General features: G+C 44.1%; 12 protein-coding genes and 2 non-coding genes across 15 annotated transcripts; 8 read left to right on the top strand and 6 right to left on the bottom strand.

Moving 5' to 3' along the window:
* The first annotated feature begins 10,615 nt into the window (after positions 1 to 10,615).
* Positions 10,616 to 12,892, top strand: LOC127763698 (GATA transcription factor 12-like). Its single transcript, XM_052288482.1, has 2 exons — positions 10,616 to 11,193; positions 11,704 to 12,892. Exons 1-2 carry the CDS (start codon positions 10,903 to 10,905, stop codon positions 12,574 to 12,576), a joined length of 1,164 nt encoding a protein of 387 aa, XP_052144442.1. The 5' UTR covers positions 10,616 to 10,902; the 3' UTR covers positions 12,577 to 12,892.
* Positions 12,893 to 31,992: 19,100 nt separating this feature from the next.
* Positions 31,993 to 33,176, top strand: LOC127760493 (uncharacterized). Its single transcript, XM_052284760.1, has 2 exons — positions 31,993 to 32,087; positions 32,404 to 33,176. The coding sequence occupies exons 1-2, from the start codon at positions 32,031 to 32,033 to the stop codon at positions 32,899 to 32,901; spliced, it is 555 nt and encodes a 184-aa protein (XP_052140720.1). The 5' UTR covers positions 31,993 to 32,030; the 3' UTR covers positions 32,902 to 33,176.
* Positions 33,177 to 39,505: 6,329 nt separating this feature from the next.
* On the top strand, positions 39,506 to 40,276 carry LOC127760489 (uncharacterized). Its single transcript, XM_052284757.1, has 2 exons — positions 39,506 to 39,631; positions 39,741 to 40,276. The coding sequence occupies exons 1-2, from the start codon at positions 39,575 to 39,577 to the stop codon at positions 40,122 to 40,124; spliced, it is 441 nt and encodes a 146-aa protein (XP_052140717.1). The 5' UTR covers positions 39,506 to 39,574; the 3' UTR covers positions 40,125 to 40,276.
* Positions 40,277 to 44,193: 3,917 nt separating this feature from the next.
* Positions 44,194 to 44,266, bottom strand: TRNAK-CUU (transfer RNA lysine (anticodon CUU)). The gene has a single exon. It is a non-coding gene; the product is annotated as a tRNA-Lys (tRNA).
* Positions 44,267 to 44,345: 79 nt separating this feature from the next.
* On the top strand, positions 44,346 to 56,927 carry LOC127770809 (golgin-84). Its single transcript, XM_052296604.1, has 21 exons — positions 44,346 to 44,522; positions 44,841 to 44,921; positions 45,001 to 45,050; positions 45,133 to 45,771; positions 45,870 to 45,932; positions 46,023 to 46,100; positions 46,231 to 46,434; positions 47,398 to 47,454; positions 47,545 to 47,619; positions 47,706 to 47,777; positions 48,925 to 48,987; positions 49,070 to 49,168; positions 49,382 to 49,459; positions 49,706 to 49,774; positions 54,997 to 55,044; positions 55,137 to 55,232; positions 55,327 to 55,403; positions 55,557 to 55,602; positions 55,687 to 55,785; positions 55,877 to 55,921; positions 56,112 to 56,927. Exons 1-21 carry the CDS (start codon positions 44,495 to 44,497, stop codon positions 56,172 to 56,174), a joined length of 2,130 nt encoding a protein of 709 aa, XP_052152564.1. The 5' UTR covers positions 44,346 to 44,494; the 3' UTR covers positions 56,175 to 56,927.
* A 3,968-nt stretch (positions 56,928 to 60,895) lies between these two features.
* Positions 60,896 to 65,622, top strand: LOC127780131 (casein kinase 1-like protein HD16). Its single transcript, XM_052307095.1, has 16 exons — positions 60,896 to 61,421; positions 61,944 to 62,057; positions 62,148 to 62,221; positions 62,310 to 62,379; positions 62,472 to 62,527; positions 62,602 to 62,673; positions 62,767 to 62,861; positions 62,979 to 63,045; positions 63,489 to 63,618; positions 63,696 to 63,914; positions 64,003 to 64,142; positions 64,246 to 64,420; positions 64,559 to 64,649; positions 64,726 to 64,883; positions 64,962 to 65,150; positions 65,239 to 65,622. Exons 1-16 carry the CDS (start codon positions 61,128 to 61,130, stop codon positions 65,296 to 65,298), a joined length of 2,004 nt encoding a protein of 667 aa, XP_052163055.1. The 5' UTR covers positions 60,896 to 61,127; the 3' UTR covers positions 65,299 to 65,622.
* Positions 65,623 to 66,761: 1,139 nt separating this feature from the next.
* LOC127780142 (uncharacterized) lies at positions 66,762 to 68,714 on the bottom strand. Its single transcript, XM_052307104.1, has 3 exons — positions 68,021 to 68,714; positions 67,406 to 67,763; positions 66,762 to 67,177 (listed from the first exon to the last, which is right to left on the bottom strand). Exons 1-3 carry the CDS (start codon positions 68,590 to 68,592, stop codon positions 66,905 to 66,907), a joined length of 1,203 nt encoding a protein of 400 aa, XP_052163064.1. The 5' UTR covers positions 68,593 to 68,714; the 3' UTR covers positions 66,762 to 66,904.
* A 448-nt stretch (positions 68,715 to 69,162) lies between these two features.
* TRNAF-GAA (transfer RNA phenylalanine (anticodon GAA)) lies at positions 69,163 to 69,235 on the top strand. Its single transcript has one exon. It is a non-coding gene; the product is annotated as a tRNA-Phe (tRNA).
* Positions 69,236 to 70,058: 823 nt separating this feature from the next.
* On the bottom strand, positions 70,059 to 77,572 carry LOC127779629 (kinesin-like protein KIN-14C). The gene is made up of 22 exons (XM_052306459.1): positions 77,283 to 77,572; positions 76,696 to 76,850; positions 76,522 to 76,629; positions 75,712 to 75,916; positions 75,244 to 75,341; positions 75,064 to 75,147; positions 74,895 to 74,972; positions 74,645 to 74,737; positions 74,524 to 74,553; positions 73,925 to 74,266; positions 73,764 to 73,845; positions 73,576 to 73,671; positions 73,291 to 73,470; positions 73,091 to 73,197; positions 72,817 to 72,992; positions 72,533 to 72,697; positions 72,197 to 72,450; positions 71,959 to 72,122; positions 71,452 to 71,635; positions 71,230 to 71,335; positions 70,458 to 70,558; positions 70,059 to 70,316 (listed from the first exon to the last, which is right to left on the bottom strand). The coding sequence occupies exons 1-22, from the start codon at positions 77,320 to 77,322 to the stop codon at positions 70,249 to 70,251; spliced, it is 2,916 nt and encodes a 971-aa protein (XP_052162419.1). The 5' UTR covers positions 77,323 to 77,572; the 3' UTR covers positions 70,059 to 70,248.
* A 4,700-nt stretch (positions 77,573 to 82,272) lies between these two features.
* On the bottom strand, positions 82,273 to 87,644 carry LOC127754541 (pseudo histidine-containing phosphotransfer protein 1). 2 transcript variants are annotated; one of them, XM_052280113.1, is made up of 6 exons: positions 87,455 to 87,644; positions 83,715 to 83,845; positions 83,511 to 83,579; positions 82,887 to 82,958; positions 82,691 to 82,763; positions 82,273 to 82,589 (listed from the first exon to the last, which is right to left on the bottom strand). In XM_052280113.1, exons 2-6 carry the CDS (start codon positions 83,735 to 83,737, stop codon positions 82,539 to 82,541), a joined length of 288 nt encoding a protein of 95 aa, XP_052136073.1. In that variant the 5' UTR covers positions 83,738 to 83,845; positions 87,455 to 87,644; the 3' UTR covers positions 82,273 to 82,538. The 2 variants fall into 2 exon arrangements, with proteins under 2 accessions (XP_052136073.1, XP_052136066.1); XM_052280106.1 differs by lacking the exon at positions 87,455 to 87,644 and adding an exon at positions 84,038 to 87,316.
* A 1,564-nt stretch (positions 87,645 to 89,208) lies between these two features.
* Positions 89,209 to 98,246, top strand: LOC127776927 (uncharacterized). Its single transcript, XM_052303486.1, has 11 exons — positions 89,209 to 89,489; positions 90,151 to 90,236; positions 90,310 to 90,387; positions 90,674 to 90,786; positions 90,859 to 90,924; positions 91,641 to 91,742; positions 91,851 to 92,376; positions 92,532 to 92,737; positions 93,293 to 93,435; positions 93,885 to 94,041; positions 98,073 to 98,246. Exons 1-10 carry the CDS (start codon positions 89,350 to 89,352, stop codon positions 94,030 to 94,032), a joined length of 1,608 nt encoding a protein of 535 aa, XP_052159446.1. The 5' UTR covers positions 89,209 to 89,349; the 3' UTR covers positions 94,033 to 94,041; positions 98,073 to 98,246.
* On the bottom strand, positions 95,366 to 100,665 carry LOC127776919 (NADP-dependent malic enzyme-like). The gene is made up of 19 exons (XM_052303481.1): positions 100,407 to 100,665; positions 99,899 to 100,019; positions 99,737 to 99,811; positions 99,466 to 99,617; positions 99,204 to 99,309; positions 99,006 to 99,071; positions 98,823 to 98,918; positions 98,645 to 98,716; positions 98,472 to 98,555; positions 98,235 to 98,333; positions 97,711 to 97,758; positions 97,569 to 97,622; positions 97,390 to 97,488; positions 97,208 to 97,297; positions 97,031 to 97,108; positions 96,821 to 96,895; positions 96,583 to 96,673; positions 96,338 to 96,466; positions 95,366 to 96,245 (listed from the first exon to the last, which is right to left on the bottom strand). The coding sequence occupies exons 1-19, from the start codon at positions 100,538 to 100,540 to the stop codon at positions 96,157 to 96,159; spliced, it is 1,758 nt and encodes a 585-aa protein (XP_052159441.1). The 5' UTR covers positions 100,541 to 100,665; the 3' UTR covers positions 95,366 to 96,156.
* A 268-nt stretch (positions 100,666 to 100,933) lies between these two features.
* On the top strand, positions 100,934 to 107,047 carry LOC127775759 (tryptophan--tRNA ligase, chloroplastic/mitochondrial). The gene is made up of 15 exons (XM_052302052.1): positions 100,934 to 101,099; positions 101,195 to 101,314; positions 102,599 to 102,686; positions 102,933 to 102,974; positions 103,336 to 103,425; positions 103,516 to 103,638; positions 104,502 to 104,573; positions 104,723 to 104,835; positions 104,918 to 104,939; positions 105,043 to 105,108; positions 105,346 to 105,402; positions 105,983 to 106,029; positions 106,125 to 106,206; positions 106,391 to 106,480; positions 106,625 to 107,047. The coding sequence occupies exons 1-15, from the start codon at positions 101,047 to 101,049 to the stop codon at positions 106,757 to 106,759; spliced, it is 1,200 nt and encodes a 399-aa protein (XP_052158012.1). The 5' UTR covers positions 100,934 to 101,046; the 3' UTR covers positions 106,760 to 107,047.
* Positions 107,048 to 107,172: 125 nt separating this feature from the next.
* Positions 107,173 to 112,121, bottom strand: LOC127775748 (probable glutamate carboxypeptidase LAMP1). Its single transcript, XM_052302042.1, has 12 exons — positions 110,974 to 112,121; positions 110,808 to 110,875; positions 110,212 to 110,293; positions 110,051 to 110,143; positions 109,814 to 109,966; positions 109,514 to 109,582; positions 109,298 to 109,391; positions 108,805 to 108,888; positions 108,261 to 108,349; positions 108,026 to 108,142; positions 107,775 to 107,915; positions 107,173 to 107,658 (listed from the first exon to the last, which is right to left on the bottom strand). Exons 1-12 carry the CDS (start codon positions 111,985 to 111,987, stop codon positions 107,476 to 107,478), a joined length of 2,187 nt encoding a protein of 728 aa, XP_052158002.1. The 5' UTR covers positions 111,988 to 112,121; the 3' UTR covers positions 107,173 to 107,475.
* Positions 112,122 to 118,112: the final 5,991 nt, after the last annotated feature.

Here is a 118,112-nt window from a genome sequence, read left to right as displayed (position 1 = left end):
ATTGAAATTACGATACAAGTGTCTAATATGTGGTGAATTTGGAGAAAAATCCAGTATGAGCTCTAGGTTTCTTGCCCCTAAAATTGTGAATTTTCTACCAGTAATGCGTGCTTCAAAAATCCAGCTTACCCAATTATCTCTGCATTATATATCTATTGAAATCGTGAAACTTATAGTTATAGAATCTTGAATTCAACTAGTATATGACCAACACAACGTATGTGTGGATAGAAATCAATCCATTTTAATTCAACTAAATTTCAGTCCGTAGTGTTAAAAATAAAATGTAGTCCATTTTATTTAACTAAAAATTGGTCAGTTATTACCCACGTGTCGCTCCGTACTTATTCTTAGTTAAAGTTTTAGCTAGAAGCCGAGTTATCATATTCTTGTTTTGTTTCTTAGAATATTCCAATTCCTAACCATGTACATTACCTTTTTGGGAAAATCAATTTTGTTGTTCTCTCCAAATCCAAACGACTCAATCGAGCCAAAGGTGACGGTGGTGGTCGGTATGATGGACGAGCAAGTCCTCTCTCACCACCTCCCTCTACAATCCAAAGCCATGATGTTAGCTAGGAACCGTTAACGTCAAAATTTGGTAAAATTCTTTAGTGGATTCGGTTAAAAAAATAGTACAATCATCCGATATAAACTTATCCAGAAGAGACCGAGTTCAAGAAAAAATCGTGAATACTATGGCATGGTGGCATAATTATATCTATTAATTAGGCAGGATTTAGTAGTTTGCTTTAATCTTTAGGATAGTATGTTTAGTGTCTATAAGGACTTTATGTTTTCCTTTTATCTTCAGGAAAGTTTCTTTCTTATTCAACAAGGACTGATATCTAACCATGGGTACAAATATGTTCTGACAAGAGGTATGACTTGATCTCAGCGGTTTGCGTTGGCGGATTAGGGCGTCGCTTTAGATGTTCTAATCTATCTTCTACACCGATCGATGGTTATCATATATCTTAATTAATCTAGCTTAGCATCTTAATTTGATCATATCGACCGAGATTTGTTTTAGGGTTTATGCAAGTATCGACTAAATTATCTTGCTAGATTAGATTAACTAAGGTATACACCACCCTTAAAATCAATCATCAAAGGCTTGATTGTCTAGACACCATGTTTCCTTTTATACTTTCTGCTGCATTAGCCCTAGTCGTGTTTAGAACCATAATCTCTGCCCTACTATTTGATTTTCAATAAAGGTTTCATCGGGGTATCAGCCGATGAGTTATCTGATGTTGCATCGGTTTATAAGGATTGCATGCATGTTGGTTTTAGCCGATTGCAACAAAGATTTTACTGTTTATCTAATCATTTGGATTTAATGATATCGGACCTCTAGTCGATCTATGCTTTAACCATCGGATCACTTATTCTATCATGACATTGTTAGCAGATTGGTTTCTCTTAGATTATATTATTGTTTTATTATCATCAGCCGATTGTCCTTATATCACTATCTGCATTGGATATATAGTTGATTGCTCAAAACCTATCGACATCGGCTGGAATCGCTCTATCGGCTTGTTAGCCGATCGACTCTTTGGTGATCAACATATTTGTCTATCTTGTCAGTTGCAGGATCAAACTGACTGGCGCACCGGCACCTTATCAATATTCTGGACTTGCATTGGAGTTAAGCAGATCTCCCATGCCGTTGTGTTCGTCGACTTAGTTCGCGCCAACACAGTTCCAGCACCATCGGCCGAGCGCGATTTTTTCGTTAACAGGAGCCTATGTGTTCTTGTGGTGGTTGGCTTTGTCAGCGCGGGCGATGTGGCTCTATTGTAGACCTAAAGGCAATCAGTATCGCATGTGGTGGCCAACTCGGCGCTAGGTTCCTTTCTCGGGCTGAGTTTAGGAGGTGGAGTTCCTAACTTTACCTCCCCGCATAGAAAACGGTATTGCCCATAAACGCGTGATTATTTATGTATATTAGCCTTAAAAAACTTGAAAGATTGATTAATATGATTTTTTAAAGCAACTCTCCTATATAAAATTTTTGCATAAAACAACATTTAGCAGTTTGAAATACGTGTGCGCGGAAAAAGAGGGAGGTGAGTTATTAGGAAAGAAGGGAGGAGAACACAACCTCAGTGATGTGTTGTGGTGTTGTCAGGGCACGGTCGCCTCGTGGTTGAGCTGGCACATGGTGGAGTTATTTTAATGTTTTTTCTTGATTATAGTTCTCAGGGCTTTAGTCTTTTGCATTTTTTTTTCTATTATGCTGATAAAAACTTTGCACTGTCTAGCAATGTTTGGGAAAAAAATCGAACATTAAAATCAGGTCACTGGACACACAGAAATTCACATTTTTACAGGAACAATATAAATTATATTACTAGAAAGTAAAACATTCTAAAGGACTAGCAGCCCACATATATTCTGGAGGCCATTCAATTTGGAAATAAGTCCATTTTACCTCCCTCATCTCTTGTGCTTGTGTGAATAACATCCCCAACTGGAAAACCGGGTATAACGCCTCCTTCATCTCTGAAAACCAGAGCAAATCACCTCCTTCGGTGGTTTTGCTGGCGGTTTCATCCGACGTGGCATCGTTGACCAGGTTGACAGATGACTCAGCGTGGTGGGACCCACATGTCAGTGTGTAGGCATTACAAACTCACCGGCGCTGAGTCAGCGTGGAAATGGGGATAGAGAAAGAGAGGTGCTTGGCGATGGCGACGAGGAGAAGGGCCGGCGACGAGCGACGGGGGAGGGGCACGGCCGGCGACGGGCGGGGAGAACCAGAGGCGTGCGGCGGCTAGCGGTGGCCCTCGTTGGCGGCAGCGGCGCTCGCTTGCGATGGACGGGAAGGGGGTGGCGGCTGGCGGGGAGAGGCGCGCGGTGGCAGGGTCCCCACGGTGAAGACGGCGGCCGGTCGTCGGGGCGGAGAAGGACGCGGATACGAGAAGGAGACGCTGCAGCGGCACATTCCGCCGCTATTCGATGGGGCGCTCATCGGCGTCGACGCCGACAACGGTAGCAAGGCGCATGGCTTTCCCGCGGTGGAGGAGGCACAAGTGTCGGCCTCCCTTGGAACCCCTTTCGCTGGTTCTCGCTGCTCAACCCCTCGGTGTCTCGGAGCCTGCCGCTGCAATGTACATCCAATGTGAAATAATGCTACATGCAAGGTTTCTTTTTTATTTTGAGGGAAAATTGAACAAGAAAAAACTCCGGTGATTAGTTCAGACGGAAATATAGTTGCAAGAAATATTAGTTTGCAGAGGAGAGGAGGGAAGAGGAGTCAGCCGGTGTTGCGTATGCCGGCGGCGATGCCGTTGATGGTGATGAGCAGCGCGTCGCGGAGCTTGCGGTTGTCGTGGTGGCGCAGGACCTCGACCTGCAGCATGTTCATGGGGTTGAGGTACGTCAGCCTGCTCTCGATCAGCTTCCGCAGGCTGTGGTGTTGGCGGACAGCTTCTTGTGGCCGCTCACCGCCAGCACGCAGTTCTCCGTTCGCGCCAGCTCCTGCCGGAGCTCCGCCCCCAGCGCCCGCCGCCCGGCGTCGTGCACCAGCACGTCGTCGTAGTGCTTCGCCATGGGCGCGTCCGCCTTGGCCACACCATCTCGATCAGGTCCACCGTGGACTGGAAGAAGGGCCACTCCTTGTACATGGCGCGGAGCTCGTCGGTGTGCCCCTTGTCGCAGGCGTCCTGCAGGCCGCGCCCGACGCCGAGCCACGCCGGGAGCACCAGTCGCGTCTGCGTCCACGCGAACACCCACGAGATGGCGGCGGCCGGCGGTGGCCCTTGTTGGCGGCAGCGGCTGTCGCCCCTCACCTCCTCCGCCGTCGCCGCCATCATCATTGCCGTAATGGCTGCCGCCGTCGTCCTGGCTTCGCTCTCCATCGGCAGGTGGTCAACAAGGCCAGCTACTGCACCATCTACAAGGCCAAGCTGGCGGAGGGCCGCGGCAGCATCGAGCTGCGCCTCCTCCTTGAGGGCTGCTGCAAGGACGCCGAGTCGTGCGCGCCGGCGGTGCGCTGCATCGGCCGTGCGCGCCACGAGAACCTGGTTCCGCTGCGCGCCTTATACCATGGTACCAGAACAGTAGCCGACCGCCGCGATCTACAGCCCCGCCGAGCCTAGGAACGACGCCGGCACGCCCACCGCCGCCGTCGTCTAATTCCATTCTCACAATCTCATTACTCTGTTCGTCCGATTCTGACCTGGGGAGAGAGAGAGCTACACACTGACATGTGAGTCCCACTACGCTGAGTCAGCTTATTACCGGGCCAACAACGCCACGTCGGACGAAATTGCCAGCAAAACCACCGAGGGAGGTGATTTGCTTTGGTTTTCAGAGATGAAAGAGGCGTTATACCCGGTTTTCCGGTTGGGGATGTTATTCACAGAAACGTAAGAGATGAGGGAGGCAAAATAGACTTATTCCTTCAATTTGCACCCACATCTTTTGGGCCGCTCTGGTCGCTGCACGCTGGTTTTGTGCAAACCTGGATAGGCGGGTAACGGGAAAACCATGTCCGGGGGTAGCGGTCTAGCAAACCTGTTTGAGAAACCAACACAAAGCCCGGCCATCCGCAAGCGCAGACCGCGACATGACATGCCTTACATGAATCAGCAACAACGACTCTCCCAGGAGAAAAACAGGACTGCAAGACTGCAAGGCTCAACAGATCAACAAACCGAGATCAGCTCTGACCAAACAAATTTACTTGAAGGGGAAATACGTAGCTCTGATCAACTGATGCCCAGATACATTTCGATCGATATCTACAGACAGCACAACCGCGAGACATAAGGTCGGCGTTCATAAAGAAGAAAATGTAAAGGTCGAAATGTAACGTCGATCACTTCGCAAGTTGCTGGTGTGTTGTTCTAATTTTGGTCAGTGTGTGTAGCATGTGGATCTCTTGTCCTACGAAATAGTAGTATCTAATTTACTTTCAACTTGGATTAGGGTGGCGAGAAGATGACCTCGTGCGCCTTTTATCATCCAAACCACAACCGTGCGTCGCCTGCGACACCACAGGCAAGCGACCACGACCACCCGTGCATTGATTTTGACCACGAAACAAGTAACTTAGCCTCTATTATTGCACGCTTATGCGGATGTGCGTGTGTGCGCTTAAGCAATTAATTGCTAATTAGACATGATGCATGTAGCATTATAATTCTTCTAAACAAATACATGTGGCATTAGAAAAAACGAGAAGAATTGCTACTGTGTATCCAACGGTCCACACATACGGTTTCAACAAAAAAAAAAAAACGGCCCACACACATATGTGAGCAGCGAGAGCACATATCGCTTTGCCCGTCAAACGACGACGGCCGCGCGCCATGTGCACTCGTGCATGCAGCACTAACACATACGTGGCCTGGTGGCATTTTAATTCTCAACACGTACTCCCTCTATTTCAAAATGTTTAACACCGTTGACTTTTTAAGTATATGTTTGATCATTTGTCTTATTCAAAAAATTTAAGTAATTATTTATTTTTTTATATCATTTGATTCGTTGTTAAATATATTTTTATATACACATATAGTTTTACTTATTTAAAAAAAATTTAAAGACGAATGGTCAAATATATACTTAAAAAATCAACGGTGTCAAACATTTTAAAACGGAGGAGTACTACGTACGCTTGCCTGCCGCGATTTTATCGACAACACATGCAATTATTCTAGCTAGCTCTCGTAGGGTCTTCCTCTTCCACGTCTAGGGGCAGGTATTCTAGCTTGACGATGACGACAAAGTGTGTCGTAGTCCGGTGTGATAAACATGAACATGACGACGCACCGCACCTTGCTTTTCAGTCATCTCAACCGTACGAGCTAGCTGGCCGGTTACAGTGCAAGGTCGCATGCACACGAGATCAACCATGCATATAAACCATATCGATCTCCACTAGTACTGCTCTAATGCAATATTGTTTACTGCTGTTTGAAAAGGGGTACTCCTATATCGGTTAGTTTCCGACACTGCACCATACCTCTTCCCTCCCTTAACGATGCACGAACATCACTTTCAAGCTAATCACAGTTAAACCTTCTGCATTGGCACGTAGCTCTAACTCGCTATTCTTTTCCTCTGGTATATTTATATACCACTCGTATCTGTGTTAGTTCTCAAGCCAAAGCTCTGAAGTCTAAACTAAGATTAAGATCAAGTGTATCAGTCCCGCACGGCTACAGCTACACTACACGCACGCAAAGCGTACGTTAGCACGATCGTTTCACTTCACGTGACCCGCGCGACTACCATGCACACGTTAGCTCGCTCCCTTCCGACCCGCACCCATCGGCACATGCGGCGCGCGAAGGCGAAGCAACCCGGAACGGAAAGCTAGCCTAGCCCAGCGAGGCTCGCCGAGGAGCGAGGGGTCAAAAGACGGGGGGAGGAATCTCGCCACGTGGCGTTGACCACCGCTCCCCCGCCCGTGCGGCCCCACCTCACATGACGTTCCTGGCGCGACCACGACGGTCCTACTCCTACGCCTTCGCCGTCACGTGCCTTGTGGGCCCCACGCCGCTTCGTATTAAACTGGGCCGAGGGCTCGGGGGCGTGGATCGCACATAAAATATTTTGGCCCATCCTGGCACTATCCAACCGGAATAATACTAACCAGGGGCAAAAGAATAAAAAAAAAGCTAAAGAGAGAAAAAATATCATAGGCAAAAGGGAAGAAGATTGGTACAGACTCAGAGATAAAAATACGTGACGTAAACCTCCTATCCAAGCAATCAATGGTCTCCCCGGCCTTGGGCGCCCTGGCTCAGTGGCTCCTGCTCTGTTCCCCACAGCACAGGCCTTTCCTTTGAATCCAAGCAAAATTTGACAGAAGTTGCAAAGTTGAGCCGCCGCCATAATTTTTTTGGGAAGGCAAATGTGGTGCCTTGATGTTCGTGTCTAGATATATATCGCGGCTGTTCCTTTTTTCGAAAGGTGTGGTGCGGCCACCGTGCAAGCCGTTGCAGCTTGACTGAGTTTTATTGATGCGAATGCCACCTTTTCTGATGACATGGGAACGACTTGCTCATTTCGAAGAATTTCTGAGCTAGACCTAGGCATATATACTGCACTTCCAGTTGATCCATCCAGAAGAAACACCTAAAAAATTATACTCTTGCGAAAATATGAGTATTCTCTCCGTTTCACAATATAAGTCATTTTAGCATTTTTCACATTCATTATAATGTTAATGAATCTAACATATATATCTATCTAAATTCATTAACATCAATATGAATATGAAAATGCTAAAATGACTTACACTATGAAACTAAGGAAGTAATTCAGATTGCCTGGGTAAAGTACAGTATCACCAACTTGAGCTCGAGAACAAATTACGGTAGAAGTGCTCACTCCGTGCCCTTCTGCGAGAGCAATGTACCGGAACAAAAGCGTTGCGATTTATTTACAGAAAGAAAAGAAAGCTGCAGAAGAAGAATCCCATTCCCCGAGGCCAATCTACATCGGGATCGTAGTACATCGTAGAGCTCGCGACGTCCTCCCGGCCGGCGGCCGGGGCCACCCTCTGACGCACGCAGTCACCCCTGCCGCTCTGATGCCAAGGTGCCGGTCGACGAGTCCACGTCCGAACGATCGGGATCCGACGGCGCAGGATGCCCTCGCGTCGGTGCCCCCCACGTGGTACGTACGTGGACGCGCGGCAGGGTGCCCGTGACGTGGGCGCCCTCCTCCGCGAAGGCTACTCACCGTGTGACCGGGCTACGTGTCGAGATCGCATACGTCACTGCTGTCCCCGTCGAGCCGTGACGACGGCACGACGCGCCGGATCGATGGCCGGCCCGGCCGGACAGGCCGGAGGCGTGACATGAACACCCTTCAGTTGCGTGGACCAAGCCTGTACCGAGAGAACGACAAATCTATAGTATAGGAGTACAAACTAAACCGAGATTTTCGTTATGTAGCTAGTGACCTATGGTTTTAGATCAGATAGCTAGGCCGGTTTAAGTCACCGGAATGTTTTTTACATGGACGAAACAAAATTCACTGTGAGCATAGGAAATGATGGCGAAAACGACTTGCATGTTGCTAGTCTCGTGGTAGAAAGTGATTTTGCCACCAAGAGTAATTGCACCGAATGATGAACAACATATAGCAATGCAAACATAACGTCGTCATCGGGCTCAACATGGTATGTCTAGCTGCTTGTCATGCGATATCATCCCAGATCTCTACAGCAATAGACCGGCTCGTGCGAGTGACCGTGACACCCGATCATCTCGCGACGATTATCATACCGTACGTCGTCCGTTCACATGTTAATCGTAATTAAACTAGCGCCTGTCCATGCCTCCTATATACTTGTAAAGACATGGCAAGACACTTCGTAGAATGGACTGCACTTTCTCTCCGTCCGTGTTTACATGTATGTTCTTTGAGGTGGATTTGCTTCAATGCATTTACCTGAAAATCTGTAATTTATTTATCTTTAAAGGAATATCGTAAAAGCTTTGTCATGTATATATTAATAGAGATGAAAACATTATAAAAAAAATATTTACAAGACAACTTTAAAATAAACATGTCCGCAAAAGGTTTTAAAAAAATCTGCTACAAGACGACCGCCAAACTAACGAATTCCTGGAGCCTTACAGCTCCCGTTTTTTGTAGCCGGGGTTACGGCGACATGGTATAGAATATTTGCATTGCGTTCGTGAAAATAAAATATTTGCATTGCGCTCCAACTAGAGTGCACACAAGAAGACGATGATAATCAACCTAAGCGGTTTTTTAGGCCATATAGAATCAATAGCATCTGTTGCCCACCAGTCTAGCTTCTTAAGCGGTTTTTTCAGGCCATGTAGAATCGATAGCATCTACTGCGAATAGCCTTCCAGTGAGTCAGAGTCTTTCCACCTCTTGTATGTGGAGGTCTAGGCCTACCCACTTCTAGATTGAGTGTCCAGATTCTCTGTCAGCATACGCTTGACCAGAAGGTGGAGTGTTTTTTTCCACGCTACGCAATACAACAGACATATCTGTTGGTTTGATCAGCCTATTCTCTTAAGTATGTCTACTAACCAGACTGTTTTGTTTGATGGGACATGAAGATTTATATTTCAGTGGCGCCCGAAGCTTCTAGGTTGTTTGTTTGCTAGTTGAGCTGATTATACCCGCAAAGTACGGTCTATATGTCAACTTCACCATATACTCCCTGTTGGCCGTGAGCTTCCAGGTCATGATGTCATAAACTATGAACCTAGTGGCGCCTATAGCTGTTTTAACCACATTCAAATATCAACGAAATGCCATATATGATTAGCTTTTGTGATTTGACGAATATTTGAATCCAGGTGTCTTCCTCTAGGCTGTCCCACACTAAACATTCTTTCGTTTTGAGGCCATAAAGATTGCAGAGGCCAAGAGCCTCGGTGTTTTGTTGTCTAGGCAATGTGAGTCCTAGAACCTCACCGTGTTTCCGTCCTCAAGAGTGATGATGGTCGCAAATGCAAAATGATCTGTGTATCCAGCTAGTCACCAGATCCGGCATGCCTACCCAAGGTATCTCCAATGCCTTCCAATATTCAAACCAAAGCCATCGCAAACTTAAAAAACACTCTTGTGAAGCGACGCGACGCATATTTAGGACTCATCAACCACAAAGTTCTTTCGGTTTGCACACTTTTTTTTCCAATTCAACTGCAAGTTTTATTCTCGCATATTTTTAAACTTAGTTATAAAAAGACATGGTACGAAATATAGGTCAAGATTCATTGGCATACAGTCACTAGCAAGAATTTTAGTTCTCTCTCTAGTCTCTACTGGTAAAAATAAGTATATAGCTCGCTGGCCGCTGCTTGAGCTAAAAAAGAATAGTTGGCAACTGCTGCTAATGTTCACCATTTCTGAAATCTTTTGACCTCCAACATTTGAGATGCCACCTGTAAAAATGCGAGTTAAATTTTGATCTTCGGAACATGCAGTGGACTATCCCAATTAAGGACCCAGCAAGTGTTATCCTCTCCGTTTGAATAATCGGCGGTGAAAAAAAAAATTGAAGCTTCGTGGCAGCCTCGACTCTGAACAGAAACGGCCAACATGGACAACGTGCGGTGCCACTGCGATCCCTCGTGCAGGCGTGCACGGTGCAGCAAGCTAGCTAGCGATCCCGTGGGTCTCGTACTTACCTCTTCACGACGAACGGTAATCCAGAACAACCGCGGCCCGGGATAGCATTCGAGACTTGCGCCTCGCGGAATTTACCAGCTGCTTCCACGTGACAGAGCCTCACAAAATCCACCTGCCTCGTCAGACTGGTTTGTTGTCACGCGTACGTACGTAAATTTGTTCTCACGCGCACGTAAAAGACAACAGGAATCCACCGTGACTTGCTTCACCACCACCCTGCATGCATATTCCATTTTCCAGAGGGAAAAAAGGTGTTCACTGATCTCCAGCTGTTCGCATGGTTGGTGCCCCTCTCCTTCCCGGGTAGTTGGGGAATGAAATGACGCTGGGATTGCACGGTTAGTAAAGTGTTTAAACTGGAGTTCTTACTGCTTGCTTGGTTTAACCACAACCCGGTCCCTCTGGTGTGCGGGCTGGGCTAGCTGGTGGCCGGCTCAGTGGCCCTCGCTTTATTTACTCCTTAAGAATCGTTCGCTTCAGCTGACCTCTCTCCGCCCCGCCTCCCCTTCCGTCTCTCCGCGCTCCAGCTCCACGCCAATTAAACCCTACTCCTCTTGCGTTGCGTTATCTGCGGTTCCGTCTCCCACTACTCGCGCACACGTAGAAACGGAAGGAGAAACAAACAAAAGGCGCCGAGTAACGCAGATAGAGAGTTGTTTCCGCACCGAGCGCGTCCGCGGCAGTGTGTGTGTGTATCGGTAGCGCACGCGCGGCTCGCGGGCGCGCCGGTTGCACCAGCTGTGCGTTGCGGCGACGATGGAGGTGACGGCCGAGTTCGGCGGCGCCTACTACGGCGGCGCGGCGGGCCGCGAGAAGAAGGCGCTGCAGCAGGGGTGCGGGGACCACTTCGCCGTGGACGACCTCCTCGTGTTGCCCTACGACGAGGAGGATGAAACAACAAGGGAGGGTGAGGCCACCGGCGGTAAGGAGGAGGCTGCCGGCTTTGGGAACGCGTCGGCGGACTCGTCGACCATAACGGCCCTGGATAGCTGCAGCAATTCCTTCGGCCTAGCCGACGGCGACTTCCCCGGCGAGCTGTGCGAGCCGGTAAATTCTTTGGCCACCTTTTGTCTTGTTAATTACCTTGGATTTTGCAGTAGAGGTGCCAATCATTTCTGGCAGCTCCTGCATATCACTTCTTCTGAAATTGTCGTCCCTTTCATTTGCTGAACTGATCTAAACTAGAGCTATGTATTTTATCATCTTGTTTTACGCCTCGAGAGAATTTGAATGCATTATTAGAAAAAGAAAAATTCGCAGCTGTTTGTTGGCTCGGCTGTTACGCTGTCCCATAATAACTCCCGTTAAACCACACAAAATTTGTCGCCTAGAATTATGCAGCTCCAATTCGAACTTTTCTCCCAGATAACAAAAATGGAAGAAAAAACCCGTTAATGTACTTGAACTAACGATACCAAAACGGTAGCCTTTTAAACTGAAGCAGTTGACTGCCATGTACTCTGGAACAAACGAGAATTCCATTATCAAAATTGTTTAGCTCACGAAAGCATATAGCACAATAATAGGACGCTGAATTTACTGTCGGATTTTCTGCAGTACGATCAACTCGCGGAGCTGGAATGGCTATCCAACTATATGAACGAGGGAGACGACGCATTCGCCACCGAGGACCTCCAGAAGCTGCAGCTCATCTCCGGCATCCCCTCCGGTGGGTTCTCGACGGCGAGCATCCCGTCGGCTCAAGCTCAAGCTGCGTCGGCGGCTGCCTCCATGGCAGTGCAGCCCGGCGGCTTCCTGCCGGAGGCCCCTGTCCCCGCCAAGGCACGAAGCAAGCGCTCCCGCGCTGCGCCTGGCAACTGGTCGTCCCGCCTGCTCGTGCTGCCGCCGCCTCCGGCCTCCCCGCCGTCCCCGGCATCCATGGCCATCTCGCCGGCGGAGTCTGGCGTGTCGGCGCATGCGTTCCCTATTAAGAAGCCGTCGAAGCCGGCTAAGAAAAAGGACGCGCCGGCGCCACCGGCGCAGGCGCAGCTCTCGAGCGTGCCGGTGAACTCGGGCGGCTCGGCGCCAGCGGCCGCGGCCGGGGAAGGGAGGCGGTGCCTGCATTGCGAGACTGACAAGACGCCACAGTGGAGGACGGGGCCGATGGGGCCCAAGACACTGTGCAACGCGTGCGGGGTGCGGTACAAGTCCGGGCGACTGGTGCCGGAGTACCGGCCGGCGGCGAGCCCCACCTTCATGGTATCGAAGCACTCCAACTCCCACCGCAAGGTGCTGGAGCTGCGCCGGCAGAAGGAGATGCACCAGCAGACGCCGCATCATCACCAGCCGCAGGTGGCCGCCGCCGGTGGAGTGGGGAGCCTAATGCACATGCAGAGCTCCATGCTGTTCGACGGAGTGTCGCCCGTCGTGAGCGGCGACGACTTCTTGATCCACCACCACCTAAGGACAGACTTCCGGCCGCCCATCTAGAGATGAGTCGTGTGCTAGAATTGATCAATTAGCCCATGAATAATCTAAAAGAAACCCTTGAACCAAAAAAAAAAAACAGAAGAACTGATATTTTCTTAGGAGTTTCCCCAGTTTTTGTCTCTTTTCCCTTCGTTTAGTTTGTGCGCTTTTGCTCAGCTCGTCGAATTTTTCGTGTCAATTTTGTTTATGATGCTCTTTAAGTTTACCACCTTTTCTAGCCGGGAGTTGATTTCTCTAGCTTCTACTTATCTTCCTCTCTATCTTGCCATTTAATTTGTAACGCATTTCAAGGTACTTAAATCTCTTCTTCCATTTCTTCCTCCCTTCTACCAGAAGATGAAAAGAAACCTGTTTTTCTTTTTCTTTTTTTTTTGGCTCATTGCTTTGGCCTAAAACTAATCATCATGCCATGCCGTTGCAAGACCACTTCACGATGGTTGTGTGGGCAACCGAACATACAATACAAGCAGGCATGCAGGATGCAAAGGCCAAAGGAGGCGAGGGCGCCATTGCCCACCTGTCGTGCGTCGCAGCTCTAGCACGTGACCATTTGCACACCTCGCGTGAGAAAGATGCCCTCCTTATGGCAGCACAGAATAAATGGTGGCTGGGGCTGGGCGGGCGGGCGGATGGGCGGAGGCATGGAGCCCCTCTCCTCGCTGTAAAACTTTTGGCCCCGCCCTGCTGCTGCCGGCCGGCAAGCCTTTTGCTGCTGCTGTGTTAGTGTGGTTGCGTTTCATCATTGCTGTACCTCGCGCCGGTACCACCTGGGGCTTGGCTTGGCCGCAATTCCGGATAAGCAATCAGTGACATGCCCTGCCCGGCTGGCTGCTGGCGAAGTGAAAGCTCCGTTTTACTCCTACCTTTGGCGTACGTACGTACTCCTCGAACTGGCTGTCAGAAAGTCAGCAGCTCAGAACAATATAAATGGCAGGCAGGCAGCCTACCGTACGATAGGCCACTTAACCTGCCGGCCGCATCTGACATACCTGCCAGCACCCGCTAAAAATATGTACAGTACTCCTAACTGTGGACCTTGGGTGGTTATTGGTTACTCCGATCCTACCCAGCTGTGAAGCTAGTCCTGTTAAACTTGATCATTTGGTTGCAGGTCAGTCATTTGGTAACAGTAGTAGCCAGCAAGTAGAAAATTAACCATGAGCTACGTAGTAGCTTGTGGGGGGCACTGTGAACTGAGCGCATGTGGGCTCTCACTACCCCGGGGGGGGGGGGGGGGGGGGGGGGACAAATGGAGGAGTATAAAAACCGGCGTCGTGCTCGGTCAGGGCGGCAGCTACCCCCGGCCGGTGACGGGCGGAGGCGCGCGCCCGAGCCGCATGCTCACATGGGAGGTGGCAATAGATAAACCCGAGATAGAGCAGAGAGAGGGAGGATACTAGTAGTACTACGATTACAGTACTAGAGGCCGGACGGAGCTCTGGATTCTGACGACGGACTACGTGCTGGGTCGGGATAGAATAGTATTCCTACCAGCATATTGCGAGCGGTAAGTCGCCTTGGCCCCTGCGCCCCCTCGTGATCCCAGACACGCAGGGTCGCAGGCGTTGGTGATCCAGATGGAACGATGAATTAACGGCCAATATACTAGTACCCCCTCCGGGTACGGTGCTTACGTTACTGCATGCGTTTAATTATGCTCGATGTGATAGCAGGAGTGTAAAAACAATTTTTGGCACCGAATATGCTCCTGGTCATGGTGGCATTTCTCGCTGGTTCTACGTGCTCCGGCCTCGGTAGCACAAACTTGTGCGCCTTGACCACCGGCAGGAGGTGCACGGGCGCGGCCTGGGAACCGTCGCTTGCTGCTGCGAGCACGTACACACCCGTGTACATGCCAGCATCTGCGTGGTAAATTTGCCACCGTAGTACCAGCATTGCAGCGCGTACACCATGTTTAATAATTTCAGCGTGGCTCGATCGCTGTTAATTGTATATATAGTATCTGCTAGCTGCACGTACTGGTTGTTAGTCCTTCCTGGGTACATGATCATATCACATAGTCAAAGCCACGGGCTCTCTGATAACTAATCAAACAGAGGTACTGCTGATTAGTTAGCTGTACTCTGGAAAAGGGAGATCGGTTGATCAGGGATCACATCGGCTTACTAGATTTGTTACGGGTTAAGTAAAGTGGGGGCGGGCATGCGAGCCGGGAAAGGCCTAGTGGGCTGTGGGCGGTGTCACATGCATGAATCCTGATGCGTCGTAGCCGAGCGAGCGCGCGGTGCTGGGAGGTAACATGATGGAGTACGTAGCTAGGGAGGCCGGTCGATCGGCGCACTCACCGTTTGCGGTTAGCTCGAGTGCTCGATGGGTCGGGACGGTGGCTGTGGGCGAACCCGAATCGGGGTGGTGATGAACAGTGTGGCTCACGTCTCCGGGCACGTGAAAGCACGTGCGCGTGTGTGCGTGAGAGAGCACCCGCGCCACCGCCGGGTCCGGCTTTTGGTGGACATGGAGGGTGACGAGACGGCGATGCGCGGCCTTGCCCCGCCCGGCAGGCAAGAACCCCGGCCGCGCGCGGCCATCTGCGCTAGGCACGCATGCATGCATCACCACCTGCCGCTTCTTGATTTACTCGCGTCGGTCGATCTGCTTCGAGGCGCTGCTGCCTAACCTGCCGCAGCAATATATTGCAATGCATGCATGCATGCCTGCCCTGCCTGATCGATCGGAGATATTTTCTTCAGCGCTTTCGTGCCATCAAGGCCATGCATGATTGCATGTTGTGCTGTTAGGTTAGGTACCGGTACTGATGTGTAGTAGTAGGGCACTTTTCATTCGTCCGTTTAGTTTCAGGACCCGTGTCGTGAAACATATAGCCCGTGTGGTTTCTGAATTCAATTCTGACGCTGACTGTGTGTGGGACATGTCATTTGTGTGCAAGTCCTTCAGTTTGTACTTTGTACGTGGTAGTCTCTAAAAGAATGAGTTGGTCTTCATCAGGTGCTGCGCCCGAGTGTAGAGGAAAAAAAAAAAGGTCGTCTCTCTTCTCCCTTTTCTGGGACTTACTATGCAACACGTACGTACGCTTATCAGTCCACATGCTTCATTTTTATCATGACCACTGGCCAGTGGCTTGCTTGTGTCCTTTCGTTCCGACTTCAGATTCGTCAGGACGTATAAATGAAAGGAAACTAATTCATGTCATTCAGACTTACGAATATTTTCGTCAGACTTAAGATCTAGTATCCGGCCGGGGTCCTTCAACATGAAGAAAATGAGTTTTTGTGTTCGCAATATCAGACCGCAAGGGGACAAACTAAAGGAAGGTGATCCTAATTAATCTTGCAAAGCGAAAGGGCCTGTAGCCTAATGATTACAAGAATCTTAATAGCACCTTAGGTCCGGGGTTCGACTACTCGTGAGAGCGAATTTTCCAGGATTTAACGGTATTATATATAGATTAATAACTTTAGGGTTCAACTCTTCATGGGAGCGAATTTTCTACCCATGGGATGTTTTTCGCCCCTGACGGAAAGGGGCCGGGGAAAATGCGGAAAATGCGTTCGCCCCTGACGGAAAGAGGCCGGGGAAATGCAGAGCAATTTTTCCAGGATTTAACTGTATTATATATAGATTAATAACTTTAGGGTTCGACTGGGCCGGGGAAAATGCGGAGCGAATTTTCCAGGATTTAACGGTATTATATATAGATTAATAACTTTAGGGTTCGATTCTTCATGGGAGCGAATTTTCTACCATGGGATATGGAAAATGCGGAGCGAATTTTCCAGGATTTAACGGTATTATATATAGATTAATAACTTTAGGGTTCGACTCTTCATGGGAGCGAATTTTCTACCCATGGGATGTTTTTCGCCCCTGACGGAAAGGGGCCGGGGAAAATGCGTTGTTGGTTGGCATTATATATAGATTGATAACTTTTCGACTCCTTATGGGAGCGAATTTTCTAGGATTTTAACGGCATTATATATAGATTGATAACTTCTAATGATGATATGTGTAACATACCAGACCCATGGGATGTTTTTCGCCCCTAACGGAAAGGGGTCTGGGGTCGGGGGATGAAAATGCCGAGGGAAAATGTGTTGTTGGTTGGCATTATATATAGATTGATAACTTCTGATGATATGTATAACATACCAGACCCATGGGACGTTTTTCGCCCCTGACGGCGTTATATATAGATTGATAACTTCTGATGATATGTATAGCATACCAGACCCATGGGACGTTTTTCGCCCCTGACGGAAAGGGGCGGCGCAAAATGTGTTGTTGGTTTCACTGTGAGTTAGTTAATCTTCTTAAATTAAAACTGTTACTCCCTCCGTTTCATAATATATATCTACATTCATAACGTCTTGTTAACGACCAAATTTGGTAATCTAAGTATCGGAGATGAAGAAGGAATCGAAGCGAAGTTCGAGAGGGAGATCGCTTCGGAAACAGAGTAAGAATCGGCTGGGGTCTGAGTCGGCTGCGATCAGGATCGACAGAGTCCGAGTTGGATAGGGTTAGCCGATTGAGCCGAATCCGACAATGTGTCACGGCGTACGTTGTCGGGTTGGGTTGATGTGCTTCATGAGGATTGCCGCGTATGGATAGAGTCCTGAGAAGGCAATTGTATCTATTACTTAGGATATTTTATGTAATTTTCTTAGAGATATGTTCGGGCAAAAGTTTGCCGTAAAGACTTGTGGTATTTTAGAGTTTGTTAGAGATAAGAGTCGTGTCCGAAATTGACATATTTTGTAATCTCAGGTATAAAATAGACCCCGAGCCCCATGTAATAAAACTAACACACGCTCAATACAATCTCGGCGCATCGCCACCCTTTTACTTTCGTTTTGTTTTCGACGAATTCTTGCTTTCGGGTTGAGTTGCATCGGTTTCTATCTTCAACAAGAGGTAAAACTTATTATGGCGGCTTGCGTTCTCAGGATTAGTGCTTACATCTTTATGATACTCTAATCCTATTTATGTAATTCGTCGAGTTATCATATATCTTACATAATCTCCGGCAATATCGCTATCTATTCATCAATCGGCTAACGTCTGCCACTAGAGGGCAGCCGATTAGGTTAAATGCCGACATTGACTTAGATTATATAAGATATCTACCACCCTATGAAACATCCAGCGACTTGATTGTCTAGATATTGTCATTCTTTTCATACTTATAGCTGCATCAGTTGAGTTTGATCTTATGAGTCGTGATTAGAATCTCAATCTCTAGCCTGCCTTTGGTTGGCGATTAGAGTAGCATCGGGGTTTCAGCCGATCTTACCTGATTTAACTATATTTATCTTATATGCTTGATTGACATGTTAAATCTGCCCTTTATGCTAAGATCTTGTCGCATTTAAGTTATTAGGATTTTGTTTGGTATATTTTACTTGCTTTGATATCTTAATATAGAGTGGTATCGGAGTATTAGCCGATACATGCTAGATTTATCTGATCGGCTATGCTATGAACATATATAATCTCATTGTTAGTATATATTTCGATCTAAGTGATTTATACTGTCTCGGCATGGCGACCGATCTATCTCAATCACTTGATTTAAGCATATATCAACATAAGGATTATATATTGTTAATATCTACAGCCGATCGAGTAGATTTAGTCCTTTCTTACTTATTCATGATTGCCGATTGATTCACATATGATATCGGCTTGAAGATAAATGATATGTCATCGGCAACTAGCCGATCGGCTATCGTTTATGGATTTAACCGCGGTTTCTTCGTCTTTGTTTCTTATTGATTGCAGGATCAAATCAACTGACACGCTCATACATCTAAAGGCAAGATTTTGGACCTGCACTGGAGTTAAGCAGATCTCCCAGGCCTCGTGTTTTCACGTCAACACATCTATACGAATATGGATAATACTAAAAAGTCGGACGTTTTTCGCCTCTGACGGAAAGGGGCCGGGGGATAATGCGTTGTTGTTGTTGGTTTCACTGTGCGTTAGTTAATCTTCTTGAATTAAAACTGTTACTCCCTCCGTTTCATAATATATGTCTAGGTTCATTAACATCTATATAGATGTGGATAATTAAAAAAAGTCTTACATAATGAAATGGAGGAAGTATTATTGCGGTTATCAGATTATGAGATATCCCATTAGCCTATAGTCTTCGGTGTCTAAACGCCTATCATGAAGACATGAAGCCCACTCAAACTGCCCCAAGTATCGGGCCTCTTTTTGGGGCTACAGGTGATGTGTGGATACTCTCATGGAATAAGTTCATCTAAGGTCCCTAAATTTACACCGAATCTGATTTTCGTCCTTAAACCCCAAAACCAGATACAACCAGTCCCCGAATTGTCAAAACCGGTGCAAATGAGGTCCTTTGGGGGTTTGGAAGGCGGTTTTGGCTGACGTGGCATCTACGTGGCTGGTTTGACTAGGTCTCCATCCCACGTGGCATTGACGTGGCGCTTACGTGGCAATAATAGCTCAGAAAAATAATAAAAAACTGTGGGCCCACATGTCAGCTACACATAAAAAATAATTTAAAAATGGTAGGACCCATGTGGCCCCACATGTTAGCCACACAAAGCCCATATAGGACCCACATGTCATTCCCTCTCCCCTTCTCGGCTCTTATTCTTCCTCATCCCGTCGCGGCGCCACCCCACAGCCTTAAAGCCGCGGCCGGAGCGGCGGGGCCCGCCGCGCCAATCAACCGCCGTTGGCCACCGGAAAGCCGGCCGCCACCGCCGCCGCTCTTCCCACTTAGCCCGCATCGCAACGCCACAAGGGGACGCGACCGCCGCCTCCCCACACCTCCGGCAACGCCGCCCGGAGTCGCGGCTGCATCAGCCGCTCGCTGCCGGGGGAGCCCATGGCGACGATTTCGGAGACACTGCCCAACTCGGAGGCCGTCTCCCACGCCTACAAGTTCGCCTCCACCTGGGAGAAGGTCGGTTTCCTCGCTTCGCTGCGCGTCGGGTGGGTGTGTGGTCCAGTGGTAGCACTGGTGGATCTGGTGGATCTGATCTGATCTGATGGTGATCCAGTGTGTTTGATCCATAGTCCCTGTTGCTTGCGATGACTAAATGTTGTGAACTGATGCTACCATGGTTTGGTTTAGTTTAGTTTGTCGTGCTATGCTCGGGATAGACTAACCCGTCAATCGTATTTGAAGGATTTGAGATATTTCATTAGTTGCAACACAGCATACATACTCCATTTGGTAGTTCCTTATTCCTCCTCTTGTTTCTTCCTGTGCTCTGCTTCCTCTGCCTGCGCCATGGCCGCACCAGGAAGTAGCCTCGCGCCGACTACCTAATCGTCGGCACGCTGCCACACTTGGTCAAGAATCAACACCATCTCGTCGAGTGGTCGGCCGGCATTGTATGTTCTCGACACCGGATTTGGCACAACCCCCGCTGCTCGAAGCGCAGGGGACCTGGAGCTCGGGGAGCTGAGGGCTGAGGCACCTCTCCGTGATTTCAACAGCGCAGCTCACCGGGAGAGGGAATGACATGTGGGGCCATGTGGGTTCCACAATTTTTCTTTAACTGACATGTGGGCTCATGGTTTTTATTATTTTTTTGAAATATGATTGCCACGTAAGCGTCACGTCAATGCCACGTGGGACGAATAACTAGTCAAACCAGCCACGTAGGTGCCACGTCAATCAAAACCGCCTTCCAAACCGCCGAGAGAGCTTGTTTGGACTGGTTTTGACAATAGTTGAACTAGCCAACTAGGCCTTTATGCGCAAGCATTTACAGTATATGCCTATGGGCTTTCAGTTTCAGCGAAGAGTAAGCATTAACGGGGTTCGGTTGGTGGGCATATATCAGGACTGCATGTCTGTATATACAGCCATACATGTCAATTGAATACCTGGATTCCTATCTCTCCCAAAAAAAATTGTATTGGTTAAAATTTTGGTACGCCAACCGTGTTTGAATTGGTTATAAGTTGTTCGTATCTAATTCGACGTGAATGTAAAACAACAATTATACACCCCTCCCAACCTAACCCAATCGACCCACGCCATCCCGATGCCCCGTCTCGCACACCCCTCCCTCGACCGGCGTATTTTTTCTTTCCCTTTTTTTCATTTTCTTTTTCCCCTAATCATCCTTATCTTCTCCCGATCCTTCCAATCTCCTCTCTTCTCTCTTTTTTTTCTTCCAAATTTCTTTCCGCAAATTATAATTATTTAATGTGTGTATGCGATATGTTTGCTACTTTCCAAATGCTTTCCATCTATAGTAAAAGAAAATTTCACTAATTGACAAAATTTCAATCTTTGATCGATGAGGTGTAGCTAAATACACATGCATCAACTTATGGAATAGCCACCTATCACTACTGGAGAGGGAGAGACTCTCAAGTGTCAAAAACACTCGGCAATGCATGAAAAACACTCTGTAACAGTGTTACCTAGCGCAACACTCCGTAATCTTCGCCTGGGAGTGATTTCTCCTTCCCGTGCATAGTTGGCGTGTGTCCTAGGTGGATACACCCCGTAACAGTGTGATAATTGCCGTGTGCTCTAAGCACTCGGTAACATTTTCACCCCACCGTCCAACAGAATTCCACGTGCAACGCTGACAGAGACGGAACGGTCACGGCACAGTTGCGTAGTGGAGAGAAAGTTACCGTGTGTTTTTCAATCGGACACACCCGGTAAACCTTCTCTTGTTACCGGGTGTTGACATAGCATGACACACGTTAACTTTCCAAGAAACACACACCAACAATGCCCTCGTTACCGTGTGTTCAGTTTAGGACACTGTAATGTGACACACAGGAACTCTACTTGAGGGCAAACTAAAATGGGTTTGCTGATTCATTTATATTATTTGCTTCCATCAGAATAGTAGGATCCTAATAACACATCACAGATGATCACAAATACAATGGTAGAATGGATTTCAATGCATTGACATCCACGTACAATTAATCAGTTTGGCAACAATCTAATATGAAACAATAGCAATGCCAATCTCATCAGCTACATCTGAGATGTAATTTGAATATTAATTCTTAAGCTTAGATAACCAAAGAGGTAGTGCAACTAGAAAAGAGTTGACGAATGGCATCACAGGCAGTCCGACAACACCTCAAATAATATGCAGATGAGCCAGTTGACTTGCAGATCCTGAGATTTCAAAAAAAGAGGTAAGATTAATTAGGTAGGTCAGCTTTACTTCAAAACAACATTTTATGTACATGTATCTAAAACAGTGATAGCACATTTATATGAAATAGCATTAGCAGAAAGTTTATATAAATGATCTATGCAAATAAAAAAACTACCTGAACTTATTCATGCTTTCTTCAAGAATTGTTTAGGTTTATTACAAAATTCAGGTATAGCAAAAGTAATTGATATTGGAAACTTTTATTGATATGGCACATGCCAAGAAGCGCTATGCACCCAAGTGACTGGTCAAGTGCTCATAGAAGTTCTTTCTTTATACTAGCCAAGTGCCCATGTATTGCACTGAAATCCAAATAAATGATTGCACATGTTCAAAATAGGGGGAAATGCAACATTGAAATCAAACCTCTCTTATAGAACTTCATGATTCCTGGTATATAATGTTATTTAGGATAAAAATGATTATGATCCTAACTCAAACAATTCTGGCTCATCTATCAAAAAGTTTATCTTACTATCAACAATTTATGGGATTTGTACAAACAAACTCATCAATTTGCTAGCACCAAAATTGTAAATCATGTAATCAGATGACATGAGTTAATTAGGGTTACCCCTACTAATTTTTCTGTGTTATTTTCTCATATTCAGAAATCCAATGGTATGAGAAGAATCAATTAAGAGAATATACAATAGTAAATTCAATATTCAGACATTGTAGTACACGGAACTTTGCTTGTAGTACCTGCTTTGGTGTTGGTCATTTACATTCTTTATTTGTCACTCTTCACCTAGTAGACAGAGCACCAATTGATTGAGAATCTACTGCCTTGGCTATCCCAATGCTTGTCATTGTCCTGAAATGAATACACAGAGTGACCTTAGGTGGGTAAAATTGTTGTGGCTTATGTCAGCAAATCCCCTGTTTTACTCACGCGAGACTGTGGCTATCCTATAACTCTGACCTTTTCAGACGAGAAACAGTTTACTGAAAAACAGAGCAAAACGAGAGAACAGAGTTTTTGTGCTGCGCAATACTTGCAGTTTTTTCGTCACTCCTCTTTATCTATTTATTATCCTCCTTATAAACTGGAGTATGTTACATGCATATGACCACGTAAACACTCGATCCATACATTGCGCCATCCCACAACAGAATCAAGATAGGTCACCGATCTGAAAATGCAGCTAACTGAAAAAAAAAACTAACTGAAAACTAACTATGCAGGAACTAGTCTAAGCAACAACTTAAAATACGAAGCACAAGATTACAAATTTAGTCAACAGCTTATTCCATGATAATTAAGTTGGGCCTGTTAATTTATGATTTAACTAAGAAAAAGGAAACATGCCAACCTGAGAGAGAGAGAGAAATGGCTCCCTGGCTTTGCAGCGAGTAGAATGTCTGAGGTGGTGCCTATGATGGCTTGAAATGGAGCCGAGCTAGATTGGTTCAGTACTGGAACAAACATTGCAATGACTTCTTGGAACATGCCTCCAATCTTCTGAAAAAAGGGAATAATAATTTCACACAAGTAAATTTTAGGCATCTCTAAATCAAACTACAGATATATGTACAGTTGGTTCATACCCCATATGATTTTAGTTGTGTTGTACTGGCTGGCTCATGGAAGCAATCCTCAAGAAAAGGAATTGCATCATATAGATAAAACAAGAATTTTATCTCCACTTAATTCCAGTAACTTGCACAAAAGCACAATTGTTTCTTCTCACTAACACTAATAAAATGAAAAAAATTGATAATTGTAAATAGCTACACTTTATCATTATGAAAGATGAAAAAAATAGTTTCATTATCAGAAATATGTTTAAACCCTGAAAACAAATGAGCACTGAAGAAAGGTGCTATAAAAAAGTACTACACGACAAATTGAATATAAGTATATCTTACGAGTAGTTACTAGCTACACGAGAAATCAAATCTGAGCTCCAAGTTCTCCACCAGAAACCAAAATGCGTAGTTCTATATTTAGAGGGAAAAAATAATATTCTAGAAAAAAGCCCTTTGCAGCTGTCCAGGTGAAAAGTAAAATGCTTCTATTCACAAATCAAATCCACAAGGGCCCTTCTCCATGCGTGCAGGAGGGAAGAAAGAGACATGGGGTGGGAAGAGAGAGATCATACCATGGAGAGGTAGCTTGCCCGTAAGTCTTGCCCGGGTCCTTCTTCACCTAACTTCTGTATTAACCTATAAAAAAATCCCCAATTAGAAAAATCTTGAATGAACCAGATAACTTAGGGAATAGCCCAGATATTATAGATCTGGGACAAAGGAGCTTGTGGGAAGGAATTGACCTGAGGAGGGCAGCGCGGCCCCTGGCCATCGTCGCGCCGGAGCAACTGCCATGGGTGAGGTGGCGTTGGATCTGGCTGCCCCGGACTCATCGCCGGCAGTCTGGTATCCCCATTGCTCCGGCGAGTAGGGCAAAGGAGAGGATGTTGCACAGGGAGGGCTAGAGCTGGAGCAGCAGGAAGAGGGGGAGAGCCGCAAGTACGGCGGCAGCACCGAAGTGGGGAACATGACCTCCAGACGTGGCGGCAGGGCTCGTAAGTGGAATATTCGGGGGAGTATGGAGCAGGTGGCGCTGGATCTAGCTGACCCGTGTTTGTCGGCGTTAGAGCCGGTGGATCCGTTGCTCCGGCGAGGAGTGCAAGGGGAGGAGGAGCGGGAGGATTTGGACGCGCCGACGCGGAGAAAGGGAAAAGGGATGCGTGAAAGGTGTTACTCTGGGAGGAAGATAAGATTGGAGAGGCGCCCTAGTAAGATAAAGATGGGGAAATTGCATTCCCACGCGCGCCACTAGAAATTGTAAATTTTGGGAGAGATTTTCTTTTCGTTTGTACATTAAGCAAATAATTTTCTATTTGTTATAACTGGTTTCTTTCTACATCAAAAATATTCATTGATAACCATCAAATTGAAGAAACATCTCCGTTTTTTAATTGAAACTACCATGATTTTTCTGAAAAATTGAAATTTGAATGCTACCTAGTTTTTTAAGCTAACTGAACACGAATTTGGACCGGTTTATGTCAAACTCTGATGGAGTTTCATTAAAAGCACCGAGACAAGCATCCCCCATGAGTTTTGAGAAAATAAAATAGTTTTACGAAAAAATAAATTTCAGTTTAAATGTGATGAAATTTGAAAATAAATAAAGGAAAATTGTAGGAATGTGTGGAAATGTTGGGGGAAATGGTGGGCTGGCGGAGTGGAGCGGGGTGGCAGCGGCGGTGGACGAGCGCACGGCAGGCGGCAGCTAGCGGCGGCGAGCGAGCGCGCAATAGGAGCAGCCGCGACGGGCGGCTAGCGAGAGTGGCGCGCACCCCATGGCGACGGCGATGGCGACGCAAGCTCCCATGTTAGCTGATCTCTCCGGTGGCGGCGGTAGCGGCATCGGGCTAGCGGCTGGGCTCGCCGGGCAAGTGGCAGCGGCGGCGTCCTGAGAGTGAGAAGACGAGGTGGGCTGGCGCTTCCGACGCTTCTTCTCGTAGGCGATGCCGCGCACCTTGGCCTGGCTATCACAGACCTCGCGGAGGTAGAGGCGGACAACGTGGGCGCCAAACGGGTTGGCCTTGGGGTGGCCTCCGTGCTCGTCGAAGGCGGTGCGGAGGCGGCCAACGAGCGCGTCGAGGTTGCCCCATGCCTGGCGGAGCGGGCACGGCCACGGCGCCGGCGGCGAGGGCACGGGCACGGCGCCGGCGGTGAGGGGTGGCTCCGGCGGCCACACGCTCGTCCACCGCGGCCACCGCCCCACTCAACTCTGCCGGCCGCCGTCCTCGCCATCTAAGAGAGAAAAGAGAGAGAGAAAAGAGAGAGATGAGGAGAGAGACAGGAGATAGAGCTGACATGTGGGCCCAAGGGCATTTTTGACATTTCACGCGATTTCTCTCTCCTCCCTAACCGGAAAGTATTATTTTAATTGGCGCAGTGTCCACTGGCAAATTATCACGTTTATGGAGTGTTTTCCCCTCAAAGTGAGTTTGGCCAATGTCCTAGGGCTAAAACCACACATAAGAAGTGTCCTGTAGCAAAATTTGCCATTAATATAATGTATAAAATATATTTAATATAGGATTTAATAAAATTAATTTGGTAGATGTTATTTTTTTATAAACTTGATCAAACTTTAAAAAAATGAGTTCAAAAAATCAAAACAACTTATGTTCTACTCCCTCTGTCCCAAATAAGTGCAGCCACGAGTTTCTGTGTCCAATTTTAATCGTCCATGTTATTTAAATTTTTTAAAAAAAAACTAAAAAAACATAAGTCACGCATAATGTACTAGTAATGTTTTATAATCTAATAACAATAAAAATATTAATCATAAAAAATTCAAATAAGACGGAAGATAAAAGTTAAACATGAAAACTCATGGCTACACTTATTTGGGACGAAGGGAGTAGAATGTAAGTTGTTTTGATTTTTTGAACTCATTTTTTTAAGTTTGATCAAGCTTATAAAAAATTAACATATACCAAATTAATTTTATTAAATCCTATATTAAATATATGTTATATATTATATTAATTTATTTGGTGTTGAAAATATTACCATGCTTTTCGATATTTTTTTTACTTGCAGAACTGCCAGGGTAATAGAGGGAGTAGTCACCAAAATATAAATGCTTATTTTAAGAATGACGACTATTTTATTTAGCAAAAAAACCCCCAAGAGAAACGGGATGTTCAGATTTAAAAAGTCACGTAGCAAATTAAACAAATCAATTTTTTTATAACTCTCCAACTAACGGAAATATTTCTTAATGTTCATTGACATGTGGCCCCCACCAGGCCACCACCATCTCCTCCGTTACATTTGTTATGGTTGCCGAGTGATATACAATAGCTCTTTGTAAATATCAGACGCCGTCACGTTTTCCGCTACTTTTCTGTTTCCGCCGCATGGGATTCGCTCCTGCGCCGTCCCCTCCACAGCAAATGCACGGACGCCAAAAGAAACAGCCGTTCCCCACCAATGAAACGTGCTGTACTGAGGGATGCGGGACCCACATTCGCTAGTGTAATACTCCAATATCCTGGTGTTCCCCACTGTTCTGAATGAACACTCCGTAACAGAAGTTGTTGTTCCCCTGAAACACCCGGTAATTTACGGAGTGATAGAAGCACACTACGTAAACTTTCTGCTCATACCCGGGAGTGTCTCCCATCCTGGTAGTGTATGTAAGGCTATGAAAAGATGTACATGAAGCATTCTTCATGTGATGATGCATGAAGCGAGCGTAATCGGGCTCAAATGATATAAATGATTTCCGAGTTTGTTTTGCCATTGTTTTATTTGTCTTATTTCAGTTTGTCGTTTAAATTGGCAGGGTTTTTTTTATCAATCGTAAAAATTGTCTTCACCTGTTGCAATCACTAAATAGAAGCAGGGTGACAAAGGAGTAAGGGGTAGCGACTGACGTGACTTTTGAAAAACACAGGGATGATAAGGTTAAGTCCTTCAAAGTCCTAAGACATGCAATGAAATAACTATTTAACAAATTTTAATCAAAAGTATATGTAAAAAAAAGGTACATGCCTTACATCATGGGACGAAGGGAGTATAGTTTTGTATGGGTGCTTGCCTCGCAGTTGCGGGAGCCACCAGCTAGTTTAATGAATATATTAAAACGAATAAAACAGCCTGTTATAATGGCTTCTCTAAGTTCATGTCTTTAAACCAACAGTTGAGCATAAATAATTACTGTATGGCCTACATTAGATTGTGAGCAGAATAAAATGAAAAAGGGTATTAACTGCTTTTTTTTAGACATATAACATCGTTTACTCTCCGATACAAAGATTACCACTTGACTTATCAGAAAAGACTTTCCAAGTGTTATTTGTTTAATTTACTTGTTTTATTATTAACGTTATTTTAATATAGCCTTTTCATTTACACTATATTTTAATACACATGAAACATTATGTACCACGAAGAAAGTATAAGTGCTACTCCCTCCGAGCTGATAATACTTGTCGTTTTAGATAAAAATGAGGTCAAACTTTAGAATCTTTGATTATAAATTATTTTTAAAATATTTATCTTTCAAATATGGTGATTACGTGCATAGATTAGTCTTAAAAAGTATTTTAATAAAATCATATATTTGTTAACATTTTTATACATATTTATAATAGAAAATAACGGTCAAAGTTGTTTTTGGAGACCGTGCTCTTGTCCAAACGACAAGTGTTATCAACCTCAGGGAGAACATTTGGATTAAAAGTCACGGAATATTCAGTTTGAAAAAGGTTGGTCAGCAAAAGTACGGCACGGCTACACCAAAATTTTTTGTGATCAACCCCGGAAACATCGATTGTGGCTATCATTGCGTAATCACGGCCGCAATAGCGGAATAACCCCGGAGTACAGACGTGTCAGGCCTTGAATGCTGTCATGTGTGATCGAAAAGTTTTTTTTGTCGCCATGCATAAAGAGATACAGGTGGTGAGGCAACATCCGTCTACAATGCAACGATAAACACCCAAAGGCTCAAAACTTATTATAAACCATAACGGTTAATAGCTATAAAAAGTTCTGTATATAGAATTTATATATTTTTCTTAGGAACTTAAAATGTAAGGCTGAAAAAAGCAACGTTAAAAATATATTAAAATTAAAAATTAAATTTTATAATATAAGGTTAGACTTTGGCTTATTCCTTTGAGAACAAAGGATGAGGCTCCCATCTGCCATCTGCCATTTAGCCAAAGTATTTTTTTTTCACTCGAGTGTATATCCACATGTTCTATACATGCCACTTAAAGTTATCAAAAAATTTAAAACAAATTAATATAATAGGTCAATATATGATATATTATTCCACAAACATATAAATTTATTAAGTTCGATTTAAATAATTAAAAAAACTGGCTATAAAATGTTAAATTTGAACTTACATGCATGTGGAATGATATATTCATATATACATGTTAATCTATCGTACACTACTACAAACTCGATTTTTCATAGCATCACCCTATTTTTTCTCTATTTTTTCTCTAGTGGTTATACGTGGAAACCACCAGCGAAAATGAATCTTCGCTGGCGGCCAGGTTAAGAGAGCCGCTAGCAAAAATTATAGATATTTTCACTAGCGGATCACTTAAATAACCGCCAGCAATTTTCGCTAGCGGATGCTTAGGAGCACCGCCTAAGAATTTATTTTCGAGATATAAATCCTACCCACCTCTCTTCGCCTCTCCCACCCAACCAACTTTCTCTGCCTCTCCCACCTCCAGCCTCCCTCCTCTCTCTCCGTCTTTCTCGATATTCCTCCGGCTCTCTCCTCTGGCCTCCCTCCTCTCTCCACCGCTGTCGGCTACTGTCGCTTTCGTCGTCACTGCCGCATATGTCCTCGGGAAGGCGAGAGCGAGGAGGACGGATCCGCAGCCGTCGGAGGGCGGGGAGCGCGGATCAGCTGCCGTCGGGCCGCGGGGCCTCGTCATCGGTAGCGTCGCAGATCTCGTCGTCACAACCGTCATCGCCGGGCCACGGGGAGCGCAGAGCCGCCGCCGCCGGGCCGCGGGGAGCGCAGAGCTGATGCAGCCAGGCCGCGGACAGTGGTGCTCGGCTGGTGGTCGGTCGACGACGGCGACAATGGGCGATAGCGGCTTAAAATTTCTATGGATTTGTGTTTGGATTTTCTGTCGATTTGTGCAACTATCCGATCCGGTTAATGTGTTTAGAGATGGGAATGGAAATTGTTGTGATTTTGAATGGAAAGTTTTTACTGTAAATTGTTGATGTAAATTTCTGTGGATCTGTGGATTAAGGAGTGGATTTGGGAATAATTTGAACTGGCGTTGATGGAGCAGTGTCGCTCCGTCATTTTTTTTTAGCCTTGTCCAGTATTAAGACTGGCGGCTGATATAGTGTACCGCCCGTGAAAATTCAGCTACCGCCAATCACTGGCCTTTAGTCGCTGGCGGCGCTGTTGGACGCCAGCAAAAATTCATTTTGGCCGCCAGCAAAAAAATGATTTTTCTAGTAGCGCTACCAAATCTTTCTACAAAATTGATGAATTTTTAGAACTAGCTGGGTAGCCCGCGCAATTGCACGGCTAGCACCCAAACAAAATCATTTTTTTATGATTTTACTTCAAATTTATTAAATAGTTATCTAGTTGTCTTTAAGACTTTGAAAGATTAAACATTTTCATCCCCGTGTTTCTAATTATATAGTTTTTAAAAGTCACACCAGTTGCTACCCCTTACTTCTGTCATCTCCTTCTTTATTTGCTTGCTCGATCTACCATTATTTCTATTCATTCTCCTTGGAACCTTTAAAAATTGGAGCTTATAGTTTTTATAGTTTATTGTCAAAGATGCTACTATGCTCCTCTACGGCTCGTCCGCCGCCTACTCTTCATTATCATTGGGATTCTAAAAATCAAACATAACTATCATTGGAATTCATTTTTTATTTTCTAGAAGTCTCGCCAACCGTCGGCGGCTCTGCAACTTTACACCTATAAACCCCGCCCGTTGCTTCTCCTTTTTATTATCATTGAGATTTTAAAAAACGAATATATCAATGGGGTTTATTTCTTTACTTTCTAGAAGTCCCGATAACCGTATTACCCGTTTGCTTCACGGCCTGTCTGTCGTCCCCTCTTTTAATTGTTATTAGGATTATATTTGGTGTTTTATTAACAGTTTTTATATGTTGTATCAACCGCCACCTTTCTACTCCTTTCTATGCCTGTTACATAATTTATCTCGTCATGTGTTTTAGATGATCTTTTCTTCCAATATTCTTTATTTTTTATCACCAATTTAAGCTATTTATAAATTGTATTCCTAATTAAAAACTTTTTTATTTTTCTAATTTCAGAATTTATTTTATTTTTTCAAATTTTAATTAATATCGTATTGTTTTCTTTAAATATTTTTATTTTTATTTTCAATTTTATTTGTTTCAAAATTGTATTCCTACTTAAACTCTCTTTTACTTTTTCTAATTTTTAATATTATTTTATTTTTTTATTCTAAATTTTAATTAATCTCGTATTGGGTTCTTAAATGTATTTTTCTTTCAATATTACTTATTTTTAATTTTGAATTTCGGTTACTTTTAAATTGTATTCTACTTGAACTCTTCTTTTGTTTTATTTTTTGCTAATTTTGGATTTTATTTTTATTTTTATTCCGGATATTAATTAATCTTGTATTGGGCTCTTATATGGACTTTTCTTTCATTATTCCTTATTTTTGATTCCTAATTTCAGTTATTTTTAAATTGTATGCTTACTTGGACTCTCCTTTTATTTTATAATGTCATATTTTATTTTATTTTTAATTCTAAATTTTGATTAATCTCGTATTGAGTTCTTATATGGACTCTTCTTTCAATATAGCTTATTTTTAATTCCGAATTTCAGCTATTCTTAAATTGTATTTCTACTTGGACTCTTCTTTTCTTTTTCTCCGATTAATGTGGGAATTTCTAGCCCCACAGCGAACGTGGTGCTTTCTTTCAAGGCTGTTTTAATAGATAATAGATAGATAGATAGATAGATAGATAGATATGCATGGAACAAGTATATACCCACGCGAGTGAAAAAAAAACCCTTCCAACTCTTTATTTCTGTTCTTGCTCACAGTTTTCATGCTCTCACTGTCATAGTGTCATGATTCCCTCAAGATAATAATACACTTAAGAAAATGATATCAGTGCCAATATTAATTTGAACTAGTTAGCAATATATTTATTTTTTCTGCACCACTCGAGAGCAATATGCTGCAGACGTGACCTGCCAAGTAGGCATCCTCAACCACGAACACTGTAATGATGATAAGACCATGCAATCTGCCGATACGCATCCCGTGAGTCCGCTCGCAACTGGCGACCGAGCGGAGGGATGTATCACGACGCTGGTCGGATGTGCCTGTGCGCGCAACTGACAACGCAAATGGACCGCGGTGAAAACCTCGGACTACTGATCGGTGCATTGCATCTCGTTCGACGTTTTATTAATAACCTCAGTCAACAGTGCGCACTCTGCAGTCTCAGAAACTGAGGAGATGCTTTGTAGTCTGTAGTCTGTACACTTGGCCGCCTTTTGTCTCGGGCAGGGGCGTGATCCGAACACAAGTTGCATTGCACCTGTGTGCATCATTACATCGGTTCATCCCCCTTGCAGCAACCCAGCCCTGCCGGCCGGTTCTAGGGACGGTATCTGGTAGGCTTGCCCGCTTCCTCATTCTGCCTATATATACGCGTCCGCCCGCGCCGGATAAGCAACAAAAACTTCATTTTAGTTCAGGGTATCACGGTATCATTACCTAAACTTCATTTTAGTCCATGGCGTTCATGAGTTCAGCTAGCGAAGAGGAATCCGCTGGTCTCAAGGCCCCCACGGTAATCTCCCCTCCTGAGTCCTCCAATATACACGCTACGTGCAATCGTGCACAGCACAGTGCAGACCACACACGTACGCCTGAAATGGAATTAACTGTTTAATTATCGACTAATCTTTGAAACTCACGCACGCCTGAAATGGCATGTACTAACGAATGGGCCAACAATCTACTAGTCTTGCAACTCATTCTTTGAAACTCACTCACGTACGTCGTCATTTCTTCGTCTAATCTTTGAAACTCACTCACGTCGTCATTTCTTCGTCTAATCTTTGAAACTCACTCACGTCGTCATTTCTTCGTCTATGGATTGTCAGGATGCGCGCGTGATTCGTCAGCGCTATGAAGGCGACGGGCCGATACTCTCGGACGACGCGCTACTGCCAGCTGATCCAGGCGCGGCCGCCGGCGCAGCGGCGGAACAACAGCAGCAGCAGGATGAGGCACGGAGCGTGCGGTGCGAGTGCTGCGGGGTGGCGGAGGACTGCACCCCGACGTACATCGGCCGCGTGCGGGAGCGGTTCGACGGCAGGTGGGTGTGCGGCATATGCGCGGAGGCGGTGAGCGAGCTGCGGAGGCGCGACCCGGCGCTGGCGGTGCGCGAGGCCGTGGCGTCCCACGCGGCGCTGTGCGCCGAGTTCAACGCCACCGTGCGCGTCAACCCGGCGCTCTGCCTCGTGCGCGGCATGCGCGACATCGTCAGGATCAGCTGCCGCGGCCGGAGCGGTGACTCCGCCTCGCCGTCTGCAGCTCCCGGCGGCGGCGCCGGCGCCAGGATCGGCAGGACACGAAGTTGCGCGCTGCCGTACGTTTGATCGCGTCGCAGGTTGCCACGTAAGCGATACGTGCGTGACAGACCGACGACAGCCAGTATCGCGCCAGATGTTCTCTGATGAATGATGCTACTAACAGTCTAATTAACACGAAGTACAGTCTACTGATCGACGTGAACTTAAGTTGTGAATTGTGATAGCCTATATATATATCGGGATTAGACCATTGAACCGCTTTCAGGTTAACTCAAAAGTATCTCTAATTAATATTGTAAGGTTACTGGCGGTCTGGCGGATCGTGAAATCGTGATATATATCGACAAAAGACATCTTGATAGCTCAAGTGCGTGTCACCAATGTAATAATTAGTTTGTCAACATCTCGATCGATCGGTATGTCAGATAACAATAATTTTGTAGATTCTCGTTAACCATAGAATGATGTTTAGTCTTTGAGGACGTACTAGGTATTAAAAGATACCAAACATGATCCATTAATCTCTGAAAATCGGATGAGCTAAGGAAAGTCGGTACCAGTAAGCATCCCTTCCCACCTGTACCACTCTCTTTTTTTGTTCAAGGGGGAAAAGACTACTTTCTTCTTTAGTCTCTTGACCGATCGATAGCAGCTCCGGTTGCGTGCAACAACCACCCCACAATGAGATCTGACAGCCGGCTAGCTGTCGCCGTCGGGGCAATAGATTCGGGCGAGGGCAGCGGTGGAAGGCCTCCTCGAGCCTGTAGACGAATTGGAAACAAGCACGACGAGGAGGAGGCCACGATGATAAGCTCAACGCGTCGGATGCCACGGCCTTATGGACGGCGGCGAACTCGGAGGAGGTGGGCTGATGGGTGCCGGAATCCATTCCTAATACTTCCCGACCTCCTCGAAGACTGTGGGAACAGGCGGCGACTGCGTTCGGGTCATGATGGCGCCCTTCCTAGTTCCCTTCTGATGGCGCCCTTCCTAGTTCCCTCCTGATGGCGCCATTGCTTCCTCCCTCTTTTCCAGTCTATTCTTGGCAATGTCGCTCCTCGTTCATCCTCTTCGATCCGCTCTCGCTGCCACCGCCTCCTCCCTACTCCCAACGACGTTGTCTCCCCTTTGCTCTCTCACTCGGGCGCGCTGCCTCCCCTTCACCCCCACCACCAAGGCCATCATGCAGTAGCAACCGCGGATTCAGGACCTACCTAGACACTTCCAATGGCGGCCGGGGTTGTGGCAGCTGTCGAAGAGGAGAAAGGGATGCATCCTGGCATCCATTAGATATTTTTTGCAGCTGTCTATGACAGACAGGTCTACTTTTTGTTTACTTCCCATGACAGACAGGGCCCACTTGTCGGATCCATCTTCCTCGTTTCCTCTTCTTCGTCAGCTGATCTACCAAGCTACCCAGGGCCAGGCCTAGGCCAATGCCATAGGTGGGAAATCCTTTCATCTCTTGCACCACGCACATCCTTATCCAACTATTTTTTATTCTCTTTCCACTCTTCCTAATCTCATCATCTATCAATCCCAAAGCCATAATCTCGAGCGTTAGGCGAGTTCCATAGTGCCACTGTCTGTGTCTCTTCTCTAACCCTATAACCCACCTGCACAGGATAGCACTCTAGTGCACCGCCTCACCCTACATATATCCATGCATGATTGGAAGTAGAGTATGCAAAAAAGTATAAAAGCATGGCAACTTCGCTTGGTTGAGCAATTGGACTACAGGCCGGAGAAACGAACCGAACTGCAAGGAAGAGCGGCGGCATGGTGACCTCATATCTGTCTCCACCACAATGAGAGGAGGGAGGAGACAAGACAACAAATGGTGACGCCTACGACGAATGGAATCAACCGAGAAAGGAGCGTTGTGACCTCGATGCAACGGACGAATGGATGATACTTCGATTTCCAATCACACTCCTAACAGATTGACGGCCATATGTGAATGGTATTTGGTAGTACCTCCTCAAGAATGATAAAAATGTTCTTATTAATACATGCTATATCTATAATAGTATTCTAGGTAGTTTTTTTTCCCTAATCAAACTAGTATGATTTTGTAAGAAGATCTATAATAGTATTCTAGGTAGTTTTTTTCCTAATCAAACTAGTATGATTTTGTAAGAAGATACTACCTAGCTGTTTATTAAGATTTTGGAGTCTATATATATCACACAGCTTTTTTAAGTTTCAACCTTTGAACAAGGATCCAATGTATATGAGCAACTACTACTACTTTTGGGCCTCAATTTGACCGGACCAACCCAATAGTGCTCACATGGGCTGCAAAAAAAAAAATCATAACGGACCATATTTAGTTTTTTTATTATTATCTTGTAGTTACGACCATAACTATAGCGTAAATTGCACTAAGGTTACAACCGTAACTAGTAACTAGAATGCAGTATTTTGGCTATGTAAGCCTGTAACCAACGTTGTTGGCTTGCTCAGTTGGTGAAGTAATATGTACAGTATTATTGTAGCTCGATCTCAATGCAATCCTACAATCAAGAAATCGAAAATTTCGTAGCACGAATCTCAACACAATCCTATGATAAGAAATCGATATGTTTCTAATAAATAATCTTGCGGCAGGTTTATAGCGAAACCGTTTGGAGAAAGTTGTAGCATGAACTCAACACAATCCTACAATAAGGAGATCTACAAATTTCTAACAAAAAGAAATTTGCAATAGATTTATAGCAAAACTGTTTTGTAATTGGCAGTCATTTGACATGCAACCTCTAAAATATTTGCCTATAACATTTTTTTAAGGAAAGGTCATCGAAATAAATTTCATTATCTATTATATACTAAAAGTCCATTAAACTTCCTACAAACACTCTTAAGCTGCCATGTGGCATCCTATAATCGCTCTCCAGCCGCCACATGCCACTCTAATAAAATAGAAAAAAAATCTGACCATCAATTTTCATTTAAATTGGTGGACCCACTAATTTTGATCGGTAGATTTATCTTTGCATGAAAACATAATCTCCGTATGTCCAACGTACCAATGTACGTATGATCCCTCCGCGGCTTACGTACTGACCCCCGTTTCCTTTTTTTTTCTTTTTTTTCATCCCCATAAAAATTGAAATAAAAAAAATTATGGGCCTAAAAAGCCCATCAATCTACTAGATATAGCTAGCTCTTCCTCTATCCTCTCCTAATAAATAGTCCATTAAACATCATATATAAATTTCTAACCATCCATATAGCACTCTTAAATTAGAGAAAATCTAAAAAGAAATAAAACATTCGACCATCGATTTACTTTATTTTAGGTTATTAGATATATCTTTTTCTTAAGAAAAGCATCCCAAACCTCCCTCCGTGCTCATAAATGTTTCTAAACCACTCCGTGACACTTCTAAATTAGAAAAAACCATAAAAGTTTAAGAACAAACCATCTAATCATTGATTTCACCTTAAATCGACGAACATATCATATAGGTTGTTATTAGACTTATATTTTAAGAAAAACTACCAAACCTCCTTTCCTCCCTCCACGCCCCTACAATGTTAAAGACTTAAAGTATATTAAACATCCTATAAATATTTCTAAGCCACTACGGGTCTTTCTTAAGTTAAAAAAATCATACAAAATTATAAGAAAAAACAAAACATCCGATTGTTGGTTTCGACTTAAACATCCAACACATTATTTTAGATCATTAAATAAAATAATTTTTTAAAAGAAAAAAGCATTCCACCCTCCCTGTCCCCATGCGGTGTGCGTCATTCGATTTCTCTTATTTTTCTATTTATGACAAGAGAAAAGATAATTGAAATTAAAATTATCTTTATGGGAAAAACCACAAATGGACCTCCACATATCAGGTCTAGCCAGCTGTCCCACTGCCCCTTTTCTTCTCTTTCTCCTCTTGCTAGCACTTATAGGAACAATATAAATAAAATAATAATAACATTTTAAGTCATACAACTTATGATATGTTTAAACTATTATATTTTTTTAGTGAAATCAATACTTCAATATCTATATTGACTATATTTAAATGCTAACAAAAAAATATATATTCCGGACCCACATCCATTCTGAGGCCTCCACTAAATAAAAAAAATATTAAAATTCATTACTAAAAATCAAAATATCCCATCTTAATTTTTAATAAAGCCGGTAGACCCATTACTTATATCCCATTAGACAACTAACAACTTTCTATCAATTTAATTAATTTCTCTCAACATGTATATGGGACTATTTACCAATACAATTTCATTTGGATGCTTTTATCAATAAATGATCATTTTAGGAGACCACATTATATATATGATTTATGAAGTCACTAATAAATTAGAGAAAAATCTTTGAATGATATCAATTTTTATGTCATAATGCGTACCCCATCTAGCGTTAATTTGTTATAGACAACATTTTAAAAATAAAAATGTGCTTAGTTGAACATCATAATATTCGTACCAAGCATGTGGGTTGCACCAAGGAATCTTAGCAGTGAAACAACCATAATGTGTCCTTACCAATAGAGTGAGTCAATTCCAAATGGAAATTAAAGACCATGTTCATTTATTTCTTTTTGGTAAAACTTGCTATGCTACATCGTAAATTCTTAACTTTTAGCGTAGAATAGTCTAGCAATGTGTATTTATTATTGTTAACAGCGGAATTTGAATTATATGACCTCTATTTTAATATTTCTTACTCATTTGAAGAGAGATAATTTAGAACATATGACTTTTACCCATGTTAGGTTGTAGGCTCAACCCACATATATTTTTAACCCAAATTGAAGAGATCAAATCATTTCAAAGATGCTTCATAGAGTGGAATTCTCCAAAATTTTTAAAAATGGCTAGAAAAAAGAATTCAGAATTTATGTAGTTTTTTAAAAATAATCGTTGGGTTTAAAACCCATTCTAAATATAAATATTCAAATATTTTATTAAGACTAATAGAATGACCATATCTAAAATTTCAAATAGAATCTAACAGAAAAATTGGACTTTTTGGCAGGGATAAGATATCCCCGTGGGGAGTCGAAATACTCAAAATTTTCTCATAGAAACTACATCTATTGTTTCGACATAATATTTTCTTATAAATTGAAAACTATACAGTTTCAAGTAATTTTACTTTAGAATTTATATGCTGCAAGGGTAATTAGAAGAAAACCATAACCAATGTTTCTAGCACATTAAATAAGTTCAATTATAATTTGGATATGGTAAAAGAATATTTTAATATAAAGTCACCCATACATGAACATTCGTAATTATATTAAAGAAGGTGCACGCGCATGTGCGCGGGCTACCTTTCTAGTTAAGAAGAAAATCTCAAAGATAGTTCCTGACTTTGTTTTGTCTTAATGCTACTACATTCAAGCCCCACGAGCTGTGCGAATGCAAGGCTGCGAACGGCTCTGGGCCGGGAACAGCCAGATCACGGCAAGGAAGCGTGACCCGCGCTGGTCGCGATTCGCGGACGTATGCACGCAGCCGCAGCAGCATCGGTGAGGCGGTGATCCACGCTCCACTATATGATCTGCACAGAAAGTCCGCACGCCGCACGCATCAGGTGCACTTGCGCGACCGGCCTTGACGGGAACAGCCAACGAGTGCACTGTGCAGCGTAGTCATGTCTACTGAAACCGAGGTCACGTGTAAAGCAGCAAGCTGCGACGGCGACCGATCGATGCCGCAGCCTCAATAGTGGCATATAATCCTGCTCGTTACGTTTGATGGCCCTCTACAGTGGCGCAGTAGTTTCGCCACTGAAATCAGGAGAAACCCAGGTATTTGCTTCGCTATCATGGCACGGAACTTTTACTGTTGTGGCCTGGTTCAAGTTAATCTCGTGATTTTGTCAAGTTGTTTCTATGTGTGACGGTGCTTTTTCTTATGTGGGTCATGCAAATGATAAGGCTTTCTTGACATAGATTTTTTCTCTTTTAAGAACATGATGAAGCACTTGATCATCTGCACTCGCGATAGTTCGTTATGAATCTTACTCTGCTTTACTACTAGTACTACTTCAGCAAGAGAGTGCTCACTCAGAAATTTGGCGCACGGTAACCATGAAAGATCCATCGATCTGTTTCTTTCAGACTTTCAGTGCAAATTTTGCATCTATTCAAGTGATGCCACTTCACCCGCCCAGTCATCAGGTGCCTCTGTCCGAGTCATCTCACTCTCATCGTTCCCTACAGCGCCATGCAGGTCCTAGCTGTAGCTGTCCTATTTTAGCCTTTGCTCCGGAACAAGTGAAACGTGAAGTGAGTTAAGTGACATGACCGATGATTAAGCTGGCTGGATTATACGATGGATTGCATCCACGCGGTGCGCCCGCAGAATTAATCTACGGCAGATAAAACTGCCGGCCGGTCGTCCCCTGTTTCTGTTTCCGGCAGCATGCTGTCACGGGCTGCACGATCTTCACATGTAACACGTACCGGGTGGCTGATAGAATAGCAGAACCAAGAGGCTCTCTGCCGCAACAAAACTGAATTCACCTGCCAATCACGGGGCGCGATCTCGACGTCCTAGGATGGGCATCGGCCAGGGGCTCCTGCACTCGACACGCAAGGCCCTGACGGTAACACCTGAAAACCGGGTCTATAAATAGCCGAGGCGCGCACACATGTTCCTGGCAACACAGGCAAAGCCGTAAAGTGCATCAGACTCATAGTGGAACGGACTAGTGATTAGTTGGCAGAGCCCGGAAGATTCGACGACCGATCAGACGATGATGGGGTATACGGCGCGTTTAGTTGACGAGGAAGTCGAACTCGAGGCCCATACGGTAAGTGGTAACCATGCCATTCTAATTATCCCACTGCTTTTCCGATCCATTGGCATGGATACCGATCGTGCCGTGCATCGTTTGTGATCTACGGGAGGTGGATGAGCAGCAGCAGCAGGAGGAGGCGCGGAGCGTGCGGTGCGAGTGCTGCGGCATGGCGGAGGATTGCACCCCGGGATACGTCCGCCGCGTCCGGGCGCGCTTCGAGGGGAGGCTGGTCTGCGGGCTGTGCGCGGAGGCCGTGAGCGAGCGGCGGCGGCGCGAGCCGGCGCTGACGGTGGGCGAGGCCGTCGAGTCGCACGCGTCGCTCTGCGACAGGTTCAACCGCACCGTGCGGCTCAACCCCACGCTGTCGCTCGCGCGCTCCATGCGCGACATCGCAAGGACCAACTGCCTCAGCCGGCATCGCTCCGCGCGAGCGGATGCCTGCGCCGCCGGTGGCGCCTCCAAGCAGATCGGCAGGGTCGAGAGCTGCACGATGCCATACGTTTGACGGTTCGATCGCCATTACACCAATATTGTTGTACTCAATTGTATAGGTTACTGTTGACTGATGTTGCATCTAAATACAGTATTCCACTAACAGAATATGTGTAACTTTGTACATGACGTATTCAATCAGGTTAAAGAAATTTCGCTGATTATATTGGTATGTCTGGTTCGAAACTGCTATCTTGAACGGTATCACGTAGCCCTTCAACCATTCAACGGCCACCATTCAACGGCCACGAAAGAGTATCACCAACCGTCGTCCTATTTCATTCCCAAAACTGATTTTAAGGGTTTTTAGTAAAAAAAAAAATCAGATCCAACAGATTCCCAAAAGCCTTGCACTAGTTTTGGAGTTTCCATCTCCATATATTTCGTTCTATGGATTTGAGGGTGAGAGAGCGACTCACAATCTCTTGTCTGCGCGTTCTCTCTCCTTCTCCGCGCTTCTCTCCTTCCCGCGCGAGCGCCGAATTTTTCTGTAGGGAGCATGCGGGTCATGGTGATATCTTTTTGTGTGCATGGAAGGAAAAAAAGGAAATTTCTGTTGGTAGTTTAACAGAATAGTCCACTTTTAATTATTGGGATTGAATTTAGGCTATCTCTTTGAGGAATGAGTTTTTTTACTTCCTATTTTCAGTTTAGGAAACCCAAAATTCAAATTTTGGGAATAGATTATTGCTAATCTGTTGGTGATGCTCTAAGGGCTAGTGCAATAGTGGAAAATGTACCTACTATTAGCCGCTGACATAAGCTCTTTTTGCATTGCTGGAAGAAAAAGGGAGTGGAGAGAGAGAGAGAGCAGCCGTCAACTAAATTAATGACGCTTGTGGACGGGCGCCTAGACACGGCATGCATACGATGGATACTGTGATAGGTGAAAAGAATAGGTGAGAGATAATTAAGGTTGGCCCACATAGAAAGAGCATCTGTGATTGGTCGATAGCCTAGGAGAGAGAACCAAGGTTTGTCCACATTGAGAGTAGAGCTCACTTCCTACTATTAGTCCATCTTAAAGCTAACATATATAATGGATTAGCTATAAGGTTGGCTACAACTTTCTTCTCCTCTCTCTATCTCTCACATATGCATTTAATGTATTTACCTGGGAGTTTGTGTTAAGCTAGCTCTTGCATGAGAGCCAACATCCTTAATATTTTGTTATCTCTCTCCTCCACATAAGTTTATAGTAGGCTTATAGCTCACTATTATACTTGCCCTGAAAGAAAATTTAATGACTCAGTTAAATTTTATATTATCTTTAATGATATAGAAATGACATGTAAGCATATAATAGATGGCTGCTTACTCTCTTATTAAACTCGCCCTAAGAGATGCTGCCAAATACGGCCGGGGCCCGAGATAACAAAAGGGTGCGCTGGAGACGGAGGGATATGATGGGCCGACTCGTAAAAGAACCTCCCACCTAATAAATTAACAAATCCGATTAACAAATGTGAAAAATCTAAGCAGTATGCAAAAATATAGCTATTTTTTAAACGGGTCTCTTAAGCATCCGCACGAAAAAATATATTTTCTTAAGGTCCGCTCCAAAGTTTAAGTTACCTCCTCTTGTCCCTCTTAGCATTTTAATTTTTTTTCAAGCTATTCTTATCTCCTCAGCTCCTCTCATCCCTCTCTTCCTCATACTCTTCTCTCTCACACACACTACTCTCTCTCAGGCGCGCGGCGGTAGTCAGAAGCACGATGGGTGGTGGGCAGGAGCACGGCGGCCAGCGGGCACCCCACGCGTCGAAGGCGGCGAGGGGCGACGGTGGCCCTCCTCCGCCCGGATTTGGCAGCGAACGCGGGAGGAGCTCGACGGCAGCAACGACGGCCCTCCCTCGCTTAGATTCGGTGGTGGCGGCCGTCCCCCACCCGGATCGGCAACGGGCGTTTTGCGATTTTTTTCCTGGTTTTATTTTTCTATAGGGACAACATTCACACCCACACGTGAAATCAATTTTCACGTGTGGGTGCGTCACCCGCATGGAAAAATAACGATTCTCGTAGACCCTTTCAAACAGACGGGATGAAGGTCCGCACGTGAAAATTACTTTTGGCCCGTATGTTAAAATTGTTTTTTTACTAGTGCACGTGGTTAGCATGAAAATCGTATGGTTATCGCGAGGTATATCTAATTTTAAAAACTTTACCATACATGATAACCACACGGTTTTGTAAACCCTTCCTGATGCCCCCTTTTTGTTTTTCTCCACTACTATCACCCCACTAGCTATTGAACTCCTGCATCATCCTAGTCCTGTTTTTTCACCCTTCGAACCTTTTCCCGTCTGTTCGCATTTTTGTTGTTGCAGTGATGTGCCTTATTTCCAGTTACCAACCTTTTTTTGTCTGTTGTTTGTTTTGCAGGTAATTGTCATGGTGATTATATTGGCACTGTATATTGTTCTTGTAACCATTTGTTTCAAGGGTATGACGGTCTGGCCGGGCAGCTATTGGAACAACCATCTTAATCACGCCTTGGTACTTACTGACCCTCTAAGGGCAATGCCAGTTTTAAGGGACATCTACATAGAAAAGTTTGCAATGAACCCTGCAACCTACCGTCTGGAAATATGTTAAACTATCAAATCAATGTCGCTGTATGATAGCAAGAACACCTTCTCTGTTAAGGCGCCTGATTAATCTTAGAGCATGTGCATTGTTGAATTTAGAGAGGGTTCTATAGGAGAGAGAGAAGGTGATAGGGCCGATTCTACACATTGCAAGATTCTCCCTGTTGAATTTAAGCATAGTGACAGGCATCAGTGCTAGTGTAGAAAAAGTATATTGGACCCGCATGTCAGATATCATTGCTCCCAGAAATAAAGTGGCCAATCTCTATTTCTTTTTTTATTCACGTGGGTCCCAATTTGATCGGCCTGAGCTTCGCCACCTCAACGCCAGGGCGTTTGGTACTGACCTTCGGCTCTAGTACACCTTCACCGCGAGGGGGCGAGGGGCTAAGTCCCCAATCTCAGCGCCAAATTGCTTGGTGTTGAGGTCGGGTATGTTATCGTCAGTGTGGTCGGTGCTGAACTTTGTCATGTGTGCAGTTTGGCCGCGCCTCCAGGGCGGAGCTAGAGTATTGGGGGCGGGGGGGGGGGGGGGGGAGGGGGGGTGCCTAGGAACCTGATTAAGAAAAATTTATAGCTATACCTAACCTATTTTAACCATGTTTACACCCCTCAATACAAATTTAGATACCCACATTAGTTTTAACTTGATATAAAACAGAGTAAATTAAACAAGTGACACCCCTATACGCCTCTACTCAACGGTTGGAGACGACTGTCAAGACTTTGTTATGTTAAACTAAGTTAAAATAAAATTTATTTGAATATACCTTTTTTTTCTTAAGTTCAGTTCAATTCTTATAAAATTTTGCAAAATTTGTACTACCCCTGTACTTAAAATAATGTCATTTCGAAAATCAACAAAAACTCCATTACACGTATTTTACAATTGTTTTTCCAAAGTATATATCTATAAAAAATTAAAAATACAGCCATAGCTTTTTAATAACCTGAAATCGAATGCACGGGCTGTAAAACAGGCGCGCCAATAAGCACGTTTATTTCCTACAGTAACTTAAAACTGTTCTCATCCTTTTGTTTATATGAATGAAAATACAGGTGGGCATTATCCCAAAGAGAGAAAACAAGAAGTATCATTGAAGGATTAGAAAAAGGAAAGCAAAAGAATTATTGCTCAAAAATAATCACTGCTCAAAAAAGTGCAACGATATTTGTTACACGAGCTCAAAGAAAGATTATACTCCCTCCGTTTCATCAAAACAGAGGAAGTAGAAAAAAAAGGAGCGAAAGAAAAATTCCCCGCAAAAAGAGAGGTGGGCATTATCCCAAAAAGAGAAAACAAGAAGTATCATTGAAGGATTAGGAAAAGGAAAGCAAAAGAATTATTGCTCGAAAATAATCACTGCTCAAAAAAGTGCAACGATATTTGTTACACGAGCTCAAAGAAGGATTATACTCCCTCCGTTTCATCAAAACAGAGGAAGTAGAGAAAAAAAAGGAGCGAAAGAAAAATTCCCCGCAAAAAGAGCCACACGCCCACCGTGGGGCTCGAACCCACGACCACAAGGTTAAGAGCCTTGCGCTCTACCGACTGAGCTAGACGGGCTTCTGAATGTGACACACGAACTAGTTTTCTCATCGCTGACCAAACCGAGCGACCGGTTGGATCCGTCCCCCGCCACCACCAACCCGTAGTAGTACCGCCATTAGAACCCCACAGCCTTGCCGCGGCCGGAGATCTCACCAGCCAATTCATCCATCCATCCAAGCTCCTCGTCACTCGCGCCGGCCCACACCCCTCCTCCCGGCTGGCGGCGATCCGGCAGATCCCGCCATGGCCTCCTGGCTCAAGGTCGCCGAAGGTGCGCCCACCTCCTCCTCCTCCTTCCCCCCTCCTCCCGATTCGCCGCCCAGATCCACCGCTTCTCCGCGACTGAGATCTTGGCGCTTGTCCCCCCTCTACTCTCGTGCCAGCCGTTTACTCGATTGCTCCTGGAGCTATAATGCCAGTCGCGAAACCTAGCGAACTAGCCTTGGCGCTGTGCTTTGTCCGATCGTTTTGGCGCGCCGCGTGCATTTGCACCCAATCCGAACCCGTATCCGTCTTGTTGCTTGCTTGAATACGCTATTGGATGTTGGTAACGGGGAGCAGTACAACTTACCTGTTTTTTTTGTGTCAGACTTGCTTGAAGTTGTCGACCGGAGGGCGAAGATTGTGGCTACCGAGTTGTCAGATGAACAGTCTAGCCCTCAGCCTTCAGGTAGTTTTCTCCTTGGTTTAGTCAGTGCATGGTTTGCTGCTTAGAGAGCGAACTAATCTCTAATTTTTGTTTGGTGAAGGTTCAAGCAGTCAAGAAGGTCAAGCGAAGAAGGGAAAGCTGAGGGAGAAGGTCGTGACTGAGTATCCTCCTTGTGCATACAAAATGTGCTTGGGAACCAATGGTTTACATTTTGTGCTAATTTGCATCGCAGGGTCCATTGAAGCTTGCAACTGGGGATGCTGGTAGCAGGACGGCTGCTCAGAAAGAGAGGAAGAGTAGGCAACCACCGCGGGAACGGATTAAGATTGAGAAGATCAGGCCTTCGCCACCTGTTGATTCATCAAGCGTCGATGCTAGTGCCAGTAAACCTGATGTCTCCTCAAGTGATGTTAAGGGACTGGATGATGATGGTGGAGCAGAGAAAGAAGAGAAGGTCGTCGTTGATCGTAAGAATGATATAGGTGCAGAGGTTGTTGATACTGAGGTTGAAGTCCAATCAACAGAGAGAAGTGCTGAGGATGCAGCCATTGTTGTGGATGGTGCTGCAGATTCTGGAAATTCAGAGGGTGCTGCTGAAAGCTCTGCTCCTTCCGTTCCAGATGAAAGATGTGAGCCAAGCATCAGTAACCAGGATGCTGAGATCGTTTCAGCTGTTAATTTGGAGGAGAAAGACTCAGCTATGGAAGTTATCCATGAGAAAAATATCAAGGAAGTACCAGACACACAAGTTTCTGGAAAATCCCAAGATTCCAAACGAGAGGGTTTGTCTGACTCACCGGAGAGTACGGAAAATCAGCAGGAACATAAGCTTGATTCTGGTTCTGTGAAAGACCAAGACCAACTTGAGGAGGTAGGTTGTGGAAAATTGTAGTAATCCAAGATATCCTGCATGTTATGTGTTCTCTTCCGCACAGCTGCACTATACCATGTCTCGCTGGTCCTTGACAGGCTCGGGGTTTGTTAAAGAATGTTGTGAAAACTGGCCAATCAAAAGAAGCTAGGTTAGCTCGGGTAAGATCAGTATAAGTTTGACCCTGCCTGTTATCTATGTTGTGGCTAGTTCATATGCTGACTTGTAGATTTATTTGTTACTACCAATAGGTCTGCGCTGGACTTTCATCCCGCCTCCAGGAGTATAAATCTGAGAATGCACAGCTGGAGGAACTTCTTGTTCAGGAGGTCAAATCATCTTACCAACGTTCTTTTCGTTACATTTTCTATTAACATTAATCTCATATGTTCTATAATTTTTGACGCTGATATGTTCTATAGTTGTTTTCTCTATGCATTAATGTAAAACACTTAACAGAGAGAGAAATGTAGCTCATATGAAGCTCATATGAAGCAACTACAGCAAGAATTGTCAATGTCGAGAGTAGAAGGTTCACGAGCTGAATCTAACATGGTTGATGCTTTGACTGCAAAAAACGCTGAGATTGAGTCTCTAGTTAAGTCACTGGACTCTTGGAAGAAAAAGGCAGCAGCTTCAGAAGAAAAGCTTGCAGCTTTACAGGTTTCATCTTTTATTGCTCTTCTTAGAAATTTCTTCATAGTAGCCATGTTACTACTACTAGGACCAAAAGGAAACTATATGTTGTGTCCTAGTATCATTTATCATAAATCCATAATATAGTTCATTTTGTAGTATGGGTTCCATCAACACTTTTCACACTTTCCTGGTTCTTTTGTCGTTTTAATAGCTTAAAATAAACTAATGCAGTGCTTACATTTTCTTATGTTTGCTATGTTAAGTACATGTTTTGTGTTGTGGCTGTCTTGATCTAATTGTTATTGCTTTGTAACATGAGCTTTCTTTCATCCAGGATTTTCTTTTTTATATGTTCTTGTCTTCTGTTTTGACATTGTTGGCAACTTGGTTGCTGCAAACACTGTAATCATTGGCTGTAGCTTCTACTGAAGCAAAGGCCTGATTTACCCATTATCTAAAAAAAAAAAGAGTACCCTTTTAAATTTCTTGAGAATAAGGTCTGAAGATTGGCATACTCAATTATTTGGAATAAGATGAATCTGGAAATTTCACAGTCATTCCAAGAATTCAAGATGTGGATTCTTGGTGCTTTGATATCATCCACTCTTGCATATCTTAGATTCTTCTAGGTCATGATTGCAATTTAGCATAACAAAATCATGGAAAATCTGCTCCCTAGCTGTATTTTAGGTCTGAGAGTTATGAGGTTCATCTGGTTTTGTTCCAGTGTGGGCAGTGGCGAGCCATCAAGTCTAAAATGCATGTTTTTTTTTAAAAAAAAAGAATATGCATGTAAATGTTGTTAGATATCACTTTAAGTCTTGCAGTTTCTCTCTGCAGCAGTTAACTTAATAATATGTTATTTTCTAGAAACATACCTTAAACGAAATGGCTGTCCAGTGGTCTTGAACATTTGTTGTGTTTTATAGCTCAGTCACACAATTGATGCTCTCAGTACATATTAATCTCATTGTCTGTTGAAACCAGGAAGATATGGATGGTCTCAAGAGGAACCGTGAACTTACTGAAACTAGGGTCATCCAGGTTAGTAACAAAGGTTTCTTCGAGTAGAAAATTCTGTCCCCACATTTTCATACAGGTATATTACCTTCATATGTGTTGTTTACTCTTTAGGCTTTACGAGAGGAACTTGCTACGGTAGAGCGCAGGGCTGAGGAGGAGCGTATTGCACATAATGCTACAAAGATGGTAATTTGTCAAATTATATTCTATTTGCTACATTGTTTACTCATTGTTTTTTCTGTTTAGTTTTAATAGTCTCTACTATAATGCAGGCAGCTGTTGAGAGAGAAGTCGAATTAGAGCATCGAGCTGTTGAAGCATCAAATGCTCTTGCTAGAATCCAGGTAATTTTACAAGGTATAACTACCAGGCATGAGCAAAATCTATTTTGCTAGGATGTCAAGTTATATGGCCGAAAAAAAAATCAACACTAACCAGAAAATTGCGTAATGGTGTTGAGCAGATGTTTTGTTCTAGTTAATCTCCCATGCTTGACACATTAAGGCTGCGTTCATTCCTTGTGTCTGGGAACTAATCTCCGCGCACGCAAAACAGAGCAACTCAAATAATTAATTACTTTATTAGCCATAATTAATTAAGTATTAGCAGTTTGCATATAGAAACTTTTTGCAAAAAACACACCGTTTAGCATGCATGCGAAAAAACGAGGGAGATGAGTTGAGAACTTGAACAAAAGAACACAGCCTAAAGGACCATATACCTTAGCCAGATTCTGTTATTTTTCTACAGTTACTACTTCCTCCGTTTCACAATGTAAGTCATTTTAGCATTTCTCACATTTATACTGATATTAATGAATCTAGATAGATATATATGTCTAGATTCATTAACATCAATGTGAGAAATGCTAGAATGACTTATATTGTGAAACGGAGGGAGTAGCTTATTACATTCTGGAATAGGAAGAATGAGTACTCTTTGAAGTGCATTAATATGGTTATTCCAAAACATATCAGCATGTGTTGTCTACTCAGCTCCTCACTGGTTTGTTTGTTTTGTTCTCCATAAGCTAAATTTGATTATTTTTTTTCAGTATAGGTTGCCCTTACAGCAACTTGCACTTTTCAACTACCAACATGAACTAATTCAACATTCTAAAGGGCCTTAACTGTGATTTGAAAGATGGAGACGTTATTTACTTATTTTTATTTAAGAGTTTTATCCTTAAAGCGAGGATCAGAACAGTTACTGTAAGAAACAGTAATTCAGGACTTCAGATAGAAAGTTTGGCAACTTATATGTTTCCCATGATGTGCGCCATTCAGCATCTATCATTTTGATCTATTTCCATCAAATCACACAGCCTTATACTTTATAATAAGCTAATTTGTTTATATTCTACTAAAATTGTATTTCCATTGATCTCTAACCTTCCAGCACTATCATTGCTCTGGATAAACTGTTGCAGTTTTTATCGTGTTTATAAAAAGATAGCAAATTTAGTATCTCTACTGTTTTGTTGCCGTCCAGAGAGCTGCTGATCAAAGCTCATCTAGAGCAATGGAATTGGAACACAAGGTGGCTGTGCTTGAGGTAAGTTATTTTTAATATTTCGTGTGAAATGTGAACTGGTTTGTTTGTGCTAGTCATTGTCAGTACTCTGGATATGTCATAGGTTGAATGTGCATCGCTGCAACAAGAACTACAGGAGATGGAAGCTCGTAATCGCCGTGCTCAGAAAAAGCCTTCTGAAGAAGCTAATCAAGTTATTCAGGTTAGAATCAAAGCGCCTCATGTTATCCACAGCTTGATATTGAGCTGTGCTTTTAGCGTACTCTAGTTCAATTTGAAATGCTCTTTGCACAAGGGAAATATAATTGTTACTTACCCTGCAAATCGCTAACTGCATTTTTTGAGTCAAGTTATATCCTGAAATATAACATTCTGGGTATTTGTTCTTTTCTTACCACTGCGGTTTGAAAAACAGATGCAAGCATGGCAGGAGGAGGTTGAGCGTGCACGCCAAAGCCAAAGAGAGGCAGAAACCAAGATATCATCTTTGGAGGTACTATTATTTCATAAGATGCCAAAGAATAATAGAGAATTATATCAATTCATGATGTTCCATTGGATATGCATAGCTTAAATTTGTTAAGTTGCAACCAGGTCAAGGTAATAGAACTGGTAATATGCTGACCAAGTACATTGGAGGATATTATATTACAATATATTTATTATACATGGCATAGTAATATATAATGCTTTACCTTAAGAAACTTGTTCATTTTACTAATTTATGTTTGTAATGTAGGCTGAGTTACAGAAGATGAGAGTTGAAATGGCTGGAATGAAACGAGATGCAGAGCATTATTCCAGACAGGTGAACTTGTCTCGCTGGTCATTGATGTTATTTTGTTAACACTAGCCAAATTATTGTTGCAAATATTGGACCTTAGATTGAATGGGCCAACTGGGCCAAACAGGTATACACAAAGCTCAATACAAATATGCAGAAAGCACCCTCAAGAAGGGAGTAAATACACAGCTAGCTATACAATACATCTAACACCCCCCCTCAAACTCATGGTGGATCAACCATACTGAGTTTGGACAAAAAATAACTATGCTGAGCTCGAGTTTGCGCCTTCGTGAAGAAATCTGCTAACTGAAGCTCTGAAGGAACATACTGAAGAGCCACAACCTCATTTTGCACCTGCGATCTCATGTATGAGGCATCAACGCCGAGTTTGGTTAGCTCATGCTTCACTGGGTCTCGAGCAATGCTGATTGCACCAGTACTGTCCGACAAGAGTGGAGTCGGGGGAGAGACAAAAACTCCAAAATCCTCCAGGAGCCAACGCAGCCAAGTGATCTCAGCGGTCAAGGCTGCCATAGCTCGTAACTCAGCTTCTGCACTTGAACGAGAAACTGCAGTCTGCTTTTTGGTCTTCCATGCAATCAGAGAGGAACCAAGAAAGACACAATAAGCAGAGAGAGAGCGACGATCAGAGTGGTCACTAGCCCAAGTCGCATCAGAGTACGCCTGAAGCTGCAATGAACTGGAGCAAGGGAAGAAAAGGCGACGGGAGATAGTGCCACGAAGATATCGTAGGACACGAAGAAGGTGAGTGTAGTGGAGCTGAATAGGGGCAGAAACAAACTGACTCAGAATGTGAACTGAGTGAGAGATGTCAGGGCGAGTGACGCCAAGATAGACAAGACTCCCAACAAGGTGGCGATAGCGGGTGGGATCTTGAAGAGGCTCACCATCATTGGGCCATAGATGTATACCAAGCTCCATAGGAGTGTCAACCACACGCTTATCAGTGAGGCCCGAACGAGCAAGGAGATCCTGAATATACTTCTCTTGGGAGAGGTAGAAACCAGAAGACGTGGAAGAGAACTCAATCCCAAGAAAGTACCTGAGAGGACCCAAATCAGACATCAAGAATTGGTCACTAAGACGCTTCTTCACAAGATTAATGAACCGAGAGTCATCACCAGTGATGATCATGTCATCAACATATAGAAGAAGAAGGGTCCGACCACGAGAAGAAGTGTGAACAAAGAGAGCAGGGTCATGGTCGCTGGCTTTGAAGCCAATATCAGTGACAACTGAGGAGAAGCGCTCAAACCAAGCACGAGAGGCCTGTTTGAGACCATAAAGAGAACGACACAGACGAAGAACCATGCCATCAGGGACAGAATACCCAGGAGGGGGCTGCATATAGACCTCCTCATGCAGCTCACCATTGAGAAAGGCATTCTTGACATCGAGCTGAGAAATGGACCACTGACGAATAGAGGCAACAGCTAACAGGGTCCGAATGGTGGTCATGTGAGCAACTGGAGCAAAAGTCTCACCATAGTCACGACCATGCTCTTGCTGAAAACCACGAGCTACAAGACGAGCTTTGTACCGCTCAAGAGAGCCATCAGAGCGAGTCTTTATCTTGTAGACCCACTTACAAGTGATAGGAGTGACGTGAGTAGGTGCAGGAACAACATCCCAAGTCTTGGTACGCTCTAAGGCAGCAATCTCCTCTGCCATCGCCTGTTGCCACTCCTGGTGGGCAATAGCCTCTCGGTAAGTCGTGGGCTCAACAATAGCCGCAGCAGTAAAGCCATACTTAGGCGCAGGCCTAATAGCATGGCGATCACGAAGATCATACCGAGAAGCAGGAGCAGGAGCTGGTCCAAGGATAGAGGGAGAGGACAACTCAACAAGGGGTCGTGAACGACGAGAGTAGTGCAGCGGAAAAGGTGATAGCTCATGTGGAGCATCTAAAAGAGTACTAGGAGGTGGTGATGGTAGTATGGGTGATGATGGCATCGGCGAAGGAGGTGGTGACAGTGATGGAGATGGCGTAGAAACCAAAGGGAGGTGTGGTGATGGAGACGGAACTGGTGGTGGAGAAGGAAAGGACCAATCCGGAAGAGTCAAAAAGGAGATAGACTTGACAGTGGAGGACTGATCACAAGTGGAAGAGCGAGGATAGTAAGGACGAGACTCATCAAATGTGACATCACGAGATATCCTCATGCGACGAGCAACAGGGTCATAGCAACGATAACCCTTATGCTCAGTGCTATACCCAAGGAAAACACACTCAACAGACTGGGCAGTCAGCTTGGTACGCTCACGAGGAGAAAGAAGAACATAACAAACACAACCAAAGCATCGAAGATGACTGTACCTAGGAGGTGTACCAAATAGGCGCTCATAGGGAGTACAACCATGAAGAACAGAAGAAGGCTGTCGATTGATAAGAAAAACAGCCGTGGAGACAGCCTCAGCCCAGAAATGAGGCGAAAGATGCGAGGAGATCATGAGGGCACGAGCAGTCTCAAGAATGTGACGATGCTTGCGCTCAGCAGTGCCATTTTGAGCATGAGCACCAGGGCAAGAAAACTGGGGAAGTGTTCCCTGCTCAGCTAGAAAACGGCGATGGGCTGCCGAAATGTACTCACCAGCAGAGTCAGCACGAAAAACCCGTATGGAAGAATCGTACTGAGTGCGAACCATAGTAGCAAACTGCTGATAAATAGAAAGAAATTGACTACGAGAAGACATGAGGTAAATCCAAGTAAATCTCGAATAGTCATCAATAAAGATCACATAATAGGAATGGCCACCTTTCGAAACAAAAGGAGCTTGTCCCCATACATCAGAGTGTATAAGATCAAAAGGACGCTGAGACTCTGAGGCACTGGAAGAATAGGGGAGTTGCAGCTGCTTGCCAAGCTTGCAACCCGTACAATGTAGAGCGGTGTCTCCAGAAACAGGACCTAAGACCCCACTACCAATAAGTGTGGATAATCTAGCACCGGATAGATGACCTAAACGACGATGCCACTGAGCAAAAGTAGTAGTGGATGAAGTAGCTAACGCTGAAGCAGTGGAACCGACTGACTGGCTGGTAGAAGCATCAGAAGGGAGATGTAGCCAATCAAGCTCCCAAAGACGCTGAGAGTCATGGTGCCTAGGACCAGTCCCCACCAGGAGCCCTGTGCGACGATCCTGGACACAACAAGAGTCGGCCTCAAATATAATCCGACAACCATGATCAGTGATCTGACCAGCGGACATAAGCTGCATGGTTAACTTAGGAACATGAGAGACAGTAGGAACTCGAAAGGAAGAAGTAGAAAGTGTGCCACGACCAACAACAGGAAGTGAGGTGCCATTAGCTGTCTGAACTGTGAGAGGGGTATCAGGAGGACTCATAGAAGAAAGATGTGTGGAATCGGGTGTCATATGGAAGGAAGCACCAGAATCAAGAAACCACAAGGACAATATACCTGAAGAGGATGGAGGTGGTGGTGGAAGACTAGAAGCCTGAGCAGCAGACCCATGGGTGGAGGTAGAGGCTGTAGTCATAAGACGACGAAGGAGCCTTACAAGCTCTTGCTCGGTCGATGTGATCTGCTGAGAGCTTGACTGAGAAGAGCCCTGTCGAGAGCCCTGAGAGGTGCGACGACTCTGATCTCTCTTCTTCTTGTAGCACATAGAGGCGGCGTGCCCTGTCTTGCTACAGTACCCGCAAACAATGCCTGAAGGAGTACTAGGAGCACCAGCCGCAACAGGTAAAGGTGATGGCACCACAACAGGCTGGGCAGAGACATGGACCTGAGAAGGCAAGCCCTGTGCAACCAAGACAGAGGTGGACTGCTGTGCAATGCCTATACCAGCCTCACGACAACGAGTCTCTTCAGCCCGTAGCTCAGGCAAGGTCTCCAACAATGAAGGTCGAGGGCGTCGTGCCAACAGCTGAGCTCGAACAGGCTAACTCAGGCCTCAAACGAGACAAGAACTCATAGAGGCGAGTGGTCTCAGTCTGGACCCTCTGGCGCTGACAACAGGTACAAGTGCGACAAACATCAGCGCCCTGTAGGTCCATTTGACGCCACACCGCAGACATCTTGCGAAAGAACTCATCCACAGTGGCATCAAGCTGACGAAGAGATTGTGCCTCATTCACAACGGCAAGAAACATGGCATCGTTGCGAGGCTCGTACTGCTGGCGAAGACGGGTCCACATCAACTCAGAGCTAGCAAGGCCCGCAATGTCGAGTGATATGTCAACCTCCATGCTCCCAACCAAAATAGCCTTGGCATAGGCCTCCTGCTCTAACCAAGTCTCATATAGAGAGAGATCTGTCTGATACGCCTCCATAGCAGCAGCAAGATCATCAAGGAGACCACGCTTAGTGTTCTCATGAGCATCTGCCGGGATGGCAGGCTCAGCAGGCAAGGTTGGACAAGGCGGGCAAGGCCGATCGCCGATGAGGTTGCCCCACAACCGCTGGCTGCACATGTGTATCTGCATATGCAATGCATACTCCCGGAAGTTGAGTCCGTTGAAGATGACCGGAGGCTTCGGAAGAGAAATGGCACCCGGTTTTCCTGAGGGCGGCGCCATCACAGTAGAGGTAGTAGCTTTAGACGGTGGAAGATGAGGGAGAAGCAGGCGGCGGCAGCAAAGGCAGCGCCCACCCGTGGCCGCCCGCCCGCTAGCAGGAACGGCGGTGCCCGCGAGCAGGGCAGGCAACGCCCGCGAGCAGAGGAAGGCGACGCCCGCAAGAGGGGCGGTGACTCCAGTTGGCGTGGCGGCGACCCCAGGCGGCGCGGCAGCGACCCCAAGAGGCAGAGGCGCGGCGGCGACACTGGCGGCGCGGCGGCGACCACAGGCGAGGTCGCAGGGCAGAGGTGGCGACGCTCGCACGAGAGAGAAGAGGGATCCAGTTGCGTGAGAGGAGAGAGAGAGCTTCACGACGACGGCGGCGGCCAGCGGCGGATCTGGAACCCTAAACCATATGCTCTGATACCATGTTGCAAATATTGGACCTTAGATTGAATGGGCCAACTGGGCCAAACAGGTATACACAAAGCTCAATGCAAATATGCAGAAAGCACCCTCAAGAAGGGAGTAAATACACAGCTAGCTATACAATACATCTAACAATTATATGGGTTTTTCATGTTTGTGTTTAGATAATCGAACATCTAGCTTGGTTGATATAACTTCTGCAGTAATTCAGCTTATTACCAGATTGTTCTCACAGGTCGCATTTATTTATGTAAACATGTCTTATTTTTAGGAGCATGTTGAACTGGAGAAGAGATATCGTGAGCTCACTGACTTGCTGGTATGCTATGATTCAAATCATTGTTCTTTTTTTACCTTTGACATCTAGATTAATAAGACCAAGTTTATTTATGTATGGATCCATTCTTCCAGTACCACAAGCAAACACAACTAGAATCCATGGCAAGTGAAAAGGCTGCACTGGAGTTTCAACTGGAGAAATCAATAAAGCAGTTTCATGAAGTGCAGGTTCCTAAATTTCTTTCCTTGTCATAATGTTCTTGCTGCAATCAATTTCATCTATATGTTCTTATCTTACTCCATTATGTTCTCCATGTGATAGATGGAAGCAGAAAGGAGTAGAGTTGCTCGCAGATCAGCAACAGCATGGGAAGAAGATGCTGATATCAAGGCACTGGAGTACGTTCACCATTTCTCTTTTGTTCTGAACATCCAGGGAAACAGGAGCAAACCTTCTGTTCTCAATCACACCTGATGATTCACATAATGTTTAAAATGGTCCTTATATTTTCAAGTGCTGTTGTCTTAGACAATTAAGTGTACTATTTGCAGGCCTCTTCCTCTACATCATCGACACATGGCAACAGCAAATCAGCAGGTATACATGACCAATGGAAATCTGAAGGGCTGCACCCTGAATATTGAATTTTATCTTACTTTCCTTGCATATTCTGTTTTCCAGTTACAAAAGGCTGCGAAGTTACTAGATTCAGGAGCTGTACGTGCAACTAGATTTTTGTGGCGTCACCCCGTTGCTCGAGTCAGCCTTCTATTCTATCTGGTAAGAACTGCAAAGATTTTACTTCCTGTATTCTTGCTTTTTTAGCATATGAAGGTTGATCTATAATTGAATCCATATATCTCTGTTCCAGGTGTTTGTGCACTTATTCTTGATGTACTTGATGCACCGCCTGCAGGTCAGCTATGTTATACTGCTATTTGCTTTTGTGTGCTTTGTTTATCTTCATGCTTGGGTCATGTCGTCATGCATTTTGTTTATCTTCATGCTTGGGTCATGTCTTCATGCATAGAACATTTTTTAATATCTCACTGACGCACAAAGTTCTTTCCCCTGAATAATCGCGACAAATGTGTTTGAATGTACAGGATTTTGCATCCAGAGAAGGTCCGACAGCCATGGGGGGGTTGGCCAACTCAGATTTGCCATAGCCTTTGGGGTACTCCTCTTTCTGTCTGATTCAAGCATTGCTTCCTGGCGCTCGCTCTAGACGCTCAAGGTCCCCCCCCCCCCCCCCCTGGTTTGATGCAGTATTAACCCCCCACAGTTTTTTTTTTTTTTTTGCCTTCATTGTTTCCTCCCCTTTTGTAAAGTCATGTTCTTTGCTTCCATGGGCTACAATCCATTCTTTCACACTTCAGGAGTTCATTATATTGATCACAGAATGTACAACACTATGGATAGCTTGACCCAATATACCATGCAATACAAACCTCTTGAGCCAATTCTTGCATCAAGTTTGTAGTGCACCGCACTGCACTGCTGCCCACCCGGTGCACGGTGGTTTAAGCGGCTGACCTGATTGTAATAACAATTCAAGCGTGTGATGCACTGTGCATTGCTGGATTGCACTGACCAGTTGGTAGGAAAGCAAGAGGGCTTTGGGCATGTGAGGGGTTGCACAAGTGTCTGTGTGGCTCCTCACTGGTCCCCCAATCTGTGCGTGTGGGTGTAGCGAGACTGGGCATGTGATGCTTGGAGTTGGAGCAGTGAAGCTAGCTGATGACAGCTTGAGGCTTTGGACAGCCAGGAAGGCCAGGACCTGATCATCGTTTGCGCCTTGTACAGTTGTACTCCAGCACACAACGGACAGCCATGACAGTCAGATATCCTCGCTCGCCCTGACCTGCTGATCAGTGATGATCTGATAACAATTGCTTCTGAACAGTTGCTCCCCGTTGTTCCAACAACGTAGGGCATGTTTGGAAGAAAGTCACAGGATGCCAAATATTTATTGGTAAAATGTGGCACACCATATTTCCTGCGTATGCTTGCTAAATTGGGTTCCACAGGTCACGCTCTTCTCACTCAACTACCACAACCACCATTCCATAGGCTGAGAGTCTCTATTGTAACGGTATTGCCGTTATAGGCTTATAGCTGCCGACATGTGAGTTTCATCCTCATATGAATCCACACGATAATGCCAGTAGCAACAGTCATTATGGCCCACTCTCCAACCCCTCATTCGATGAGGGGAATTAGTCTTTTTCCCTTTATTCTTCTTAACTTCCACAGCAATACGCGACGAGCACTTCTTGTTTAGATCCATTTGGAATGGCAAATGGCAAATGACAAAAGTTTTGGTAGCAAAAGTTTTGGTATTGTAAAAGTACTACTTGGTGTTTATATGCATCCTAAACTTTTGCTATTCTAGCACTAAAGTGAGATAGAGAAAGAGAGGAGTGGTCCCAAAGCACTTTTTGGCACAATTTGCTACTATGAACTAGCAAATGCCAAATGCCAAATTGCTAAGTTTTGCTACTAGTGTTTAGATCAAAATGGCAAAAAGTACTTCAAAATGGCAAAACTTTGCCATTTTGGAGGATCTAAGGGCCTGTTTAGGGCATGTTTAGATCCATTTGGAATAGCAAATGGCAAAAGTTTTGGTGGCAAAAATATTGGTATTGTAAAAGTACTAGTTGGTGTTTAGATGCATGTTAAAGTTTTGCCATTCTAGCACTAAAGTGAGAGAGAGAAAGAGAGAGGGAGTGATCCCAAAACACTGTTTGGCACAATTTGCTACTATGGACTAGCAAATGCCAAATGCCAAATTGCCAACTTTTGCTACTAGTGTTTAGATACAAAATGACAAAAAGTGCTATAAAATAGTAAAACTTTTGCCATTTTGGAGGATCTAAAAAGGGCCTAAATAGGGCCATATGATGTTCATGTTGTGGGATTGTTCTATAAACAACAAAACACTAGGAAATTAATCAGTTACCCGCATCAGTTAGTCAACAAGTGCTATTTAGTTATCGGAGCTCACATAATTATTCACAGAAGAAAAAAAAATACTATTCGACGATTCTCATTACATATTCACACTATCACAGAACTGGATAGTTCAACCAACGCCAATTACATGTATAACATGATACCCTAATTAATTTAGAAAGTCACTGATTCAATAATGATGGCAGAATCAATCGCATTATTACATAACAAGGGAACTAGATATGTATAAAGTTTTTCAACCAACTCCAGTTACATAGTAGCATGACAGCCTGGCCGTGTAATCTATTTTAGATGTAGAGGCCAGTTTAACAATTTTCTTAATAAAACAAGTAGATAGCATGCCAAACTGATTAACTTAAAAGTCTATGCGATTCAAGGCATGTGAGAAATTAAGCGTCTTGATGCAATTGAACTTGATAAGATTGTAACATCAAATTTTCTTCATGCTTTAAGGAAATTCCATATTACAGTAGAGATAGACAACGACGCCGACGGGGATAGTTAGAGGCGCATGAATCAGGAGGGGAAGGGCGGCCAAAGCGCTTCCATCACTCTTCATCGATCCAATCGATCTTTGGGGTCTTGGCCGAGCATCTGGGTTTAGGATTGATCGGATTTGTTGAATTCGTAGACACCGCGTCCTTGCCTGCTTAGTCCTTGAATTCATTGAAGTGCCGGACCATGTCGTTGCGGTCACACTTCACGCCATAAAACTTGCACCACCTCTCGTGTGTACGTAACAGATGAAGCTTACAATTACATGCATTTTTATTAGAAGGTTTACATGAATTTTATAAATAAATAACTCGTTTTAAAAGTATAGGACCGTAGTAAATTTTTTGACTAATAATTTTTTTTAGCATGACCAAATTTACTTAAGAATAGAGTATATACACACATACAGAATTCAGGCTTCGACAAGAGGCCGCTGAAGTGAATAGAGGTTGCCACAATAGCAACTTTCAGAAAGAAAGACGGGTTACAATAAGATATTACTCACCTAAATCTTTGAAAACCCTAGCTTCGGCTCTAATTCTGGAAACACACGCACGTTTCTCTTCTTCCAAACCATCCAACAAACCGGCAGTATAAGAGTGTCGAAAGCCCTCATGTAGTCGGTCCGAAAACCCTGCCGCATCGTTAGCCTAATAAATTTCATACCTAAAGTTAATGCGCGATTGCTATTTGGCACGCGCACGCCAGCTGGCAGCCTCCACGCGACGCCTTTTTTTTTCGATTTTCCTTTTTCTTTTTCGATTTTCTCCTATTTGTAGCCTTTTATTTTCACATTTTTTTGACTTTTTTTAATCTTCAACATATGTGTTTTCAAAATTTTGAGTTGAAAGTTTTTAAATTTTAATTTGAAAAGTTTCATATCTTGACTTGAAAGTTTTTCAATCCAAATTGAAAGTTTCAAATCTCGAGTTGAAAGTTTTCAAATCTGAGTCGAAAGTTTTTAAATATGGGTCGAAAGTTTTCAAATCTGGGTTGAAAGTTTTCAAATGTGGGTTAAAAGTTTCAAATTTGAGTTGAAAGTTTTTCAAATTTGAGATGAAAAGTTGAAAGTTTTCAAAATCTGACTTGAATTTTTTTTTCAAATTTCGAGTTAAAAGTTTTTCAAAATTGGACTTCACGTATAGATTTCTTATCAATCTATTAGTAAAAAGAAAACCTTCCAGAAAAGAAAAATATTGCTAATTATCATCATTACCGCTAATTACGATGCTGCAGGGCGTTGAGGGGGGTGCGGCTGCGTGCTACTTCCGTAGCCAGCGCGCGCGTAAAATAGGAATCCCCAAGTTAATGAGAAAAGCTTATAAACCCATTGACGATGATCAACTTCCATTAGAAGATTATAAGATGTTACTAGAACATATAAACCGTTTTATGAAACTAAGGAGTGGCAGGGAACAAGATTGCTCTATTTTTTAACTCGATGGAGATAAATATTATTATACCAATAGAAGATAAAGGACTTATTTGATACATGTAAACTAAGCATAATTTTATTGTCAACAAAGAAATTTTTAACTGTTTACTTTCTACTACCAACACTTTGAAGTCAATATAAAAAAAATATGTAACGTGAGAGAATTAACAGGGGAAAACATACATGTAGTTCTACCACTAATATAGGTGATTATGCACATTGAAGATAGTGCCTATGTACTCCACCTCATTTCTTACACTTAGAACAAGTTTACTTATAAAGCCATAATTCTAAAAATTAATACGTCATCTGTAACCAATTTAACAATTTATCCATAAAATAATTACATATAAATATATACTCAATATTAACTCTGTAGCTCACTTTTTTCTCTCGCTCCTTCACCTAAGCACAAATATAATGTGACAATTTTTAGAGCCCACTTGCATCACTAACTGTACTTGTTCTTAGCCAATTTCAGTTCCGCAAATTTCTGTTTCATCAGACACTACGTGCTTGTGTAGTTCCCAACTTTTTTTTTCAAACTTCTAACTTTTCCATCATATCAAAAACTTTCCTACACACATAAACTTTTAACTTTTTTCTTCAAACTTTTAAGTTTAGTCAAACTTTCAATTTTGACGTGGAACTAAACCTAAATCGTATCTCGTTATCTAGTGTTAGTTTATAATTTTGGTAGTTTGACCGAAGACAAACATACATCCTCCAAACATCTAGAGGAGAGTAATTTATAGAGGGGAGAATAGTAGAAGTAGCTGATTAAGGTCCTCCAAGCGAAATCGGAGTCGAGTCTTGCAAGTGGCAGCATATTTTTGAGATAGAAAAACTTGAAATGATGTACACAGCCAGATTTTACACGGTGGCCGCCGCGCTAATCCTTTTCCCTTCCCGTAGAACTAACACAGTACTCCGCTCCGCGTCTAGCCGCGGGTGACGTCAGCACCACCACCATCTGCTTCCCCCTCCCTCCCTCCCTCCCGTCTCCTCCCCCATTCCATCGCATCCGCATACAAACCCCAACCCTAGCCGTCTCCGTGCTAGGGCCGCCGCCGCCGCCGCGCGCCGCGACCCGAGCGTCGCCGCATCGCTCGCTTCCCACCCACTCCCCCGAGATCGGCGGCGTTCCTGGTGTTTGGCGGAGGAATCTGAGGAGGCGGCGGGGGCGCGGGGGGCATATGGGGCTCCATGGCTGAGGATGCCTGTGCTGCGTAGCGCGGCGAGGAGGGCCCGAGAGGCGCAGGAGAATCCGGCGGCGGCACCGGCCCCACCGCCGGCGAGGAGGCGAAGGGCGGCGAGGAGGAAGGAGCCAGAAGTCGCCGTCGAGGCTGCTCCGGAGGCGGAAGAGGGGAGGGAGGAGGAGATCGAGGTCGCGGATTTGGGGAGGGAAGGCGGCGGAGAGAAGAAGATGGAAGGCCCGGACAGCGGGGCGCGCAGCGCCGACAAGCAGGCCGTCGAGGACGAGGGGAATACCACTCCAGTACCTGATACGGTGAGATGTTCTCTTATTTGATACTTGTGCTTACTAGGCCTGTGCGTGGACTGGATGCAGCAATCATCAACTAGGCCTGTGCGTGGACTGGATACAACAATCATACAACATTTATTCTATAGATGCACCCGTCATCCGTGAAGCTAATTTGTTTTCATCTTGTAAAGCCGGAGGCTAAGCAAGGGTTATGATTGGGAATTTGGGATTGATAGCTGTTCCGAACACGTAGATGCACCCATCAGCCGTGAAGCTAATTTGTTTCCATCTTGTAAAGCCGGAGGTTGAGCGATGGTTCACGGTTATGATTGGGATTGGTAGCCGTTTCGAACATTTATTCAGTAGATGCACCCGTCATCCACGAAGCTAAATTGTTTTCATCTTGTAAAGCCAGAGGTTAAGCGACAGTTATGATTGGGATCGGTAGCCGTTTCGTGTTTGTATCCCGAAAGATCCTAGCTTCAGTTGTCTCCATTTATTCAAAACGATTTTTTTTTCTAATCTGTTTGTTTTGGCTTTGTGTAGGTCCAGGTGGGCAGTTCACCAAAGTATAGAGTTGATAAAAAGCTTGGTAAAGGAGGATTTGGCCAAGTATATGTTGGCCGCCGCATGTTAGCTAACGGTCCAGGTGCTTCTGAGGTATTTAGTGCCAGCCTATTTGTAAAACTGTACTTGTAACCGTAGATGGTATTAACGGTTGAAAATAAATATTGTGCTTTCGAATGGTAGGTGGCGCTAAAGTTTGAACATAGAACCAGTAAAGGATGCAACCATGGGCCTCCTTACGAATGGCAGGTTTACAAGTATGTGCCTCATGATCTGCCATTATGCATAGCAAGTTGCATGCTATATATAGGTACCTGACTTTTATCATGGCCATCGTATATACAGCGCCATCGGTGGCATTCATGGGGTTCCTCGAGTCCACTATAAAGGACGTCAAGGCGAATACTATGTTATGGTAATGACACCTCATTTTGACTACTACGAGAGAAACTGTTTTCTTTTTGCCCTTTCCAAAATGTTAATTAACTTGGTTTATGAAAAATGTAGGTTATGGATATGCTGGGACCCAGTCTTTGGGATGTTTGGAATAATAATTCTCACACGTGAGTTTTCCAATTTAGCTAACATTTATGTAGACTTCTAATTTATCACTAACATAGTTTGTTTTGGTTTTCAGAATGTCTGTTGAGATGGTTGCGTGCATCGCTATTGAAGCTATCTCCATACTTGAGAAAATGCATTCAAAAGGGTTGGTTGCCATCTCTCTAATTATTATTATCCCCTCCCCACCAAAATACATTTTATTTCCTCTGTTGTAATAGAAAATGTTTTGCAATCGCAGATATGTTCATGGGGATGTGAAACCTGAAAATTTCTTGCTAGGGCCTATTGGAACTCCTGAAGAAAAGAGACTCTTCCTTGTCGATCTTGGTTTAGGTAACTAAATCTTCACAGATTAACCAACTGCTCGATCATTGTCTATTCAATTGTTTTAAGGTAGCAGCAGATTGAGGAGTCTGAATTAATTGAGTTTAATCTATCTTTAAATGGCAGCTACCAAGTGGAGAGATGCTTCAACTGGCCTCCACGTTGACTATGACCAGCGACCTGATGTTTTCAGGTGACCAGATGGAAATTTTATGATAATCATTAGGCATCATTTACATTGTCGCTAGTGCTTTTATGGATAATATTGAATGCTCTGTGGCATTTCCTTCGTAGGTTCTGTTTCCTGTTTTTGGTTGAGTCCTAGGATGCAGCCAAATCAGGTCACCCTTTGTACTGGTTTCTGGCCAACAATTATTTTCATTCACTTAAATTTTGTTTTATATTTTTTTTCCCGCATTCTGCTTGTTCCTGTACAACCATTATTCATTACTTCTCAACAGCACTAAATGCGGCTGGCACTGGTGCTGGTCAATCACTCCTCACTATTATGTTTGGTGACTGGCTGTTTCTGCATGGAAATAGAGCCCTAATTTCTGTCTTGAATGCCAACTCATTCTTCATGTTGTAGGCTTATAGCAAATCAGTAACTCTGCCTTGCTTTTGCTGCTATTTCAGGGGGACAGTTCGCTATGCTAGTGTTCATGCACATCTAGGGAGAATCGGTAGCCGAAGGGATGATTTAGAATCTCTAGCTTACACACTAGTTTTTCTTCTACGGGGACGTCTACCTTGGCAAGGTTATCAGGTAATTCGCCGGACCCACCATTCCATTTATTCTGATTGTAGTAATACATTTAAATAATTGATAGTGTGTGCCTGCAGGGTGAAAACAAGGGTTTCCTTGTGTGCAAAAAGAAAATGGCTACGTCTCCAGAATCATTGTGCTGCTTTTGCCCACAACCCTTTAGGGAGTTTGTAGAGTATGTGGTCAACTTGAAGTTTGATGAAGAACCTAACTATGCAAAGTGTATATCCCTTTTCGATACTGTAGTGGGCCCAAATCCAGATATCAGGCCAATTAACACCGATGGTGCTCAGAAGGTACAATACAATCATATATTGCAATCTGTTATACTGCTTAAAAATCATGACTTTGGTTGCACTAATCTTCCTTGTAATTTCTCTAAAGCTTATACATCTAGTTGGCCAAAAGAGAGGTCGCTTATTGATGGAAGAGACAGATGAACAACCAAAGAAGAAGATCAGGATGGGTATGCCTGCAACACAGTGGATTAGTGTTTATAATGCCAGACGGCCTATGAAACAAAGGTACTTTTTCTTATGAGGCCCGAAAGTTTTAGTTTATAGTTAGCTATATGATCCACCTTTGTTAATGCAGTACAATGCAACATACATGTTCTATATTTTGCAGGTATCACTACAACGTTGCAGATTCAAGGCTTGTACAACACATTGACAAAGGGAATGAAGATGGTCTGTTTATCAGTTGCATAACATCTTGCTCAAATCTGTGGGCTCTAATCATGGATGCTGGCACTGGGTTCACTTCCCAGGTTTATGAACTTTCACCACATTTTCTTCACAAGGTGAGTAGCTTGCTCCTTGTTTAACTGGTGGAAAATCTTAGCAAACTAATCACATAACTTTTCAAGGCAAAGTTACATATAAGGAAGCTCTTGTATACATTGTCAAATGTGATTCCATGGTTTTCTGGTCATTTGAAGGAATGGATTATGGACCAATGGGAAAGGAATTACTATATAACTGCACTTGCTGGAGCAAATAATGGGAGTTCCCTGGTAGTGATGTCAAAAGGTAACCAGTTAAAGCATGCCGTTTCAGGGCTATAATGTATAAATTATTCTTTGACTAACTTAGCATGCTTTTTTAGGAACAATGTATACACAACAATCCTACAAAGTAAGTGATACTTTCCCTTTCAAATGGATAAACAAGAAATGGAGGGACGGTTTCTATGTGACTTCCATGGCAACAGCTGGAAGTAGATGGGCAGTTGTTATGTCGCGTAATGCTGGATTTTCTGATCAGGTAGCATTCTTTCTGCTGCAATGGTGTTCATCAATATTTACATTTGTTTGACAATATGCATTTGCATTTATTTTACAGGTTGTCGAACTGGACTTCCTATACCCCAGTGAGGGAATTCACCAGAGATGGGACAATGGTTACCGGATAACTGCAACTGCTGCAACCTGGGATCAGGCTGCATTCGTTTTAAGCGTACCAAGAAGGAAGCCTACAGATGAAACTCAAGAGACGCTGAGAACATCTGCTTTCCCTAGTCAACATGTCAAGGTTCGTCTGCTTCATATACTAGTAACGTACTTGGCAGTTTTTGCCGTTAGTACTTTGCTCTGACAGAGTGATGCTTGTCTCGTTCCAGGAGAAATGGTCCAAGAATCTCTACCTTGCATCAGTATGCTATGGACGTACTGTATCCTAGAAATCTGGCCATCTAGTTGAAGCCATTTCGAGTTCTAGGCTTCTAGCATTGGTCTCTGCTCAGAGTGCAGCGGCTTATGTGATGCTGGCAAGTTCTGAATGCGACTTAGCGTACCCTGACTATCGTGCTGTCGTGAAGATATTTAATGGCTATCGTTCTTAATTATAGAAGAGCTTGTACAGTAGTAAATGTTTTTGTAGTTCGTCTAATCGTTCATGTAGTGTACTGTTAATTGTAGTGCAAGGCGTTGTCAGATGTGTACACCTGTCCGATATGATTGAACTCCTATCTAATCGTGTGAAAGCATGAGGTTCCTGCTCGCCACCTTATGAGCTACTTACTGTTACCATCTCCTCACCTCACCTGTGCGCAATGCGCTATTGCTGGCTTGCCGAAAACCTCTTCAGAATACAAGGTTCTCTTTCAACATTGAATTGATTTTCTCCTCGCAAAATTAAAGAAATCTTTTTTGAAAATGGTGTGTTCGAAACGAGACAAACGACCATGCATAATATGTAACTCTAGGCTGTTGCTGGCTTGCCGAAAACCTCTTCAGATTACAAGGTTTGTTCTCTTTCAACATCGAATTGATTTTCTCCTCGCAAAATTAAAGAAATCTTTTTCGAAAATGGTATGTTCCAAATGAGACAAACGACCGTGCATAATACTATATACTCTAGGCTAGTGGAACCTGGGATGCCAGGTTGTTTCCAATTTCTACATTAGACTGAACATAACTACGGAGTAGTACTTTCCATTTAGGATCTGGGTCCCTCTGAACTTGGGGCTCGTGAATGGTCGTGACAATTTTATCGATTATGCATGTTGCATCAAGGCCTTGCACCACCAATCAACTAGAGTATTCAGTTTTACTAACATCGGAAGGTCGTTACCGTGTATTATCAATCTACCATCTAGGGAAAGGACCTGTACAGTACTTTATTTGTTAAACATCTTCGGTCTAATCTGCGTCCTTCAGCAGCTCCAGCGGTGAAACCTAAGGGCCTGTTTAGTTCGTGAAATGGAAATTTTTGTGTCACATCAGATGTTTGACCGGATGTTGGAAGGGGTTTTCGGACACGAATAAAAAAACTAATTTTATAACTCGCCTGGAAACCGCGAGACGAATCTTTTGAGCCTAATTAATCCGTCATTAGCACATATGGGTTACTGTAGCACTTATGGCTAATCATGGCCTAATTAGGCTCAAAAGTTTCGTCTCGCGATTTCCATGCAAACTGTGCAATTAGTTTTTCTTTTTATCTATATTTAATGTTTCATATACGTGTCCAAATATTCGATGTGATGTTTTGGGGAAAAGTTTTAGCACTTTTTTGGTTGTTTTACTGGACTGGTAACTTTGATGCCTCCAGTCCTTAAAATTCATCTCGGCTTGGACTACGAAAGCCTTGAGCTTTCAAATCTATGATATTTTCATGACATGCGTACTGAACTCATCTTACTCTTGAGTTTGATTCCCAGAGTCCAGAAAGGTAGATCGATCATTTTCCAGGCACCAAGTTTATAGTGAGCAGTAGTGACTGACAAAAACTGTACAGACAAAGCCGAGTTGCATATTCAGAGAACAGGTCCTGTATTTCACAAATCACAACAACCAAGTCGAATGCAAGCTTGACAGGAGAAAGTGATATCCAAGCACAAGGCAAGCAGCCACCATGAACTGCAGGTTCAACGGGATGATCTTGCCGGCATCCGCGCTCAACACCTCGCTCGCCTTGCCAGCCGCCGTGCCGGCCGAAGGGAAGCAGTAGAACAACTCCGCGGAGGCGACACCAGTGTCGCCGCCGTTTCCTCGGAGGTCGTCATTGCTGTACGCTGGCTTCCCGGCCACGCTCTTGTAGAGCCCACCGTTGCATGCCTGCATACACGCAGCCGGAGGAGGAGACAGGTAAGTAACGAGAGAACGAATCATGGCGACGAAATGATTGCAGATGCGACGCGACGGCGGGCAATGTCCACATGGCAGCTCTGCTAGTTCAGTCAGTTTCTTGTTTGCAGACAATAGAGGCGTCGTCAACTCGTCGCAGGTAGAAACTTCTTAAGATTTCAGAAACGGTTTGGAGCTGTAAGAGATCGGACGCGTGACCTGGAGCTGGTCGCCGACGGTGACGACGACGGCGCCGTCCATGGGCCTGAATCTGGACCAGCCTCGCCGGGAGAAGATGTGGAACGCCGAGGCGCCGGGGCAGAGGTGGAGGGCGAGGGCCCGCGAGCACCGCGAGCTCCGGACCAGCATCCTCAGGATGTCGTCGTGGCTGATCGGGCCAGAGGCGCCGCCGCTGCGGTCGTCTTGCCTGCGGCGGTGCTTGCGGATGCAGAGGAGCGAGCCGTTTGTGTCAGCTCCGGCGATGGATTGCGTGGCAACGGCGCCGCCTCGCTGCAGGACGTCCATGATTTTGGTTGCGGTTTGCTCCAGCTGAATGAACAAAGCGTCTGCTGTGTTCCTGGGCACAACAAAAATCAAATGGTTAGTGTTGTGAGTTTGGACTAGACAAATTATACAACGATCTTAGCTCGTTCTTTTGGTCCAAATTCTGACAATCACATCGACTGTTTGATCTAAACTATGTGACGAATTCTGCAAAATTATCAAACCTCGCATGTAGATCGACATGCTAGATTACGAGTTTTTTATATACATATTATTTCTGAGGAAGACATGATCACATGAGTACACAGTAACAGACTAACAGTGAAGTACCTGAAGTGGCTGGCGCCACTTTGGAGCGCCCAATTTCCCGCCATTTCTTGGCCTCCGTCACCAGGCGACCACCACATCTCCTCACCGTCCTCATTGTCTCCGTTGACCTCCACCTCCTCCGGCTCCGGCGTCGCCGCCCTTGCAGTTGCAGCTGCCACATGACGCAACGCTGCTGAGACCAAGCTCCGGTCGACCCCATGGCCGACCACCTGGAAGCAGCCAAACGCGATGGCTGCCGACCTCAGCGCCTCCGCCACCGGACCGCCGGCCTCCGGCAAGGCCAGCAGGCGCACGTCGATGACCGGAGGTGCCCACGCCGCTTTCTTCTTCCGCGGGACGGCCCTCTCCGGCAGCCGCAGCACCGGGACTCTGGCGGAGCGGCGCAAGAACCTGCCGATCTCGTCGTCTTCGTTGCTATCGGGGCACTCGCCGTATGCAGGAGAGCCGGAGCTACTGCTCGTGAGGACGCCGGTGACCGGAGACGGCGGCGGTGCCCGGAACTCCAGCACCGGAAGCTCTCTCGGCCTCTGAAGATAGGTAACCACCGATGCAGTAGCCATAGCTGATCTCATGGCCTCTTAGCTTTGGCTTGAACTCTTATGTGGTTCGCGTTGGCATGGAGAAATGGTGCTTGAGTTCTTGTGTTCTTGTAGGGCCATGGATTTTAAGCTTCTTTTTCTTTGTGGAAAAGGGGAAATGATAAGAGGAGCCAGATGCCAGCTAGAAAGAGGGAGAGGGTGGAAGGCATGATGCTGCATCAGCCATCATTGTGTCAGAGGTGCAAGTAGATACACTGTGTACCTTCGAAATATCATTCTGCGTTCTTTTTAAGGATATTCTGGAACAGCAAAGCGCTTTGCTTTGTTTCAACTGCTTTAAATCAGGCAGGTTTAACGTCCTTTTGTCAGGTCAGTCCTTTATTCTTGCGGTTGCACAGGTTTCGTTGAATGAGAGGATCAGTTCATCAGTCACGGTAGAAGTACTCCATTTTACCAACTTTGGGCTTTCACTTTCATCAGTTCACTCATATACTTGTCAGAACTCAGGAGTACCGTTGTAAAGGAGTTATGAGCATTGCGTGCGATGTCCGTAGGCATGTTTTTTCTCAGATAATACAGTACAAATAAATGCGTACCATGTTAGCGGGGATAGCTCAGTTGGGAGAGCGTCAGACTGAAGATCTGAAGGTCGCGTGTTCGATCCACGCTCACCGCAAATTTAATCTTTTCATTTTTTTCACAGAGGATTTCCTTTTTGCTGCGGATGTGTTTTGCTAATCTTCTCATTTTATTTTTCACAGGATTTCCTTTTTGCAGCATTTTATTTTTCACATGATTTCCTTTTTGCAGGATGTGTTTTGCTAATCTTCTCATTTTATTTTTCACAGGATTTCCTTTTTGCAGGATGTGTTTTGCTAATCTTCTCGTTTTTTTCACAGGGTTTCCTTTTTGCAGGATGTGTTTTGCTAATCTTCTCACTTTTTTTTCACAGAGGATTTCCTTTTTGCAGGATGTGTTTTGCTAATCTTCTCATTTTTGATATTTCCTTTTTGCAGGTGTGTTTTTGCAGGGTGTGTTCTGCCAATCTTCTCATTTTTTATATTTCCTTTTTGCAGGATGTGTTTTGCCAATCTTCTCCATTTTACATTTTACAGGATTTCCTTTTTGCAAGATGTGTTTTGCTAATAATTTTTTTCCACAATATTTCCTTTTTGCAGGATGTGTTTTGCTAATCTTCTCATTTTTTATATTTCCTTTTTGCAGGTGTTTTTTTTTTTGCTATTCTTCTCATTTTTGATATTTTTCCCCATGATTTCCCTTTTGCATGATGATCTCTTTTTTGCTATTTTTTCTTCTTCTCACAGGTTTTGCCTTTATTCCCCTTCCTTTTGCTCTCAGGGACTAAAATTTGTCTCAGATGTCCAGGCCACTCACTGACACACAGGGTAACTTCTTTTCTTCTCACAGGATTACTTTTTTCCCCTAACCCACAGCGCGCAAAGAAAAACGGAATTACCGCATGAAAGCCGTGACAAAAATGGTACAAATGTTCGCTGCTCATCATGAATCTTTAACCAAGATACGTTGTTGAGTCGACCAGCGAAACTTATACAGATACACAGAAAACACCAGTAGCACCTCCTAAACTACCCCCCGTGTGTTTCAGCGCAAAAGTTGAGTTACATCACAGTTGCCAAACTTGCATGGATGCTTCGTCAGATTCTATTTCTACCGTCTTTTGGAAGGCTTGGCTAAGGATCCTCCTGTCGCCTGCGCAGTTCCAGGTCTCATGCTACCTGTTTAATGAATACAAGCTTATCAGTAGAATGTTGTTTGTGGGTTCCATTTCTAGGTGTTCTCATAGCAATTATTAAATTTTGGCAAATACCGAGTACTGGTGACCCAGCATGCCGAATATTTTTGGGATATATACATACCTTGAGTTTTCGGAACAACCTCCCTTGGTTTTGGTCTAGAAGTTGATGGCTGCCCGTTCTTCGTGAGAAAGAATCTGGTTATTCTTGATGGCGCTTTATGCCTGTTATCATAGAGCTCACCCATTAAACAGTGGACGTCATTGTTTTCTTAAAAATAAAAACGAAGTGTTTTTGGTAATGCATATGGAGCAAAAGAATGTTGAAGCCCTACATATTTTGCTTGCATTGTATGCTGTTTAAGTCAGTAAATGATGAGAAGAAAAAAGTTCATCACACTGCTAGAGAAACGGTTTTTACTCCCGGTTATAGCAACCAGGACAAGCAAATCGGGAGATCTTTAGTCCCGATTGAGAGAACCGGTACTAAAGTTGCATAGCAAAGGACAAGCAAATCGGGAGATCTTTAGTCCTGGTTGAGAGAACCGGTACTAAAGTTGCATAGCAAATGAAAAATATATGTGGGATGTGGGATTTGAACTCAAGATCTCTCGCCTCAGCCCTCACTAACCATCCCACCTACTACACACATCTGACTTGAATAGAGATGCTTTTTTTTTTTAACTAACCCTGGAGGCATCTTACCAACCGGGACTAAAGATTATTTTTTAGTCCCGATTGGTAATACCAACCCAAACTAAAAATGTTTCGAGGGACTTGGAGCATCTTTAGTACTGGTTCTTAATCTAACCGGGACAATCATTAGTTCTCCACTAGTGTCACAAGCGCACGATGGTTTAGCACAGGAGATAAAGGAAAACAGGATGAGTACATACGCTCGTTCTGCTGATGTTTCTGAAGCACCAGCAGGAGAATACTCAGTTTCCCCCACTGAGCAACCATCGTCAGATGCATTATCTTCAGCTTCAGCTTCAACGGATCCTGCAAGCCCAGTATCAGCTAGTGGAGTCAGTGTGACCACTATTATTTTCATCGACAAGCGTATAATTTTGAGTATCTGGTAAGAGCTCTATCACTAGAGTTCAACGCTACTTCACCTGATAGCTGTTGGTTCTGTTGGCTTGCCACGGGAAGTGATGACAAACCAGTAGAGGAAGTAGATTGTCTCAGCAAGTTACTGCCATTTCTGTCTGTCATTGAATTGGGAGATTTGGATTTAAGGAGCTGAAGCTGTTCGATTTCCATATCTTTTCGTGTTATTGTATCTTTCAAAGATGCAACCTGGACAATAACACAATTATGAAATCGAGGCAGGATAATATTAATAACCAAAGGTGAACGGAGAAGCTACTGACAAAAGTATATTAACAAGTTAACAAGTACTCCTTATTAGCAATACGTGCTATCAAAATACATAATAATGTTATTTTTACTCCTATTAAAGTCTAATAATGTATGCTCACCTTTTATTTCAGTTCAACAGAAGAAACGTTTCAGTTCATCTTTGAAACTGAATATTAAGTGCTTGCTAGGGATTATAATTCAAGTAAGTGGCACACGAACTTTATATGATTAATCAGAGGCTGATGTGCCAAAACAAATACCTGTTCCAGCAGCTCTTTTATGTCTTTCCCCTCTCTGTTACTTCTCGCAGCACCTAACTCAACTCCAGAAACCCTTTCAGCAAATTTTAAAGTACTTATGGTTTCTGAATATGATTCAACATCAGGGTTTATTTGAACAAACATTAGTGTCTTTGCTTGTCCACCTACAAGAAAGCGCATAAGTTAGGCAAACTAGTAAGCCTATCCACGTACATATCTATCAACAACTATATGTTACCTAAAGAACTCTGAAGAACTTGAGTTAGCTTGCTGTTTCTATATGGCACATGGGCATTCTTCTGAGCCAAAGAAAAAATGACATCTCCAAGAGCAGAGAGAGATTTGTTAATATGCTGTGCCTCTTTTAATCTGTCTCCTGTTGCTTCAGATCGTTCAACTCTCTCACTTCCAGCGAGATCAATCAGATGTAGACATCCTCGAGAAGTAGAACCATTCTTCACGTCCAGTCCTCTAACATGCACAGTTAGAATGCTGCATAAAAGAAAAAGCTTTTAGAATACATCAGAAGACTTTCTGTGTGGGGTGAAATCTATTAGTAGTTTATCATGTATACCTGTGGGAGCGACTGCTCCTTTCATTTAGAGCTGTTGATCCAACTGCTCTATTTGACTGTCCAATTTCCATCAAGTCTAGTACGTCTGATGTTGATTTGACAGGGTGTAAACTTGCATCAGGAACTACAAGGCCATTAGGCTGAGAAGTACTCCAAATTCCAAGTGTTTATATATGTTAAGGATAACATGCTAGACCTTGTTTTCACATGTTTATCCATGTCAATATTAATAGTTCAATGAGGATAGATTTGTCGACTGGAAATAGAATACATAAAAAGGATATCTTTTTTGTGCAATGTCATTTGACAGAAGATCGCGAACTTGCTCATTGTATATTTCAACCATCTGCACTCCCACCTCATATGAGAATGCATTTTTCCTACTTAGAGAAATATCAAACAGATCATTTAAAGCACGATAGTTAACACCCCAGTCTTCTCTTGATGTCCCTGGTCCACTCTAAAGGGTAAAAGATAAGAGAGTCAATTTACAATATCCCCAATGATAGTTAGCAGAGCAGGTTTGCTGTCTTGAATTAGTTAAACAGTAGTAAATACCATTGTGTATGTTTTTCCTGAACCAGTTTGTCCATACGCAAAAATGCAAACATTGAATCCATCAAGAACTGATCTAATCAAAGGTTGGATATCGGAGAAAACTTCAGCTGTGAGTTATCAAATAAAAGCTTGTGAGCAATGTTCAACTGCATGCCAAATTTTTTTTCTTTAATTAAATTCCTGCTCTTACTAATATATACCTTGAGAGGAATGTGTACCGAACACTTTGTTAAACTTAAACATTCGATACCCTTCCTTTCCTTGCTTGGAGGGGTTTGCAATAAGAATCTCGCCATTTTCACCAATATAGTCAATTGCAGTTAATTTCCCATCTTGGCCAGGGAGAAATGGTCTAACACGACAGTATACTCTGATGTTGCCTGATAAGTCATAGCAAACATTAGAGTGCAGACAAGGGTGCTATATCCATAGAATTTGTTCCAATGCCAATAATACTATAATGGTGTAACAGAAATAGAAATTACCTTTCAATTCCTGCACTTCATTAAATAACTTCTGGTTTTCAGCAAGAACCTTATGGTAATTTTCAGCAGCATCTACTAAACCTTTTAGGTCATGTCCTATACAAGATTGAAAATTAAGACTGAGCACAAGATAATGTGTTTATATGGAACAATACAAATACAACTATCATGAGGATCAGTGCAAGTACCAATATTTGATATTTCATCCCTCCATGTCATTTGAAGGGCATACATTTCTTGTTTAATGGATTGAGATGATATCTTTATATCCTACAATAGTTTGACAATAAAAAACGTCAATAAACCAAAATACAATGAAACATAATTAAGAACACAAAGTTAAGCAGACCTTGATAGAAAGTTTCTGATTATTCATAAAACTCTGAAAAATGTTTGCTTTTTTGCTCCAGAGTTGTGACTTTAATTGGGAAGTAGCCTCAACTTCTTCAACTTTCTTTTTGGACTGCATAAGACAAAACTCAGCCTCCTTAGCTCTTAGTGTCAAGTGTTCCTCCATCTGCCTAGCTTTTGTTTCCATTTGCTCACGGAATTGTTCATGCATCCTATTCATGACTTGCATCTCTTGATGGAGGCTAGCAATTATATTCTCCGCATTCTCCTTTTCACGGATCAGCCGAATCATGTCTTGCTCTCCTAGTTTTCTTTTCTCATCAATTTTTGACTTCTCTACCTATAAGAAAAACTCATAACATATTACCAGTAAATAATAATAATGCATGCAGTGTAAAAGATTTATTTGAGACAACATGTAGTACAAAATAACATAAGTAAACTTAGGTTTATACAGTACAAATGTGTGATGCCAATACTTTTATTAAGTAAGGTATTTAACTATTTATGAATACTTACTGAAGAAAGAAAAGTGCTTGAAAGAAAAAAAAAAACGAGCTAAAACATATAGCAAATGAATGAAGATATTTTGGATACCTTAACTACCTCAAGCCGATTTATTGCCATCTGAAGAAGGAACCACATAGTTATAGTCAGTATTACAACAAAGGATTAACTCTGACAAGCATTTAGAACTCTCAGCAACTTTGGTGTTTACCTCGTTTTCTTCATTTGTTCCATTTACTAATGTCTCAAGTGCTTTAATTTTTGAACGATACTTATCCTCCCGTGTCTTGATGATGCTATTTTGCTGCGACACAAGTGGTTTGATTCAGGAATTAAACACGCGTGGGAAAAAAGAGAGATAGTTCAAAACTAATATTTTTTAGATCAAATGTTGATCCGGTGATCAGCCCAGCTTTACTAACAAAGACCAAAGGTTCAATCAAAACTAATATTATCCTTACATTTCTAATGTGATCTGCTTGAATACCAATGCGGTGCTCAATCTCCTGAATAACGTTCCTTAGTAAATGCACAACACGCTGAGACAAGCAAGTCAAACCATCAGTAACAAAAGATAAAAAGACACTAGTATTTCATTAAAAAAACGAAAATCAAAAGAAGTACACATACATGTGGTATTTCTCCTCTTTTCCTCTCAATACTTTCATCCAGAATGCCATTAACAACTCTAAGAAGGGATTGGGTAGGGGCATTCTGAGATAAGAACATATATAATCATTAGGTAAGGAGCCAGTGAAAAGAAAAAGAAAAAGGTTGCAGTGTTAGGATACACTATGCTAAAGATTTTACATCTAAACTATTTGAATGCAGCATCTCTGAGATCTTAGCAGCAGGAAGATCTGTGTAGGTTCCATGCTTAAATTGGACAACCTCATTGATCTTTTGTCCTGCAAAGGAAGGAAAACATAACTATATATTAACATCACAAGGCTCCTAAGTCAAAATTGGAGAGAAAGAGAACTTGAAAGTTATAAATGTTATTCGATTCACAAAATAACACAAGTTAAGAACATTATATGTATGGAATTATAAGAAGGTATGGAAGTCAAGCTGAAGTCATGGGACTTGTTAGATAAGTTTTAATCAGTATATCAATATGTAAACTTCAAGGATTAATAGAATATGCTCCCATTAGCAGGAGAAAAATTCATGATAATATTGTTTCTTTGGACTTCCGAATACCAAGTCAATACAGCATTGATGCTCAATATTATCTGACACCTGATGCAAAAAAAACAAAGGACATAATATGTGTACCTGAAAGAAGAGGGCTTCTTTGCTGGGACTTAGGGTATCTTTTCCCTGGTGTGGCAACTGAAAGCACCGGTCCATCAGTTTCTCGAAGTTCCAGTTTCCTTCTGATTGGAGTCTTAGCAGTGCTGTTAGAAATATGACGACCCAATTGTGTAGCCACATTATCCTTTAAAGCCAAGAGACACTCCACTATAGAAGACATTGATCCCTGTAATCACCAAAAAGACCAGAGTTGACAAAAACTACTGGCACAATTGACAATCATAACATGAATCTGATTCAATCAAAGCTTTCTGTCCCTGCCTCTTACAAATATCTGAGTACATCAATAACCATAAGCACTAGGAGCAAGCATCTGAGAATGAGGCACATTTTAGTGAATACTCTTGCAACTTTCTTCCTAGGCTAAATAGGACTCCATAGCAGAGTCTAAGATCCAGCTATCCAAGGCCACTCCGGTTCTGCAAATTTCTTGTACTGGTGCAACACTTTTCAGCCTTTCTAATAGTCTCAGATTCAGTGCTGATGTTCAAATCAACAGTCAGAAAACTTAAAAGGACAGTTCATAAAAAAATATGTGGAAATAATCATCTTGGTGAAGTCATAGACTCATCATCACTATTCCATGCCAACAAGATTAGAGTACTTATTTTCTTTCCAATAAGGCACTAGTACTGACACCAACTATGTTAATTATATTGTCCTACACCTTGACAAGGAGATGACATCATTAAGTTGGAAGTTGGAACATATGCTAGTATCATAATTCTACTGTATACTAACAACTACTTCACATTACTGGAGCAACCTCACCTCCTCAAGATCCTTCACGCCAAAGCCTGGCAGCCCCATCTCTGCAACAACAGAGAGGAACTTCTTCACATTTGACCGTTGGTCCGATGCATAACCACCCCACGTCCCCTGCAAACGAAGCCATATCAGCAAGAGCAGCTTGCAGAAACATATGTATCAGTTCAGTTAGCTCACCTCCAGAACACCGGGCATGAGCTTGTCCGCAACATAGCATAGCGCTTCTCCGTCAATGAGGTAATCCCGCAGCTCCTCGTCCGAAGAATCCAACGGCAAATCGAACTCCGGCAGTAACCCGCCGAGCCAATCTATCACCTCCGCACGCCGATTGGCTAGAATTTGAAGAAAAAAAAGGTGTCAACCAAGGAAACAACCGTGAGATGCGTAGAGATCTCAAATTGAGCTCTCACATTACAGTTTACTGTCACAAAACAACATTTTAGGAACAAAAGATCTCATTTTGACCTCCCAGGCAAAGAAAAGAAGGCAAGCGAGATGCAGGGAAAAAAAAGGGGGGGTTCATCACACTGCACTGGCAAAATAGGCAACCCAAAACGATTTAAACGCCGCGCAAACTTGACTCCATAAGCGCCAAACCTGGAGCATAACATGAACCGAATAGCACCGGCCTCCCATTTCGTGAAATTTTTCAAAAGCATTCATTAAACTCTGAAAGATCCAAACTTTGTAGGTCCGCGGCTCGAATTCGAGCCACTTCCCCGCAGCGAGAAGAGAAGCGAGAAATCCCAGATCGACGGCCTCACCCGCATCGAAGTCCTCGTACTCGCCGTTCACCGTCCCCATGCCTCACCGCCCGGGGCCGGAGCGCGCGCGGGGCGGGGAATGCCGGCCGATCCGGGCCCAGATCGAGCCCTCCGACCGGGTCAGCGTCGGCGCGACCCCGGATCGAGCGCCGCCGAGGCAATGCGGGAGGCGAGCCGGCGCGAGCTCCGGGGATTTTGGTTTGGGTTTTCCTCCTCCTCTTCTCCCCCGTGCTGCTGGGTGTACTGCGCTTTTGCTCAGCTTCCCCTGCTGTCGTTTTTGTTCTCTTTCTCCGGTGGTTAGTTGGGGGGTTTGATTTTTTTGGCTTTCGCTTGCGCGTTAAGCCCGGGCATGCTCGAGTACTGTACTGCCATCTCACGCTTTAACTCGCGTCACCTTACCGGTCGTAGGAGTAACGAGGTTTTTTAACCCTCGTGATTTTACTGACAAGCTTTTGACTAGTAGAATGGGGAAAAAGAATAGTTCGTGGATAGAATGTGCAAGCCAACAACTTCTCGAGTGCAAGTTCTAAAAAAAGAAAAAAAAATTCTCGAGTGCAATGCAATTTCCTAGTATTACCTCTGGTTGTACGGCAATCAGGTAACTACTGATTATGTACTGCAATCAGGTAACTGTACTTTCTCCGGTTTCATATTAATTGACATTTTAAATAAGGTTGAGGTCAAACTTTTATAACTTAGATTGTCAATAACTTTAAAAATATTTAGTTTTAAAAAACTAGAACGACATATATATTTGTCTTTTAAAGTACTATAATAAAAATAAATATGTATTTATTTATTATATATATTATAATAGAAAAATAAGGTCAAAGATGTATCTTGTAGACCATGTTATTGTTAAAAACGTTAATTAAAATGAAACCGAGGGAGTATACTGGATAGACGTAATCACATCAGAGTTGGTGCCGCAGGTATGCTGGAGTATTGCATGCAAGATCCAAGATCCAACATCGCAACGTGTACAAAAGAGAAAGGAGAGAGGCGTATGCAGATGACGGGCACGCTGGGGAATTCTGCAAGACAGCAACAGGGCACAGGGCGGAGGCTTTTTTTTGGTGCTTTCTCGGGACGCGGCGCTCCCAACAGACACGAGACGGACAGCATCAGTGTACTGTCTACAGCAGTACACCGCCGCGCCACCGACAAAATCCGCGAGACCGACCGGTGCTGCTCGCATCGCGTGCCATAGGATTGATGCGTTGCCGCGATCTTAAGTTTAAGATATGACCCTTTTGCCCGGGTGATGGCCGGCATCGTCAGCGGCTGGGTCGTCACGTCGCGCGCGGGGGGGGCGGGGGGGGGGGGGTGGCGCGTTGTACACGCCCCACTCGGTCTGCGGCGCTCCCCGTGATCACGTCCCGCTGCGTGCGTGCGTGCGTGCTCGCACGGCTCTCCCTGCTCGGCTGCTGCTCCTCGCGGTCGCGGCCCAGGTAGCCCGTGTTCCTTTTTAAAAAGGATCTGTTGCGTCTGGCGTGGTCGTGTTGATGGGCAGCCACTACTTTTTTTTTTCTTCAATGAATCAGAAAGAGATTGTGCTATTTCGTTATATATAGGAGGAAAATACAATCCCTATAAAATAAGGTGAAAAGACTGTACAGAGCTATAAGGATGTCGAGAGGAGCTCCTGAAGCTTTTTTTTTTCTCCTGTCAGTGCCTATACGTCATTTTCCAAGAAACTAAGTATACGGGGATACGTTTATATATTTTTTATATATTATAAATATAGAAAATTAAGGAATTTTTGTACGAAAATAGCAATATAATACTAGTATTAGAGCAGTCCGTTCCATGACAATCTTCTCCAATTCTCTATTCTATTTGACGAAGCGATTATAAATTGGGTGTAATCAAGTGTAAGACTACAAATTAATAGTACACAAAGCACAAATTAATAGTCCAATCATACATAGTTGCTCCTGATGAATGTGCGTCAACATTAGCAGCCGCATGGGGATTGCTAGATGTCCTAGCTGCACAGAAGCACTTAGATGTAACAAAAACGAGAATATTTGTCCTAAACTAATACAAGCATTGCAGATCAAGCAAGGTACGTTAGAACACTAGAGAAGTGGATTTGCCTAAGATAAGATAGTCAGGAGAACAAAGAAAAATATGCTCGGTGCTTCGATGCTGGATGTTGTGCCTGCCTTGGGCGGTGGCGGTCCTGATAACCTGGCCGGTTGGCCCCCGCCTCTTAAGACTAGCGATGGAGGTGCTGCGGCTGTGTGGACGTGCACCCATCAGCGGGAACTTAGGCCGGCCGTCTCACGGAGGAGGCCTGTGCCACCGGGCGCGGCGGTGATGCAGCTGCACGCCTGCACCCGGCATGTGGCGGCGACATCGCTAGGGCGCATGATGCAGCAGTGCCCGACGGACGGCGGTTCTGTGCAACGACGGCGAACAGCGTAGAGGACGAGGCTGCAGCGAGCAACCGAACATGAGTTGGGGAAGGTGGCACTGTGGGAGCGTAGATTTGGCTCGGTACTGGGTGGATTTGATCGAAGAAGGGTTAAAACGTATCAAACATGTATCTGAATTGTTTTAATTATCTGAAAATCAGGAAATTGCTCGATACGTATCCGGACATATCCGATATCGTATTTGGTACGAATAAGTGGCCTGTAAGCCATATCCAGGTAACGTAGGTCAGTGCCCAAGTTCTTGCTTCCTCCTTTATTTTTGCCACAAGGCTAGGTGTCGTAACTTCCTTGTGTTCAAACACTCATTGGTTCCTTTCTTTCCAGATTTCCCAGACCACCAGAAGAATCAAGCTACGCAGCCCTTTCTTTGGAACCTCTCTTTTGTTAGCAAGCATCTCCCACCAGGCTTGTACAGATAGGCAAGGCTCCCATTGGCTTGGGTCCAACTGCTGGTAAGCCACCCAGGAGGCTAGGAGCGTTCATACTCTTTTGGTGTATCTACATTGGGAAAGAAGGTGGAGTGCCGATTCATTCGTTGTTCGGCAGAGGGGGCAATGGGCGCTGTGTGGCCATCCTCTTGTTGCAAGTCTATATGAGGTCTAGACTCTATTTTGAATGACTACCTAAGCAGTGGGCAGCCACTACTCGTACGCCATTCTCTCAATGCCTGAGAAATAGGCCAATGGAGAAGCTCGACGTCACGCGATGGACCCAAGCCGTGGATCCTTGTCGTGCCGTGATCATCAGCGGCGAGCCCCCAATGCCTGACGCCACTTCGCCCTTTGCTCCCTTGGTTTTCGATGGCTCGCCATCCTCCATCCTAATATATTCGATTTTCAGTGCATCACCTCCGGGTCTCTCTGTGAATCGAGCTCCCTCACGTCCGTTCCACTCCACGGTGATTGCCATCGTTCGGCCGAAAGACGTTTCGGTCTTCCGGGTGACTTCGCCGGGAGAATTGCACAATTTCATAGGGTCCCTTTTCTTAGACCTGACAAATCACCAGTTGGATCGTAAATTAGGTGGTGTTTGAATCACCTGAAGATGAAGATGAAGATAAAGATTAAATGTTTCACGTAAAACGAGGTGGTAATAACGTGTGATTAATTGAGTTTTAATTATTACAAACTTGAAAAATGGATTAATCTTATATTTTAGAACAACTTTCATATAGAAAGTTGTCACACGAAACACACCGTTTAGTAGTTTAAAAAAGCGACACTTTTATCCAAAAGTTTATCCAGTTTTTGTTGGAGAAAAGAACACGGTCTGACACTAGATCCTATTCAGGGTCGGCTATCACGGCATGGATCGAGGTAGGAAAATGCACACTGCACTTTTGCAAAAGAGGCCCTAATTATCGAAGGACGTATGGCGAAAAAAAACTATCAACGGCCGCGATCCTATTCTCTAGGTTCGCGTGAACCGTCGGATCTGATCTCGATCCAAAACGGCGCAAGGGAGATGCACTTTCACAAATACTCCCTCCATCCATAAAAGTTAGACATATTTCACATTTGATTTTTTTTATAAATAAGTTGTACCTATTTATAGCTTTTATGCATTCAAGACTTAAATGAAGAGATAAATTAAATATTTTATTAGAACCCAAGGAGCCATCTAAATACTCATTGGTTGCATGTTTACATTCACTTCTTTATTTTATAACATATGATTTAATTTTAATAGGTGTAACTTGGATTGAGGGAGTACAATCCTCGAACGTTAGATTATCGTATCACGCTCATATCATCCTCCCCTCGTCTCCCTCCCGCTGTGCCAAGTGCAAACGCCGGGGCCCGGGTTTCGCCGTGGCGCAGGAACACGGCGGCCGCCGGCGACGTGACCCAAGTTTCGTCGACGCTCAGGCTCCTGCCTCCTAGTACACGGATAGGTTGCCTCGAAGGCTCTGGATCAGGCCGTGCGCCGGCGCGTCGCGTGCCGTTCCGGGTGTTGCGCGCGTGGCAGGGGCTCCTCCGCCGCGCGCGGCGCATCGCGTCACTCATGGCCGCCGCCGAACGAAAATCCGGGATGGCTCGGTTCGTAGCGGAGCCTTTTTCCATGGAATACTGACGTGACGGCTTCTTTGCGAGGCGGTCGTCGGCAAGGATGCCTTTCTGTTCTTCCGCCCATGTACACGAACACAACTGTGCAAATGAACGATAGATTGATTGAAAGATCCATTTTGATCCCAGAATCTGAATGCTTTGTAAATCGGGAAACAATTTCAGCATGCTTCAGAGAAGAGAAACAGGGTTGGCAGAACAGAACCAGAGGCATGGCCAATATGAGCCCTGAAGAAAATGCATTATGCACCCATCATCACTCAGACCCCGTAATTCACAGCCTAGAGTGAAAAGCTTCCGCATCCGCCACATGACGGGCATAAGCAAAAGTATCAGTCCAACACAAAACACTGGCCACTCGTTATGTGATACGCTCTCTCTGATAACCGAAAAAGCACCGAAATACACAGGCACACGACGACGACGACGTTTGCTCAAGACTACATAGATATCACAATTCACACGCTCAGAACACTGAAGCTATACTGTAAACCAGTAAGTGATATCATGTTTCATGCTCGTATTACTTACACGATAGTACATCCAGTCTGTCATCTCTTCTTATTTCACTTTAATACTTATACAAGCGTATTTAAGGGTGGCACATCCATTGGCTATTGCCGTAGAGGCGTCGGGTACCGACAGGCTACAACCTTATATGCTGGCCTAGTTATAATGTCAGCAGGACCAGCATATCGAAGATGCTGGAAGAGCAGCAGTGCGCCTTGCAGAATGCGAATAGCCGGTTCTTACATGACAGGCCTAGTGGCAGCTCCAGCGGGGCCAGCTTGTCTTAGCAGCTGAAACACATATCAACACATTCAGAGATACTACAACTATACTAGAGGTAATGATAAATTTTCATGGCACAGCAACGGAGCAGGTGAAGGGTGAAGGTTACCTGGAAATAGGATTCTAGTTTCTGCCTCAGGACAGCATGCTCCCGCTTCACTTTCTGGAAAGACCTCATGCAACTGCATCACAAAATATGGAAGGCGTATAGATATTAAACAGTGACTGTTTTCACCGTGGGAACATAATTGTTCAATTTCAAAAATAACAATAGTGTGAAGTGACATATATAAGAGAGACCCTACCCTTCAACATTTCCTTGGCCACAACTATCCCTGAACGACATGCACTCATTCTTCATCCTAGAAGCGCCGATGCTGCACCAAGTTGTGTAATGTCAATGATAGATCAATGATACATCGAATTAAAAACAGTCTCATGCTTTCTATACATCATGCCAAATGAGATCAGAAGCATGAGATGCTTCAAAAAGGTCGATACACTTCGAGTTTTTAGTTGGCAACAGTATGCATATTTAGCGGTCAATTGGCCGATTAAAGCAGATGGATTTCTCTGCAGTATGAGGTCTCCTCAAAACATTATTTTAACTTCAGTGGACATGCATTGATGCATACAGAGCTTTTATGAGCAAGACACTTAACTGGGTGGTTTCACTTTCATATAAACCAAAAGGGAGATGGAAAGCTGACCAATTAACTGTGATATGCAAGACTTTAGATAGAAAGAGATGGTGCAAAAGAGAGTGCCTTGGCTTCCCAAGATGCTTAACTAAACTCTGTATCATGTCAGTTCCCATGGTTCATGCCACAATGAACTAAAGGTTGGCGCTGCTGAATCTGACACCCTTTGTGCATCATATGCACTACAACAAAGATATTACATAGAACTAGAAGCAAATCAGGAACTACCTGGAACAGCTGCCTTTTAGTTGCTGCATATATGTATCCCACCTGTTGAAATCTCTTGGGTACTTCTCCCTGCAGTGTTTTCAAATCTCAGTTAGTCAGCCCCTCTTAGCAACATTTCCTGTGTAGCCTAAACCCTACAGATCATATTTTCAGAAAAAATGTCTCATGCTGCATATGGAACTTCAAGTACTTTTTATTACTTACAGAGCTTGCTCAATGTTTGACATTAGCCTGCCCGAGTCCTTAAAAAACAAAGTAACAACTTCTTCCACAAAATTAGGACTAGCTTCATCCTGCAAATCTTCCACCTGACAAAATTGCTCATCTAGGTATCCCTGCCATCAAAATATAATTTGCTGAATCAGCACATCTGTCAAAGAATTACATGAAAGAGTAGTAGAATACTGAAAATGGGATCAGATGTGGACACTTCCAGCATAAGACCTAATATGGTCGACACACCCTGAGCACACATAAGATTACTGTTGAAAGGGAAAAAAAAGAACTCCAGAGAATAGGATACTAGCCTGATCAAAGAGGCTCTTTTTCATGGATGCAGCTTGGCGACGCAAATTAGAATAATCCATTTATATGAATGAATGAGGAAATATGTGACAAAGTGAAGCCGTTACAGGTTGGAACACACTTAATGATGAACATATGACTTGTGGGAGCTATGGATATACAAAGTCGAACATGGGATGAGTTTATATAGTAGAGGGAACATAAGAAAAAGTGCAGATATTCTAACTTCTGGATAGCAAAGGTTGGCATCTTGCATGCACAGGTGATTTGATTGCCACGGTGTGCATAAGCTATCCATATTTGTTATCCATATTTTGGAGAATGACTTGAATAGACACAGATACCTGTAGGCTGTAGCTCTTTATAAGATGTATGATGTGTAAGTATGCATATGCATGAAGAAACCATTAACGGTTCTGATATGGATCACACTCTTCATAATAGTATATGTCACTGCATCAACTGATCAACTGCCCAAAGGTAGTTATGTTCCTAATGTATCACATGGAAAAAAGTCATGGTTCAGAAGTAAATTAATCATACACGTGATTGTTCTACCATTAAATAAGATGAAATCCCTACAATTGGGGAACTCATAACAGAACAATGGTTTGGACATAATTCTGTTACCAGCCAACCACAGGGCCTGGAAGGCTGAATGGAGTCTGTAGATGGTAGGCTGAATGGAGTCTGCAGATGGTAGTGTTACATTAACTCCTCAAAATGTTTTTGAAGTAGGGCTGTTCATTCCCAGTTTTGAATTTACCATTCAAAATCGGTGGTAGTCTGTTTTCTGGCATGCTCAACTAGAAGCTAAGGTAATCACTGCCTAAACTCATTGATTTCCAGTTTCGAGCGGGCTGAGTAAACTAGTAACACCCCTATTTGATGATTTAGTACAACCAACGAGGTATTTTGCACAAATGTAGAAAAATAATGCTCTCATTCTGTTCCAATAAATACTAAATTGTAGTTCAATTAATATCTACTAGGAACTGAAGTTAAAACCTACAAATAAAACTAGTAACTTTACACCAATCTCTTCTTTGGCTATTGATTAACAGCTTTGTAGGTGAAGAATACCATCAGCTTTAAGTGAAAACTTATCCTAATATTTCAAAAGAAATTATCTTATTTAACCAGACAAGGAGGGGAAAGATAGAACAATATATCTTTTTGTGCCCCTCAAAGTTCAAACAAAATGTGGAGATAAAATCTGAGAGAACGATGGGGAATTAGAATAGGCCCACTGATGCTTACTTTGAGCCCCAGCAAAAGAAAAGTAGACAGAGAAACAGGCACCAACAGTTCCTTCCAATTGTTAAAAAACCAAGACTCTCTCAACACATTGGACCACGTGTCAGAACCAACAAACTTTCACAAAAGGAGTAAAAGAGATTCATTCAATCATTGATCCGATGATTGCTCCTGACCTCCAATCAACATCACAACTTGATAAGAGAATCTGACATGGATTAAAAAATATCGAAATAACCAAAACACCTATACAGGGAATGGATCAGAAAAGACGCATTCTGGATGAGTCACTGCCGAGGCCACGAATGCGTGAACTACATATCTTGTCTACATACAATCTGCACAGTCAATACCTTCCCTACTTGATGTGTACATTTATAAAAGGATAAAAAAGCATAGCGGTCCATCATTCATCACTACAGAAAAACATGCCTTCTCTTTCTATACTGAACATTCTTATGACAACATTGTTCCTTTCTGCAAGATCATTCTTGTGGCAAACATCACAAAACATCCTTTTTACAAAGCACGGTGAGGGATTGTATTCTCACATAACATAAGACATATTTCAGTATTTTTTTAAAATCTTAACAGCATGCTTACAGGTAACCATGGTAACACTCTAAAAGTTGATACAGATAAGACGTAGGTATATAGATGGTAATGTTTCCCTATGAGTTCATGCGTGACAAGTCCAATACTCCAATAGTACTTATGGCTCCAAAGTTCATCAAAATGTAAATCAGAAAATTCCTGTGGTCATTATTTTAGGTATAATACCATGTTGATATAAACATTAGTTTCAGTTGAAAAAAACAAATATGATACTCAAACTGCTATATCATGCATATAGATGAGTGAGGTGCAAATAAGTCTCAAGACAAAGCTATAAGGGATTTGCCCTTTCTCATAAATGAAATTATCATACTATAGCATTTGCTATAGCCTTATGCCCCTCTGCAAATGGATTATGCAAATGGAAATGGGAGAGATCAAAGACAATTTTATATCCATGCATCACATATCTGCTTCCACGCATCAAGGTTATTGACACTCCATGGCTTGTGCGTGACCACGTTGTCAACAATCCTTTTATAGCATCAACACATGCACTTTCAACAATCTAAAACCAGTATCGTGTGCCCAACATGACCTAGATTTTCTCCCAGTACCCTCCAAAAGTGTATATGTAGCTTTATCATCTACGGTTCCCCAAAAAGAGAGATGCTTCTATGGTTGAGTTTTGTACGTATAGTCTAATGCTCCAATGCTTTTGTCACCTTAGAATTGGTTTCCATACGTGTGCGTCTATTTGCCTCATATCCTGCTCACTTTCGAAACACATTTGGAAATCGCGAAAAATATGCATTTAAAAACAAACTATGATAATCAATTAGATTAACCTCCGCCGTATACCTCATAGAAGCTCAGGTAGATCTAGAGGTCAGGCTATAACTGAGATTATCAACTAGAAAATCTCCCAACTTCTCATGATGTATAACATAGCACTGGAGTAGAGCCACATGCAGTGAGCTCCAATAGAGCAAGGAGACACTGGAGTAGCTTCATCACCAGAACCAAAAACCAGTGACTCCTTTCCATAAAGGAATACATGATGTGCGAAAGAACCCAACACTAAAGTCTCGAAGTTCGATCAAATATCCAAGTTTCGCAGCCTTTATCGTTCCAGTACTAGAAGATAAAAATAACACGGTATTTAGCTATACCGGCCAGCTTCCTTGATTGATTCGAGGTCACACGAGAAACGATTCTCTCGAGCGACACCCGCGAGGGATCCAGCAAAGGAAGCAAGGTACACCGACCAATGGGGAGCCGAGGGGTCGACACGATTGATTCCTCGAAAGCAAACCCTATAGTTGGCATCCACCCACGACAGGATGAGCGCGCCGGCCCGATCCCCTCCGCTCTCGCCTCGACGTCGACCGGAGCGCAGCCGCAGGCTCCGCATCCGGGGGATTAGACCAAAGGGTGGAGAGGCCGAAAAGACGCGCGGGGAAAAAAGAAGCGGCGGGGGGGGGGGGGGGGGGGGGGGGGCGGGCGAGTGCGGCGCCTCCGCTGAGATTGGGAATGAGAGGAGGGGATAGCCCAGGACCGCGAGAGTGATTCGATGATGCGATCAGCTGTGGTGTAAGGGGAGTTACCGCGAGGGAGGGAGAGACGACGACGACTCGCCGGGCGGAGGAGACGGCGGCGGCGGGGGCCTCGCGGGTGGCAGCGTTGGGCTGGCCGGCGACGCCGCCGCGCGCGGGGAGGTTTGGAGAGAGGGCGAGCTCGCGGCGAAGGCTCGCCGTGGGTGGTGGCACTGGTGCGGTGGTGCCCGTGCCGCAGGCCCGCAGTGGCAAGACTGGCAACTTTGCGGCGGCCGTGGTTAAGTCAAGTGGCTCGGCTAGGCGTTCGGGCCGGGCCTATGGTGTGTGGTTTGGAGTCCTAGGACCCGATGGGTGGAAGAGGATTGGCCCGTGTAATTTCTATGCGAAGCTAGGCTGAATTCAGTCCGGCCACCCAGGCCATTCAAGGCCTCTTCCAAATCTCAAAGCACGAATCTGTCGTGCGACGCCCCGTAATTTTTTTTTTCATTTAAGGCCCTTTGAATTGTAGAATCGAGAAAACATTGGAATAGAAAAAATATAGAATTTTGATAGGAATGAAAATGTAAATTAGAGGATTGCAAAACATAGGAAAAAACATATGAATGACCATTTGATTGAACCGCAGAAAAAACGTAGGAATTGGATAAGAGAGATAGACTCAAAGGAAAGTTACCAAGAAGTTGAAGCTCTTGCTAAATTTCCCATCTCTATATGGTTATCCATTCCATAGGAATTTTAAAGGATTGAATATGATTCAATCCTTTGTTTCAAAGGGCGTCATAGGAAATTTTCCTATAGGATTAAAATCCTCTTAAATTTCTATGTTTTTCCTCCAATTCAAAAGGGCCCTAAAGAAACTTAAAATTGTGAGAAGCAAACTGTTTGATAACTTGTAAGAATTTGGTTTCTAGTTCATTTTCTGAATTCTACAACTATAATTTATCGGAATCTAAACCAAAAGCTGAACTATTTGGGAGAGTTTCTGGTTATGGGATAAGCTACAACAGTTAGAAGCTTCCCCTCCCTTCCTCCCCGAACAAGCCATTTGATTACCAAACAAATAGTATATCATAATGAATCAGGTTCACAGAGTTAAAATAGATTGCGGCCCTGTTTAGTTCACACCAAACTTCTTCCCAACTCCCAACTTTCCATCATATCACATCCAAAACTTTCCTACACACATAAACTCCTAACTTTTTTTTCAAACTACCAAATTTCTCCAAACTTCTCCCCAATTTTAGAAACTAAACACAGCCTACGTCATATATTTGGATATAGACTACGTGTCCGTACGTTAACAGATTAGGTCCATATAAATAGAAAGGAACTGTGATTATTTTTCACATACGAACATACTGCGCATGTTGGGATGAGAGGACGGAAGAAGAACTACTCCACTTTTAAACTAGTAGATATATCCATATCTAAACGTTAAGATTATAGCAACTATTTAATCTAAAAATTGCCTGTTTTGTATCTTTTTATTTTTATTTTTTATCCTTTTTTCTATAATAAAGATGAAAGTGTAAAAACTGAAAGTATATTGAATGGGGAGAGAACAATAATGTCTTTACAGTGAACTGAAATTTATAATGAAATTTCAACCCCTTTACCTTTTGTTTGTTTTAACATCTCCTAAATTTTATTGTCCTCGTGGAGTATCTGAACTTGAAAATTCAAATGCCTATGCATGTGAAAAAAAAATAAGAAAAATCAACCACTTGCTTTTTCCCAACTATATACAGTTTCTAACCCTTGTTTTTTAGCTTCATCCCATCCCACCATAGTATCCCTAAAATTTCTCAAACCAAAAACACTGTATTTGAATCCGGGCGAAGCGAAAGCCCGGGAGAAGGTGGAGGCCGGAAAACCCTTTCGCCGACCTTCCCCACACGGCTTCACCCTAAGCCAGTGAGCCCAGGCGGCGGCGGCGGCGGGGCGGAATGGCGGAGGCGGACTGGATCCTGGAGAGGGAGCGGAGGCAGGTGGAGCAGATCCTGGAGCTTGACATGGAGGAGCTCCAGGTCGAGGAGGTCGACGACGCCGGCTCATCCTCCTCCTCCGACGTCGACACCTTTCTCAGGTCCAAACGCTAAACTCGCTTCTCCTTTGCCATTTCCGCTATCCACCCATGGTTTGCTTAAACCGTGCCTTACACTGTTACACATTTCGGTGCGGGAGTTGGCTTTCGCGTTGATACGGCGAGAGGATTGACGCCGCGAGAGCTGCTCGTTGCTAGCAACTATTCTGAAATGAAATCAAATGTTAAGTTGCGCCTTCCCAAAGTAGCCTGAATCCAGACAGAGGCCATGGAGGTTAGGGTTGGGGAATTTTCCACAGGTTAGGATGAAAACAGATTAGACAACCGCTTGCTAGGATGTAGAAGTTAGACCCGGTTTGTTTAATGCTTGTGGCTTTCCCCAAGTTAATTTGTTCATCCCATAGGGCATTTCCACACTATTTGAATAGATTGCACAAAATCTACTCAGTTTGGCATCGTATGGTACTTAGATTTTGCTGATATAACTCAGCAATTCATGATTTTGCTGACATGTTTTGGGTTTTATGGAGTGATGAGGTAGTTTACATGTTACTTACGTTTTCGCTTAACTACCATTAATGGTATTCATGATGGAATGTGCCTTTCCCCAACATACCATACAGTCTAAATTTTTCACCCCTCAAGTTCGGTGGTAATCAACAGATGTAATTTTTTGCCACTTATTTAATTCTTAATTTTACAGAAACACTCATGGGGATGGAGGATCTAGAACTTCTGAAGCACTTGCATTCAATACGTCTGTGGTTTCGCTGCCCACCTGTGATGGTGGTAAGCATTCATGCTTATGTTAGTATATTTCCTGATTCTAGCTGCAACACTTACAAGTTTGTTTCCGCACCAGAGGTTCATGATGCCCCAGGCAGATTTGCTTTCTTGGATGGTGGTGTGGTTCTCTGTTTACCAATGTTTTATCTTCAAGGTAGCATTCCTATAACCCTGTGTTCCAACATAATAGTATAGAGCTTATCTCAATCTAAGCTTTAAACACCCAATTCAATCTCAAGTGTTGTTAGCTGATCCATGTCGTGCCTAATATTGAATGCTGAACTTGCTAAAGTTGTGTCCTATTGCAAACCAACAAAGTATACATGACATGTATGCATCCTTGCCATTCTTTCATCTTACTCTTGAACAGTCACACATTTAGTTGGCATCTGTAAACATAGCTGCCTGTATTAAAGGCTAATAGTTTGCAACTTTTGCAGGTGTTGTTTTGTTTCCTGAAGCTATCCTGCCTATTAGAGTAGTTCAGCCTAGATCTTTGACAGCTGTTGACAAGGCTGTCAATCATGTTGACGCTCCATGCATGATAGGTGTGGTGCGTGTCACTTGTCCTTGTTCTGCTGCCTTTGTTCCAGCTTTGTTTTTAATGGCAATTCTCCAATGTCAGGTTCATGTTTACCAACACACTAATGATGGACACCATGCTATTGCTTCAGTTGGGACAACAGCGGAGGTGTATTTTTCATAAAGCTCATTCAAACTAGAATGATATCTGTGCCTTGAAGTTTCATCTTGCATATTTGCTCATTTCTGAATTTCTGTTGTCTGTGTTATGTTTCCCTTTTGCATTTTAATCTTCTGATCCTCCTTTTGGTTTCTTTTGTGACCTATTTTGCTGCAAAAACACCGAACTAAGATAGAGTTTGCAGTGGTCAGGTACTAAGGTCGGACAAAAAAAAACTAAAAAAGAGAAAAGTTATATGCTTGTCTGAGATAGCGTTTGCAAATACCCATGCCATTGAAAAGATATACATCAATTCTGCAGAAAGAGACGATGAATTATCACAGGACCTGTCCATTCATTTCTAGATATCACGTAGTATGCACAGCTATAGTTGACTGCAGTCACAAATGTCTTACTAGGACATCATGATCACCATATTTGATCTTATCTGTGCGGTTATATGTTGTTCCTTCTAGTTCTATGCTGCACAATAATACAATATCCTTGGGCACAAATATGCACTACACACATGATCTTCATGTTATAGATATGAACTTCTATAAATTTTATAAATGAGCCCAACAGATATGAACTTGATCATTTGAAATATGGCTGAAGTTATCTTTTTCCTTAAATCATTTATCTTCAACTGAACTGTGAAGCAGTGAAATTAATAATTTCTTCTGGATAGTCACATCAGCTTTTGATTTTGTTTTATGTCATAGATACATCACATTAAACAACTTGATGATGGCTCATCAAATGTTGTCACACGTGGTCAGAATCGTTTTCGCCTTAGACGCCGTTGGATCGATGCTGATGACGTTGTAAGTTCTAACATTTGGTTGAGAAATAAGATGTTCTGAACTGCAAATGATTGTCCTATGAAGTAGTGGTAAGAGAGAATATAATTCCATTTTATTAACCATGGGCAGCAATGGGGTGAAGTACAAATTATCGAAGAAGATACACCTCAGAGAACTCCAAGAGATGCATTTGGCCAGTTAGCTACAAATTATATTTTCAACCAGTGTGGCACATCGTTACTCAGTTTGGGTACATCTTGTTTCAGACAAGATGATCATGTGAACTCTGATCAAGATTGGGATTCTCTATCATCCACTAGTACTTCAAGTGAACATTCAGTAACAGATGCAAGAACATACTGTTCCTCAAATGAAGATGAAGATCTCATGCTTGAACAGTCTTGGCAGAAGTATGATTCTGTGAAAAGAAATGCTGAATTAGAGAATCCAGTCAAGCATAGCAACACAAGAGGCAAGGGTGAACCTTGCTTTCAATCCCCAAAATCTTTACCAACAAAAAACAAAGGTGCTGAACAACGCAGGCGGTTCTGTGCTGCTTATAGTTCAAAGCTGGCATTGCAGGCTCCATTGTCATTTTGGCCTCGCTGGGCTTATGAAATGTACGATTCATATTCCCTTGCTCGCAGAGTGGCAGGTATTGAATTATTTCACTACAGCTATTTCAATCCGTTTTGTCTTGTATTCATGCATTCTTTAGCCAAATAATATTCTTTCCCACTGGCTAACATGTCATTTGTTACTATGATTAAGATGTGATGTATGCATGACATTAAATTGGTTTTGTGGCAGATTTGTGGAGACAAATAGTTGTAAATCCAAGCATGGATGATTATGTGAGAAAACCAGATATTTTGTCGTATCACATTGGAAGCAAACTTCCCATGTCATGTTCTGTGAGACAAGAATTGCTTGAGATCGATGGTATCTCATATCGGCTACAGAAAGAGATCCAGCTACTCAAGGCCTTTAACATCATAAGATGCAGAAATTGCCTGGTAATGATTAATTATTTTTTAAAATGTGATTCCACTGAAGTTCTGATCATAATTCAAGCTTATTTTTCCAATTATCCGGTGTTTTAATCTTGATTGCTGCAGTTTCACACTTGCACTTGGCTATAACTTGTGGGCTTACCTGTCTTTGGTTGCTGTCGCAAACATATGGTAGAGTTGTAGTTGGTTTGCTACACCATACCATGGCTGCAGGATAAGCAATAGTAACGATATTTAATCATACCGCTTCATCCAGATATCTGTTGGTTGTTGCCTGTGTTTTAAACAACCATGGTACCATACTACCAGGATTTCCGAGAGACAGGGTTTTGATCATCAAAGCACACTAGTATTCTGATTAACAGGTGATATCTAAGTCATGATTCAGTTCTCTGAATCATAATGTAAATGACAAAGGGACATGTTCTTTTAATCGCTTCTTCTCTACCTCTAAAGGGCTGGATCTCACTGGTTGATTTAAACTGGATTTGTAACAGAACTTGTTGGAATACTTTCAAGTTTTGACTAATATGGCAACAATTCCATTTCTTGTCGCAGGCTCTTATCTCAAGACGTAGTGATGGCCCTGTCGGTGCTTATGTCAAGCAGTTCAGCTGTGGGCAAGAGATGATGACAGTGTACAATGCAACTGGTCTTGCACTCCGTGGCGCTCCTTCCAAAGCTCACAGTTTGTTTCCAGGGTATGATTCTAATATATTCTACTAAACTCTATTACTCAAAAAAGGTTTGAAATCCAGCCTATCATTAACAGAAGAAATGAACATTGTTATTCGTTCTGTTTGATCCCGTTGTTACTTGCAAATCACAGGTGTTCAGTTAGCAGCAATTTCCTGTGTTCTTCCATACGCAACTATCATACCTGCACTCTGTTATTACCTCCATTCTAAAATATAAAAGTTTTAGGGTTAGGCACATGCATTAAGAAAGTGGATGAAATTAAATGAGGAAAAATTGTGTTTGGTTAAGAAAATAAAGTAGGTGGTGATATTAAAAGGTGAAAAGTTGTAATTGGTTGATAAGAAAATGTAGTTAAGGAATTATATTTTGAAATAAATTTTGAATGTTAGAAGTTATACTTTTAGATGGGGAGAGTATACGCTGCTAACACAAAGACCTGTATTTTTTGCAGTTATACGTGGACGATTGCTCTCTGTGCTGCCTGTGAGTCCAACATAGGCTGGCTGTTCAGGGCGGAGAAGACAAATCTGCTTCCAAAATCCTTCTGGGGATTACGCAGCTCCCAAGTTTCAGATGACACACAATCAGGACATAACTGAACCTTAACAGTAAGTCAGGGCCCCATTTTGTAATTCGTATAGGTCTGCCTTTAATTTCCTTATAAGATTCTTTTTTTTTTCGCTGGGAAGGCCGAAGGAGGCCAACCGAGTATATTAAGAAGGAATAAAAGTTACAAGAGAAAAAACATCAAAATGCATAAAGGTGCATTGCCACACACCACGCGCTACCACCCAAGCACAAACTGCTGAGGGTGAAACCTAGCACCAAACGACCCCCGCTGAGCGTGGCCGAACGCCGTTAGGCCTACGGCAACACCACAGAGACGAGGCTCCGAAAAACGATGCCACCATGGTGGTCACGACATCCAGGATGCCGCCATCGCCCATCTAAAAAGATGTGGTTTTTACCCAGAGAAGCTCGCCAAGAAAGGGAGAGGGTAACCCTCGACAACGCTCCAAGGAGATTACGACGCCCGAAGACGTAGCCGCTGCCGGCCCGGTGAACCATCGGACTAGGCTTTCGCCTGGGACCCTACGACCTTGACTGCAGATCGCCGTCCACCAACTCAGAACCACCACACGGACAAATGGCAGCACGTGGCATCCACCACACCGCACCGACGCCCCTCCGTCGGTCGACTTCAACGAACCACCACCCCTGAAAGCTGGCCCAGGACTCCTCCGTTCCACCACCCGCCGGTCGCCTCGCCATATTTGGCCGAAGGAGAACCCGAGACTAGGTGGCATTGCTTCGGCAGCCTAAGCTTCCCCCACTGACGAGCTGCCGCCTCAATCCAATCTAGAAACTCCCCGCAAAGAAGGGGAGGAGCTCCACGAAGGCTGAGGGTGCCGACCGGCAACGAGGAAGACGACCCACCGCCGCCAGCTCCCTTTGCACTGCCACTTGGCCGCCGGTGGTGCTGCTGCTTCGGACCGGCGCCACCCGCCGGCGCCTGCGAAGTCCGGCCGCCGCGCCTCACCTGGCCACCGCGACGGCATCCTGGCTGCCCAGCCACCACGCCGAGTTGCCACCGAGGCCTGGATGACCCACCGCGCCGTGGGCTGGCGCCGGGCGGCCAGGCCGAGCGAGTGAGTGGGGGCGCCGCCGCCGCTCCGGGCAGGCTTAGCTGCCCGCTGCCTCCGAGCGCCCGCCACCTCCGTGACCTGGCCGGCCACGACGAGCCGCGGCCATCCGCCGCCTGCGCCCGCCGCTGACGAGCCGCCTCTACGCCGAGCCGCAGCCGTCCGCCGCCTCCGCGCCCGTGCTGGGCCGGCCGCCGCCTCGCCGCCTTGCCACCGGCCGCCACCACGACTGCATGCCGTCGCGCCACCCCAGGCCTCCTCGCGCCGCAGCCGGGCAGATCCAGGCGAGGGAGGGCCGGATCCGGCCATGGGGGCTCCGGATCCGCCGCCTCCTCCCCACCTCGCCGCCGTAGCCGCCATGGACCACGCTGGTGGGGAGCTTCGTCGTCTTCGTCCTTCGCGCCGAGGAGGGAGACGCTACGAAGAGAAGAAAGCCTCGCCGCCACCTTCCCTGCCCGCTGCTGGCTTCGTCGCTGGTGGGCTCCAGCGGCGGCGAGGTGGGGGGAGGGAGGGAGAGAAGGCGCGGGCGGCTAGGGTTTTTCGCCCCCGAGCCGCCCGACGCGAGAGCGACGCGGGGATCGGGTTTTTCCCTTGGCTCTTTTCTCCCCTCCTTATAAGATTCGGTATGCTAGCTTTGCTAATCGTGCGGCTTTCTTGTATTAGGCGCGAGAGTTTGTCAATAACATAGATGCCTGCGTATTACCCCACTTATCGTGCCCCAGCTGCCATGGTCCAGCATCTGGCACATGCCCGGAAAATTGTACATATATCACAGAATGTGCCTTGATGCTTTCGTTAAAAAATGCAAAAACAAACATGTTCATCCGTGTGTGGACAGCGTATACACCTTTGTTGCAATCGTACGAGCAATGCCATATACAAAGTAAAATCATACTGAACCAAATTCTGCAATAGCAGACTTGGGTTATTTATTACATGATGACAGGGCAAATATGTACAAGCACAGTTCAGGGATAAAATGCTACTGCCGTACGATATAGGTCCAACCGCAAATTATTACTGTAATACAAGACAGCATGCTGTAGCCAAATGAAGCTGTACACTAAGGTGAGCATCACTTCATCTATAAGAACGGTAAATGGGGCTGTACATGCAGCTCTCAGCGTACTTCACCAAGTCTTTTGGGCGAGGGAGATGGCTAGCCAATCCTGCATACAGAAGTGCGAAATAACTGTTGGTATGCGAGCATCTTGTTTTAGCTAGCGTGCTAGTGAACCACATCAAAAGGAACAAATATTACCAAGGTCATAGGCTTTTGCAGCAACGCGGGCTGCGATGTTGGCTGATATCTTCCTGATGCAGGAAAAGGGTGGATAAATAAGGCCTTTGTCAACATGCTCTGGGGTCACCTGGTCAGCTAAGCCTTCAGCTGTCCAATGCCATGAAGGCAAAAACAAAACAAGCAAGAAAACAACAATAGCGTGGTTAGCACATTAGTAAAGTGGATGGGAAAAAAAACTCTTGGCTCATATAGAATGCATTTACCAGCAGCAAGGATCATTTCATCTTTCACCCTTATCGCTCCTGAAATCACTACGCCTAGGCCAAATCCTGGGAATATATATGCATTGTTTGCCTATTCAAAGGGTAAAGAGTATGTTTAAATTGTCAAAAACCTGAGAACTAAAATTCAGGTGGGGAATCTCTCCCCTCCAGTGATTTATCAAAAAAATAATAATAATTGAGAACTGCACATGTCGTGCGCAAAGGTAATATCCCTAACCTGTGCAGGCACGAAAAGCTTGTCATTGTATTTAACTGGATCAAATGGACTTCCACTCCCAAATATTGCACGGCCCTGCATGATGTATCATCTGATAACTTATAAAGCATAAATGCTTGTGACATAATTTACAGAAGTATATAGTTCATATATGTGTTGATCTCAATGGGATAGATCATAGATGGCGTGAGGTTGCACATGGAATATCACCTTACTCCATGAATATGCCTGTTCAGCAGTACATTCAGATTGTGATGTTGGATTGGATAGTGCGAGGATGATTGGTCTCTGCATTATATTGGAACCAAGCTTTCAGTTCTTGAATGTGTCATTAATGTGACTTATTATGAGTAAATTATCTGAAGAGGTCAATGATTTTATTGTTACCTCATTAATTGAACTCATAGCCTCAATCACCTCTTTTGTGAAACTTTGACCCACACCAGCTGAACCTATCAATGCAGTCGGTTTGATAACCTAAAAAGATACAAATCAGTCTAGTGTGGTGGTGCCTGAAAGAAAAATGTATACTGATATAATATGCATCTCTTATGGTTCAAGTTTTGCACCTTAACAGCATCCAGTAGATCTTTGACTGGTTCATGCTCATGGGCATATCGCTTCTTAAAGGGCTGAAGAGAATCTTTACGTGAACTGACAATCAACCCCTGCAATGCATAAATCAACCCTCAATGGTCCAATTACCAAAGGATGCAAGTTAACACTGCGATATCATTATTATATTAACCTTTGAATCAAGTAGCCAGATCTTTTTGCGAGCATCTTCCACTGGAACTTTGGACTGAAAAAAAATCATAGCTAACGATTAATTGAGCCATCATAGACAAATTACCAAAAATCAAATTAGGTGAAGCTAGCAATCGAGTTACCTGATTTGATATCTCGAGAGCAACTAGTTCAGCAATGCCTGTACCAGCCTGCAAGAACAGGTAATCTATTTGGAACAATCTATAGGTTTTACATGAAAGAACAAATTTTTGCTCGTCGGTGATTAAGAGTCAAATCACTAATTTACTGGTGGCATGCTTAGATTATTCACTATTCAAGCAAAAAAAAAAAAACTTTTTTGCATCTCAACTAGCAAGAAACAGAAAAGGTTTCTGAACAACTGAAGTTTTGAATTGTGATAAGTCCTATTACTATGGCTAACCAACTCTACTGATAGGATAATCAGTCCAACTATTTATGTTTTTTTTTGTTACTGACTATCTTCAATTATTCATTGCTACAGTTATGACAGGAATGTAAAAGCAATACTCAATGTATATTCTTATAATACAATACGCGATGTATAGATGGATGTTCAGAGTTCAGACATGTTGCAGCAGTCTAAAGTAAATGTGAGCAATGCAGAATGCACCCTCCATATCACTGAAAGGGAAGGTCAGCTTACCTCTCCTGCGCCAAAGAATAAGAATGTGTGATCAGCTAAAGTCCCACTGACAAATTTCTGAGCAGCAATGAGGCCTGCAAGCACTACAGCAGCCGTTCCCTGTTTACACCACAGTTTCATAGTTTACTCCTATTGTTGTGAAACCCAGTATAAATGCACATTCACTAGTTCGCTTTCATTTAGGAACTGTAACGAGACCAATATGAAGAGTAAAAAAGTGAGATCTGAACCTACTACCTGAATATCATCATTGAAGACAAGATTGTTTGCACGGTACTTCTCAAGAAGGGTAAATGCATTGTAATTTGCGAAGTCTTCAAACTGTAAAATAAAACAAATTGAACAATTGCCCATAGGAACAGCTCATTTACAGACCAAAGTTTTCCTCTTTCCTTTTAACATTTCCATACCTGGACTAGCACCTTCTGTCCATAGTTCTGCTTAATAGCAGCCATGAATTCATCCAGAAGATCACTATATTCCTAATTAAAGAAATAAAAACCAACTTTCATGACTGAAATCACAACCATATTGTTACATATCATTCATGAAAACTGAATGAGCATATCCAAGAAATAAGCATGAAACCTGGCCAGTGGCTCGTTTTTGTCTTAATCCAATGTAGAACTCGTCCTTCAGTAAATCCTCATTGTTTGTTCCCACATCAATGGTGATAGGTAAGCACTGGAATGCAAAATGGTGGGAAAATGCTACATCGATCTGCTATTCTGCTCATTGCTGAAGAAAACAATTGAAATGAAAATAACTTACAGCAGAAGGCCGGACACCTCCAAGGGCTGTGTATAGTGCAAGCTTTCCCACAGGGATTCCCATACCCTATATATGTTGCAATTTTCAACGAACATGGAAAAAAAAGTCATGTTAAGCAGCAAAGTAATAGCACTTTAAACAATCCAAATGCATGAAGGATCCTTATCAAAGCACAAATGTCAGGACTAATTTACTGACCTGGCAACCAAGATCCCCGAGACCTAAAATGCGCTCACCATCAGTAACAACAATAACCTGAATGCTCTTCTCTGGCCAGTTCCTCAGTAACTCCAATATTCTCCCCCTGGTACAAAAGCACCTCATTTTAGATAATTGAAGATGATTTACACCTCAAACTTCTGCCATCAGTTTGTTCAAAATAAGTAAAAATTAACATAAGGTGAAGGGGCAAACTACCAACAGAAATGAGTAACAGATACAAATGATGGAAGAAACATACTTCTCTTTAAGACTGATGTACAGACCCTGTGGTCGTCTAAAGATTGACCCGTACTTCTGGCAAGCCTCGCCCACCGTCGGCGTGTACACAACGGGGAGCAATTCCTCAACGTTGTCGATCAGGAGCTTGTAGAAAAGCCTCTCATTCCTCTCCTGCAAACCAACCGTCCCCCGGAACAACATGACATCCGTGCCTAGTAAACTGCAATCGATATCTAGTTTTCTTCTACCCTTCCGACGCTTTCTCTAAACAAGATGAAGCCAGAGCACACCTGAAGGTCCATCAGAGCCATGTAACGTTGCAGAGGAACCTGAAACTGCCGCACATTTTGCAGAAGCCTCTTCTCCTGCAGGTGATGCACGCTTCAGTGAGAAACGTCTACCGACAATGTTATCAGATGAATCGAGCGCTGGGGAAGTGGAAGGGAGCAAACCTGAAGTTCTTGGGAGAGCACGACTGGAGGCAGCAAACCCCGCAGGTAGTGGGCGTCTCGCTCTTTCTCCGTGAATGATAGCCCCTTGTTGTGCCGTGGATCCCTCAGCAGAGAGTGCCCGCTAAAAAACCAAGTAGCAATCACAAAATTAACACCAGATCACATATGTGTAGGCTGGTCGTTTACTTTCTTAGTTTAGAGCTGGACTGGGCTTATCATGGTCTGGTTAGTGGTTGATTGCTCATAGTTCAAACGAATTCATGAAGTAACTAGGAATATGTTGAAATGACTATGCGAGATCGTGTGATAGGAATATCTCAAATTGAGCCCAGATAAGCTCAAAGCTACTAGTACTAGTGAAATCACTAATCACTTAATCAATAATCATTAGTTCAGTACTGAAAGTCTGATACGTTGGCAAAGCTTCTTCAAATGGCGCATGCACACATGTAAAACCATTTTGTCCCGACGCAAGAACAGAAGATCACAAGGCACAAGCCATGCATACCTGGCGACGCAGACGGCCCACGGCGTGATGGGCTGGTCCTCGGTGGCGCGGTCCTCGCCGTAGGCGTCCTCCACGCCACCGGTGGCCACCCCCGCCATCGTCGCAGCGCCGTTCCCCTCTCCTCGCCCCGCCATGCCGCTCACCGTCCTCGCGCCTTGCCTGCAGCGCCGCCGCCACCACCACCACCGCTTCGTCGTCTCTCGGAATGCAGCGCGAGAAGCCACGACGCGTAGTAGCTGGAGGCCTGGAGGAGCCCCGTGCCAGCAGCGTACATAGGAGCGCGCCCGCGCGCCGCGTGGCGGGCGCCGAGGCCACGATGACGCCGCCGCCCGCTTGTCCGGGGACACGTCGCAGGAGAGGTGGCGCCACGTAACCCCCGCGGTTAGGCCGGTTTCTGGAGAGTTACACGGGGCCGGGCCGGGCCAGTCCGGGCCGCACCTGTGGCTGGATTGGCAAAATCGTGGACCTTTTTTCCTCCACCGAGCCGGCCCGAGCGATCTCCGGCCTCAAAACCCGACCAACCTCAGTTCGGCTCGCGGCTCGTCGTCTCCTTCGTCCTCCACTTCCCCCTCCCACCCAAAGACGCGCAGCCAAATCCGACGCGTGCGGCGGTGCGACGCCGGCCGGGGTGGGGGACGCCATGAGCCGCACGCTCCTCTCCCACATCCTCCACCGCCCGCCGCCGCTCCTCGCGTACGCCGCGCGCTCCACCGTGCTCCGAGACCTAGCGGCTGCTTCTGCTTTGCTTCCGAGTCCCTAACTTTCCTCCCTGTTGTTTGGCTTCGCAGGTCGAGGGGTGGTGGGCGAGGAGGAGCGCTCCCGTCCCGCCTCCGCACTCTCCGACTCAACTGCAGCGTGGCTGAAGCGACTGCCTCCGGCGACGAGGCGCCTGCTCCTCCGGCTAGGAAGTAAGCCCCTGGCCGCCTAGTGTTCGGCGTAATGCGTCTGGTAGGAAGAGGATTGCGGCAGGTTTCTGTGGTATTTTGTTGTTATGCGATGGCGTAGCCTATGATGCATAAGTAAGCGTTTGCTCTGGTTCAAGGCTAGTATGCGTGAGAAGTCACGGATGAAATTCTGTAAGGCTTGTAGCTTGACTGTGGTAGGACCAGCTTGTGATGTAATGCGCCTGTAGGGTGTTGTAATGAGTGAGTACAGAATTACTGAGGTGTTGGGAGGGGCTAAGAATGGCAATGCAGGAATTGAATTGCTGTTGAAGCCTGCAGTTCACTTGCTGCTCTTAGTGTATATACTTGTTTGTTAGAATACTTAACTGGTGTTGGATGAAGCAAGCTACCCATACCATTTGATCTGAATTCATTTATTTTTCTCCACTAGACACTAGTTGTTAAATTAACCGTCACTTAATTTTTTTCGTGCTTGAAATGACTCGATGATAAATTCCACAGAAAAATTGTACATATCCTAGTATCCAACAGGCTAAAGTGAACTTATTTTTTGCGCACCAAGGAAGAGAGCATGCCATCACAGCTCGCTTCTCTTGGTGTGCCCAAAATGAAGGTGTACTCAGTTGACTGATTGTTTTTGTATTTACAACTTCCACAATTGGTGCCTCATATACAAATTCAGTGTTCATTTCATGTAGTATCAAGAAACAATGACATTTTTTCAGTCCGATGAATATCTTGATCCTAAGTTAGTTTACACTGTCAAATTAATTAGTTTCTTCATGATCTTATATATACACTTGTTTGCACTGCTCAAAGTCATGAAAATATTATTGATGGCTAGTGTGAAGCCAGAATAGCAAAAATAGCTATTTTGGATATGTTTCTCATAGGAAATATTTTTAGCAAGTATGAACATATAATGCATAAGGTAATCAAGAACTTTTGATTACATTGCATTTTTTTCATGATGCATCTTTTTTCATGTTGGCTGTTTAATTGTATTTGGATCAAATTTATTACTCTTATTTTATAGTTATTATTATGGTCATCCGTTTGCAGTGTGCTTCCAAAGCAATTGTTTTTATGTATTATAAGGTTTCATGAGAAAGAATGCAGTTTCTTTGCCCAAGTTCCATAGTAGCATCTATTCCCACGGGTCTACTAGTCGTAGTTGTGATTTTCTTCTTTTTTTTTCAGATAACAAAGTTCTGGCCTAGTCCTGATTAAAATATTTATACGCGTTTCACTAATTTGAACATCTATATTTATCTCTACTGACTGCAGGAAAAGAGTAGTTTCTGGTGTACAGCCAACAGGATTGGTACACCTTGGAAATTATCTTGGTGCTATTAAGAATTGGGTTTCACTTCAGGTAGTGGTTTGAGAACTGCATCTTATTATTCTTTAATTTTGATGGTAATAATCTCAAAAGAAAATTTTTCAGAAACCATGAAGCTAGTGATAAATAATCAATCTGTAGCTCAGTAACAAGGCAACCTCAAATTCTGACATTGTTCCATCTAATTGAGATGCATTTGAGAGCTAAGCTAACTTATTGACTGATAATACACACTTTATCTGTGATACTTGACATCTTATGCATAGAAATTCCTTGCAGGATCTATACGAGACATTATTTTTCATTGTGGACTTGCATGCGGTAAGTTCTATCTGACCTCTTGGCATCCTACCAAAAAAATAATATTTATATTGTTTGTACAAGGTGTCACTTATTTTGTACTTTTATCTTTTCCTTGGTCAAATTAGTATGTTTCATTTTCCTTTAACACAAGCTGCTACATATTTGTGTAATATGTGGTGTCCATCTTTCACCAATGTTATTTATGGTAACCAAAGTGTTCATGATGTATATCCAAATTGCCGAGTTACCTTGCAGGATCAAGCAAGTGGTTCATGCTCATGTCTGATTTGTTTGTAGTTCATATTGCAATTTTTTTTTGTCTTTACGATTCATTTTGTGGTCCTTTGTAAGCTTATCACGTTGTTTAAAATGTCTGCAGATTACGTTACCATATGAAGCACCACAGTTGTCAAAAGCAACAAGAAGCACTGCTGCAATATATCTGGCTTGTGGCATTGACAGTTCAAAGGTCTGCTTCACATATTTACATTATATGATGATGTTTGTTGCAGGTGCCCTTGTGGAGCTGAATGTTTTATGTTGTTTTGTGTCTTTACAGGCTTCTATATTTGTACAGTCTCATGTTCGTGCTCATGTTGAGTTGATGTGGCTTCTGAGTTCTTCTACTCCTATTGGTTGGCTCAACAGAATGATCCAATTCAAAGAGAAGTCACGCAAGGCGGTGCGTCATTCGCTGTATGACAGCTTCACCATCATCTTTTGTTTGAGCTGAATTCCTTTTCATATTACATAAGGGTCTAGAAAAGGCAACAGCTCAATTCACAAGAGCACATGTTTTCAACATTTCCGAGATTGAATATTTGATGATTCCATAACACTGCCTGCTCAACAGATATGATATCATGTAGTTAAAAAACTGTTCTGCACCAGTAATATTCACATGGTGTTTTCCCTACTTAATTTTAATACCCTATCGAACCAGAGGAAGGGAAAGCATTACATAAAAATATCTTTTAGTGTATGCCTTCTACTTGTACACCACTACCATATGATTAGCGTAACAGCATTTTTGAGGCAGTAGTCATGTGAAGATCGTCCATAGTTCTAGTTTGTAACTTTCACACTGGACGCATTAACTCTTATTAATAGATCATAGGCACAGATAAATACCATTCTAACATTAGATTCTTTGCTTGGGTGTAACATCACTTATCTATCAGTTGGCTTTCCTATGTTCTGAACAATGTTTGGTCCTCAAGATTGCTTACCTGATTCAGTTAAAAAAAAAAAGATTGCTTACCTGACTGACACCAAATGATATTCATGCATCTCCCCTGATTTCTAAATTACTAGTAGACCACCTCTGTCATTCCTGAATGTGATGTGTAGTGCTTCTAAAAGTTTGAACCTCTGGCATTGCCATTTTACTGGAGCATTTATTCCACAATATTAGGAATCATGTGGTGCAGTTTCTTTTTTCTGCGTGCAAAACCCTCAACTCCTTATATCATGGTGTTGTACTGTTTAATCCGTCCTATTTTGGCAAATTTTTATTTTGTTGGGTTTTTTTTTTCTTATTTATAGGGTGATGAAAATGTTGGAGTGGCACTTTTGACTTATCCTGTTTTAATGGCTTCTGACATTCTCCTGTACCAGGTAAATATTACTCGTGGCTATTATTTTTCTGGGTTGTATTCTCAGTGATGTGTAGAAGCTAATATTAATAGATGTAGTTTAACAATTCAACTTTGTTATGGTTCTGCTTCTCTCCTTTCTATGATGCCAATAATAGCTAATGATTGCAGTCCGATCTGGTGCCTGTTGGTGAAGATCAGACACAACATTTGGAATTGACTCGCGAAATCGCTGAGCGTGTAAATAATCTATACGGTGGAAGGAAATGGAAGAAAATGGGAGGGTGAGAAAATTATATTATTTTATTCCACTTTTTTGTGTAAATAATCTATTGTAACGATTCCATTTTGTATTTGTTCTTGCAGGAGAGGTGGTTCACTATTTAAGGTGTGTGCCATATTATTTATATATGGTTCAGCATCCATTTTATACCCTCGGAAGTCAGAACTGAACTTTGTTTTGCTTATTATACTTTCTTTTTGTTTATTAGGTTCCTGAAGCCCTTATACCTCCAGCAGGGGCTCGTGTTATGTCCTTAACCAACGGTCTCTCCAAGGTAGTTAGCCATACTCATTATCATTTTAATCCTGATCACAAAAAATGAAACTACTAGGACTTTTTTGTTATTAAATTACTTATTGAAGTGTCATTACACCACTAGTATTGATGCTCATTCATTAACATATAAACAATAACTTGCAGAGCTGATTCCAGGCATCTATATTTTATACTTTCTGCTCAGTGTGCTGTATATCTCTGCCATACTGACCTTTTTTCTGTTTATTCATGTTAGATGTCGAAGTCTGCTCCTTCAGATCAGTCTCGTATTAACCTTCTTGATCCAAAAGATGTAAGGGCACCAAGAATTGAATTCCCTGATGTGTTTCGTAAATATAGTGCATAACTAATATCAAATTTTATTACGCTAGCACATGGTAGAAGGTGCATTTTTGTGGGATAAGTTGCCAACAAACATGAAGTAATACAGACCAGTCTATTAGAAGATGATGTAAATTTCTTTTCCTAGGTTCTTGGCATCGCACTTTCTCTAAGACAGCACAGACTTCAGATCTTTAACCTGAGCCCGTTAGAAGGCCTCTTGTATTTGTGAACCAACTTCCCACCAGTTATGAACTCTGACTGAATGCACCCATTTAGTTGTAACAGTCTATCAGAAATCCCAAAGATTTTTTTTTTCCTCGGCAAAAGTCTTTTACCTGAGCCTGGTCTAGCCTTGTGATTGAAAAATCGTTTCCCACATTTGTGAACTCTGATTGGATGCACCCATTCGCTTGTAAGATGAAATTTTACACAAAAATAAAAATCTGGGCCTAGATACTAGGTAGGTCATGTTTCCATCTACCAGGGACCATGCTTATGTTGTTTGTTCTGCATCTGGATTTATCCTGACAGTTGTCTGTGTTTTGCAGGTTATCATGAATAAGATTAAGCGCTGCAAAACTGACTCGTTCCCAGGGTCTGTAGTCTGTGACCTCTCACTTACACGCTCTCACACACATATGTAGCCTTTGGTACATAAGAAACTCATTCATTTGACCTTGTACCTTCCAGCTTGGAATTTGACAACCCAGAGAGGCCTGAATGCAACAATCTTCTCTCGATCTACCAGATTATTACAGGGAAAACTAAAGAGGTGGCCAATCTTTACATGCATGCTTTGCAAACCTAACCAACCAGAGCGTGAAGCAGGGTCACCTGCACATGATGGTTTCTTTCGTGTCCAGTCCAGCGTCATGTTTTCTTGTTGACGATGACAAGATAATTTTCCTAGTTCACTATCCAAGAAGTTGATCGTTTCAATAATTTTATTTTGACAGGAAGTTATCAGAGAATGCGAAAATATGAACTGGGGGTCGTTCAAAACAACTCTTACAGATGCATTGATTGATCATCTGCAACCTATCCAGGTAGTCCAATCCCAGGAAACGTTCTGATAGCACAGCTCATTGCTTACCATAATTATTGTACTTGATACCGTGGTCTGCTAATCATTTTTTTCTGGGTCGAGTAATCAATTTCGTTTTTACATCTCCCTCTTTTCACCCGTCTAGGTCCGCTACGAGGAGATAATGTCTGATCCTGGTTATTTGGATGGTGTTCTCTTAGAAGGATCAGGAAAAGCTGCTGAGATAGCAGACATCACCCTCAACAACGTATACCAAGCCATGGGTTTCTTGCGCAGATAGCATGCGCTTCAACCATCCGGAACATTTCAAAGATTTTTTACGAGGTCAAAAAGTTTTGTTCGGTCTGTGTTACTTTGTTCCCCTTACCATTGGCCTTAAGATTGTTTTTATGCACATATTGGCCTTACTAGATTTACAAGAGCTCCATTCTCCAAATTTTATAGGAATATCAATCGTTTTGCTTGATGTTACGTAGTAGCCTCTTTGTTTCTGGCTCTACAAAAACCTGTATGGTCCATTAAATTTCTCATCTTAATGACACTGATTTCTTTGAAGTTTTGAGTTCAATGTTGGCTCCATGACTGAATGGTATTTGGACGTAAAAAGTAACATGTTTACGTGGACTGTTTTGACATTTTGCACCCATTGAAGTGTAGCTAACAAAAGGTGAAAGCACATAACACAAACTAAAATGTCGAAATTTTGTTTTATCTTTGTTTAATGTTCCTATTTGATACAGTTTACTTTCCACTCTGTAGCTATCAAAGGTACATGTACCCTTTATTCCCTCGAGTCCTATTTTGATACAGTTTACTTTCCAAAGCTTTGCTCTTCACCCTTCGCTCTTTGGATTTAAAACCCACAAATTCCTCCATTTTTCTTCCTTTTTTTTGTTCCAAATAAGTGACATGAACATTTCATTTATCGCAGTCAACGATTACCAGTCCCCCGAGTAGAAAGCATAGTTCCATTTCCACCGCTTCCCCAACAGTTGTTTATGTTAACCCTCCACTTAGGACTAGCGAGGCCTGGTTGATGACCCTAGCAATCCTGTAAATCTCATGCTGCACAGATCGCCAGGATTCGGACGTATTCGTCCTCTCTGCCATCTGAATGGCATCATCAACACCTGGATACACCTGCGCTCCGTAATCATCATGCAGTGATGGTGCATAAATCTGCGTTGTTTTGTTCCCCATAAGTAAAGCACTCAGCAGTTTTTTTAAAAAAAAATAAAGAAAAGGAAAAAACTACAGCAGTTCATCAACCAACAATATTGGCACAAAAAACTTACCAGGTGTTTGTACCATGGCCTCCCAGATAGTCCTTCTCGATCGGTGAATGCTCGCTCCGTCATCATCAACCGCTCATTGAGATCTCTGACCTTCAGGGGATTGTTTCTCCAGGGGTTCCAAACTTTCCTTGTCTGTAAGGCCTAATAGAAAAGGGAAACAGAAAGCTTAAAGTTTTTTCCTTTTGAGCGGAGAGCTTAAAGTCGAAACTATGGATCAGGCAACAGCATGCAACAAACATAAGAAAAGACACCTTCATTTCAGAATCCATTTGTAGAGCTGCCCTTTTGAACTCGGCGATTGACTTTTGCAGGGGAGATGAGCTGACAGGCACTCCCAGCAATCTCTTATTTATATCGATTGCACCCTTCTGCTAGTTGAGAGCAACCATTATGACACTAGATTTGGACTTCTCATAATGCATAGAAGTTGCATGGTTTTGAAAAAGAAAATCATTAAATTTGTTTGAGAACAGAACGATAAGTTACCTCAAGCTCTACAGCATAAGTGCTGTAGTTGAAGGGTAGGATCTCCTCATCGGAAAGCCTCAGGGCGACAAGCCCCCACATGCTTGCCACTGCAGAGAGAGAGAACGTTGACTCGAAATTTTGGCAAATGGAGATACATTAACATGATCGTTTTCAGTTCATCAACTCAAGCAAAAGTATAAATGATGGAGCACACATAAATTTTTATACCAAAAGTTACTTGCATACTTAATTTATTAGGCAATTATATAAATGCAGTGGAACATTGCAGGTTCTCAGTACATGTGCACTACAACAATACATCCGTACTATATCCAAGTTCTACATATAGTTTGGCCAAAAAGGTAAGATATGAATATAATTGCATAGAAAACTATGAGGTTCAATTCCCAGCAAAGCAGAGAATGTTTCAATATTCATGTTTCTTCATACAAAGTTGAAAAAACATGTACATGAAAATGTCATGCCATCATGCTTCCCCCAAGAACAGACACAGCTGCCATGACAAATATACATAAAGTAAGATATAGCCATACAGGGGTACCTGCGACGTGCCTGCGGAACAAGGGATCTCCGAACTTCTCCATCCACACAAAGTCATCATACAAGCTATGGTAGACCGCATATTCTGCAAACAAGCAGCACACTTGTTTGATTCATCTAATCAGTAACGGATCTAAAAATTTTCTTGAGCCTAGGCAAACCTAACAGCGGGTGAAGCATGCACATAAAACCTTGACCATTAATCACAAACACAAGTAGATTTGGCATATAAAACCTTGCTTTGAGCTGGTTGATCATGCGTGTTGGGCTCCATTAGATTGAACGAAGCAAGGTAATTAGCTGTGTAATTAACGGGCAATATGCTGCATGCCATGGAGTAATACGCTGCTGCAGGTCTAGGAGCCCGGGCACCTGCCCATGCTGGCTGGGCCCTGGCTCCACCACTGCATCTAATAAATATTCTCAATCTGCCTAAAAACACTCAATCTTGAAAGGAATGAATAGTGTAGTTGATTAAGAAACATAGGATAAACCTGATCCCATAGAAATGTCAATTGAAGGGATACCAACGTGTTGAACAAAGGCAGAATAATCTGATCCTCCACCTCCTAATCTTCCAATCTTAATCTGCAAGTGTATCATCAGCATATAGTTAAGAGGGATAGAGACTAGTATAGGCTATACATGCATCTACTCTTTACGCGAGCATGTGTAACAACAATTGCTCTAGCTGAACTTGAAATGCTTACCATGGAAGAACTATCAGAAGCCATCCATAAGTCATACAGACTCTGTGTCTCATTATCTGGATTTTGAACCTTCCCAAGTAAGATACGAGACGTAGCATATTTAGAGAACCGATATAGTTGATAGCGAAAAAAGTCAAACTAACAATAAAACTATAGTTGCTTGATATTCATACCAACAGAAAAAATAAATTAGATATCTGTATCAGTAACCAAAAAAAATTGCAGCAAAGATCACTTGTAACTTTTTGTCATGCAACATTCTGTTATTGACTAAAGGAAATTCATCTAAAACTGGAATACCTGTTTACTCGCCTCCTTAAGCAACTCATCAAGTTGAGGAGTAGCTGATGCATAAAACCCTGCACCATACACTGCAGAATCAACATTCAGGTAAGCAACAGTTCTTGAAGTTAGCATAGCCCTGTTCTCTTCAACCCATTCAGTGGATCCAACCTTCATTTTCAAACAAAAGAAATAAGAATATAGATTGACATGTGAATTACTTCTGATAATAGTCACAGAGAGAGAGAGAGGTACCAGTCCATACTCTTCGGCGTCCCAGTTACACAAGATGATGGTCCGTCGAGGCCTCCAACCCTTCTTTTGTAGCTCAGAGAACCTTTGAGCTAACTAAATAGCCACAGATCATAAGTTCAATGAAATAAAAAGTGTCAATAGGGTAACCAGATATTGCATACCTCAAGCAAGGCTGCTGTTCCACTGTTCGGATCAACTGCCCCAAAAGTCCATGCATCACGATGATTACCAAGGATTATATAGCTGCGTGAGTTTCATAATTATTTTACTGCATTGTTTTCTTATTGACTCATAAATTCATCACTACTAGGCACTTATTCAGAATGGTGATTTTTTTTTTTTTTGACTGAAGAAGGTAGAGAGGCTCTACCTTGTAACCATTTTATTAATGGTAGTCAAGGTGTTACAGCAAGAGTACATTAGAGTGGAAAAACAACGGAAGACAATGAAAGGAAACAGAAGAAGGAAAAAGGAAACAGAAGAAGAAAAAAAGAAGAGGAAGAAAAATAATAAGAAGAAGAAGAAGAATAGGAAGAAGTAGGAAATAAATGGTGATTTTTTGATGAAAATTCAGAATGGTGATCAACAACGAAATGTAAAACAGTTCTCTTTCAGTTTCTATGGTTCCGCTTTATTAAATGAGTAGGGCATCAACTTTACACTCTTCAAGGCGAACACTGAACAGTGGCCGAGTTGGGGATATTGAACTCTCCGGACAGAAAATATGGGCAGTACAGTATTAGAGCATAAAGTTTACCGTTCAGGTTCTTCTTTCCCTTCGATCACTGAGATGACATTCTGAATAGTAGCCATTGTCTCGTTCCCCTGCAAACAGTGCCACCCAAATATCATCACTACCTCGAGCCATAAAAGGATTATAAAGCATCTCACCTTTACAGTCCAATTCATCGACAGCAACTTACAATGTAGGTGAGATTGAGCACCGCCGGCCCGGGCCCGAGCCGGTAAACCGGCGAGCCATCTCCGCCTTGCCAATCCTTGGGCGCGACATCACCGCCGATAAGCTGTAGTATAGCCTCCCCATCTCTTCCCGACACAGGCAGCGCCGGTATCCCCGGCATGTCGTCGGTGGCCATCGCCTCCGGGATGCTCACGCGCTCGCACCCTTCCGACGACGTCCACATCGGCGTCGTGGGATCCCCCACCCCCTTGAACGTGCTCCCGACCTGCACACCGGTGGGCGGCATCCATGGACCATCCGGGAAGGCCTCCCCCGCCGCGTAGTCCTTGGCATCGGTGTATATGACCGCCGCCGCCGCGCCAGCTTTCCGGGCGTTTATCACGATGTCGCCGCGGTACACCTTGCCGTAGCGCGCGAGGACGACCTTCCCGGTGACGTCTACGCCGCGGGCGGCGAGGTAGGCGAAATCCTCCGGGCGGCCGTAGTTAGCGTAGACGGCCTCGGCGGCGACCGAGCCGGACGCGGCGTAGGCGAGGAAGGTGGGGACGGCCTCCGCGGAGACCGCGGCATAGGGATCACCGGGGTATGTGTCCTGCACCAGCGCAAAGGGGGTGGTGGCGTGGCCTGGCGCCGAGAGGGAGAGGGAGCGGTGGACCGGGTAGGCGAGGAGGACGGAGTAGGGCACGACGCGGGTGGGGAAGGAGAGGGAGGAGAGCGCGGAGACGACGTGCTCGGCGGCGCGGGCGTTGGCCTCGGTGCCCGCGAGGTGGGGGCGGAGGGTGAGCGCGTGGAGGTGGGCTGCCGCGGTGTCGTTGGATCCGAGGGAGAGGAAGAGCGAGCGGTAGTACGACGGCGCGGGCGCGACGAGGAGGTGGTACGATGCGGCGAAGGCCGCCGCAACGAGGAGCGGGAGAGGGTGGAGCCGCGCCACCGCTCGGCCGGGAGGAGGAGGTGTGGGGGGTATGAGCGGCGTCCGCGCGGAGGAGGACCCGTCGTCTTCGGGCGGCGGCGGCATGGCCGCGTCGGGCAACGCGGCGGTAGACTCGCCGTTACACTAGCTTGAGTGCTTGACTACCACCAGAGTGGATGGAGACGCCGAGCAGAGTGAGCCGAGGTGATTCAGGTGACAGGTCAGGTGAGCCGTGAGGCCGGCCGCTGGGAGGAGCTGAGCGCGTGTGCCGCTGACGGTGTGGGGCCTACCACTACCAGGGTGGATGCTTTATCCTTCGCCTTTTCCGACGGCGTGGGCCTAGATGAACGGTGGAGACGTGGATTGATTCGAGTTGGGCTATTTTTTACGTTTTCTTTGTGGGAGTGGGTTTCATGTGACGTGTGCAAAGCATCTTGGATAAAACTATAGATAAGTATATTTACATCCCTTAACTCTTGCTCTTTATTGAATCTCATCCCCAATCGGCAATACCGAAATTGTGGTCGAGGGATGCGATTCAATCAGGAGCAAGAATTAAAAGAGGTAAAATAAACTTATTTCTAAAACTATTGGGCTTTCAACGTCTCGTTTGAATGGAATAAGTTCGTCTGAGGTCCCTTAACTTGTCAACAAATTCGATTTTTGTCCCTCCCTCGACTATCAAAACCGGTGTAAATTAAGTCCCTCGACGGGTTTGAGGGTGGTTTTGGCTGACGTGGCGCCTACGTGGCTAATTTGACTCGGCCTTTATCTGACGTGGCGCTTACGTGGCAATTCGATCTAAAAAAATAATAAAACCCATGAGACACACATGTCAGTTTTACACGCAAATTAATAAAAAATGGTGGGGGCCCACACGGGACCCACATGTCATCCTCGCCCCTCCTCTTCTTCCTCCTCTCTCTCTCTCTCCTCGACTCCCCTTCATCTCTCCCCCCTCTCCTTTGTCCTCTCTCCAGGCGTGAGTGAGGAGGGGCGGCGCGCGGCGGCCGACGGGTGAGGAGGGAGCGACGCGCGGCGCCGGCGGGAGACGGAAGAGTTGGCAGCGGCGCGCGGCACCGGTGGGAGAGGAGGGAGTGACGCGCGGTGGTCGACGAGATACGAGAGAGAAGGGAGCGGCTAGAACGAGCGAGCTCCTCGCCCTCTCCACCGCGGCGGTGCTCCACGCGCAGCTCCAGCAAGCGGAGGCCGCGGCACAGGCGAGGGGCAAGGCGGTGGAGGACGACGACAACGACGCTGGCGCCGCGGACGACGTCGAGCAACCGGCGGCCAGCCCACAAACGACGGCACCTCCTTCTCCCTTTTCCCCTCTCCTCTCGTCGCCGTGGATCCAAAGGGAGGAGACGGCAGCCTCGCTCCCCAGATCAGCGTCGGCGACTCGGTGGAGCTCGGCCTAGGCGTCGAAGACGCCGCGTGGCCATGATCCTAGCATTTGGGATGGCATCCGCTGAGAAAGGATCGTGTCCGCGTAAGTTGGGTCATCGTGCCCACGTTCTGTAATCGCGTATGGATAAAAGGGAAAGAAACAGAAAATGTCGCAAGCAAGTAATATGCAGCGCCAAAAAGACTTTCCCAATTGGTTTGTTCTTCTCGCGTCCAAGCGTGTGTGTGTTGCAGGTTTCACTGCAGTTGCCGGAGTTTAGCTAACATCGTCCCCCACCTCTTCATTGACGGCGGCGGGGATTGAGACGACGACGACAATGGCGACGGCCGTGAGGCGGTGCCGTGGCGCGAGGAGAAGCACCCAAAGATACGGCCAATACCCATATCTAAACCACCATTGACGCAATCCCGGCGCTGTTCAACGGTTTCCCCCTCCTCAAGGGTGTGGACAAGCCATACTGGTTCGAGGACACCGACGACGACGGTGGCGTCCTTTCAGCCTCATCCCGTCGCCATCTCCAGGAGCTCGCCTGCCACTCGCCCCCTCTCTGCCCGCCGCCCCTCTGCTGCGCCCACCACCTCTCGGCGCCGCGGTGCCGCCGCCCCTTGCCCGTCGCTTGTGCCGGCTTGCTCCAGCCGCCGCCGCTTAGCTCCGCCGGCCGGCCACTCCGCCCAGACCTGCTCCGCCCAGGTGAGAGAGAGAGAGAGGATGGAGAGGAGAGGGATGACATGTGGGGCCAAATGGATCCCACCATTTATTATTATTTTGTGAGTTTTTTTACAGTCTATCAGAACTTTTGGTACCTCTAGGTACCTACAATCACAGCCATCCATTGAGGTAGATCCAACGGCTATCAGTCCTTGGTATTGCTAGGCACAATAATTCCCTTGATGGTACCTCCCCTTCGTCGAACAAGTGGAAGGGTAAAACTGGGATTTCGCATAGTTCGTTCGCTGATTCCGCACCGCACGCTCCTCCCAATCGCCAGCAAGCTGCCACCCTCGAGGCGCCTCCTCTGCATCCGTCCTCCATGGCGGCGGCGCGGCTAAACTCGTGGCCAAATCTAAGCTATCGGGACACCTCCGCCACCCTCGCTGCAACCTGCGGCCACGACGACGACCTCAATACGACAACGAAAAGACGGCCACGGTGATGTGCTCAGCGCCACAGACGCAGCGGTGCAGCCTTCTCCCCGACGCTAGTACAGCTGAGGCGGCTGTTGGGCGACGGCGGCGACTTCAGGGGAACCTCCTGACTGCCCTCCCCATACCCTCCCAGCGGCGTCGTTCCTGCTTCCTCCCTCCTCCCTTCTCCCTTCTCCTGATCCAATCTCAACCCATTAGGAACAAAACCGAGGTCAGCAACAGATGCAAATCCAGCTTCATCTCAATCCATCAGCAACAAAGCCGAGATCAGCAACAGCTAAGTTATAAGCCTCTTATTACGATGTGATTCCTGACTTGGTGATCGATGTGATTCCTGACTTGGATCTTTCTCTCATCCAAAATCATAAGCCAATCGTGGAGACCATGATCAGGGGCTGGACGAAATCGAAATCGAGGGCTTCTGCTCCTCTGCAGGACTGCAGCCACAGTCGGGTCCTGGCGGTGCCGCCGCCGTCGCGCGAGGATAGTAGGAGGTCGCGAGTCACTTGATTCCTTTTTTTTTTCCTATCGTGCCCTTGCTTATTCAACGGTTGGATTTCGTTTGATACCTGGTGGTACCGGTACCTTGAGGTGCACTTGTTGGACCGTAGCAAAACTCTTATTTTGTATGTAGCTAACATGTGGGTCCCATGTTTTTTATTTTTTTAAATTAAATTGCCACATAAGCGCCACGTCAATGCCACGTGGGACGAAGATCTAGTCAAAAGAGCCACGCAAGTGCCACGTCAGCCAAAACCGGGCATAATACTGCCGAGGGACCTCTTTTACACGGTTTTGTTAGTTAAAAGGATGTGTTGTACCTGGTTTTGCACTTAAGGGATGAATTTCAAACTCAGTGACAAATTGAGGGACCTAGAATGGACTTATTCCCGTTCGAATCTGGCAGTAGGTTGATACGGGCCTTATTTGGGCTTTATTACGTTAGTTGGCCTGCACGGCCTGGTTGCTAAGGTTGCTAACAAGCGTGTCCGATACTCGCTTCTGCAGGCCACACACTAATCCCTATACGCAACTGATATGGTTGATCATTCGTCCGTAAATAATCAGATCGGTTTTGCCGATCATTAACCATGTATACAGCTATTACGGTTGCCGAGAGCTTGAAGATAGAAAGGCTGTGAAAATTTTCTACTGCAACGGAAATTGCATGGCCAGGGTCGCCATGGCGCACATAAAAGCTGCATGGGTCATGCTCATGCACTCCATTCATGAAACCGATCACTATGGCCGGTGAGACATAAAGGAAGGCGAAAGGAGAAAGATTTGCAACGTCATCCGTCGCCCATTTATGATTTGTTGCCGCCATCCGTTTCAAGCTTTCAACGCTAGCTTCTTCTTGTCAGTCGTGCAATTAAAAACAGCACTGACGTCGCACTGAATCGCTTGCAACTTTCAGTCCTGGAGGGATCTGCATTACCAGAAGCACCCAAGACGGAGAGGTGTAGGGCGGCTTTGATTACCCTAATCATCCAGACCCATTCGAATGATGACAGAAAGCAAACATCAGTTTGTTGGAGCCACCAAATCCACTTGTGTACTTCTAGAGTTGCACCAAATTCAGAGCGCGCGCTTCATTACGTGCAAGCTGATGATCATCTAATTGTCATCATTTTGCTCTAGTGGATTCTGATGATCTGATCAACCTGTGAAATAGCATCACACCGCCACCACGAACTGATGCACTTTTATTTTCTTGTGGTTGGGAAGGTACTTACCAAGTCCGGAAACAGTCCTAACGCTCTTAAGTTAACGCAAGTACTCATTGGCAGGCGAAAATAAAAAATAGAATGAAATAGCAATGCTATTAACAAATGCTTAAGAGACAAACAAAGGATCCAGTCTATTCTGGCCCTAAACCATGAAGCAGAAAACAAGTACAGGAAACACAAAGCGTTCAAACCATCATGGGCAAATTAAATTAGCCACACAGTTAGGTACGTTTTCTGGAGTTACATGTTTAGCCATTTAGGTACGTTTTTTAGGTGCAAACTCGAAGACAAGTATCTAAAAAAACCATTAGAGCTAATATGTTGTATGAAAATATTTCCAAATACGAATCTAGTGACACTGTGTGCAAACGTATATATTTTAAATTTAGATTAGTCAAATAAATAATTGTTGACTTTAGGGGAAAAGGTATTATATTTTCAAACAGGCGCAGTATACGGTTATATCCATTTCTACCACCCTCTCTCTATTTTCTCTCACCTATATGTTTAATTAATGCATATCTCTTGTAGCATTTGCAAAGAATAGACTTTTTTTGCGAAAATTGCAAAAATCGCCTCATAAATCATTTGAAGTTTGACATTCCACCCCCATAAATCATTTTGTTGCAAATACCCATCTCCTATTTAGGTTTGTTGCAAAAACCACCCTAACACGCATGTACTTAATCAAATCAGTTTGTTTATCGTTGATGTACGGTTATCATAGGTTAAATTAGTCAAGTCAATATTATCCAAGTGTTTGCATTAGACTTATTTTCTATATTTGATTGAACTTTTTTTTCATATATAGCGAAACTCAGTGTGACAACGTTTAAGCTCTCGTCTGTAATTTTATTTGTAGAATCTCACCAAAAGAGTATCAAGAATACTCTGTAAGTATTTAATTTTGGTGAAGGCCATATTAACTGTTCACAACATTTTGATTCGGTTACGCATGTGTTTATTGAGGTGGTTTTTTTTAACAAAAATGTGTAGGTGGATGGACATTTGCAACAAAATAACTTACGAGGTGGAATGTCAAATTTTAAGTGACTTTATGTGATGGTTTTTGCAATTTTCTTTTTTTTTCATTCCCTCCTTTTTCACATGTGGAAAAAAAAGGGGATCATCTTACGCAGTGTGACAACACATGCGCGTGGCGTACTGGAATCTGGGCGTAGAAACGGCGTCCGCCGTACGCGCGCCGCCGTTCCGGCCGCGAGGCCCGCGGCGCAAAGCCAGATGGTTTGGCTGGTACCGCGGCCGTGTCGCCAAAAGCCGCGAGCAGCTGCGGCGGCAGCGCAGCGCTGCCGTTATCAGAGCGCCCCGCCGCTCCGGGAGCCGCGCCGTTTTCGTTCTAGTACTAGCACAGAGAAGGCGGGCGCTCACGGAGTCGCGGTCACGGGCCGGCGGCGTGCAAAGCGGCAAAATAACGTACAGGGAGAAACAGAACGGCGCAGCGGACGCATTAGCGCTTTGCCAGGACAGGATGGCGGGAGAAACAATAGATGGAGGAATAATCAGGGGATCCACCTACCGTTTACTATTAGTGTTGTAGAGTCTTCAACGTGTCCCAAAAAAACTACTACTAGAAAAGAACGGAAGCGATTTTGTCAGATATGTTGGACAGTTCATATTTCAAGTTGGAATAGTAAGTGTAAAATTGGACCACGGGCATAAGCTGAAAGTAGCATGGATGGCAAACCATGCCAGTTTAGTAGTTTACATTAGTATCAAACTATCAATCAGCCTATGAACTTGTCATGTGTATACAACATGCACCCACGGTTCGTATGCTGGCTAAACAAGGTTTGACAAGTCAAACTACACTTCTCTACGTGACAAATTACAGTTACGAATGAAAAGATCACACTCGTCACATGGTGACATGGAAAAGGAACATACATATCCATTATCCTGCAACAAATTAAACTTCTTTTCCTCCCTGCC

The sequence above is a fragment of the Oryza glaberrima genome, chromosome 1 (assembly GCF_000147395.1).
Source record: "Oryza glaberrima chromosome 1, OglaRS2, whole genome shotgun sequence".
NCBI classification, from domain to species: domain Eukaryota; kingdom Viridiplantae; phylum Streptophyta; class Magnoliopsida; order Poales; family Poaceae; genus Oryza; species Oryza glaberrima.
Note: the sequence above shows the minus strand (reverse complement) of the source record. Positions and strands in the feature narration are given on the sequence as shown.

Coding starts and splice junctions, on each gene's coding strand:
- LOC127763698 (XM_052288482.1), top strand. CDS start 10,903: ATGGAGGTGACGGCCGAGTTCGGCGGCGCCTACTACGGCGGCGCGGCG. Junction 11,194..11,703: donor CCGGCGAGCTGTGCGAGCCG/GTAAATTCTTTG, acceptor GATTTTCTGCAG/TACGATCAACTCGCGGAGCT.
- LOC127760493 (XM_052284760.1), top strand. CDS start 32,031: ATGGCGTTCATGAGTTCAGCTAGCGAAGAGGAATCCGCTGGTCTCAAG. Junction 32,088..32,403: donor CTGGTCTCAAGGCCCCCACG/GTAATCTCCCCT, acceptor ATGGATTGTCAG/GATGCGCGCGTGATTCGTCA.
- LOC127760489 (XM_052284757.1), top strand. CDS start 39,575: ATGATGGGGTATACGGCGCGTTTAGTTGACGAGGAAGTCGAACTCGAG. Junction 39,632..39,740: donor TCGAACTCGAGGCCCATACG/GTAAGTGGTAAC, acceptor GTGGATGAGCAG/CAGCAGCAGGAGGAGGCGCG.
- LOC127770809 (XM_052296604.1), top strand. CDS start 44,495: ATGGCCTCCTGGCTCAAGGTCGCCGAAG. Junction 44,523..44,840: donor CTGGCTCAAGGTCGCCGAAG/GTGCGCCCACCT, acceptor TTTTTGTGTCAG/ACTTGCTTGAAGTTGTCGAC. Junction 45,051..45,132: donor AGGGAAAGCTGAGGGAGAAG/GTCGTGACTGAG, acceptor TTTGCATCGCAG/GGTCCATTGAAGCTTGCAAC.
- LOC127780131 (XM_052307095.1), top strand. CDS start 61,128: ATGCCTGTGCTGCGTAGCGCGGCGAGGAGGGCCCGAGAGGCGCAGGAG. Junction 61,422..61,943: donor CCACTCCAGTACCTGATACG/GTGAGATGTTCT, acceptor GGCTTTGTGTAG/GTCCAGGTGGGCAGTTCACC. Junction 63,046..63,488: donor CAGCGACCTGATGTTTTCAG/GTGACCAGATGG, acceptor CTGCTATTTCAG/GGGGACAGTTCGCTATGCTA.
- LOC127780142 (XM_052307104.1), bottom strand. CDS start 68,592: ATGAGATCAGCTATGGCTACTGCATCGGTGGTTACCTATCTTCAGAGG. Junction 67,764..68,020: donor AGTGGCGCCAGCCACTTCAG/GTACTTCACTGT, acceptor TGTTGTGCCCAG/GAACACAGCAGACGCTTTGT. Junction 67,178..67,405: donor CCGTCGGCGACCAGCTCCAG/GTCACGCGTCCG, acceptor GCGTGTATGCAG/GCATGCAACGGTGGGCTCTA.
- LOC127779629 (XM_052306459.1), bottom strand. CDS start 77,322: ATGGGGACGGTGAACGGCGAGTACGAGGACTTCGATGCGG. Junction 74,973..75,063: donor AAAGAGGAGAAATACCACAT/GTATGTGTACTT, acceptor TGCTTGTCTCAG/CGTGTTGTGCATTTACTAAG. Junction 74,554..74,644: donor GAACAAATGAAGAAAACGAG/GTAAACACCAAA, acceptor TTCCTTCTTCAG/ATGGCAATAAATCGGCTTGA.
- LOC127754541 (XM_052280106.1), bottom strand. CDS start 84,097: ATGGATTATTCTAATTTGCGTCGCCAAGCTGCATCCATGAAAAAGAGC. Junction 83,580..83,714: donor TCAAACATTGAGCAAGCTCT/GTAAGTAATAAA, acceptor AAAACACTGCAG/GGAGAAGTACCCAAGAGATT. Junction 82,764..82,886: donor GGCCAAGGAAATGTTGAAGG/GTAGGGTCTCTC, acceptor TTTGTGATGCAG/TTGCATGAGGTCTTTCCAGA.
- LOC127776927 (XM_052303486.1), top strand. CDS start 89,350: ATGGCGGAGGCGGACTGGATCCTGGAGAGGGAGCGGAGGCAGGTGGAG. Junction 90,388..90,673: donor ACCAATGTTTTATCTTCAAG/GTAGCATTCCTA, acceptor CAACTTTTGCAG/GTGTTGTTTTGTTTCCTGAA. Junction 90,925..91,640: donor CAGTTGGGACAACAGCGGAG/GTGTATTTTTCA, acceptor TTTATGTCATAG/ATACATCACATTAAACAACT.
- LOC127776919 (XM_052303481.1), bottom strand. CDS start 100,540: ATGGCGGGGCGAGGAGAGGGGAACGGCGCTGCGACGATGGCGGGGGTG. Junction 100,020..100,406: donor TGGGCCGTCTGCGTCGCCAG/GTATGCATGGCT, acceptor TTGGTTTTTTAG/CGGGCACTCTCTGCTGAGGG. Junction 99,072..99,203: donor TCGGGGATCTTGGTTGCCAG/GTCAGTAAATTA, acceptor CAACATATATAG/GGTATGGGAATCCCTGTGGG.
- LOC127775759 (XM_052302052.1), top strand. CDS start 101,047: ATGAGCCGCACGCTCCTCTCCCACATCCTCCACCGCCCGCCGCCGCTC. Junction 101,100..101,194: donor CGCCCGCCGCCGCTCCTCGC/GTACGCCGCGCG, acceptor TTGGCTTCGCAG/GTCGAGGGGTGGTGGGCGAG. Junction 101,315..102,598: donor CCTGCTCCTCCGGCTAGGAA/GTAAGCCCCTGG, acceptor TACTGACTGCAG/GAAAAGAGTAGTTTCTGGTG.
- LOC127775748 (XM_052302042.1), bottom strand. CDS start 111,987: ATGCCGCCGCCGCCCGAAGACGACGGGTCCTCCTCCGCGCGGACGCCG. Junction 110,876..110,973: donor TGCTCAATCTCACCTACATT/GTAAGTTGCTGT, acceptor CACTGTTTGCAG/GGGAACGAGACAATGGCTAC. Junction 108,889..109,297: donor TGACATTTCTATGGGATCAG/GTTTATCCTATG, acceptor GCTTGTTTGCAG/AATATGCGGTCTACCATAGC.